At 36.7% G+C, this 113,345-nt stretch overlaps 2 protein-coding genes across 5 annotated transcripts; one reads left to right on the top strand and one right to left on the bottom strand.

Annotated features, from left to right (window-relative positions):
* Positions 1-10,426: 10,426 nt before the first annotated feature.
* LOC149794088 (uncharacterized) lies at positions 10,427-35,357 on the top strand. 2 transcript variants are annotated; one of them, XM_089966515.1, is made up of 5 exons: positions 10,427-10,556; positions 21,779-21,895; positions 24,973-25,083; positions 30,437-30,667; positions 34,954-35,357. In XM_089966515.1, exons 1-4 carry the CDS (start codon positions 10,514-10,516, stop codon positions 30,661-30,663), a joined length of 498 nt encoding a protein of 165 aa, XP_089822641.1. In that variant the 5' UTR covers positions 10,427-10,513; the 3' UTR covers positions 30,664-30,667; positions 34,954-35,357. The 2 variants fall into 2 exon arrangements, with proteins under 2 accessions (XP_089822641.1, XP_089822640.1); XM_089966514.1 differs by lacking the exon at positions 34,954-35,357 and having other exon boundaries at positions 30,437-31,275.
* Positions 35,358-35,950: 593 nt separating this feature from the next.
* On the bottom strand, positions 35,951-99,861 carry LOC149794087 (solute carrier family 2, facilitated glucose transporter member 1-like). Of its 3 annotated transcripts, XM_089968046.1 has the most exons (14): positions 99,541-99,855; positions 95,655-95,813; positions 83,659-83,966; positions 79,812-79,904; positions 57,881-58,041; positions 55,255-55,379; positions 51,970-52,140; positions 50,320-50,427; positions 47,058-47,146; positions 46,650-46,748; positions 45,502-45,714; positions 41,008-41,083; positions 40,690-40,817; positions 35,951-36,662 (listed from the first exon to the last, which is right to left on the bottom strand). In XM_089968046.1, the coding sequence occupies exons 3-14, from the start codon at positions 83,791-83,793 to the stop codon at positions 36,426-36,428; spliced, it is 1,635 nt and encodes a 544-aa protein (XP_089824172.1). In that variant the 5' UTR covers positions 83,794-83,966; positions 95,655-95,813; positions 99,541-99,855; the 3' UTR covers positions 35,951-36,425. The 3 variants fall into 3 exon arrangements, 2 of the variants coding, with proteins under 2 accessions (XP_089824172.1, XP_089824173.1); XM_089968047.1 differs by lacking the exon at positions 95,655-95,813; XR_016422957.1 differs by lacking the exon at positions 41,008-41,083 and having other exon boundaries at positions 36,525-36,662; positions 99,541-99,861.
* Positions 99,862-113,345: the final 13,484 nt, after the last annotated feature.

The raw sequence follows: 113,345 nt of genomic DNA, 5'->3' as shown, positions 1-113,345 counted from the left end.
CTGGGTAGTTATTGAAATGGTCATATACATTTTTCAGAATTTTTTAATCCGCATCTAAATTGAAAACAGTAGAGTTGTCATCTGACACCTGGCCTATGATCAGCCCTTGGAGAATGTTAGTAATTAGTTACATGATCATTTTTATTTTGCCATAATTGTCCAGATTGTATTCCTGATGTGATTCAACATATCAGTTTGGTATCAAGCTTATTCCATCTGTTATTCTTTTAGCAACCAGTAAGAAAATGCAAAAGTCTGTCACCGTCTAAACCGAAATAGACATAAGCGTACAGACAATCGCGACTGAGCTGAAAACAGATATGAGTATATATAATAGTGTGATGCATGCTTGAATCATAATACTGATGGAGAAATCTGATGGATGTAAAACCGAAATGAAGCATAAATATATATCATTATTTAATGACTTTTTTGTATTGTGTAGACTAAGGAGTATGCTGATGGCAATTTGGATTAAATGCTATATAACCTAACAAGAGGTAACAAAAACTCAACGAACATTGTTCGTTATTTGAGTCCCAATCTGCTCCTCACAAATGTGTTTAAACATATGTTGATCTGCGTTCCATACACTTTTATTGAATACATGTACTCATAATACTATGTAATATTAATTTAAAATACAGTCAAGATTATAATCATTTTTATTTTATCAGATTATATATAGAACATGAAACTAAGAACTTTTATTTTAATTGCATGCCTATTAAAAGTAGATAGGAAATAAAACATCATAAACACACGAAAATGGAACCTAATCGGTAAAGGAAACAAAATGCGGACATGTAATCTAGAAGATAACAATAGTTTATACTTTCAAATGAAAAATAATCTTAAAGTGTTATTTATAGATACTTACGAATCAAGTGCTGTTCCCGTGAAGATAGAATTGACAATGGCATCATAATTGTATTAGTCTTAAATAAAAGATCTTCGAATATATCGTGTTCCTGTGGAACAATTCGCTGGTGGTGACATTGTTTACAGCAAAATGAATGTTTATTGGAAGCAACTATTTTCTTTTATCAATTTAGAAATGAATTGAAAAATGTCCACAGCAACAATAATTTTTGGAAGAGCAATAGCGAGCGATATGGCATGTACAGTAAGCATGTATCTTTTCAAGTTGTTGTTGTTGCAGGGCTTAACGCCATTTTCCAGCACACGATAGACTATACATGGCGGCCAGTATTAATGGTGGAGGAAGAACGCGGAAAATCCCTGGAAAGACCAACCAACCCTTGAGAAGCTTTCTCACATACCCACATTGGCCGAATCCGAGACTCGAACCTACGCAGACAGAAATGAGATGGCAGTGATCCGTAACGGAAAGCGCTTTAGACCACTCGGCCACTCGATTCCCATCTTTTCAAGTAATTTGATCCTAATGATGTTGATGAAGGAAAACCATGAGGCACCGAAAATAATAAAACAAATTATAGAGCTCGATGGAAACGGATAAACTGATAAAAAAAATCACCAGACTACTACAATGAAAGATTTAGAGAATAAAATGTAAAAGACTCGCCATTTAAAATACAGTCCAAATGAATCTTTCTACACATCATCTCTCTCTCTGACAAAAGTTAAAAGTAAAGACGACCTAAACTTCTGATGGTTGTTAATGTGTATGTTGCTATAGGTTTCAAGGTCATTGTTTCTTCGTTTTTTTCAAGGCAATAAATTGCAAATGCGAAACTTCTCACGAGCAGGAAAGAGTTTAGAAGGAGATAAATACATCAGTCCAACACACTGTTGTACTGTATATACTCCGAGTAGCCTTAAATCTGAATAAACTACATGATAGCTGAACCTTAAGCTTCACTCTGTGTCATCCCCGACAGCGTCTTGACAACATCGTTCTGTTGCGATGTCCACCTCTCCTCCCCATTGTTAGGTTGAAATGAATTACCAGAACATACGGACTAGCCTGAATGACCTTATTAATACAGACCTTTGTATCGTCTTGTACTTACAATGTAGACAATTATGCAAAATAAAATGAAGTACCCAGTGTTATGTTTAAGCTAACTTATGTAAGAAAATCCCTTTTGACTAAAAGAACAGTCTTGTGCAATTTCGTTTTTTTTTTAAAAAAAGAAGTATTAAAGGATATTTCTATGCTAGATATGAAACATAAGTCATTTTACAACATTGTTGCTCAGGATGCGGCAAAACAATGTAAATATCGCAGACGTGCTCTGATTACCACGTGTATTAGCAGGAACGGCTATAATAAATGTAGTGTTAGGAAGGAAAATCGTGGATATTGCAAATATTTGTGATGGCCTTGAAAGTCACGACTTTCAGGCGCGTGAGACAGGATCGTATTTATTCAAATTAAGAGTATTTCGTCGTATAAGCGGCCTGATACAAATATTGGTTAATGATCTTCCGCGTTTTAGATCATCAATAACACATCGAGAACGTGATGATTTCAAACATCCTTGTCTTATTCAGTATCAATACGATTACTTGTCAAAGATGATATTCAGTTTGATGGATAATGCTTTATCCAGCATCGTATTTAACCATCTTTGGTGTATGTGTTTACGATTAGATGTATCATTATATACGCGATGGAATCTGACGCGGTGATGAGTTTGCGGAATTCAGCGACAAACTGATTGATAACTTAACTAAGGATGACAAAATCAATAGTGTTCCACTTTTCGATGCACATTTGCGTGCAAACGGTATTAATAAAACCTCATATACACTAAAAAATAATCTTGTTAAGATTCAAACGGAAATTGATAGTTGGGACACATACATGTGCCAGTACCAACTAGAGGTCAGGTTGATGTTAATAGCATTAGCAATTAGGCAAGTGCACCACCAGGTGTAAAATCAATCAGAAATGTGTTCTGTAACAAGTGGAATTAACCTTTTGCAAGGAATATGTACAACCAACATTAACGTAATTCAGGCAAAAATAATATAGACTGTTATTCAACAAGGAAACATTTGTCCGTGAAACGGTGATTGGGCGAAACAATCGTTTAATACCCCAGGCACATGTGCAACCAGCCTATGTTTAAACAACCATAATGAGAGGCGCCAAGGACTTAGAATTGTTGAAAACTTAAATAATCTTCAGGCAGAGATTTTATGATTGTGTGACAGCTGTGCCAGTAAAAACGTATTAGTTAGAAGTGCGTGTCTCTATTATACCTGGACGTGATGAGTCCGGGTAGTGTTATTCATGTTCTTTAATTATACTAAGCGATTACATTATTAATAGAAGAACTATGACAGAACCTCAGTGTTATAAAAGTAATAAAAACAATCGGGGAGGGACAGCAAGTGCAAAATGAAATCACCAAGAGAACCGCGTTGATCATGAAATACAAACGAGGCAGCACTATGTTGTCTCGATTCGACTTGTAAACTGCATTTGGTGGCATCTGAGGACAAAATAATTAGCATGCCGAGTTCCAGACTGTTGGCGGAAATGGAAAATCACCTACAGCTTCTAGTACAGATAAGGAATGGTGAGGTAGCGGATTTTCAGACAAAAACAAATCGAGCAAAGCAAAAAAATGTCATTCCATAATCTTGTGGAATTTTACCATACTAGTGTCATACTGGTGGATTTGTTGGTTAGTTATTTAGCTCACCGGGTTCTATGCTTGCTACTTATTAATTTTTTTTCCAAAATGTAATAATGACATTTGCTGTGTATCGTTATTTGAAATACTAATTTCCAAGTATGTCAAGAAATGACATCTGAAAATAAAGATAATAGTAAATGCTAGTGTATTTCCCCTGCAGAAGTACAATTTCTTCCATATTCTTGTACAAGATTCGTAAGTATTATACATAGAACAAAAATATTATAATGTTAATTAATAATGCTCAAGATAAATATTATTTAAGTAAAAGATTTAGAAACTACTGTTGCTATGGGTGGTTTGTGGCAGAAAATGTAAGGCATGTACTATATTGGTTACGATAGCTGTATCAACGACGGTTACGTTCTTTACTTAGTCTATCCCGGAAAAATATCTCGAGTACAAACACAGACTGTGCAGTCATCACGGTCTACGAAATATCCATTCGGACACTTCAGATGGCATATTGTGGCCGCTATAGCACAGCTGTCCACTGTGGTGGTAGTCAGCGGGATTGGAGATGTCGCCGGTACGCTTGCGGTTGACGTTGATATGAAGAATCCTGCTGCAGTTGTACTCGTTTGCCCTCCGTTACCATTAGTGAGGTGAGTGCCTGTATTTGATAACAGAAGAGTTCAGGTAGTATCAATCAAAGCATATGAGGAAAACAAACTCTTTAAAATCTATTAAAGAAATAGTAAAAGGGGGTTGTTTGATAACAGTTAAACAAACGTAACACTTTACTTATATTAACAGACTATACAGATATGTAATAGTTTGTAAATACCCATGTCATAAGAACATCATAGCAATAAGATAGTTTGTGTGGTTTGAAATCTTTAATTTATTTCATACATTTACAGTGAAAGGAACACCATTGCTGAATTAAAATTTCTAAGTTTAAAGATGCACTCGATTATTAGATTGTGTTGTGAAGAATATTTGAACAAATACACTATTGTTTATAACAAAGAAAACTTTAAAAAGTAAATATTTAATTAGCAACAAAGGTACTGCTTTTGATTGCCGATTAGCTGATAAGATAAATGTCGTTTACTTTACATTATTTCTAATTGCAGTGGTATCGTAATACCTTGGTTCAGTAGGGTAGGAGGATGTTGATTTGGTCCGGAATGCATTTGTCCAGACTGTTGGTTCGGAATCATTGGATTAGGCAGTCCAACGCCTGGCACATTTGAACCGGGAGGGATGTTTCCAAGCTGGTTATTAGGGTTCATCGGGTTAGGAGTTCCGGAAAGTGGTATCGACCCTAGGGATGAGCTAATGGAACCCATTGGTTTAAAAAATCCTGGTACTTGAGCAGGAACCGGGAAAAAGAAAGCTTGTCGTTTTCCGCTTTGGTACAAAGCAGCGCCAGGCCCCTGATTTATATTAATCTCTGGATTAGCATCGCCATAAAATGTTAATTGTTGGCTATTCCTTTCGGCATTAACGACAAGAGGCTGAGAGAGTTTGAAAGCAAGCAAATCTGACAAAAAAGAAAGAAAATGATGACATCATTTATGTAATCAGATAAGTCATTCGATAATCCATCATGTGCAATGCAAAACTGTAAAGGAAATTATTCTTCAACTAAATAACAAAATACAAATGCTTGCATATTATGGTTCTTAATGACGATCATTCTTCTTCTGTTTCTTTTTCTTCTTTTTCTTGTTCTTCTTGTTTTCCTTCTTCTTCTCATTATTGCTATTATTATTATTATTATTATTATTATTATTATTATTTGTCAGATGTATTTCTGAAGGTCTTTAAAGCATGAATAAGGTTTTAAAAAGACGTGAATAATAAAACCCTCGTCCCGATTGTAATAAATATAGAATTAAATGAAAGTATACCTTGTACAGAGAATATCACGATGAACAGATAATATTTTATGCGGAACATTTTCTCACGCTAACAGCAAGTCAGGCGGTTATTATCTATACTGAATTTAACTCTTTAAGTGCTCTTAACATAGGCTCAGCAGGTGCCCGACTTTCATAGATTTATTTTATCTATATGGGTCATAATAATTATTGAATGTCAAAGATAGCACAACTATCGTAGAATATATATTTCCATATTTGCCATTACGGAAATGATATGGTTACTTTGATATAAGAATGACTTTTGCTGTACAAAATAATATATTTGTTATATATGCAAAAGCTATCCATCATACTGAATCGTCAGTGTGAATCTTCCAGAGATGATCCATTAATGGAAATGTGTTAATATCAATTTACCGCGTCCCTGATGCTTTTGATCTTCATATAAATGTTCAGACAAAGAGACTAATATCATATTTAAACGTTAATAAATTTAGACTAGACCTTTTTCATTCACAATATGAAAGTCTCTATTCTAGGTGAATTACCTTCATTTTTTATCAAGACGATATGAACGTTTCCTTTGTTGCTTTCTGGTGCTTTGCCTAATGTTAAACAAGTAATTCAAAGAGAAAATAAGGCGTGACCTACCTATTTACGTGTAACTGTGTTCCAGTATGTACGCAGTTATCCATTTATCCATAAAACTCCAGTAAGTTAATTGAGACCTGGTCACATTGTAATTCAACTTTAGACATTCTCGACAAATTATATACTTACAACGGCAGCTGTAGGGACCCGAAAACGTGGTTATTAAGTCAGTATTACGTTATTATTACAAAATGTAATTGCTTAAATAGCATAGTGTTTCTAGTTTCAATTATTGAAGGAATTTCTACTTTATATTTCAAATCTAGACAACACGATCTTATGAGGTAAGGCATCCAAGGACGATTTAATTATATCTACCTCTATAGACTCCATAGAGTCTCTAGCTCTTTAGACTTCACACTCTATGCCGAATGATGCCCAAATCGTATCCTCTTGTTTTGTAAGGGATGCTTTATTTCCTTCCAGAGCTCAACGAATTCATTTGACAAAATGCGAGTTGCAATATGCAGTTTGGGGCAAATTAAGTATAAACAACCACGTTTCCACACAGAAAATAATTGTAAACACACACAGTCTTTAAGCTGTCTTAGCTCAAATACATAATCTTTAAGCTGTCTTAGCTCAAATACATAATCTTTAAGCTGTCTTAGCTCAAATACATAATCTTTAAGCTGTCTTAGCTCAAATACATAATCTTTAAGCTGTCTTAGCTCAAATACATAATCTTTAAGCTGTCTTAGCTCAAATACATAACCTACAATATTTGTTTGCGTGACATGAGTAGTGCATACAATAAAGTGTATGGCTCACTCGATATACACGCCTTAGCATCAAACTTGTACATCCACTTTTATCACTTTTAATTCCACGCAAGATTGATAGCAAAAACAAGATGCAGAATCTCTTTTTGACATTTATCAGAATCCAGTATACCACACACTTGTGTGGATATATATATATATATATATATATATATATATATATATATATATATATATATATATATATATATATATATATATATATATATATATATATATATATATATCATGTTCAATACAAATACCATATGATAATGCACTCAATCCAATAAACAAAACAACAACACATTTCTCGGGAAATACCATTAATTTGTAATAACTTTAAATATTCAACAACTCGTCATTGAAATTATAGTTGGAAAAAATCTGGATAATGGATAGGAATTACTACTGTCATCAATGCTTTCGAGAACCTAAACCAGCGGTTTGTTGCTTTCACTCTAACTGCATTAGAGCTATATAATTACAGAGCCGGAGTAGTTCAATACCGGCGATAAATGTCGGCAACATACAATAATTAAATGTAATCACCAGAAGGAAAACTAAGGTGGATCAAGGTTGTGACATATTGAAAAACATCACAATAGGATGCAAAATATATCGAATGTTGGATAAATTCTGCACCATCAATTCATCAATAAGTAATTGTTGATCTGCTTCTTTAGTGATTCTTTTATAACAAAATGTTATATGTGAAATTTGATTCTGAATGGCAAATTTTCTTTGCTTTTAGAGTTCATAATAGCTTAGGTACTGAAGGTTATCCTTTGCAGTGGGGTGTGGCCTTAGGCTTTTGGTTTTGTTGTTATAAGAACTATTTTGAATGTCTTTAGGACACTGACCCCGTTGTTATACATCTGTCTATATATATATCCTATTTTCATATTCATGCGTCATGTTTTGTTGATTTCCCTATTATGTTTTTAATTTTTGCAATGTAATATCATTTTTACCTCATTACTATTTCACATTCTTTACGCCTCATGTACTTGCATTTCTTGTTTGTTTCAATCCCTCTGTCTGTTTTATTTTATATTTTCTGTTTGTTACAGTCATCTTTCATCCGTGAAAATACAAAATGTATAACGCATTTGGTCTACATTCACTGAATAAAATTTAAACTGTTTGTCACCCCATCATTGTGTACGTGATTTTTATTACCTCATGTTTTGTTTAAATGTCATAGAACAGCTTTATCGTTTGCATTATTGTTTGCTTTATCGTTTGCATTGTATCTGATTTTCAGCCTATTTCGAACTTATACAGAACAAGATTGGTATGTATATATGTTATTTCTTTCTTTATCCAGTGAAGTCATTTGTTATCCATCTATGAACTTTTCGATATTAAGGTCGCCTTGTCACTTTTTTCATAGCTACCATTTTGTTGTTTGCCTGTGACTTTTGGATATTCCTTTGTAAAGTTAGAGGCGTACCTTTCTCAATATTGTTTTGTATTTCAAAATTCCAACTTTTATATCTTTGTTCACCATTTGTTTTCAATGTATCTGTTGTCGGGTACCTAAACAGATTTATCATATCCTTATACCTGTTTTCTCGTAGCTCACTTCAGCCAGCGTAATGTATATTTATTTGTTATATATATTTATGTATATACGTATTTGTCTGTCATGTCAAAATATATTTCTGTAGATATAGTATCTGCACATGCTTGCATCAGAATTAAATATGCCTACCACTTTTCGCTCAAGTAACTAACACAAGCAATTTAGTAAAGAATATATTTTATCCCTTCCTTGTTTATTTGGAATTAGACTATTCAGTGAACTATTCTTTCCAATAAAGTTTTTAAAAGATTTTCGCCATGTTAATTTTGTTGCCATTGTTGAGTGATATTTGTGTAAATATTTGGATTTCAAACTTGTAGCAAACGTATCGCAAATACTGTTTTTATCACTGATTTAAAGCGTATTTGTTGTATGTATTATTGGAAAAGATGAATTCGCTACCAACTTCATGTTTAGATTTTATTTGGAAATAAAAGATTATTTAGGTAATAATGAGCAATGTTTGGTAACCTATCCCAAATTAGTATTCTATTTTAAATTTAGTAAAATACATTTCTTCAAAATGATTGTTGCATTAATCGAACTATTGAATTTTATACTCATTAGCTGTCATGAAGTTAATCGAGATTTAACTAACTGTATTACATTATGGAAGGCAGAAATTATACAAATGTATGAGGTTGGTAAGTTCGAAGGAAAAGTGTAATCTTAGATGTATTTCATGTATTTTAAATGTAAAGGCTTTATGGATTTATCTCTAGAATGTTGTTCTGTTGTTGTTGTTCTAGGGTTTAATGCCATTTTCAGCACAAGATAGGCTATACATGGCGGTCAGTATAACTGGTGGAGGAAGAACCCTGGAAAACCCAGGGAAGAACCACCGACCCACGAGAAGCTACTGGCAGGCTTTCCCACGTACCCACGCTAGCCGAGCCTTGGACTCGAACCCACGCAGACAGAGGTGAGATGGCAGTGATCCGGAACGGTGAGCGCTTTAGACCACTCGGCCACTCGGGGCCCCTCTCTAGAATGTAATATATATATATATATATATATATATATATATATATATATATATATATATATATATATATATATATATATATATATATATATATATATATATATATATATATATATATATATCTTTTTATTTAAAGTTAGTTCCTCGACTCAGAACAGCTGTCTTTTCCTTACAGCGATTCCGTACCCCATTCCCCAAGATGTAGCCGTATCTACACCGTTATGGGTGACACCCTTGTTAAGAGAGCCTGAACTCCTTCTCTCTTATTATAACAGTACCACACTGACTTAGCCATCTTGCTATTGGATTTGATGCTGTTTATTTCAATAACATGAAACAGTACCACATTGATTTAGCCATCTTGCTATTGGATTTGATGCTGTTTATTTCATTAGTATGGTCATTAAATGAAATTTGCAGATCCGGATTTTCTTAGACACCATGGTGGACATCTTTTCTAGCTTGAAATCAGCAAATTAAAAACATTAATGCTCAACACAAGTAGCTTTGACGATGTTTTGACCATATCCATCTCGTAAACCAATCAGCATTATTAGAACTACACACAGACAATGATGCCTTCATGCAAAAGCCGTAAAATATTAGATCTGCTCTCTGCAAATTGTAAAATGCATTACAATGGAAATGTGTTGAGTAAGTTTCATGTTATCTAGCGAAACAATTAATTAAGACCTGTTCCCTTAATTACATTTTAAATTTTATAACGAGAAGATTCTCTTTTGTAGAGACATTCTGCATTTCTACAGTGAGCCTAAATACATATATGTTTTACCATATTCAATAAATCTCCATCAAAAATATTTTAATTAGATAACCATTATTCAAATCGTATTCACAATGAAACCCTTTTCCACCTGCTGCATTATCAGACAATGCCAGACTTGTATCATATCTGCCACACATAAACCGCTGTTCATATCTATCTAGAGGAGACCATAGTAAAGCACTGACAACATCAAATAAATTATTGGCAAGCATCGGAAGTGGAGTCAAAAGTTGTCTAAAGATCATAAGCAACAGCAAGACACAAGAGATAAACTATGCTGGTTGTTATTTCAATGGTTGTGATTGTAGTCGGTAGAGGTAAGTATTAGTTCTAATATTAGACAACAGGTTTATGTACAGTACAAAAATGGTTTCATGACAACAAAAGGAATATGTTCTAATATTTCATCACGATTCGCAAATACGGAGTATTTTTCTTAGAGACGGGGAAGTCAAAGGTCTCGCCATTTGTTGATATTGAACATTTCAAATTTCTCCCTTTTCTTTTGGTCAGATGGCAAATTAACTGCCAATTTATTATGTCTCTTTGTCTGTACTTCTTCTACCAGCAACATTTAGGTTACAATATGTGTTCAGTAGTTTCTTAGATAACGTAATTTGATTCGTTATGCCTAATTAAAAGTACTGCAACCTGCGTCATGTTTTACGTCTAACGTATTTTCTCACATTCTTACATGCATATTCGTACAACATCATCTGTATATGGATTATGAGAAGACATACTCCGTGATCAAAATTTATATACCTTTGAACATTTCGACCAGAGGCGGCGTTAGGAGTACTCGGGGCCTGCGGCCGACCATAACCGCACGGGGCCAGAGTTTCGGTATCTCGATTGGCATGCTACTGCAAACATTGATTATGTCTAGACTAGATCAACTTTTGCGATTTGACGCACGAATTTAGTTTGTTTCATTATTAGTAAAAAAATCATATTTGTGGACAACGGGGTTTTTAATCGAAATAATAACATGACGACAATGCCTTTGGCCTAATAAACTGATTATTATTGTCATTTATCAAATAAGACGAAGACACGAATTAACTCCAATTTACCGGCGAATATAGCTAGACAAACTCATAAGGACGACCATAGGGCTGAAGCGCGGTTTCACCTCAAATGCGGGGCCTGGGGAGGTCGCCCCACTTGCTACACCCAAACGCCGTTCATGATTTCGACGATTCGTTGATGTGTGCTGAGGTCTGTGTTTTGTTCATTCTCTCAGACATCGTTGCTTATAGATTAACATAACCCAATATGCAGACAAGTCACGAAGAGAATAACAGGAATGAGGCAAAATGTAACTTTAAAACATGACATCCTACATTATATATTGTTTCCTTGTTCTAAGGTATGGTAATATGTTTGTTTTTCCTGGCCACATATTCTGAAAAACGTTCAGGCAGGCAAAATTGCCATTAAGTTTTTGTTTTATTGCCGTAAATAATATAAAAATTTCCGAACTGGCCAACTATTCTTAGGATATGTTCCTGACATGAAAGACTTGGAGCGAGGTATAATCCAGACTAACATTTTCAAGACTTTGTCTAACTTTCATATATGTGTGTCTTAGTTCAACAGTAACATATGATTATTACATTTATAGTCAGTCTTAAATCTTGTTCAATCAGTTTAGACCAGTGGTTCCCATCCCCCAGGGGATGTGATGACGTTCTGGTGGGTCGCGGTGGCAAAATTTATAATAATGTGGAAACGGGGCCGTAAGGATAAGAAAAAATATTGTTTAGGTCGCGGCCAAAAGGGGTTGCGAAGAAATAGTTTAGACTAGCGTTAAATCTAGACCTTGGATCTGTTGGTGAAATTCAGTGCCGGTCAGTAATGACTAAGCTCTTATTTTGGCAATTTATAACAAAAATGCATGTTCTCAGTTTTATCTGACCTTTCGGAAAGTGTGTTGTCATGGTCAGGTCATTGACATTTTATCAACTTTATAAAATGACAATTTCGTAATTGATTGAAGAACCAAACTACTGTACGAAGTCTTATTGATAAGAAGAAAAGTAAACCATTTTTTTAATACCACTCCCAAGTGGAAAGAAAAATCATTGAAGGCAGAAGAGTTAATTCCTGGCCTTCTTGTCAGTAAAATACATGTTTCAAGTTCTACATGTTTAAAGGTATTGTCGTTTACCATATATATATATATATATATATATATATATATATATATATATATATATATATATATATATATATATATATATATATATATCTTAATTTGTAATATGCTTCTTTGCAATATATGCGAAATATATTGCATTTATATTCAGTCCATCTTTTGTAAGAACCTTAACCCACAAGCGCATTTCTCCCACTCTCCTAACTTTAGCTATCTCTGAATTACAACTTACTTTTATCAATATAAACGGAACTGTTTTTGTACTTTACGGCATAGCAACTCTAGTAAGTAATTGGATAAATATGCCTTTCAAATAAGTCAAGCATAAAAAATAATATGGATAATCGTTCAGAAATTATGTGTTTTCTAAGTTTATATGTTAAATACTTCTGATTAATTTAGAACGATCTGATATTAGATACATCGGCATGAAAATCAAACAGACGGAGATGGAAAAAATTACTTTAAACGTAAGTTAAATTCAACTTGAGGGAAATAGCAGTTATTAAAATTGTCAAATACTCCGTGAAAAGATTAATAACTATAGGTTGCTGCATTTGTAAGGAAAATTATTATATGCCCATTGTTTTCTCCGTTAACTTTACATTGTCAGAATCGTGCAGTATTTTACGATATTGCACTCGGATGCAATTCATATTGAACTCACGTGAATAGAGGAACTACTTTCTATTGTAAACAAACAATGGACTCAGACGCCAGCACTTTTGATTTATTTTATTTGTCTGTGGATGAGGTAAACCAACTGAATGAACTAAAGCAGATGTTTCGTGGACTGTCACATACCAGCTGCTTTGGCAGATTTCGCGTTAACTTTTTTGATACAATGTTTCGGATTTAGGAGAGCTATAGACGCCAAACAGGGTCCTTACAAATAACATGTAAATGACAAGGCATAAACTGTCTTCTTTAGCTAGTAACAAGAATGGCAAAAATATACTTACAGTTTTACATCCTGAATTTCCACAAAATGTACTTTCTTTGTTCTGCAAACTCGATTTACATGAGCCATGTCATGGGTTCCCTAGCTTGATTACACATTTCGAAACTACTGTAATTTCGACTATATTCCAAGTGCAGTTACATCCTCCTTACTGCACTCAGAATGAAATAAACATAACATTCCATAGCGTCTTTTTGATAATTGCAATTGGAAGACTTCATATTTACCCACATTATGATTTTAAACATTCAATGGCCAAACAGAAACATACTTGCAGATGTCAACACGCTGCTCCGTCACCGATGAAATCCGGTGTACTTCATGTAGAATTGACACATAAATCCAGTCCATAATCATGCATTTTCGTAGAAATGACAAAAATACAAATATGTATTCATTCCAGATTAAATGGAAAAGTTGTTGCAATGCGCGTTCATTCACAATATGCTACAAATTTCAATTTTAAGTAGAGCAGCTGAATGTTATGTCTAACGCGCGACTAGTTCGAATTTATCTAGGCGGAGTTATGTGCGCATTAATAATGTTGTTTGTGTGTAATGATGAATCTGCGCTTGTGTATTTAGTTCGGAATACAGCATACAATCAGTTACATTGTTTCGTGTAGTGTATGTTTTTTTCATACATAATCAAGCCTTAGGTAGAATAAGAAAATGAGCATATAATAAAAAGGTTACGGCATTTGTATGGGAAAATATAAACTTGTTTTGTCGGATGGATATACTTCACCCCCAAGTTCGTGCAGTATTGCCATCCAAAAAACTCGTTCATAGTTTCCAATACAAATGCAGTAACCTATAAATATGAACGAGTTTTTCTGTGTCGTACTGCACGACCTTGGAAGTGTAGTATTAGTCTGAAAAGAACAAGTTCATATTTTCCCATACAAATGCAGTAACCTTGTTATTATATACTGATTTTATTTGCCTACCTAAGGCTTAATTATAAAGGGATACAATATAAGAAACAAAAAATTAATTTATGCTGTATTTCAAAATAAATACACATCTCTATGTTCATCCATATACTGCAACAATATGAATGCGCACATAGCACCGCACAGTGACCTTTGAACTTCGTAGCGCGCTTGTCATTAGTTTAAAAAATAGTCACGTTTTGGTCTACTTAAAATTATATGTAGAGTGGTATTTTGAACGAATGCGCATTGAAATGAGAAGAAGAAAAAATCAGGTTAGTCTGGAATAGACCAAGTTTTATTTTCTGTTGATCAATCTCATTTCTGCTTTTCTGCTTAAGATGGACTTGATTTATTGAGTCAGTTCAGTACAGTAAGGAGAATATGGTTTCAGTTGGAAATATAGTTGAACTTAGTACATTTTCAATGTGTATCAGGTTTTTAATTACATGGGTAAGAAAGTCCATTGAGTAAATTAAAGATGCATATATATATATATATATATATATATATATATATATATATATATATATATATATATATATATATATATATGTATATATATATATATATATATATATATATATATATATATATATATATATATATATATATATATATATATATATATATATATATATATATATATATATATATATATATATATAACCATTCTTATTAGCAGCTAAAGAAGACATAGGTGTATGTAGTGTCACTTGCATGCTCACCGTGAGAAGCACCCCGGCTATGACTTGTACCATAGAGTGTATGTCTTCTATCGCCGCCTAACATTGTATCAAAATAGTTAAACGGGGGAAAATTGCAAAGGATCTCTTGAGGGACAATCCATTTAGCCAGCGGAAATAATACTTTGTCGTCGTTCTGGCTGATTGGATCCGAGGCTCTTAGCTTCCTATTGAAAACCTTCAGTTGCATTTTCTTTTTTGAAATTAGCGTTTTGACTGACTTGTAAAATGGTACGTGTCTGTTAGATATGCGATAGTCCTTGGCCTGAATATGTTTTCCTATGATATTTGTATAGACCACAGAGAGCACTGGTCATTGTCTGAACCATTGTATTTGCGAAAATGTACGCATATTTCTCCTAAATAACTGTTTAAATAATCCGAATGATATTTTCAATTACTGCGTCTCATGTTTATTGTTGACGTTGCGATTATCTCGCTCATTCTTTTGTTTGTGTGAGAGTTTCATCTGTGTTTCACCTCTACTTTCAAACGGAGGAAACAGATTGCTTAGCTCATCAACAAACAAATTTAATAAAACAAAAGCTTAAGCGTGTACAAACTGATAGTACATTGTTTGTTTACGAAGTAGTTCCTAATACACTATACTATTTTTAGACACACATGTCGTACAGTATTTACAATATAGAAAATTACTGTACCATTCTGTCGATGTAGAAAATAATCAGCATATAGTAATTTCTGTTATTTAACCAGATTTATGGTCTCAATAAACCATTTATCTGGATTCGGATTGCGATAGTCGAATATATAAAAATTTAGTCGCTAAAACATGTAAGATGGATCAAGTTATGCTAAGAAGAGCGCATGCCTTGTCGGATATCGTTGATGGGAAATATTAAAAAGCTTTTGTTAACTTTGAGCAGAAAATATTCCTTGTCTTAGGCAAGATACGGATACAGTTCCTTCTAGGGGCAGTAAATGGGCTAGGGACAGTAGTTGTACTAGGGGGAGTAAATGTGCTTGGATATTGAATCGTTTGGTCTAATCTAATTAATTCCTGGGTTTGCGGCTCCAAATCTGAGACATTTCGAGCTACATTTTGATCGTTCACGCGTAAACTTAATAACAATTAAACGAGTAAAGCAAAATAAAATAAAATTTTATGCCTTTCCAATCTCTTCTAAGAAATCATATCTCTTGAAACTTGAGCTCGACATGACAATTATGCAAGCAGATACTAGTATTGGTAATTTTGCTACTAATGGTATAGATACTAGTTTTGGTCCTTTTGCTACTAATGGTATACATACTAGTATTGGCAATTTTGCTACTAATGGTATAGACACTAGTTTTGGTCCTTTTGCTACTAATGGTATAGATACTAGTTTTGGTCTTTTTGCTACTAATGGTATAGATACCAGTTTTGGTCCTTTTGCTACTAATGGTATAGATACTAGCATTGATCCTTTTGCTACTAATGGTATAGATACCAGTTTTGGTCCTTTTGCTACTAATGGTATATATACTAGTATTGGTCCTTTTGCTACTAATGGTATAGATACTAATTTTGGTCCTTTTGCTATTAATGGTATATATACTAGTATTGGTCCTTTTGCCACTAATGGTACAGGCAATAGTATTAGTCCTTTTGCTACTAATGGTATATATACTAGTATTGGTCATTTCGCTACTTAATGGTATAGATATTGGATTTGATTCTGTCGCTTCAGATGACAAGTTGTATGCATCGTATTTATTGCGACTGTTTAAATGGTTTTCTTTTCAATCAAGAAACTGATTCTATAAACGTTTTGGAAGTATTTATCATGAATTCAATTTGTTGTCGAAATCAACTTAGTACACATACCTAAACAACAACATATAGCTTGTCAAATGATCCGTTTTTCATAAACGTGGCAAATAGTGTGCTCTAATAAAAGTATTCAATATAGGTAGTTCTCAATAGTCAGCTTTTAACTGCGTGGCTATCTATTGCTGATTGTAACAGCCAGCTGTTAACTAGCTGACTATCTATTGCTGATTGTAACAGCCAGCTGGTAAGTGACTATGTATTGCTGGTTGCGGCAGCCAGCTGGTAACTATCAGCCATGATAAGAGACCTAGTTATTGGATTATGAATGTTTAGCACACCTGACTACGTGAATGGATGAAATATCGTCTTTGATGAAAGGTGTGTAATCCATTATGTGTGTGTATGTGTCTCTGTGTGTGTGTGGGTGTGTGTGTGTATGTGTCTAAATTTGTAAGTAAATTTAACAGTTTTAGTCATATTGCTAGGGTATCTGCAGTGTGGCCGTTTATAGTGATGTCTAGCACTGAGGCATCATGTCCCGCCCAGTCACATTATCCCGACCGGTTCTAATACTAACCTGCTAAGACTGAGCGCCAAGCAAGGTAGCTGTTAGTACCATTTTTATAAGCCTTTGGTATGACTCGGCTGGGATTCGATCCGGCGACTTCCCGCATCTGTGGTAGACGTTCTAACCGCCTAGGCCACCGGAGCGGTCTATGTAACGAATTAGAAGATATATGGGTACATGAGGGTATTCATAGGTTATAGATAGGTTTCAAGATATATATTGATGTGTCAAATTACATACATGTACATGTATATGTATTATATGGACCAGTTTTAAGTGTATCAAATATCAAACCTTTGTTTTTGAAAAGTTTATGTTAAGTTTCCTCACATGGTTGTAAGATGCGTTAGGACTGTCAGCATCAATAGAGAATATTACAAAATAGTTTCCATACAATGCAACTAATATTTTAGATATTCTAAATATACTAAACCTATATTCATTCCGGAGCTTTGATCTTGTTGCTAGAAAGATCTCAGATCGTTAGGAGAAATGATAGCAATAGTGGTGAGGGATTTTCTCCTTGCCTAACCCCACAAAATCTTTGGACAAAACTCGTCTGTCTTCAAGCGAACTTCACATATGACTTTGTGTTTTGATATATCTTTTTATATATTTTTTAATATAAAAACCCGTTACCATTTACATTGCTTCAGAGTAATTTATGCATCAACCCGCCCGTCAAACAAAATTAAAAGTCGATGAAATAAGTCAATAGTGTTCATTTTCTAAATTTCAAAAATTCTTTTTAGGCGTTTAGTGCAAATACGTGATTCTTTACTGAGTATAAGACTCGGGATCCAGACTGGCATGCCTTCAGTATATTGTAGAGAAGTAAGAAAATGACTGATTTTGAGATTTAAAATAGCGGTCAATAATTTTCTGAGACAACTTAAATATTTTATATTTCAGCGTTGGTGGGGTGCATGTGGGAAACAATGACATTTAGAGTGAGTCAGGTCCCCGGTACGCGTATAAATGGGTCGCCCCATAAGCCACACATTTAAAATTATTCCTGTCTCGAGTGTACAGTTAAAAATAAAAATAGATATCATTAAGTTTTATGCATACTTGACATATTCATGGAGTTTTACATCATTTGGTTGTGTCTTATCACTTTTGGGATTTAATACAGTCCAGAAGATCTTACTCCGTTCAATGTATAACCATCACAGTCTATATAAAATTTCTCAGTGTTAATCATTCTCACCGAATTTGTTGAAATATTTAAATAATTCATAGAGTAGCTCTAATATAATGTTTTGGTCCTTCCCTTCTGTTTTCAAAGCTGTTGATCATCATTAAAAAATCTTGTGGATGTTTACTTTTAAGTCTTCTACGTTTGTCTTTTGTAGATTGATTAAATTTAGGTCAAAATTCCTTGCTTATTTGTAACTTTTGCTTGATTATTTTTTGTTGACTGATAACGATTCATGTTGCATATCTTCCCAGCAAAATTGTAACTTCTTTTTACACTTTAAAACTGTCGTTCAAACCAAAGTTTATATGAAATGTTTCATTATTACTACCGGCATTTATACCCGTATTATTTTCGAACCTGTTTTCAGCTAAAGCAATAAATAGTCTGAAAGCTGTAAGATACATTTGCCTCGTTATAATTTTGTTGTGGTTGTTTGATGCCGTTATCTATTTCAGCAATATCATCAGCATTAATGTTATCGGCAGAATTAATCTTTTTTTGTTCTTTCTGTTTGACCTCCAAAGCGATATTTTATGTTTATGTTAATTCGCTGTAAACGTCAACTTAATTCTGATCAAGAGTAATAAATGTCTGCGATAAAGATTAGGCCGATGCGACCTACTTTTTGTCATCTGAGGCGGCAAGCGGAGGAAGGATCAGCGGTGATTCAGTTGTTAGCGTGTCGGACTCTCAGGACAGGATCGTCTACTGCAGTGAACCTCATCACTAAATAGTCTACCTGCGCGACTGTGGTACTAAAACCCAAAACAAAGCCCCCTGTGCAAAAGGGTATCTTTCTATTATACTGAAATTATCAACGTTCATTATGCTATTGAATAGTCCGTCACAGACTTATTTCCAGATCCAAAATGTTCTTATATTTGTTGGTCTTACAAAGCCTCGAGTCGGTTTGCACAATTTTGATGCCCGCGTGTGCAATATTCCTAAGCATAATGGAGGATAATTTACTCACATTCCTGCTTACAAGAATTTCGGGTATTTATATTTCAGGGTTCTCAAATCCATTGTTAATGATATGCGTGCGTTGTTGATCGTCGGGTAGTCACGGTTGACACAAAACTTGGTACCTTGCAACTAAAATGTATTGCAAAGTGTGAACTCTACAATGTTATGAAAGTGACAAACAGTTGTGGGTGCTTTATTTCAATTAACCGGCTTGAACCTGATCCACTGAAATGACGTATATCGATTCGATACACTAGATGAACATACACAGCATCGGACACTAGTTTGAATTTTGTAAAACAATAAGTTAAAAAGCAAAGAGTTGCAGTATTCCTTTAATTTCTCTGGTATACCATGAGATTTAGATACCTTTTACACTCATCACTAACAATTGACTTGCATGCAAGAATGTCAATAAAGTTTATATTTACATTTTTGCATAGACGAATTCGCACAGACTTCTGCTCTATTATGGAAATTCTTTCATTTGCTGACTGCAGGTCTTGTAAACACATAAAGCCTGGCTCTAATTTATCATGTAGGCTGAGATATTTGTTGTATTTGTTTAACTGAAATGTGAGTATTGGATCAATTTTGCTGCATCTATCGAGTCCCTAAAAGCTCATGTACATCAATTTGCATTTGTTTATTGGGCACGCATCATGAAAGTAGGGTGCGTGCAAAGCTTGACTTGACTTCCGTCTTCCAACTACAGAATCATCCCACCCTTTGAAATTAATTATTATCGAACATGCACTGGCGGCGATCACAGATACATCGCTACAAACATTATATACTACAAGAAGCAACGTCGGTTTACCTTACTAAAAAGTTCCAAGAATCGTAACTAAAACCTAACCTATAACCTCCAGCTTCGTAATTCACAACTTACCGCCTTCGTTTCGTTACCTCTATTAGTATGTGTTATGTCCTGGCTTTAGAGAAACACGAGCAGTAGTGATTTAGCTATCATGGTTTGCTGAACACACCATATAAAGGTCCCCACACAGGTCGCCACACAGTATTATATTATTAAGATCAATAATTCAGGTTGACATTACATTTGAATAAACTTAAATATCCTATCTCAAGATAACTGAAAATTTATTATTGCATTCATGGTAAAATATAGAAGTAACTCCTAGTAAGTAAATATACACGAAAAGGTGGTAATACAATACTGAACTAGAGGACCTCAACCTTGCAATGTATTGTACCCATATCTCCTAGTTACTCTCTCTCTCTCTCTCTCTCTCTCAGGAACATACACGTTCCTACACAGAATGGCTCATTTAGTATATCTGTGTCTCCGAATGTGTGTGTGTGTGTGTAAAGGAGCATACACAGTAATACAGAGGATGATTAATTTATTATATCCATTACTCCTAGTCTCTCCATCTCTGCGTGTGTGAGTGTGTAAATGAACATGAACCGTACTGAAGTGTACAATTTATTTATTGCATCCGTGTTTCCAAGTTGCTAATCTCTCTCTCTCTCTCTCTCTGTAAAGAAACATGGTATTACAGAGAATGCTCATTCTCTGTCTGTCTGTCTACCTGTTTGTCTCTCTTCTCAAAAGGAACACACACATTGTTCTCTCTCTCTCTCTCTCTCACACACACACACACACACACACATACACACACACACACACAAGGAATATAGATGGTAATAAAGAGAGTGATTCATTTATTATATCCAGTTTTCCTAGTTTCTCTGTGTTTGTGTGCGCCTGTGTGTGTGTGTGTGTGTGTGTAAAGAACATAATCGGTACTACAGATAATGATTTATTTATTATAGCCGTGTCACATAATTTCTCTCTCTCTCTCTCTCTCTCTCTCTCTCTCTCTCTCTCTCTCTCTCTATATATATATATATATATATATATATATATATATATATATATATATATATATATATATATATATATATAATAGGGATCATACACACATATCGCTTAAATTGTTAAAGCAGAATATACTACTTACTCTATGCTATTTTTCCTATATCGTGTCTGCAGTGCGCATGCGTATGTGTGCGTGTGTTTGTCAGTGTGTGTGTGTGTGTGTGTGATGGAACATCCATAATTATCGCGTTTTCTAACACAAAGAATACTATGTATTCTACCTTTACATCCTAGCTACCCCAACCCACTTCCCGTGTAAAAGGAAAACATAAATAAATATCTTATTAATTTCTTTCTTTGTCTATTTATTTATTGTCAGGTGCCAATGCACAACAGCCAATATATTTCTTAGCGCCACAGTTTTTTCAACCTCCACAGTTTCAGCCGAATCCTGGAACTGGACCTTTGAGTGTATCATCCTTTCCTTCCCATTCAGGTATGTTATTGAATATTTTGATATATGATGAAGTTTGTGATGTCGACCTTACTTAGAGTTTTGAGTGGATTTTTATTTGTTTCTTATACCAAGCAATGTAATCAACGTTTTATTTCTAGCTCTTGTCTGGAATCTTCTTCATTTTGGTAAAAGAGGAAACTTGCAATGTGATACAATATGTTGAAGTTAACAGCTGAACAATGTACCAAAGCGTGAGAGACAATTTCAACCGTGCCATTATCATGCAGTACAGTAATAGAAATGTTATAGGTCTGTTTTTCAGTTGGCTACATTTTAAATATGATGACCAGCAATATGTCCAGCGTTCCACGAAATAAAAAAGCAACTAAATAAAAACAACAAAAGAACAAATACATCATCAACACTACTTAACACGCAACGCTTCCGTAGGTCATCAGCAATAACAAATATTGAATAAAGTACAACACTAATGATCCCATTCATACTCGGTTAATTCACATCTGACATCAGATAGTAGACAGACTTCATTGTAACAAAGCTAGTATTACCGTACAATCGAGTTTATATCAACACATGAATTGCAAACAGAACTTTAAGTATGTTTTTCAGTAGAAAAACATTTTACCTACATACATTATATCATATCAATGGAAACAAAATCATATTCAACACAATTTACCACGCGAAAGTACGCTATGCCCCTACTGTTGCATGCATCATGCAGCGAAATAAGTCTTTGAAGCTTACGGTTCGTCTACAATCAACAATGACACTAAAATAAATAATCAAGTTTTTCATTTATGTTTCCTTTTCCCAGTTCCTAAGAGAATATATGATAACCAATCGATTTTTACCCGGTACAATTTGTAGATAATATATAGATGGTGTTGTTAGATAAACAGAGATAAAATAAGTGAAACGAAAACAGAACGTATTCTAATAGTTACACATAATTTTTTTTTAAAAAAAGATTTGTAAATGAGATTGAACACAACAGATAGATAACATAATACAAAATGATATGCAAGGTATACAAGGTATACAAAATGGTTAGAGGCAAGTATAAAGGCGGCTGGATTGTGTTTGCCTGGAATAGATAATGGTATATTTGTTCCACTAACCTTCACAATAATTATCACGGAAGCCGTATGAACTGAGACAAATCCGATACAAAAGATTTTACCAACGATTAACAGTCGATTTACGTGACCCTGGTCAATTAACTGATGCAGCACATACACTGTTTGTATTTTCATGCAAACTACCTATTGTGTTGTCTACACCGTACAATATCCTTTAATGATTCTAGTAAATTGCCAAAAGGTTTGCAGATGTATTTCTTCCCATAATGTTTTCTTACTCGTAGTGATACCAATTTTGATTTATTTTTATGCCAGCATAATGGTAGTTTTTCCTCAAATAGAAGCACTGTGTCCCAGATGCCTGTATTTTTGTATTTTCTGTCTTTGCGTCTTGCTTTATGTCACGTGGCTCTTGTGCAAGTCATACATGAGACTAGTTGCTTCCATGAATCTTTCTGGATAACCTTAAACGAGGGTCCCAATGGTATGCAGTTTTCACGTGACCAGCCCTAACCTATAGTCATTTATTTTTTTTACTTTCTAGGTTGCTTAAAGCTTTTATGTAGTAACCAGATTGTTTTTTCAACCTATCGTGTAGTGTTTCTTATTTCTCTTTTACGAGGCCAGTACTTCTGTGCAAAGGTTTGCTCGGCTTAACGTACAAATTAGTTTTGCAATCGGTAGTCTCGAAACCATGAAATTTTGCAATCGGTAGTGTTGAAACCAAGAAATTTTGCAATCGGAAGTCTCGAAATCATGAAATTTAGCAATCGGTAGTCTCAAAACCATGAAATTTTGGATTAGATACATAATCTTTAAACCAACTAAAGTGAAATACTAAACAGTGGAAAATTTAGTCTATGCTAAGATCTCTTTTCGTTGCCTGTCTTTGTTTCAGTGTCTCGTTTCAAATAAATTAAATTTTAACAGATATCAATGATTTGTCAGTCACGAATACTGACGCTCTCTCTGACTATTTTCATTAAATAAAATTATGGTGTTGTATTTCATAATTTTTTTAGAGTTTTGTTTGTCTGCCTGTTTCTGTTTTAGTAATATAGAGCTGTATTTCAAAGTTTATTTCTGTAATGTGTATTTCAACATTTTGTCTCTATCTTCTCTCTGTAATTCATCCTGAAAAAAGTACTGCATTTTAAATTTTCTCAACACAGTTACGCAATATTTTACCTGGAATATACATCGCTGGTACGTTCTGGACCAGACATTACTGTTATGTATGAAAGTCCTACCCAAAGGTCTTAATCTATTAATGTTGCACGGTGTTGAGGGTTTTATTCGTACTTGATGAACAGCTTAGGCCCCCATCCCACCCACCCCCCGAAAACAAAGGTGTATGGAAAGAAGAGAGTGGAAGATGTTTCTGTGTTGCTCTCTTTTATTTCGAGGGGGGTTGGTCATAAAATATTAACAGAAATGTTTCAGGTGGTTTTCTTGTTGTTATTTTGGGTTTGTCTTTTTTAATAAATGAGTGGGTACTATATGAGAGCACGATAGCACAGTAATTTGAATCAAAACATGATTCATTTATTCTGTTTACTGTGCGAACGAATCAATATTTTGTAAATTTAATTAGTGATTAAGCTCTATCCTTTATTACATACTACCGATATGTGTTACTATGACTACAATACAAACATTATTACCCTCGCTCTTTCCGATAATTAACAATTTGAAAATGTTACATAAGGCCATCATTATGTATATTTTGTGGACAACCTAGATGGAAATGAAATAATTTATGAAAGTTTGTTTGTACAATAAATCGAAATTCATCAGGAAAATGCTCTTACGTGATGACGTATCTTTTTACAACTGCATTTCATGCAAAATAATTTATGAAAAGTGTAGGTAAAATAGAGAAGTATCATTTACTGAACACGGATTTCATCAGTGAATTAAGTACTAATCCACATAATATTATTAAACTGATAATCCTCTGTAACACAAAGAAATACCAATATAAATTAAAGTGATTTATTTCCGATTTTGTAGAACAATGTATGCCACAGAAAGGGGTATGCCCCCTACAGTGTGCAGATGGTTATAAAATTGATCACAGAGGATGCGAGTTTTGTCAATGTGCGGATCAAGCTTCTTCCTCAGGTAAGGTTAAATGTCACGAGTTTGCCGAAATATTGCACTAATTAACTGGCCCATCAGTGTATTAATGCATCTCTCCGTACTTTTGTTAATTATTTTAAACATGTATGCAGTGCTTGTAGAAACCCACGTAGGTAGAATATGAAAATAAATCAAATACAATCAACGTATATGTATTTTTATATATGTGTGTATATTAATTTCGGCCTTTTGTCTCAATTTGTATTGCCTTGAACCATGCTAAACGAATGCACTTAGGCCACACACACACACAGAGAAACACACACACACACACACACACACACAGAAATTGTTCTAGGTACGGAATTCCAATAAGACGTCTGAGTTCTTCAAGTAGTATGAATCGTTCTTAGCGAATGTAGAAAGATGTAGAAAGTCTTTCAGAAAAGATATTTGCTCATTTAAAAGCTGACCGTGCAATGCTTAAACCTCGAAATGAACGCCTTGTTTTGTACGCAACAAGTAGATTTGTTCACTGACTGCCATGGAGAAAATCGCCAGTTAATCGTTCTACTTTATACAATATCCGAGAACCTTTTCTCTTGCCATTTATATGCCAATGCCATTCATTATTTAGTGTCTGTTATCAGGAATCGGATTACTAATTCAGTTCCAGTATAACTTAAAAGTTAGTATATCAATTAAAAAAAAGTAATCTCTTCATTAGATTGGCAAGCAAGTCACACTTAATTTCATTCTTTAGGTTTAGATCATTTGGAATTGACTAAGCCCAAAGTTTAAAACTGTACGAAACTGCAAAAGCCCATAAATGGAAGTATGTGTGTTCGGTGCTCGGGTCCGAAATTTACTGGTGGGATTACAAAGCAGTTCATGTCGATAAACTAAGATCATTGTTAACAGGCAATATTGGAATAAAGGAAAAACTGAGATCGTTGTTAACAGGCAGTATTGGAATAAAGGAAAAACTGAGATCATTGTTAACAGGCAATATTGGAATAAAGGAAAAAATGAGATCATTGGAAACAGGCAATATTGGAATAAAGGCAATACAATGAAAAAGGGGTCGAATGAAAGTTTAGTCTCTCTTTAGACAGGCAATATTGAGAACACGCAAAACAAGAAAAAGGGTCTTTATCGAGGCACATATCCATACGTAAGTGTCCCGCCCCAAATCCCATGGATTTTACGTGTGGAACATGGTGTCTTGCGGGTAAAATCGTACAATTATGACAGATTTCTGTTTATCCGAACAAAGAGCACCAAGCATATCAGGATGCAAACTGTGCAAATGTAATTATATTATCCCAAAACTTCGGATCAATTCAGGAATTTACATAGAAACAATATGGCTTTCAAAACTTAAAATATATCGCCTTAACTTTGCTGATAAGTTTTACACCAGTTTCTTCTTACGTCAAAGAGACAAAAATACAAATACATAATGCTGAAAACCTGAGACATGTAACAATATCGTTCAAATATTTCAAATATGTTCAAGACATGTGACTTCTAAAAGCCTTAATATAGAACTGTAACATAATGTCATAGTTTCTACTGCCTTGACCGTCTCTGTCTCTACTGAAATAGTCATATGTACGTCTCATCCTTCACAGGCGAGACAAAAACTAGTTAGATTCACATTGTCTTAATGCAAGCCATATCCTTGATCAGTTTGATAAACACGTTGGTGGTTTACTTAAGCTACTGCACCATCATTTATAACATCACAACTTAGTGTTTTGGGCTTTATAGCTATCCTGAAGAAAAAAACAATACACTGAAAACCCCCCACATCGGTCAGAGCCTTAGCAACTCAAATAAAACCCATGAATTTTCGAAGTTAGCATACATGCAATTATTATGCCATATCGTATTCAATTTTGTATGACATTGGTTGAGTATTTGGAAATTTATAACCATTTCGGCATGTTGGCATCTACCCTACATGAAATAACGAGACAAATATCTATCGCAAAGCTTGCTAAGAAAAGCGAATCCAGTTCTATATTTTGACTGCATTAGTGAAACAAGCGTTGTTTACCAATCCTGTTTGGCTAAATAAAAGAAATAGCTTTTAAAAAAAAATTCCTACCTTATAAAAATCCCCGCTTCTACCAGTACGTCCACTCTAGTTAGAAGACCAATTAAACACTTTATTATATTACATTTATATTCCACTTAAAATTTATGTGAAAAATATTCAGTCTGTTCTCCGTTTCGTATGGGCGGGGGGGGGGGGGATTTTCCAACTATAGAATAGTGTTAAATCGACTTTTTATAGTTGAACTTTTAACACCTTGTTAAACATTTACCGCATTCACATATAATATTTTATTGTTTTCATTCTCTGGATTTCTTATCTTCCCCAGTATAATACCATTACAATTTCCATATATTTAATCTTAACATTGTGTTTAGTGATTATTTCAACACTCCATTTCGTCAAAAAGCTGAATTTGATAATAATATAACAAATAATACTATTAAAACTAAAATGTAAATTAATTGCATATAGTCATTGCTATGATTTATAAGACAATAAATTAGGAGCTAATTTAGTGAGACAACATTTTTCCCGGTCCACAAATACTAAAAGATCCGTCATACCTTTTACTAGCACCTGATTTTTGCAATTATTTGTTTTTACTTTTATAATTTCCACCGTTCTGAAGACTTCCTCGTTATGTCATTTGAGATAACTCCTCCTCGTAAACGTCTTTAGTATTATCTCCCTTTAAGCTTTCTACTTTATATGCTACAGAGTACAAATTTAATGGACTGATTATAGCCTTCAGTCAATATATATATATATATATATATATATATATATATATATATATATATATATATATATATAAAATTGGTCTCAATTTTTAATTTAAATTTTACGATTTCAATAGACATTTATTAGAAAGAAAAAAAAACTAAAAATGTTGATCAATACTTTCGATATAGTTTCTTTTTTCATTGCTGTAATTTGCTTTACCATACCCTATCACACCCACACCACTATGCATCAATAAGACTTCAAAGTATGTCTGCCCCTGTTCTGGCTTCATGTACAGGAACATACTTCCAAATTCAAACTTAATGGACTCATTATATCTACTGCAGACGATGTTTTGACTGAGTGAGTGCCTAAACATAAAATATTGTCCTTTTTAAGTATTCCTTAATCTTTACTTAATAAAACTTTTTTCTTCTGGTCTTTGATCTTAAATATTTCTACAAAAGTAGTACGTGTGTCATCTTCAGACGTATTTTGAAAACGATCTGTACGTCACTATTACATTTTTTGTATATTTGTAAATCAAGTATATTTGCCTAAAACCGGTTCTCTTCTTAACATGAACCTTTCTATATGCAAGTCCGTTTCAATATATTTGTTTTTAACCCAAGTTTCCTCTGACCGTTGTCACCCCATTTTTTTATATGTGGACATTTACGTTGGAGTTTAGGGTCAGAGTCCATTCCCTATTGAAAAGTTTGGTGTCGGCATATTCCTATCGATTTCATGCAGGTGTATCTCGATGAAAAGTGGTTAAGTTTACTGGGCCGGCTAGTAAGCGGCTACCCCATGCCGGCACCAAATGGTGTCGGGAAATTCAAACTTTTCGATAGGGACTGGACTCTGACACTACACCCAACATAAATGCCCAAATATCAAAAATGGAGTGCCAAGGGTCAGAGGAAACTCGGACTAATTTGTTTTATCATATAGTCCGTAAGTTCAGAATATTTTATCGGACTTAAAGGTTGTTTCTCTATCTTATTCTTTGAATCCTAATTTGTCTCCACATTTGATATACATTTCTATAAAAAAGCAAAAGGATGCTCATCATCGTAGTATATATAATCACATCAATGCTGTTCTTCTTTACTGTGTGTAATTTATTAATATTATGAGATACACGTCCTTAAGATTAGTTGTTACTACAACCCAAATCCTTTCAATAAAGTAAGGTAAGCCTCAATATTCAAGTTATTCATTCATACATCCACGTATTCTGTATTTCCTCCAAGAAATCTGGGGCCCAGGGTGACCGAGTGGTCTATAGCTCTTGCCTTTACCAAACAGTGACAACTCACCTGAGTCCGCATGGGTTTGAGTCTCAAGCTCGGCCTATGTCGGTATGTGAGAAAGTTTGCCAGTAGCTTCCCGTGGGTCGGTGTTTCTTACCAAAGTTTTCCCGGGTTCTTACTCCACCAGTTATACTGGCCGCCATACTGTACTGAAAAATGGCCTTAAGTCCAAACAACAACAACAATAACCATGACAACCCCATGAGACTGACATACATGAAAATCAACACAATAGAACGCGTAGTTACATATCAGTGTATTTATCACAGGAGCGCCAGTGACCTTGACTTGTTTACGAGATTGTATGCGACCTATAAATGTATGCAAGATAGAAATAATATAAAGGCACATTTTGTACACCATTTTAACATTTAGGGTTGAATTATATCCCTTAAATAATGTTCCTTGTTAGTCAATGCCATTTAAATATTTTGGTTTACACAAAATATGTCAGCTCGTGTATGCCTCAGTATATACTGTAGTATGTGTGTAACTTGTTAATCGGTTTTCGGTCCTGTCAGAACAAAATGTTTATTCACATTGTACTATTTGTCAGGTTTTATTGTATACATTTCAGCTCTTGGAAAATGAAATTCTATACATGCCTGGATATTGGATGTGGGAATGAACATCAGGACTGAGACCTTTGCTATATATTAACCAGCTACTTGGTATTATTTATTAGTATGAATTTTAGAATGTAGGTGACGATCGTGTTTTATGCACCGTATGTCTTCTTGTATTTTGCCTGATGCCCCGAATTTGGTCAAAGCCAGTTAGTTTTCCAAGCGGATAATAACGCAGTTATGCGGATCACCGTAACGTTGATTGTTTTCATGAACCCTTCGTAGTTCTTACACAACACAAAATCGTCCTGTAGGTTGCATGTATGTTGTACACTGATTTTCATCGGATAATTCCCCCCCCCCCCCATTATTTGGCTCTTTTTATGCAACGTCTCGGTCATTCAAACACGTCAGCTGTTCGAGTTTTGCTAGGTTTTTTTCTTACGTGTTTGCTTCATTATTTTAATTACTCTCCTGACCATGAGTTTGTACTCCTAACGTTTCGTAACAGTGTTGTAACCGCACTGTTACAAACTTGTGTGTCAACGCATATACAGGTATCCCCGAAACACGTTTATTACAACTTAAAAAAGAAACTGTTTTCAGTCTATAAAGACCGTTTATGGTTGGTCCATTGATCATTCGTTATACGTTTATTATGTTTTTGTATATACATATCAAATGAGAAAGACACATTTAAAATAAAATTATCGTTTTACTTAAAGGTGCAAAGGCTTCTGTGCCTACAACGACACAGCTATCTGGCATCACCATGTCACCAGTTCAACAGCAGACTCAAGGCCAGCCGGCCACATCTACCATCGCGACAACTACAGACAATACCTGCACAGTGGCGGACACCATTTGTAGACTCAAATGTCCTAGTGGCTATTTCGTGGACCCTAACGATTGCACGAACTGTGTGTGCAAATCAGACGTAATGCACGGTTAACGAGGTACATTCTTTAAATGTTGCGGTATCCAATACCCCAACAGGTCTTTGAAGGTGTAGGTTTTAGTGTTCTGAATAACAGGCTTGTATCCGTCCAGATTTAGTAAGCATTCATAAATTGCTACGAATCGGTGTTTTTTTTTTTTTTTTTGGTCGTGCCTCATTCGCACTGCACATTATATTTCTCCTCAATATCGTCTGTACTGTATAGCTAAAATGTCTGTACTGTAGAGCTAAAACGTCTGTACTGTATATCTAAAATGTCTGTACCGTACAGCTAAAATGTTTGAACTGTACAGCTAAAATGTCTGTACCATATAGCTAAAATGTCTGTACGGTAGAGATAAAATGTCTGTACTGTATAGCTAAATGTCTGTACTGTATATCTAAAATGTCTGTACTGTATAGCTAAATGCCTGTACTGTGCAGCTAAAATGTCTACTGTACAGCTAAATTGTCTTTACTTTATAGCTAAAATATCTGCAGTGCGGAGTTGGGAAATTTTGCTTCAGAGTTCCCAAATGAAAGCCAAAATTTAAATACATGTCTCTATGACTTGTATAAGGCATGAGCTCTTAAATTTAAAACGTCAGCAAATCTTTAGCTTTTTAATGTTTCTGATGATTGTTTACATAAACAGAGATATCTTCGATAGAAAACATTATTCAGAACGTATATATATATATATATATATATATATATATATATATATATATATATATATATATATATATAACCATCTATCTGTGTGCGTGTGTGTGTGTGTGTGTGTGTGTGTGGATCATGCCGTAATAATATAACCTTTACATAAACTAGAGTGCATGGTATTAACAGCAGCAGCCGGCCTTGCATAAGGATAAATAAGGATAAGCTATCGTACATTCTAGTTGTAGGATATCAGGATACAGAAAAGTATCAATAGCTTTCGCTGCTATTCTACTACTACTACTACTATTACTACTACTACTATTAGTACTACTACTTGTAGTAGTAGTACTAGTATTAGTACACGGTTTTATTTGTAACATAATAATAACTTATGTGCCTGATGAATATTATAATCTATTTGTTCCCGCAAAAAGGCAAACACATATTTAACACTGACTTGCTGCCACACGCGAATGGTAAATATTGACTAGCTGCCATACACAATTATTTAGCATTTACCAGCTGTAACACGCAAATATTTAGTACTGACTAGCTGCCACACGCCCATAATTAGCATTAACTTGCTGCCACCCACCCATATTTAGTATAAACTTGCTGCCACAAGCACATATTTAGTATTGTATAGCTGCCACAAGCACACATTTATTATTGAATAGCTGCCATACCCAAATATTTAGTACTGAATAGCTGCCACAAACACAAGTTTAACATTGACTAGCTGCCACAAGCACATATTTAGTATTCACTAACTGCCGCAAGCACATATTTAGCACTGACTAGCTGCCCACAAACACATATTTAGTATTGACTAGCTGCCCCAGGCACATATTTAGATTTGACTTTCTGCAACAAGCACATATTTAGTATTGACTAGCTCCCACAAGCACATGTTCAGTATTGACTAGCTGCAAAAAACAAATATTTAGTATTGACTAACCGCCACAAACACATATTTAGTATTGACTAGCTGCCACACGCACATATTTAATATTTACTAGCTTCCACAAGCACATATTTAGTATTGACTAGCTACCACAGACACGTATTTAGTATTGACTAACTGCCACAAACACATATTTAGTATTGACTAGCTACCACAGACACATATTTAGTATTGACTAACTGCCACAAACACATATTTAGTATTGACTAGCTACCACAGACACGTATTTAGTATTGACTAGCTCCCACAAGCACATGTTCAGTATTGACTAGCTGCAAAAAACAAATATTTAGTATTGACTAGCTACCACAGACACATATTTAGTATTGACTAGCTACCACAGACACGTATTTAGTGTTGACTAACTGCCACAAACACATATTTAGTATTGACTAACTGCCACAAACACATATTTAGTATTGACTAACTGCCACAAACACATATTTAGTATTGACTAGCTACCACAGACACGTATTTAGTATTGACTAGCTACCACAGACACGTATTTAGTATTGACTAGCTACCACAGACACATATTTAGTATTGACTAACTGCCACAGACACATATTTAGTATTGACTAGCTACCACAGACACATATTTGGTATTGACTAGCTACCACAGACACGTATTTAGTATTGACTAGCTCCCACAAGCACATATTTAGTATTGACTAGCTACCACAGACACGTATTTAGTATTGACTAACTGCCACAAACACATATTTAGTATTGACTAGCTACCACAGACACATATTTAGTATTGACTAACTGCCACAAACACATATTTAGTATTGACTAGCTACCACAGACACGTATTTAGTATTGACTAGCTCCCACAAGCACATGTTCAGTATTGACTAGCTGCAAAAAACAAATATATAGTATTGACTAGCTACCACAGACACATATTTAGTATTGACTAGCTACCACAGACACGTATTTAGTATTGACTAGCTACCACAGACACGTATTTAGTATTGACTAGCTACCACAGACACGTATTTAGTGTTGACTAACTGCCACAAACACATATTTAGTATTGACTAACTGCCACAGACACATATTTAGTACTGACTAGCTACCACAGACACGTATTTAGTATTGACTAGCTACCACAGACACGTATTTAGTATTGACTAGCTACCACAGACACATATTTAGTATTGACTAGCTACCACAGACACGTATTTAGTATTGACTAGCTACCACAGACACATATTTAGTATTGACTAGCTACCACAGACACGTATTTAGTATTGACTAGCTACCACAGACACGTATTTAGTATTGACTAGCTACCACAGACACGTATTTAGTATTGACTAGCTACCACAGACACATATTTAGTATTGACTAGCTACCACAGACATGCATTTAGTATTGACTAGCTACCACAGACACGTATTTAGTATTGACTAGCTACCACAGACACGTATTTAGTATTGACTAGCTACCACAGACACGTATTTAGTATTGACTAGCTACCACAGACACATATTTAGTATTGACTAGCTACCACAAACACATATTTAGTATTGACTAACTGCCACAAACACATATTTAGTATTGACTAACTGCCACAAACACATATTTAGTATTGACTGCCACAAACACGTATTTAGTATTGACTAGCTACCACAGACACATATTTAGTATTGACTAGCTTCCACAAACACATATTTAGTATTGACTAGCTACCACAGACACGTATTTAGTATTGACTAGCTACCACAGACACGTATTTAGTATTGACTAGCTACCACAGACACATATTTAGTATTGACTAGCTACCACAGACACGTATTTAGTATTGACTAGCTACCACAGACACATATTTAGTATTGACTAGCTACCACAGACACGTATTTAGTATTGACTAGCTACCACAGACACGTATTTAGTATTGACTAGCTCCCACAAGCACATGTTCAGTATTGACTAGCTGGAAAAAACAAATATTTAGTATTGACTAGCTGCCACAAACACATATTTAGTATTGACTAGCTGCCACACGCACATATTTAATATTTACTAGCTTCCACAAGCACATATTTAGTATTGACTAGCTACCACAGACACGTATTTAGTATTGACTAGCTGCCACAAGCACATATTTAGTATTGACTAGCTACCACAGACACATATTTAGTATTGACTAGCTACCACAAACACATATTTAGTATTGACTAGCTACCACAGACACATATTTAGTATTGACTAACTGCCACAAACACGTATTTAGTATTGACTAGCTACCACAGACACGTATTTAGTATTGACTAGCTCCCACAAGCACATGTTCAGTATTGACTAGCTGGAAAAAACAAATATTTAGTATTGACTAGCTGCCACAAGCACATATTTAGTATTGACTAGCTACCACAGACACGTATTTAGTATTGACTAGCTGCCACAAGCACATATTTAGTATTGACTAGCTACCACAGACACGTATTTAGTGTTGACTAACTGCCACAAACACATATTTAGTATTGACTAACTGCCACAAACACATATTTAGTATTGACTAACTGCCACAAACACATATTTAGTATTGACTAGCTACCACAGACACATATTTAGTATTGACTAGCTCCCACAAGCACATATTTAGTATTGACTAATTGTCAAAGTTGAAAGTGCCTGTCCTGATATTAACGAACTCTACACTTTTACAGATTCATCGCCAGACTTAAACAGAAACCAGTTCACGACGAATCGGTCCCTGGAAACAAAGTGTCTTTGAAGTTGACTTCTTTACTCTTTGCTTGTATCTGTTCAAATAAAGAATGTGTGTCCATCTTAATGTATCTAGGTTGAAATCTGCGTTGAATTAGTTTGCCATTAAGGGTCCATTGTTCGGGGCAAAAGAGTTATTGTAGTAAAATTATGCGTCAGTGTTCTAGCTATAATACTGACAGTTTCACTGGAATAAGTAACGTGAACTATGGATGCATAGTTCTGTTACGTTATTGTCATGTAACTTTGAAATGGTAAACTTTTACTGGTATCACTACACTAATCCAGTCCACGAGCTCTTATTGTATCATGATGTTGTTCCTTAGAAACTCAACAACGTGTATTTTTCTCATTTTTCCTGGATATTTGCCAACCAGTGAAGAATATTACTTGCATTCAACAGAATGCAATATTTAAACCTGAAAGAAAATCAAATGTGGATCGAGCTCAGCTTGACTGTTCTCTTTTGCACAGAAAGACAAAACAAATGAGTGTGATGTTACAAGTACCTGAAAGATAGTTTCCATTAAATATTACAGTCATATCATTCCAATGCAATAACTTCCAGAAAATGCAACATAATCTATGCTGAAGGTATGATTTACTGTGCCTAAGTGAGTGCTCAGTACTGAATATAATATAGACTTGATTCATCCAAATATGTAACTGAATTTCATAAACAATACAGAAAAATTAAGTAAATGTGCAAGTAACTTAATTAGTATATTGATATATTACAGTTTCCAAGATTAGCAACATTATGCTAAATGTTGCTAATACTTTGGAATCTCGGAAGTAATAACGACGTCTCAGCTAAACAGAGTAACGTGGCTGATGTGTAAACACACTACGTTGATACACGCGTACCCACAGGAATAAAATGGCATATGGTTTTTGTTTGGCAAATAATCTACAGTAAAGCAAAGAACGCTAGCATTTGTAGCAACAAAAAGCTTTATTTACAAAAAGATTGTCTGCACACGATGTGTCAGTTCGTCACAACCCATTTCACAGAAAGTGGGTATAATAACCAGTCGGATTGAAATCAGATCTCCACTGTTATACTTGATCTGACAGCGACCATAATCGCTAATTTTATCAACCAATCTGATAAAGTCTTATATCTTCGCGTTTGGAGACTGAGCAGTGTGGCCGAAGAGCACGAATGTGTACTGAACGATTTGATTCACTTTCAGATTTTCGAAAGCTGCATTTCCACTGGCTAATTCAAATGTAACCAGAACATGGCCCTTAAGCGGTCTTCGTCAGATCTTCACGTAGGACAACGGATATCTGATTTTAATCAGATTGTTACAAAAACCATACGGCGATGTTAATACATATTCAAAAACACAATGTACGAGGTAAGACACTTTTAAAACGAAACGGAAGCATGAATTGCAAGAGTGACTTATAGAGAAGTTGTAGATTCCGCCGTAAGGCATACGGTCCCGTAATCCGTTTTGCACTCCGCAGGGCCACCTAAGTCTGACTGCGACGACAGTGGTGACTCAGATTTATCTTTCCACGTGGTGGCTATGTCTTCGAATGTCCTGTTCTTTGTCTCTGGCACAAATTTAAAAGTAAAGATCCAGAAAAGTGCCAACAGTGCCGAAAATGGAAGAAATGAATAGTCATTTAGCCCCTTCTGAAAGTAAAGAAAGAGACTTTGGAAAAACAAGGAACGCTATTGTTCGCTGACAAGAAACGTATGTAATAATCTGGATACGGAAATTCCACTAAAACAAACCTTATTTGGGAATCAGAGTGAGAATAGCTTCTAAAAATATCACATCATCTGTTGAATGTAATTTTTTATGTTATGTATTTTATTCTAATATGCCCTTTCTGTGTATATATATATCAATGTTGTAGGGTTTAACCCAATTTCAACACAAGATAGGCTATACATGGAAAGAACCGCCGACCCACGAGAAACTACTGGCGTGCTTTCTCACGTACCCACATTGGCCGAGATTCGAACCCACGCAGACAGGGGTGAGACGGCAGTGATCTGTATCAGTGAGTGCTTTAGATCACTCGGCCACTCGGGGCCCTCTTATACACACACACACACACACACACACACACACACACACACACATATATATATATATATATATATATATATATATATATATATATATATATATATATATATATATATATATATATATATATATATATATTTAGTTTGCTATCTAATAGCTGAGAGTCTTAAGGGAGTCAATATATCGTATCTCCAAATATTGCTTCATATAAAGCAAAATGTTGTGTTTTGGGTATTCGTCTTACCGATGATGTTGATGATGATGATGATGACAGGACATTTCTTAAACAAACAAGAAGCCCAAATCGTTCATCCGTCTGAAACTTGAATGATAGCTAAATGCAAGAGCAGTTGGCTAAGAAACATGAGTAAGTTAGATGCCTTCTTTGAAATTTCTTCTAGTACTGCTGAATCTATCTGATACGAAAGCAATTGCTTCCCGGTATCTCTACTTTATATAAAAATCCTTACTGGATGACACAACAGCATCATGTGTCCCATATTACAACGCCTCTGTACCAGGACGCTTTTGATCAATTTCTATTAAGCGGTTTTTAGTGGGAGTTGAGCAAATGTTTTTTTTTTTTCCTTCTTTTTTCTAGTTTTAGTAATGACAACCATGCGTTTTGGTAGATCAACATCATTGATATAAATATGAAAGGTCTTTACGCTACGAATCTACTTGTAACCCTCTATCAAACGGTTTTGTGGAGGAGCTTGTTTAATATTGTTCCATTTTTAGCAGCTGCCGCCATATTAAATGGCAGATTAGCATCATTTGTAAGAAAGAGCAAGACCTTCATGCCAGATCTCATTCAATCTAGATATTCAAATTCTGTTCAATGGCTTTTAATATGAGACATTTAAAGTATCTACAGTCAGTTTGATTGATATGGTTCTGGGAAGAAGTCTTCTAAACGCTTGTCTATTCTTTGTAACGGCAACCATAAGCCATATTTGATGGCGGATTGGCATAATTTGCATACATTTTGGAGGCTTGAGTTATTTCTGTCTATAATGGTCAAATTCTGTTTGATAGAAGTCATTAAAATATTATTTTTATTTCCGTGTTTCGTAACAACTGACATATTTGATGCCGCATTGAGATTATTTGTGCAAATATGAAAATCGTCTATTCCATAATGCTTTCTTTAAAATTTGGCTAAATTTTGTGGTGGGATTTTGAGACGAAGTTATCAAAAGACTTCTATTGTTTAAGTAATGGCTGCTGAATTGGATGATGGATCAACGTCCATTGAAAAACTCTGAAAGGCCATGATGCCAGTGTGCTCTATGTAATGTTAGTTCCAAACGGTTTGTGAGAAGTTGTAAATAGCAATTGTGAAGGAATGAAGGAAGACGCACGACAGGCCAAGGTTCACACCATATATAGAGCTTAGATGGATTAATATACATTATCAATATGCATTTTCTTCTATCGATCGTCATCATGGTCGTCGTCATCATTACGTATTTTGTGTCCATTCCATCTCATTATGATGAAAATAATTTTGACCACCATAATTAAAAAAACACCTTAGTGTCTGACACACCGATCTCATTCGCCATTTTGTATTCGTTGAACCTTTTGCAAATTTCAAGATGTGATGGTTAAGCAAATGATGCACACTTGTGTATTTTAAATTTGGCCAATATGATTATTTATTTTAAGCTTATCTAACATTAGTTTGGCAGTAAGTATGTTTCTAAGAACTATGTAGCTTTTGATGCGTAATTGCAAGCATTTATGTGTATCTAGCTCTACCTTGCATACACAGTTGTAATGATACTACTGACTATGCATTGGCAAGAAAGTAAGTATGTATATGGAGACCGAAATATTCATTCATAAGTTTTCATAATTGATAATGTGGCCAATGCCGTTAAAAATCAACTAACCACCGAACCAACCCTACAGACGTTAGCGTGACCAACAAATTTTTCAACAGGCGCCGTAAGCCACAGAGAACTTAAATTTTTACTTTTTGATATGAAACAATATTCTACACCAAATTATATATATATATATATATATATATATATATATATATATATATATATATATATATATATATATATAAGTATGCTAGAGAATTTTTAATTCGTACTCTACGGAGATTCCAACCCAGGTAGGCGGGTAAACGGCACGCATCGCCTTGCCTGCACACATGAGCCCATATTCCCTTACGACTAATCACCAAAAAATGATGTTACTCAATCGGTCTTATATGCACAGGTGTGCAGCAGACACGTTTGCATGACGACCTAGTAATTAGTTCTCGTATATCTAAACGGTTATTCTGGATTGATAAGAAAGAAATCAAGGTATATATAATTTATTAAAGAGAATTATAAATATACACCAGACAGAACGGAAAGTGCGATCCCTGGATTCCTTTAGAAGAATGCTTGATAATAGTAGGCAAAAATAATATTTTAATACGAATAATAAATACTATCACCCAGGTTAGAGAATTTTTAATTCGTACTCTGCATGGATTCGTAGCCAGGTCCGCGGGTAAACGGCACCCATCGCCTTGCACACACGAGCCCATATTCCCTCACGACTAATCACCAAAAAAATGATGTTATTCAATCGGTGTTATATGCACTCGTGTGCATCACTCTAACCTGTATGATAGTATTATTTGTATTAAAATATTAATTCTGCCTACTATTATCAAGCATTCTTGTATTGGAATCCATTGATATTACTTTCGTTCTGTATGGTGTGTATTTATAACTCTCTCTCTCTCTCTCTCTCTCTCTCTCTCTATATATATATATATATATATATATATATATGTGTGTGTGTGTGTGTGTGTGTGTGTGTGTAGCTACATTGACAAGCAAGGGATCTCACTACCGAGAGAATCAAATACATTGTGCGTGAGTCGAGCTTTGAAGTCTAATGTTTTCTCTCTTTCCATGGACTTCAACAAAGCAGATGTTGCCAACAGAAGGGTTCTTAAACGCGCGAATACTACAAATAATGTATGTATAATCACCTAATCACCACACATCACGAACTTATAACTTCACACTTGCATGATTTGTCTACATTCGTATGACTTATTAGCAAGCCTTTCATAGCCGAATATTAGTACTTCACGCCATGCAATTCAAAGTACTATCCAAACATCCAATACAAAAAATGTCCTGTCTCAAATTACTAAACACGTATGCCAAAATAACCAGAACCTTCCCCATGTTAATAAATTATTGAGGTCCAATTTATGAATATATTCATTCCATGTTATCAGAAAGTCTTATGCATAAATTAAATTTTCAAGTAATCTCTAAATCAGCAAATTCCAAACAATTACGCAAACTAGCAATTGGACCCCTGATCAATATGCATGGTAATGTTCGTTTATTTGAAAACTGGATTGTAAAGATTGAGCCCCTGTTGTTTCTTAGGAACCTTAGGTCATAAATAATAGTGATATATATATATATATATATATATATATATATATATATATATATATATATATATATATGGTGATGATGCAGTAGAAAATGTTTACAGGGACGAACAAGAGATGGACTGTCCTATCTATCCGTCCATCTAGACAGACAGACATACATGAGATAATAAATCTGAGTAGAACATCCCTTTTACCTGTATGTAGGGAAAAGCATATCCAACTGCAAAATTTGACATCCAGTTAACAAGGACTGATACACTGAGAGCGGCTGGCCTGGGACCTTGCGAGAAGAGCTCGGCAACTATTAGCCACGGTATGGAACCTTGAATTACAATGGAAGGAGTTACTATGGGAATGAAAGCAAATATAAATTATACAGATATCTTGTCTTGATGAAAATCATTATAATGTGGCTTGTTAACCTAATTTAATATGGCAACATCAAACTGCGTTTGAACAAGACACACAAATTTATATTTTGATATCATAAGATCTAGGTACCCGTCACTCACCTGGTCCAAGTGCAAAGAAGACAACGTAGAAGAGCGAGGCCACTATATTTAATATCTTGAACCAGTCAGCTAGATACTGAAAAAGAATGGTTGGTCTCCTAAATGAGAGATAGCGATACTATAATGTGATATAACATGCACAATTAATAACATTATATGCGTTCATGCAGTTTAACCGTGTACTCGTGCTCACAATACACCTGCCTTTTTCATGAGCAGACATATTTTTTAGGAGAAAACACAATACTAAATGTTTAATCTGTTATCTTCGATTAACCAAAATTATTTTTGTGAATTATAGGATTAACGTAGTTTGAATATTCAAACCTCTCTTTCGCTGTCTTCATTTCTCTCTATGTTTTATAGGAAGAAAGATTTCATGTGCCTTCAGAAGATAATTTGGTACAAAAGAAAATTATAAAATTTTGAATCTACCGATAATTACCCATGATTTCAAAGACATGGAAATGGGGTTTCAACCCCGAAATCTTCCTGTGTTTTTGAATTATTCTCTAGCAAAAGGTTTTCAGAAATTGAAAACAAGTCCTCAATGAAATAGCCCCTGTCACTGATGCACAATTATGCAATGTTAAATGAGGTTTCTAAGTATATATATATATATATATATATATATATATATATATATATATATATATATATATATATATATATATATATAATCGAGACGAAATTACGTCAATCTGATTAATGTTAGCAAAATTTAAGTCCAATAAATGAAAATTTTGTAAATTCTCAAGCAGCGATAAACATGAATATATTAAGCTGCTGATAGGTTATGATTAATAGGCACGTCTATGTCATAACGCCAACTGTCAATCAACACCAAAAGGTTATGGTGAATAGAAAGAGCTGTCATAACGCTAACTTTCAACAATACCGATAGGTTATCTTGAATAGGCACAGTTATGTCATAACGCCAACTGTCAATCAACACCGAAAGGTTATGAAAATAGGCACAGCTATGTCAAAACGCAACTGTCAATCAACACCGAAAGGTTATGGAAATAGGCACAGCTATGTAAAAACGCCAACTGTCAATCAACACCGAAAGGTTATGGAAATAGGCACAGCTATGTCAAAACGCCAACTGTCAATCAACACCAAAAGGTTATGGTGAATAGGCAGAGCTATGTCATAACGCTAACTTTCAATAACACAGATAGGTTATATTGAATAGGCACATCTATGTAATTACACCAACTGTCAGTCAATACTGAAAGGTTATGGAAATCGGCACAGCTATGCCATAACGCCAACTGTCAATCAACACCAAAAGGTTATGGTGAATAGAAAGAGCTGTCATAACGCTAACTTTCAACAATACCGATAGGTTATCTTGAATAGGCACAGTTATGTCATAACGCCAACTGTCAATCAACACCGAAAGGTTATGGAAATAGGCACAGCTATGTCAAAACGCCAACTGTCAATCAACACCGAAAGGTTATGGAAATAGGCACAGCTATGTCAAAACGCCAACTGTCAATCAACACCGAATGGTTATGGAAATAGGCACAGCTATGTCAAAACGCCAACTGTCAATCAACACCAAAAGGTTATGGTGAATAGGCAGAGCTATGTCATAACGCTAACTTTCAATAACACAGATAGGTTATATTGAATAGGCACATCTATGTAATTACGCCAACTGTCAATCAACACTGAAAGGTTATGGAAATCGGCACAGCTATGCCATAACGCCAACTGTCAATCAACACCGAAGGGTTATGAAATTGGCACAGCTATGGCATTACGCCAACTGTCAACAAAATCGAAAGTTTATGGTGTATAAGCACAGCTATGCCATAACGCCAACTGTCAATCAACACCGAACGGTTATGGAAATAGGCACAGCTATGTTATAACGCCAACAGGCAACAAGACCGAGAGGTTATGGTGAACAGGCACAGCTATGGCATAACGCCAACTGTCAATCAACACCTATTCTTCCACACAATGATTGAGGATCATTGTAATTATCATTATATTTATTTTGATGATGATATTGACCGACTTTTATTATAATCACCATTACTGCTCCTAACTGTAATGTTGATGTCATATATTTATTATTATATTTTATCAAATGAAAATATAAACAATACGCTTATTTAATTATGTTAAGAAAATAAATAAACAATAGTTAAAAATTAATTTTACTTAAAATAGATGCTCCATTAATGAATGACTGAATTAATCCAAACGTCGTCTAAGTTGAAATCTAAACATTAGTTCTAAATTAATGTTCCATAGCTTATCTATTAAATAGTAATATAAAATATCGGCACGGACTTTATTTGTTAAAAGTTTTAATAGACAACATAATCTTAAATGTGCGTCCATACCACATTAATTGTTTGAATGAACATATGCACAGCCTTGTCCATGCTGATATTTTGATGATTCTATATTGATTTTAGTAGTAAATGAATGAACACATAAGATGATTTGATAACCGGAAATAAAATAATGTGTAGGTAAAATCAAGAGAAAAAGCTCGGTAAGGTAACTATACTAATCTAGTAGCAATAATAAGTACTAACACTGGAGTCAGGGTCATGGTGATAAGAACACAATATTGTATTAACATACAATTCAAAGGTGATAGTTTTATGAATACTATACTTTATAATATACCATTTAATTGTCTGCCCAAGAATACGCCTGAATTTTATCGTCAAATCCTTAAAGTAGGAAAACGATGCTGTCGTTTTCTGATTCCGTATTGCCGCCATACTCTCCAACGAGGCTGGAACTTTTTTTTTTCCCGCGATGTATCTTGGTTACAACTGAGCACGCGTGAAAATCTATCCAATCCCGTAGCCTCACTTAACATAAAAATACAAAATGAGTAGCAATCTCCTGAACAAATCTGTATCATTAAATTCCAATTCGTTTAATTCCGCTCCAAGTAACTGTAAAACTTTCTATGCCGTTCACATGCCAAGTCCACATCGGAGTCTGTCACAATGTCTCGCCAGAAATAGTTCATAACGCCATCAGCCAAGCCTCGATATAATCCTTCCTAATTATTCAGTTGGTCATACCTTCCTCGATGCAAAAATTGACAACTGCATAATGGATGTAAATCACATATGTGTCTGATAACCCTATGCATCGAAGAACTCGTGTTATTAATAATGATATTAGTGAAAATAAGTTAATGTTGTTAAAAACGTTTCATTCATAAAACGATGTTCACGTTCATATTGGATGTTACAATAAGTAAATTCTATAAATGGGCTAATATGAAGTTCGTATCAGATTGATTGTGCAATTTCTTCTTTTTCAGTTACTTTTTGTGATTTTATTAATTTACTTGAAAACTGATTGGCATATAACAAACAAACCCCATCCTCATATTAATTGAATCTTTTATTTAGGCTGACAGAAAATCTGGATCATGACTCGACGCCTCGTACATGTTGATGATCCAGATTTTCTGATGCTGACAACTCGACGTGATCTAGCAAACAAGATCGCATTACTGTGATATATATATATATATATATATATATATATATATATATATATATATATATATATATATACTGTACTAACAATGAGAGCTAGGATGATGGCGACGAGGATATTACACTGTACTAACAATGAGAGCTAGGATGAAGGCGACGAGGATATTATACTGTACTAACAATGAGAGCTAGGACGATGGCGACGAGAAAGTTATGCTGTACTAACAATGAGCTAGAATGATGTCGACGAGGATGCTAAACTGTGCTAACAATGAGAGCTAGAATAATGGCGAGGAGGATGCTAAACTGTGCTAACAATGAGAGCCAGGATGAAGGCGACGAGGATGCTAAACTGTGCTAACAATGAGAGCTAGGATGATGGCGACGATAAAGTTATGCTGTACTAACCATGAGCTAGAATAATGGCGAGGAGGATGCTAAACTGTACTAACAATGAGAGCCAGGATGAAGGCGACGAGGATGTTATACTGTACTAACAATGAGAGCCAGGATGAAAGTGACGAGGATGCTAAACTGTGCTAACAATAAGAGCTAGGATGATGGCGACGACGATGTTATACTGTACTAACAATGACAGCCAGAATAGTGGCGATGATGGTGTTATACTGTACTAACAATGAGAGCTAGGATGATGGCGACGATGATATTATACTGTAAAAATGATGAGAGCTAGGTTGGTGGCGCTAAGAACACCATTTTATTGCCAATGTGAACCATGGTAATGGTGATGAGACTCCTACACTTTATACAATTAGACTCAAGGTCTTGTTGATAAATATTTTGTACTACACATGATAGATTTTTACCTTGACTGTACCATCCTAAAACTGAGAGCAAACATCGTGCTGATGAAGCTACTGTACAGTACAAACACTGAAATTTAGTATGGTGTTATTAATAATTGTGTACTGAACTAATCTGTGAGCCAAAGTGATGATGATGATAAATAAGATGATGGTGATGACAACGCTGTACTAACAGTGAGAGCCATGGTGATGGTAATGAGGACGCTGAAGAGGAACATTCCCCCCAGCCCTAGGAGATGCAGGGTACGGCGTCCCACCCGATCCATTAGGGGTATCGTCACCAGTGTCATCAACACCATGGTTCCTCCAACCCCGCTTGTGGCATGAGCAGCAACCGACTCTTCCATACCACTGCTCTTAAACAGGGTGAAGGAATAGTAAAATACCTGAAATACAACAATCAAAGGGAAACCGTTTTAATGTCAATGAATGATTATAAGTATCTAACACCATTAAAGCTAGTGTATTGCGGCATGATAAATTTAATCATAGTAATACCTTTTGCTTCATGGCAAAACATATATTATGTATCATTTAATGCATGCAACTGTTGTGACTTTGCAGAACAACGCTTCATAAATTTTGTTTTTTAGTAAAACGCACATTTTGCAATAATTTTTACAAACATTCTGTTTGAGGCATTTCATAATGAGTACGTTCAATATTTTGATACTGCTGGTTTGAAGAGTTTTTGCAACTTTGTGTGTGGTTATTAAAGTAAAATAAAACTTTTTTCTTTATTGGTCCGGCACTTAGACTGTTTCCTTATTGTTCATCTTGTAGTGAGTTTGTGAGAACCTTGCTGAGTTTGTAATTTCAGTCGTCAACATAGTTTTGTAGACAAGATAGCATAACAAATCAATGGAAACGCTAGCACTGAAGCTAAACTTTATGTTGCAACGTTTTGTAACGTAAAATATGTGCAAAGATTGTATCTTCGTGCCAAACGTTTTGTGGCATTTGCTCCCAATGCATGCACTTTTAAAATTGAAAATAAAAAGCACAATATCTCACTCAAATCAAATTGTGTTTGTATTTGATTCACAAAGTAACGGAATTATTGGAATGAATTTGACGTTTTATGAACTTGTTATCTGCATTAAAATAAAATTGTTGATTAGACTGGTCTTTCACAACCATGTCGCCGAACTTCAAAGGAATACGAGTAACTGATCCCAGCAGGTTGGTTTGCCACAAGCGTATAAAAACTCAGTTTAAGTTTTCAATGAAGTGCAAAATATACTGGTGTCTTATTACACATAGGGAATGTTTTTGGTGTTAGAATGAGGAGTAAAATAAACATTTGGTGGTCAGTACTCACTGCATTTATTCCAGAGAGCTGCTGCGAGAGCTGCATGGCAATACTGATAAGGAGAGGCATCCGGAGGGACCTCTTCTTGAAAAGTTTTATCAAATTTATCTGAAATGATGCGTTATTGTGAAATTAATAATACATTTAATAACTTCCTGCATTTTATTATGGAATGGTTAATTCAAGCTGGCTTTAGGTTTTAAATCATTTAAAGAAGATTAAAATATGTTTCTAAATTTGAGAGAATCTAAGGCCATTCTCGTGAAGGTCAATGGGGTGTAGTTAAATTGTCACCATCTGTACAAAACATGTTGTCGTTGTTACTACTGAGCATCTGTGGAAGTGTTATCGCCAGAACTGGCATTCAAATTCAGTTAACCTCAGATAATGCTGAACTGTAGGAGCAAGCTGACTTACTCTAGCCTCGGTTTCCTGGTGCCGGTACTCCGCCTTCATTTCTTCCATATCATCATCCACCAGATCAGTACCCCTCAGTATCGCCAAAGCTGCCATGTGAGTATAAATATTTAAAGCTCAAGATCTCAAGAGGTTATTGCGATAAGAGAAGCATTGCTCTACAGTGCGAAAAAATAACACCCATTAGTGTTGTTATTGTAAAGTAAACAAACCAACGAAATTTATATCCTTGTAAAAACATAACATGATCCATAAATTCCATCAAGAACATGTGGGTTTTCAAAGATAATCAAAGAAAAAGTATGACACTTGTTTCAATGTCATCGTCGCTTTGAGTTCGTTAAACAGTACACATGGCACCTGTATACATACACGACCGGTAACGGATGTTACGGGCTGAAGTCTATTACTGCATACAAACATGATTGTGCCGCACATGACGGAGACCTATATTCTAGAAGAATAAATGTGTGATGTGTTAACACCAGATGAACGGTGAGAATATCAGGTCAATCAAGAAGACGAAGAAAGAGCGAATAGTACACAATAAAACAAATATATAAGAGCTAGGAGAAACCAGTTAAGTTGACACAGGACATAATAGATCATCACAGAGCTACCAATGAGGAACACTAAATCATTATTGATTTATGTCATGCTTTCCTAACAAGATTACATAACGGGGTTTACAGTAACTTTTTATCGCCATGTCATTGGTATGATAATGGCGTAATTATATGCCGTTAATATGATAGATACAGATATCAATAAAAAATAACTAAATGAGAGAGTATATGTAGAGTCTACTACAAAATCAAGTTTCATTATTATTCTCACTGTTCTAATGTTTAATTGCATACTTATTATCTACATAATAAGAAACTGTTTCATAATGCCATTAACATTATTTAATGTTCAAAATACTAGGAAATAATATCTCTCACACACAGACACACGCACAAACATACGAAGCATGTACTTGTCAATTTGTTTTCACCAGACCTTTTGAAATATTTGTAAACTTAGAGACTTAATTCTTGAAAAAAATTGATTTTGTACTAATGATTTGGGGATGTCTCTGTGTGTGTGTGTGTGTGAGTGAGGGGGGGGGGAGAGAAAGAAAGAGAGAGATGTATTTAGTTTGGGAATGTGCTGTATGATTTCATGCATTTAATGTGGGATACTTTACAGTATCAATGATTTAGATCTAAAAATCCTAATAAAGTATCATCTGTTTTTCAAATGAGCTCTGCTGATTCATCGTAGCAACAATACTGAAAGATATACATAAGACATGCAGGAAATTAAATGCCCGCAATCCATGCATACATAAAATGCATATTATATTCTAGGTCTCGTACAATATTAGAAATTGACAAATCCTATAACATACGTAACATCACAGTACATACGGTATGAAGAACACCATATATGTGACATTACAATGTACAAGTACAAAATCTGGACTTATAGGATTAAACTACTCCATATAACATGTATCACGTTGTGAAATCGCGGCATAAATGTACATACCGAAATTTCAAATTGACACAAACCTAATTCCAACAATAATACATGTTACTTTGGTGAAAGCTTAACTATATAATATTATTATTCCTATTTGACAATGTTTTAAACTTTTTTCAATCATATACACAAACAATACTGAGAAAGCTAACCTGAAGCTTTCGTCCTCACACTATGGACTCCATCAGCAAATTGATTTAATATCTTCTGTTAACATCGGTCGATGGAATGGTGGGTGATGTTAACAGATTGTCCCGGATACGTGGCAGGTTGTAACGGCACCAGTCCCTGTTCAGCGTCGGTCACCATCGAAATTCACCATCCAAGAGGAACGAAATGGCGTATTATCTTTCTTGGACAAAAACACCTTCAGAAACAACGAAGGCACTTTTAAAAAGGTTTCTAACAGGCTCAATGCTAGTCCTAATGAAAGTAGACCAACTGGGAGAATAGTTTCGAAAAGTAAATCATCCTATCATATGTGAAAGAGACTTCCGAATTCTTCCAACTACACAAAATAAATGTGTTTTTCAAACCGGAGCGGACCCTAAGACGGATGTTAGTTCACGTTAAACATAAGTCTGATAAGAGAAATATTACTGGACCTATCTATAACAGTAAGTGTGAAGGACAGGGTGAAAGTCAGTGCCATCACGACTATATTGGGGAAACGGAAAGGACATTGAAAGCGAGATTTAATGAACATAGAAGACCAAGTTAAAGCTCGTCCAAGATATCACGGCACATCCTCACATTTTGCTCTGGCCATGCTATAATTTGGATCTCAGTAAAAATCCTAGATCGAGAACAATCCGGGTTAGAGCGGGAGGTTAAGGAATCAATCTACATTCGTGTGTACAAACCGACGCTGAACAGGAATGGGTACAATTACAACCTATCGTTCACCACTCCATCGAGCGATGTTAACAGTTAGTAGAGATTAGATTAATCTGCTGATGAAGTCCTAGGCGTCAGGACGCAATCTTCGGATTAGCATTCGCTATATTGTTTGTGTACATGATTGAAAAGTTATAAACATTGTCCAACAGGAATACATGTTAGTGCATATTCGAATTCGGTTACGCCAAACACTCAAACTGAGTTGTAATGACCTACAACCCATGATTTTTTGGCTACTCGTAAATCTACTGGCTCGTGCCAGAACAATCGGGGTATTTTATGAGTTCCTGCTTACTAACACCTCTATGTTTCCAGGGTAAGACATGGGAAGCTAGGAAATGTGAAGCGGGTACAATTACACTTTTAAATTTCATCGAATTTAATGTGTACAATGTAGAACAAATTCTCGGACACGAGCAACTCATTGACTCAATTTTCTAAACTGTTTATGGTTCTTTACTGACTAATTTCTTTCAGATATTTATATTGTATTTAGTATTTTTATTTTAGTGATAAGCAAAACTTTTTAAAATATTGCTAGATATGCACATAAGAAAAATATTTCCAATCCATTCTAACTGGGATTTCATCCTGTGGTTATGATTGTAGTGCAAGTTTTTATATCAGGTCCCATCCTATCTGTAAATGTCTTTCATAATTTGAAAAAAATACACATAAACAAAATCTGGCAACTGAATCTTGTAATGGTTTTCATACGGAATATTTACTTCTTTCAGAAATGTTAAAATCAAATAGGTAAAGAAGGGGCGTATTATAGATAAAACGTGGTGTATATATATATATATGTATGGTGCATAACTGCTTACTAGGTTACCTTTCTTCGCCTCATCCTCCCTATTTTTCCTTATAAGAAGGTACCTAGGGCTCTCAGGGCAGAATGGCATGGTCAATATTTGAACCACGCATGGAACAATGCACAGGCCTGAAACAAAGCAAAAATAGAAAAGTACCAAATTTGGTACTACGCTGAGAAAACGAACACACTAAGCAATCCTGAGGGAATATATATCTGTCTGTGTGTGTGTGTGTGTGTGTGTGTGTGTGTGTGTGTGTTAACGATGATATAATGTTTGATATAGTGTATGCTCAATTTAGCAATCACTTGCCGATAAGACATATAATGATAAATCACGAGCCGATGATACAAAATAATGCATGGCCAAAGTTTTTAAAAGAATATGCATTATTATTTGGCAATAATGCGGTTATGCATACTAGATAACAATTTTGTTCATGAGTCGAATTGTATGTGTGTGTGTGATTTGTGATTTGGATTGTTTTACGTAGTTTTAAACATTTTTCAGTCATATCACTACAATGTCTGCAGTTTAGCAGTTTATAGTGATGTCTAGCACTGGGACATCATGCTCTAATTTTGTAAATTATGTAAATAAATTAAATATTGTCTGCAGATTATTAACTAGATGTCATCTAAATGTTGTATTGAGAAAGCTTGGAAAACAAAGTATTCCTTAGTAAATAAAACCTAATAATGGAATCGTTTGTGAAACACACTATCCCTTAGCGAATACGACCAATTAATGATAGATGTCTGGAAATAAACTGTTCCTCAGCGAATACAACCAACGAAAGGAAAATAATAAAGAAAATATTTACTCCATTTAAAAAAGTATTATAAGGAAAGTAATACTATAAAAGGTTCAAGTTTTCATATTAACTGGTTAATTTTTCTTCAAGTAGGTGAAAGTACCAAACAGATACCTAGATATATGACTTTAACTGAGACAAGAAAGAACAGTGGTGATAAATGCATAATATTTACGACGAAGACAGTGATTACGTTCTTTGTGTTTCTCGCTTTAATTGCCAAATACTTCATAGAAGTCAAACTAGTGTCTTTGATAAACTTCCACTGAAAACAACCTTGTATGTTGGCTGATATTTTATCGGAGACACATAATGAAAATATATAAATTGTATGCCAGGTAGCTTTCATTTGATGTAAAACAAAAGTCCAAATGACTTTTACTTTTAAAAATTGTATCATTGCATATATGCCATCTTCATTTTTCATACACTGTTATCTTCATTTTCATTCGTTCTCAGTAAATCTAAGTAACTGTGCTGTTTTTTCTCTCTAATCAGTCTGGTTTCGCATTGCAATCATAGGCGCTTTTGAATGTATTTACTGCTTTCATGCCTGTATTGGGTTGAGGAGCACGTTCTTGCTTGTATCGAGAATTACAGTTAACTTCAAACACCTTATTACAATGGCTTTTTATGCAACAAGGGGACATACTATTTTCAAAGAGGGACAAGCACAGCATATTGTACATTAAAAAAGGTTTCGTATTTTGTCAACCTATCAACTGGATTAAAAGTATATTTTACAAGGTTAAACCTTACATCAAATAACCAAGAAAAACTCTTTGACAAAGTTGTTTACAGAAAACAACATATATATGATGTATACGTTTATGCGAAAGCAGATGATATATTTTACCAAGCAGAAGATGCCAGTACTCCTCATTGCCACATATTTCTGGAAATCCAAGCACTTGTGACGTGAGAAGCCCAATGACAACGCCAAGCTGGTGTAAGACCCCAATAGCCCCTCTGATAGAGGACGTGGATATCTCAGAGAGATACAAAGGAGTTAAACCAGTATACAATCCTGAAAAATAAAAATCAGTACAACATCACTAAATGTATAGTAGTCATAGAGGTCAATATGGAACAATTTCGGTAGGTGTTGAGCCCTATGCAAAGCAGCATTACAGATGGATCGTTATCATGTATATGCAAATTAACATTACAATTATCATTCCGGATATATATGGAAATTTGGCATTGGGAATCGGTGTTGATTCTTATTAAAATTTAACATTATGGGTCGTTATATGACCTTATGGAAATTAAACATTATGGGTCGGAATGCGACCTTATGGAAACTAAACATTATGGGTCGGAATGTGACCTTATGGAAATTAAACATTATGGGTCGGAATGTGACCTTATGGAAATTTAACATTGATGGGGTGGTATGATTTTCCATTGGAAAGTATAAAACGAAGGGATACAATGAATCTTATGATAAATGAACATGTTGGGATGCTAAGGCTTTCTATAGGTATGAAACACACAGACATAGTGGCAAAGGCATGCCTAATGGCTAGGGACTGAACTAAGTGGAGTTTGTTGTATTGAAATTAATTTCTAAATATTCTATCATGCTTCAGATCATGAGAGTATTTTCAAACTCGTACACTGGAAATACGGCATAGACATATATTCTGATACTCCGGTTACAATCATGGACAAATAAAGCACGATTCGACATAGGCGAAATAGTTGCAAGGGCGTGGATTAGGAATTTTGTTCCAAGATTCATTTACGGAGATCTTACTGCGTGTGAAATATATTTACTATCAAGAAAATCAGTATTATCTGTAGCATGGAACGTAAAGATACAAATATGTAAGATTGCTTACTTTACATGTGTAAACTGTATTGCATACAAGAACAATAATTTCTGGGAATATGAATGGCAGGCAAAATATGGTAGACTATTAAGCAGAAGATAAAAACAAGATTATAGAAAAACCAAGGGAGATCCCAGCAAAGCCCTCTTCTGAGAAAACGCAGCGAGAGCCATACCATGTTGCGGACAGCCAATATGCGCATGGCAGGAAGAGGGTACAAGATCTTCTGCCTTAGTAAGATCTGCATCAAGAGAAAGATTGGAAGGCTTTCTATCTCAGTAGACACTTGAGGAAAGGACAAAGTGGTTAAAAAGTTTTAGGTACCGTGCGGCCCGCCCCAGGAGTTGCAGCTATCATCATTAAACAGCAACTTCTTTCAGGTCCAACCCAATGGCCCTTTCTACAGCCACTCGTGTGTTCTAGAAAGGGGGCTACTAATCATTCGTTGCCATCTGATGATTTCGCATTTGTAAATGTGTTGATGTTTGTGTGTCTGTATGAAAAATAACTAATTACCATACCCACTTCCTTCCTTTCCTTTCCTTTATCTGTTTGTAAGTGTGAGTGATGAACATTAATAATGTGCATTAGTTATCATACCATGTGTATTAGCTTGTAAAGTTGGGTACATGTTTGCAACTTTGAGTGTTAGCCATCATATGACGTTATATAGTTAGACTGTAGCGATGAGTGTTTGTACGTTTGCATAGAATAACATATTCCCGTCTAGTTTGGCGTTTTCTTTGTTTGCATAAATGTTTGTACCTTTGTGTTTTGTCAGAATATGTTATCATATCCATACACGTTAGTCTGTAAGCATGAGTGCTGGTTTGTAAATACGCGGGTAAGTTATCATAATATACACCTTTATACATTAATAATATTACCTTGCACAACACATTACTTTTCTCATCGATTCATTCATTTTCTCATCAATTCAGTAACTCATATCAATTTTTATTATTTGCATTAAAGGTTTAAACAATAGTGCTTAAACAGCTATTGCTTTGATTATATCAATACATTCGTCACCTATATTATTTTATTCCCAGAAAAAAGCAAACACTACTCTTGTTTATTGTTAAGAGAAAGACATTCAACGTAACAAAACACTCTAACATTATGGCAAATTTATAACTTGCGATTTTGTTTTGACTAACAGTTGCAATACTGCTGTAGCGCCCCTCCACAGCTCAGACGAAAAGCAGAACCGAAGAGGATAAAATTGAAACATCAACATTACGGCATTACCCTTTTCTTCATTCGAATTAAACTATCTCAGTTCATAATTTAATAAGTAATTTTGTACATAACAATTCTTTTATCTAATAATGCAGCCACAATCTTTGTGCTTTTATTCAGACTCGGCTTTCAAGCTCAAATGTACTCAACATGGACATCGATTCTTGCAAATACTGCAGCAAAACAACTCATCTGGTATTTTGGAATCAATTTTTCATTAAACATGCATATCATTATATAACAGTTTATCACTGCAGAAATAGAGCGAGGTAAATGATTATACTGCAGTAGAGACGAAAACGAACTTAGATATCACACTATAAAAACACAGCAATGTGGAATTATATCTCAGCTGCCTCAAGTGCATTGCAGGCAAACTAGCATCGAACCTCGGTATAGCGCTATTAAACTTTATTAGTACAGAAATGTGTAGCGGGTCTTAGCCAATGTTGGAATATGCTCGTTGTTTACGTTTTAATGATATGCCGAACCCGTACGTACCATCACACATGTACTTACCTAAACAATAAAGACAAGACATATAGATTTTTTTTTTCTATCTATAAATGCATTATTGTCGCCGTCCCCGACAGCAGAATACCTTTTGTGGCTTTGGACAGCGAACATATGTCAAACTATCTCAGAACTAAATGCTCTAATTGTGCTCCTGTACAGCTAGGTTATTGTATTGAAAGTATCCATACAATGTCAGATACCTGACACATTCACGAAAACATTTAAATTCTAAAACGTATAGTTTCAATTATGAAAATAAACGCTTTTTCATTTTAAATTTAAAGCTCAGTTACCAAAACCGCACTTGTCAATATACCTCATGATTATACCAAACGTAAACTTCCGTAACTGGAATATATTCTGTGTTTAACTTTGCGCGGAACTGAATCTTCTTTCATACTGGAACCATTAGACAAAATGGGACGTCGATGAATTCAAAGTGTTGCTGTGCTACCAAAGAGTATGTCTTGTCGCAATAATAAACTGCATATACTTTGATGAGACAAGAACTATGTCAAATATTGCTTTGGTATCTGTCTTAAGCATACCACAGTTAATGCCTACGAGGAATCGGCCGGCAATAATGACTTCGTAAGCCCCTGCTGTCCTACTGATGTACATCATGACGGCGGCTGCAATTCCTATCAAGTTGTTGATGATCAGCCCAAATTTTCTATAACAAAAAATGTCGAAAATATACCTATAAAGACTGACAATTTTAGTTAATTTGGTTGATACCCATTTGAAATAAAAGATTATCTATCTATCTATATATGTATATATGTGTGTGTGTGTGTGTGTGTGTGTGTGTGTGTGTGTGTGTGTGTGTTAAGCCAAGATAGCTTAATTAGAAAGGTTTGCCCCTGTTGTAGATCATTATTTGAAAGAATAATAAAATTCCCTCTGACTTTTGAATAACATGCTTCGAGCTTTGGAATGGCGAAGATTCATTCAGGGCTTCAGAATATCAGCATAGTATCACCATACAGCATGTCTTTCATACTTTTGTGTTACTTTTGTCATTGATATTGTTAGCTTGTTATCCACGGCTGAATGGGAGTCTGATAGTCGATTTTTGGACGACATTGTATGCAGCTATATGGGAGTCTGATGGTTGATTTTGGATGACATTATATGCAGGTAAATGGGAGTCTGATAGTTGATTTTGGATGACACTGTATGCAGCTAAATGGGAGTCTGATAGTTGATTTTGGATGACATTGTATGCAGCTAAATGGGAGTCTGATAGTTGATTTTGGATGACATTGTATGCAGCTAAATGTCAGTCTGATAGTTGATTTTGGATGACATTGTATGCAGCTAAATAGGAGTCTTATAGTTGATTTTGGATGACATTATATGCAGGTAAATGGGTGTCTGCTAGTTGATTTTGGATGATATTATATGCAGCTAAATGGGAGTCTGACAGTTCATTTTTGGATGACATTGTATGCAGCTAAATGGGAGTCTGATAGTTGATTTTGGATGACATTTGTATGCAGCTAAATGGGAGTCTGATAGTTGATTTTGGATGACATTATATGCAGGTAAATGGGTGTCTGCTAGTTGATTTTGGATGACATTGTCTGCAGCTAAATGGGAGTCTGACAGTTCATTTTTGGATGAAATTGTATGCAGCTAAATGGGAGTCTGATAGCTGATTTTGGATGACATTGTATGCAGCGATATGATCAAAAAAACATTAAATGTGATCAGAAATGATAATACGCAAAGGATACATGTAATTTTCCAGAGTATTCAAACATCCTGATGGAATGAGCGGCTATTTTATCCATTCACTTTAATATATATATATATATATATATATATATATATATATATATATATATATATACACAACTTCATGATATATCTTTGTTTTCAATAATGATGTTCATCGAAAAGCAATATATATTTCTATTCAACTATCGATCTCTCTGTACTACTCATGTTACGATTCTGGCCCTCTTAACATGGAATATCCAGCTTAAACCAGTCAACAAATTAACATCAAGTTTAAACCAGTGTTAAAAACTAGCATGAAATCATCGGTCACTTCTTATGTTGGAAATCCTGTGCCTCTCCATACCTAGCATCCAAATTTATATTGCAAACCTGTGACCTTTAAACTGGAATGGAAAATTAACAAGCTGTACCACATGTCTTCAATATTTTATTAAGAAAACCCGGGGACTAGTCTACAAATGGTAGATCTAAGAGATATAACATCTTTTTTCCTCTCGAAAGATCTTATAAATTATTTTTTGTCTCAATCTTTCTTCTTTAGGAACACTATTTTTCTTATCGGCTATCTGTTTTTCAGTCAAATCAAGATCTATTTTCACTTAATTAAGTTTAAAATAACTACTTTCACTGCAGTTTTATTACCCATTAGCTCTGTCTTCTAGCAGTGCAAAATAATCTAAGAGATGGATTGATAGTTAACGTTTTCGAAATATTCATCTATTAAAGTCAATGCGTCTCTTACTTGACTGTCAGTCGGTCATTTTCGTTACTTAGGTTCATAACTATGTCATCATGGACTCGTTACTTAGGTTCATAACTATGTCATCATGGACTGTTAAAGATTGTTTGATTATAACCTACATCTTTACAAGCTGTAATATCATAGACTTGTCTTCGTCGACTAGATACCAAAGGCTTCCTTGTTTTTGTCTAATATGATCTTCTCAATGCCCATAGGGATAGAAATGAATATTTATTTTAGTGCAAACTGAATGGAACTTGGTTTAAAGAATATACTTAAGCAAAAAAAATATTTCAGCCACCAGATACAGTGAACAGAGGATATTTTTCAACATTGTAAGGTACGCCTAACCTTCATATTTTCATGCAAAATCGCAATGCTATAATGCGCAATGACTATGATATAAATGTAAAATTGCAATGTTATAAATGTAGAATGGCAATTTTATAAATGTAAAATGGCAATGTCATAAATGTCAAATGGCAGTGTTATAAATGTAAAATGGCAACCGGCGATATAATTTTATCATTTTATCATTTTTATTATTTTACTATTCCTTTTCATTGCCAACTCAAACCTTTAACAGATGACATATGCTTGTTGCATTAAGTACATTAGTACCATTTTATTCAAATATCTTTTGGAAACACTTATAATTCATCGACCAGGTCAGTACGGTACCATACCTGCCAAAGAAATCTGCCCACCATCCTGCCAGCAGACCACCTATCATGCCTCCCACTGCAAAGATTGCCACGATCAGAGCAAACAAGCCCGTGGAGGTCTCCTCGCTTATGTACTCGCCAGATCTGTCCATGTTAGTCTTGTTGATGAACGACTTGATTTGCTATTAATGAAACATTCCTCGTAGAATTACAAATCTGTCTCGAAGAATGATCCAACAGGTGAATAATATTTAAGTACTATGCAACGGTTATACATATTTCATTGCTTTTAACGAAATAAGAGCACCACAAGGTATTGATGACATCAAATGATGGGCGATGGTTAAAGCTTAATCACCTGTGTAGGGTCACTTTTTTTTAAAGAAAACCTTTATTTCTAACAACATTTGATAATCGTTGGCCAAAATAGATATTTTTCTTGTAGGCCAAAGGCCTAAGATTTATCCAGGCTAACGTTCTTCGTAAGTAAATAACGTTATGTTTTTCTCAGACAAAATGCAATATGAACGCAGTAGGCAGAGTAGTTAGCTTTGACATTCAATGTGCTGATATTCTACATTACGAATGATTAAACTTAAATGGTTCAAATCGACCATATACATTAAGTACCTTTTACCTTTAAGCTGATAACTGCCTTTAGCACCTGAGGAACAGTCGCTGAAAGAACATTGGGGCGTTAATAAGAAAGCTAATGATATTCGTATTTATGGTGTCTTCTAAATTATCTAGTTATCCAACTAACACTTATATCTAATTTCTACCAAACGTTTCAGTTGTGTTCGTGTCTCTTTACTACATTCGTGCAACGTTTACATTTTTAAGTTATTGAATTATTGTCAAATACTTAAATCATTGACTGAAAGGATTATCAGTTCGAATTCATTTCCGCATTTGTAGTAATTCACCTTTATTTTAATAGATTTTCTTTGGGGTGGTGGTGGAGATATATAATTACCAAAAGAAAAACTGGGGCACGTAAGCAAAGATACCTCGTCAAATATTTGTCAGAGATTTTATTTAAAGCTCAGAATTGTATTCCTGAAGTCACTGTTGATGTATTCATTCTGTACAGATTTATTTATCATGCTGGTATCTACAGTTAAAACTTTGATTTACACCAAAAAAGCCTTTCAAATTCTGTACTAAAAATGTCATGTTCTAGGTTATCTACACTGAAAGAAAGGTGACCTCTCATAATCATAACTGTCGCATCTAAATCACACAAATATAATTTAACTGTGATGTACCTTTGGATGCGTCTAAAACACCATCGAATCTACATCAGGGTAGCGAAGCCCTTGCTATGACGTTAGCATACCCACATAAATATAAATGAAAACTAGTGACAATTATGACAATAGCAATAAAAATATAATAACTTTTGGCTAGCGAATTTATATTTATTTTATATATTACCACATATCAGTAACCTTATTTCTTCCAACGATATCAGTAGTAAGGTGGGCCACCTTACGTACAATGGAAATTAGCATTACAGAGACCCCTGGGCCACTTTACGTACAATGGAAATTTAACATGGCGAAAAATCGTGGGCCACTTTACGTACAATGGGAATTAACATGGGAATAAATCGTGGGTCACTTTACGTACAAGGGGAATTTAACATGGGGGAATAGAGTTTGGGCTTGTCTAGGGACAAGGGGAATTGAACATGGGATTTTTTTTTTTTTTAAAATTTAAAAAAGGGGTAGGCAATTGAAAAGTCATTCTCTTTTCAAGAAATATGGCTGGCCCTGAAAAGGGCCTTTGGGTTTATGTTAATGTATCCATTAACATAAAGGGCACCGCATTGGTCTTCTTCTTGTCCTTAGGCTGCGTTTCACTGTTGGCCCGTAAATCAGCACTCTTTTGAGGCATCCTTGTCTTTCTACGTAGTTCCTACGTATCCACAGACTGGTGTCTGACTTGTCGACGACGGTCCACTTGGACCGTACATACATGAGCATGTCCGTCCTAAACATCATGGAAGACACAAGGGTGGATGATTCGACTGTGGTCCACATCTTGAAGCGACGAGAACAGGTGAATCAATGCAGTGAACTGCGCTTATTTATAGGTAGAGGAAGGATTGAAACGGATTGAGTTCATTCCCCAATCCGAACATGCGTTACAAAATTCAGTCAGTCCGCATCCAATCCGAAGAGAGCAGTCTGTGACGTCACTTGGTCTATATAGATTCGCTAGCGCCTGTATGCAGTCAATCAATGCGACAGTGATTCAACATGACGGAAACTCAGAAAACGATCCATTGGGGTGCACCAGCAGGGGAGACTGTCCAAGGGAACCCGGACTAACTTTCAGAAGAGGTACATTGGGATTTTGTCGATTTTCTTACCTCGCAAGAATTTGTTCCGGAACCTTCGTTACCTTCTTCATTACCGCAAGTGGAGAATTTTAGACAGAAACAGAAAGAAGAATTGGAGAAATTTATACAACGACAAAAGGAAGCGGAACAAGCTTTTCTCCTACAGCAACAGCAGCAAGAAGAAGAGGTAAGAAAAAAACAACAGCAAGAAGAAGTAGCAGCAAAGAAACAAGAGGGTGAAAATCAAACGGTCACGGTACTGTTGGACATTTTAGCGGAGTTAAGAAGTCTGAAACAAATGTATCAGACTTCTTTATTACGACCGAAGAGAATACGACCTTCCCGAGCTAAACACGTCAACCCTGTGACTAAGCCTACCGTACCACCCTTAGTGATTTCAACCCAATCATCATCATCATCAACATTACGCAGTCCAGAAGTAGGCCTTGGCCGTGGCAAGGGCTTAAGGCAGTTAAAGTTGATTGCTTAAACTCACACCTACACCATAAAGAAAAAAGGCCCTTTTCAGGGCCACCCACATTTCTCGAAAAGAAATACAATTTCAATTTGCCAATAACTCAAAAAAATAGTAAACAGCCCATTTTACCCTTATAGTACGTGTCTTTGTTTGAGTGTGTGAGTGTACGTTCTTATTTTAAAATCAAAACTCAAAGACACTTACCTTATATCATTAATTTATTCTTTTATCCATTGTTACAATCCAATTCACAATTCACAACAGAACACTTTAATTAAAAGTTAATTGACTTCTTCTTTCTCTTTGTTTAGTCTCTCTGTTTTTTAAATTTCTTCACCGTCACAGGCTTTTCCTCTTCTTCCTCCTCACTTTCTTCCCTTCTTCTTTTCTTCTCCTGTTTCTTTTTCTTCACCTGTCTGCTTTCTTCCTCTGAAAAATCCCTCTCTTCTTCCGAAGAATCCCTCTCTTCTTCTGAAGAATTCCTCTTTTCTTCTGACTCCTCTTGTTTCTTTTTTGGGCAATCTGGAGACCAGTGTCCTTTTTCTTTACAATAATAACAGGTATCTTGACTTTTCTCTTTTTTAGCCCCTGTTTTTGTTCTTTTTTGACGGTCTGGACACTCTGAAGACCAATGCCCTTTCTTCTGACAGATATAGCAAGTATCTTGACTTTTATCTCGAAAGGAAGGAGAGTAGTCCGTGGGCTGGTCTGAAGAGAATTTTCTAATGACCCCTCGCAAAGCTCTGACGAAACGTTCGATTTGGTTAGTCTCTTCCATCGTTGTGCTCGGCTTGAGAGTAAAATGAATAGTGAAAGGACAAGACACACACCCTTTTATATACGCTGGTCTGCCATGACTATAAATTAGTCTATGGTGTTTGAACTTGAGTCATTTGACGTTTTTCACTCAAGATGAAACGATCCTATTCATTTGAGAAGAAAGAAGAAGAAAGTAAGAGGCAGAAACGTGATCTATCGCCTCGTACCAGGGCTGAAATCTTGGCACAAATTCATGCCAGTGATTTTGAAGAGGACATGAGTGAACCAGAATTTGAAACCTCTAAACCAAGTTCACCACCCTTAGTCAACCCTGAAAAATACTATTCCATTCGAGACTCGGAAAAGCGCTCCTCTAGAAAATTTAGAACCACGGCTCACAAATACCCGGTGAAGTTTAAAGATTTCAAGGCTGAAGTACCGTTAGAGAAAGCAGAAGTGTTCATCACTGGGGTGTGGGATTCTTTGCTCACTGCACTCAAGCGACAATGTCAACCCAAAGAAGACGATCCCTTGAGACTTTCCATACAACACGACGGTTTGAAATCCCCTGTTTGGATCGAGTTTAGCACCCCTGCAGAATTGACCGCTTCCAAAGTCATGGACAAGATTCAACACGTACAACAATCTAATGACCAGTTTGACATCACCGATGGAAAAGCCACACTGGACATGACCCACGTCTCTCCTCCTCAAGGGACTGGACGCAAAAAGATGTTATTGGTGGACGACCTTCGCAACACCAAAAAGAGTCTCGTCCGAATTAACAATCCTCATGACCAGATGTGTTTAGCCCGTGCCATCGTGGTGGGACGAACCTATGCCAACAAGAACGACACGGTAGAATGGAAAAGAACCTGGAACACTATTCAACGTTCCTATCGAGCCAAACAACGAACCGAAGCAGAACTCCTGTTGCAACAAGCTGGCCAGTCCAAAGACACACCCTGTGGCATTCCTGAGATGCAAAAATTGCAAGATGTCCTAGCTCCACGATACACCTTGAAAGTGCACCCTCAAGAAATGCGCGGGCCTCTGTTGTTTCGAGGCCAAGATTTTAAGGACGGAAAATACATTCATGTTTATTATCACGGTGACCATTTCGATATCATTACCACCATTACCGGATTCCTGGGATACAGATATTACTGTGAGAAATGTGATTATGGTTATAACAATCGAGAGCAACACAAGCATTGTGGAATGAAATGCCCAGGATGTTTGGCCTCTTCACCCTGTCTGAGCGAAGGACCAGTGCCTTGTTCAACTTGTCTGCGCACGTTTGTCAGCCCTACCTGTTACCAACAACATCTGAAAACACAAGGTTCACAGAAGAAATGTGCTTGTCAACTGCTGAGATTGTGCCCTACCTGTGGACAAGGCATACTTACCAATAATGCCAAGGCACACGTATGTCGAGGAAAGAAAAAATATCACATTTGTCACCACAGCGTGGACTTGGAACACCAATGCTACGTGCAAAAATACCAACCCCCACCAGAGAAAGAGGACGGTCACAAGAAGAAAGGCAATTTCATCTTTTTCGATTTCGAATGCATGCAAGAGACTGGCATTCACATTCCTAATTTCTGCGTGGCTCATCGAGCGTGCGAGAAGTGCATTCAAGAACCTATCTTCAGTCATTGCCCTCACTGCAGCAAAATTCCTGGAGGGCGTGAAAAAATCTTTCGAGGACCAAAGACGCTGGACGATTTTGCCCAATGGGTCTTAGACCCCATCGACAAGACGTGGAGCCAAGAGGACATCGAACGTTACGGAGATTGTCATCGTCATGCCACAGTGATGGCTCACAATTTCTCCGGATACGATGGACAGTTTCTTTTGAGATACTATACGGAACAAGGCACCGAGCGTCCTAAAGTGACTTTGAACGGAGCCAAAATCATTTTCATGCAAGTGGGACAAGTACAGTTTAAAGATTCGATGAGCTATTTGGCCATGCCTTTGAGTCGAATGCCTAAAACGTTTGGAATGACAGAAATGGCTAAAGGGTACTTTCCACACTTTTTCAATACGGAAGCCAATCAACACGCCGTTCTACCCCATTTGCCCGAGGCTCACTATTACGACCCCGACAACATGCGTACCGAACAACGAGAAGCTTTCTACGCTTGGTACCAGGCTCACGACTCGGACCCTTTCGACTTTCAGGAAGAAATGCTAAAGTATTGTCGTTCCGACGTGGACATTTTACGGCGTTGCTGTGGAAAATTTCGAGAACTGTTCATGGAACACGGAGGGGTCGATCCTTTGAAAGAAGCTTGCACCATTGCCAAAGCGTGTTCCTTAGTGTATCGACAACGATTCATGCCTGAAAACACTGTGGCTGTCATCAGCCCTCAAACGACCCACTTTGTCAAACGTCAATACTCGGTCAAAGCCCTACGTTGGTTACATTACTTGTGCGACAAGGAAGACAAATGGATTCAGCATGCCCGCAACGGAGGGGGTGAAACGACCATCGGAACGTATTCGGTCGATGGCTGGGACTTAGAAAACCCCAAGATCGTGTATGAGTTTAACGGTTGCTTATTTCACGGATGTCCCGTCTGTTACCCTGACCGTAGCACTAAAAATCAGTTTTTACAACGAACCATGGAAGACTTGTACCAGGACACTTGTCAGCGACGCCTAAAGTTGGAACAGGAAGGATACCAAGTGGTGGAAATGTGGGAACACGAGTACGATCACCGTATGAAAACCGATCCCGAGTTTAAACGCCTCGTGGAAAGTTACCAGTTCATGGACCCGCTGAACCGGAGGGATAGTTTGTACGGAGGAAGGACCAATACCACCTGTTTGTTGTACCAAGCCGACGAAGAGAAAGGAGAAGAAATCAAATACTTGGACGTGTGTTCGCTGTATCCCTACGTGTGCAAATATTGTCGCTTTCCTGTAGGGCACCCGCAATTGCTGACGGAACACATCGACCTGAAAAACATTCGACAATACGAAGGCTTGATCAAGTGTAAAGTTTTGCCTCCCACGAACCTATACCATCCCGTCTTACCTCACCATTGTCAAGGCAAACTGATGTTTCCCTTGTGCCGTACTTGTGCCGAAACGTGCAACCAAGACCAGCCTTGCCATCACAGCCAGGAAGAACGTGCCTTGACGGGAACCTGGGTCAGCGTAGAATTGTTCAAAGCTCTGGTCATGGGATACCGACTGTTAGAAGTGTACGAAATTTGCCACTTTCCCAACACACAACAATACCACAAGGGTGACCACACTCAGAAAGGCATTTTCGCCGACTACGTGGATGCCTTTTTGAAACTGAAGCAAGAAGCCAGCGGCTATCCGTCCTGGTGTCACACTCCCGAAGACCAAATACAATTCAAAGAGAAATACTATGAACAAGAAGGCATCTCTTTAGACCACATCGAGAAAAACGAAGGCAGGCGATCGTTTGCCAAAGTGATGTTAAATTGCTTGTGGGGTAAAATGGCACAACGTCCGTGTTTACCCAAGACGGAATATTTGACAGAACCTTCCCGCTACTTCCAGATGATTCACGACAAAACCAAATACATGAAACACGTGGACGTCATTCGCGAGGATTTAATCTTGGTCAATTACGAAGAAGATCTGGACTTTGTACAAGACGACCCTTTTGGAAATGTCATCATTGCGGCTTACGTGACAGCCCATGCTCGCTTAAAATTGTACGAAGCTTTAGAATTGTTAGGTGAACGCGTCCTGTACTTTGACACGGACAGTTGCATTTACATCCATCACCAGAGTCAACAGCACCCTAACATCGAAGGAGACCGTTTAGGAGCCTGGACAGACGAGCATCCCGACGACAAGATTCTAAGTTTCGTCAGTGGCGGTCCCAAAAATTACGGCTACGAATACCGGGACAAACAAGGAGAAGTGCACACGACGTGCAAAGTGAAAGGACTGACTCTGAATTATCGTACCAGTCGTGTGGTGAACTTTGGGGTATTGAAAGAAGCCTTACAATCGAGAGAGGATGAACACTTTAAAGTGACCACCTATCAACCGAACAAGATTGTACGTTTACCCACTCACCACATCGTCAGTCGGCCCTTGGAAAAAGTCAATCAAATCGTGTACCAGAAGCGAGTTCGACTTCCCAATCATTTCACCTTACCGTATGGACACGTTGGTATAAAACATTGGTTGTAAGAGGATAGTCACCTGCTAGAAGGATGACTTCGTCACAGCAAGAATCGAGTGAGAAACCCGATGAGAACTCAAAGTTCAAACCCTACCATTTTCCAGTCTTCTTACCTGACTATTGTGATTGTGCCCGTCGATTGGACACGTTTCAGAAATGGTCTACGGATAGGGAAGGATTACCTTCTTCGCATGTTTTAGCTAGAACAGGATTTGTCTACTTGGGACCTGAGTCAGGATTGGGATACGAGGTACAGTGTTTCGCTTGCGGACTGAAGTTACGAATGGATCTATGTATCTATAAAGATTCAGCTATTCTGGAACATACTCGATGGTCTCCGCACTGCCCTTACCTTTCTATGGCCTTTCCACCCATCACACTACGGTACAATGTTGACGGTACCTTAGAGACGGTACCTTCCAGAACAAGACATAAAAAACGTAAAAAAGGAAAGATGTACAAGCTGGAGACTGCATTGCGACTAGTATAAAAAGGGGGCTATGGTCAAGATCGATAGTTCATTGTGACTACCAAGACCGAGCGAACAAGATGAATACTTTCAGAGAAACACAAAACAAGTTGTTTAGAAAGGCACAATTCAAGTGTGAGGCTTCGGAAGTGGAATGCGATTGTGAGCCTTGCGATGGGTACGATGCTGTACATTGTGACCTTAGCGATGCCGTAAAGCATCATGGGAACTTTGTTCTCACGACCCCTATCATGGAAAGTGATGCTGTGCGTGTCAAACCTGAGGGATGTGAAAGCGATGCCGCTCGTCCTCTTGGACACTTTACTGGGTTTCGTTTTAAAGGGGAATATTCACCTTCACGTCTACCCCCCTACGGATGTCATCCAGCCCTGAGCAAACTCCTACCCATGTCACTCAACCCTCATCGAAACGAACCTGTGAAAGACGAATATTCGTTCCCTGTGCGTTTGTCGGAATACTGCGACTTTGAAAATCGTCTTCAATCGTTCAAAGGAAAATGGCCTAAGTATCTGGGAGGACCGACCCCCGAAGAATTAGCCAGAGCCGGATTTTTCTACTTGGGCGAAGGAGATAAAGTCAAGTGCTTCAGTTGCGGTGTGTCACTTCACCACTGGGAACCGCAAGATTCGGCCTACGTAGAACATGCTCGATGGTCACCGAATTGTCATTACTTACCCTTAGTGGGACCGAGACATTGAAGTAACTTACCATAATCTGTTCATGGATACTTTACACGGGAACATTCGTGCTTTGCCTGTGGAGTTGAGAGAACGCATTTACCGAGAGCTGGTGAAAATACAAGTGAAACGTAAAGAACAATTGCATCCGTTACGTCACCGGTGTTTGAACCACTGGTACCTTCAGGCTATACAACGACTGATTGAGTTGAAAGTGTTCCATTGGACAGACATTGATCAACGACCCCCTGGTTTTAAAGAGGAATGGTTTGGTATGGACGATTCTATCTACTACATTGTAAACGTACTGCATCGAATTCCAGAGGAAGAGTTAACGAATTACCAACATCTTGTACGCAATGTCAACTTGGTGAAAGAGGAAACTTCTGAACGAATTGTAACGTGTAAATTAGTAATTAAACGATTTAGATTCGACAATGAATTGAAACCATGTCTGTGCAAACAGTACATTTCTTGTGTCAGACCAAAGAGGATTTAGTATGACCTATTCATGGATACTTTACAAGAGAACATTCGTGCTTTGCCTGTGGAGTTGAGAGAACGCATTTACCGAGAACTGATCAAAATACAAGTGAAACGCAAACGCAAAGTTATTGAACCGTTTTTAAATTATGCTTTGTTCCAAAGTACAAGAAGACTGATTATGAGTGGATATTACATTAGGCACAAAGTTAAACGAGGCTATTGGCCACCACCCAACGATTCCAAAAACAGTGTATATACTTATGGATACTTTACAAGAGAACATTTTGGGCTTGCCTGAGGAGTTGAGAGAAAGGATTTACCGAAAGCTGGTGAAAATACAAGTCAAACGTAAAGAACAATTGCATCCGTTACGTCACCAGATCTTTAACCACTGGTACCTGAATGGTATAAGAAAACTGATTCGTCAGAAATTGTTTCAGTGGTCAGACATTGTTCAAAACTTTGAGGTCGCCAATGATGTACATGTTCATAATTTTGGTTACTTCGACATTCACTTACTGCAACGTATTGAGGAAGACGAGTTAAAGGATTACCAACATTTGTTACGTGGAATCTGCTTAGCGGAAGACGAAACTTCTAAACGAACTCTGACGTTTCGGTTACAGTATGTAACATTTAAATTCCCTACTGGAGAACGAAGATCTCTGGCTAGAAAGTACGTGTATTGCATCCGAAAAAAAGAGAATATAAAAACAGGCTGCCATGCCACGACTTATGTCACATGTCATTGAACAGATTCCGTGGAAGGAACTCAATGACCATATTCAAACCGTGGATCATTACCATCGATTATTACAAGAACTGTATCCATTCAATTTGGGACGACAAGTGGTGTGTGTCTTAGTGACTTGTTTTCTGGGATTTCGTTTACCAGCCGATTCTTTGTGGACTCTTTACGATCAGTACTTACCACCTCAATGGCCTTAAATGGTCACGAAAAACTCCTTTTGCTCAAAGCCTTGCGGTTTCATTTGGATACTTCTCGACCTCTACGGGAAAAAAAGATTCGTCAACTTTTAGCTACCCAAGACGTGTATGACGATGTGTGTGTAGCTTGCGACTTACATCCCCATTGGACAGATGTCCGTGCCTGGAAAGAATGGGATTTTGAGGCTTGGACCCAAGAAGTGGCCCAGTATGCACGAGAGTTGTTCAAGGAAAAAAGTTACTTTTCAACCCGTGTTAGTGACGGTGCCAGAAGAACCCGTCACCCAGGACGGGACTGTCGTGGACATCCCTGAAAGACCCTTTCGGGAGGACATTTGTGTGACCTTACCCCCTACTATAGAACTGGTTAGAACATTACCCAAAACATGTTGTACAGACACTTGTTTTTATTCCACGTTAATGGTTATCATGTGCCTTTTATCCTTGTACTTAAGCCTTTGCCTTTTATGTATTTTTGTCTTTCGTATTCATGTTTGAAAAAAAAACATTCAATAAACGTGTTCTGAAAAAGTATATAAACTCTTGTCTTGTTTGTTTTCGTGTCACAAGTGACATTTCTCACACAATGGCTACCTCTACTGTCTCTGCTCCCTCTTCCTCTACTGTCAAAGTCATCGACGAACACTTAGATCGTGCCAGTTGGAAGGCTTTGTATCTTCGCCATCCCTTTAACATGCTCATTGCTGGACCTAGCGGTTCAGGCAAAACCGAATTCGTCAAACGTTTGATCGAACATAAACATCATTTGATCGATCGACCACCTCAGCGGATCGTGTGGTGTTACAAAGAGTGGCAATCGACGTACAGCCTCTTGCGAGAAAGTCAAGGCGATTCCATCGTGTTTGTGGAAGGCATTCCTAAAGAAGACGATGGCATCGTCTCTGACTCCCGTCAAACCCATTTGGTCATTTTCGACGACATGTTAGGAGAAGACGAAGAAGAAATTAAACTGTGGTTCACGCGCAAAGGGCATCACCGTAATGCCAGTGTCGTTTACATCACCCAAAATTTGTTTCAACAAAGTAAAGCCCATCGCACCATCAGTCTCAATGCGCATTACGTGGTCTTGTTTAAAAGCCCTCGAGATAAATCGCAAGTGCAAGTCTTAGCCAAACAGTTAGGAACGCCTTGGCTGACTCAGGCGTACGACGATGCCACTCAAACTCCACACGCCTATTTACTCGTCGATTTGAAACCTACCACCCCCGAGGATTTGCGATTTCGTACCCACTTGTTTCACCACTGGTGCCAAGACGGAGGGCCTGTCCTGTACACGTCTCCGTCCTCGACTTAATTTCACTCCCCATAAAAAATCTATAAAAACCTCAGACCTTTTTTCGTCTGTCTCACACAACGTCAACATGACGTCCCTTCAGTCTCATCTTCCCGTCAAATTGATTCGTGCCTTGTATGGCATCAGTCGAGAGAAAAATCCACAAACACGAGCTCGTGTCTTAGAAGCTAGTCTCAAAGAAGTCTTACGATGGTTCACTGTGACGGCATGTCAAATACTCCAAGGAATCATTCAGATTCCTCATCAAACCAAACGCTTTTTCGATCGAAACAAAGTCGCTTTGGTCCAACTGGCCGATCCCCACATCGACACTCAAACCAAAAAACAAATCATTTTGAAACCTGGAGGGAGCGGTACTCTAGGAGGGGTCATCATTCGCTCTCTCTTAAGATGGGATCCTAATGCCCCCAAAGTTATACCCAAGAAAAAAGTCCAACGAAGCCCCAAGAAGAAAAAGAAAAAGACCAGGTCCCCAAGGAGAACTTCTCCAGTGGCGGGACCCTCCTCTGATCAGACGCCACCACCCCGGAAAAAGAAAAGAAGCCCCCAGAAAAAGAAACAGAGAAAAAGTCCCCAGAAAAAGAAAAGCCCACAGAAGAAAACTAGTCGCAAGAGAGGCACTTCGGCCAGGACGCAACCTTACACTCGCAAACCACGATCTGCCACGGCAGTGACTGCGTCTCCGGCATCCTCACGTTCATCCACTTCTCCGTTGATGACACCAAGAGCTGAAGAGTACTTGGAGACGTTGATCACACCAAGAACTTCTCCGGTGATGACCCCCAAAAGAACTTCCCCAGTGGCAGGAGCCTCCAATTTAGTGGCAGTGGCTGCTGCTCACAAAGTACCTTCTCCCAAAATCAAAGTCCAAGAAAGATCGGGCATGTTACAAAGTTTACTGGATTTGTCCAAGCAAGAACTGGCTCGATTTAGTCCGTTGCGTACCCCTGCACGACGTGTCATGCCTGTTCTCAAACTGATACGACGTAAAGACAATCAGTGGCGACGCGTTCCAGTATAAAAAAGGCCTGTGACCAAGTCGGATGTATCAGTGTTTTTTGGTACTCCTGAAGACTCAAAGATGTCTCCCTCCAGAAAACCCCAAGGAAAGAAAAGGAAAGGACTACCACCACCTTTAGTCAAACATGGGGACATGTTATCTATCCTGTCCAAAGCTTCTCCACCTCTACGAAAAAAACTCATTCAATCGGCCTCCAAAGAGGTCATCAATACCGTGTGCGAATGTTGTTTGAACGTCTTGAAAGGCACGATCCCTTTGTCCAAACACCAGAAACAATTCTTAAGCAAACATCGTCACGTTCTTCGCCAAATGGTTCAAAAGAAAATTCCCATTCGTCAAAAGAAGATGTTGGTCCAACGTGGAGGCATTTTGCCTCTCTTGTTAGGCCCCATACTGAAAGGAGTCTTGGGAACCATGTTGGGAGGACTGGTGGGAGCAAGATAAAAAGGCCCTCGGAAGTCCCAAGATCTCAGAATCGACCACTGACAACCCCATGGAAGGACGAAAACTAGCTTTAGTGCCTTACAAACGATGGATGGAATACCATCGGTGGCAAGAACAACGCACCCCGCATTTACCTCCCAATCCCAATTTGAGTGAGATGTCCCAGTTACAACACGAATTGCAGTCCTTGATGGATCGCCAAGATTTGTCCGAAACAGAAAAATCGCAAAAGTACGGTCAACTCTTGCAACGACTGCAACTTTTTCACCAAAAAGCTTTAGACGAAACAGCTCTACCCACTTTGAAAGATTTTAAGACCTTGATGAAAAGTCCAGCACCATCACCAGTACCAGTACCAGTACCACCACTACCAGTGACCAAGACAAAAAAAGAAGAAGAAGAAGGGTTTCAAACTCCACCAGAAAAAGTACGCAAGTTAACAACACCAGCTACCTCCAGAATTGGATGGATTAAAAAGATGATGGCCACCCCTTCTTCATCACAAGAGAAAAAGAAAGTGAAGACAGAAGTGAAGACAGAAGTGAAACAAGAACCGATATCCTCCGCTCAGACATCCTCCTCTTCGACACCTATTGCTGGTCGCACACGCAAAGCATTGCAATCGAAGAAAATACCCCAAGAGAAAAAGAGTAGCATCCTCCAAGAGTGGGTGTCTTATTAACACACCAATCAACACAAAAAAATAAAAAATGGAAAAAGTCTTAGCCAGCATTTACTACGATCCCTCGCATCCTGCAGGTTACGCAGGAGTTCAAAAATTGTATCGTGCTGCCAAAAGTCGACTGAAAAGTCTCCGTTTACCTCAAGTGCAACGATGGTTACAAGAACAAGCTACCTACACTTTACACAAACCCATTCGACGCAAGTTTGCCAGAAGTCGCACCCGAGTGGAAGGCATCGATCATCAATGGCAAGCCGATTTAGCCGATGTCTCTCATTTGGCCAGCTACAATCGTGGCTACAAATATTTGTTCTGTGTCATCGACGTCTTTTCCAAATTTGCCTGGGTCGTGCCCTTGACTTCCAAATCCAGCAGCGAGTTAGTGCGAGCCCTGCAACGGGTGTTGAAACAAAGCGGTCGTCACCCTCTTCGATGGCAAACGGACAAAGGCACCGAATTTCTGAACCAAGATTTCCAAAAAGAATTAAAGAAACGTGACATTCATTTTTTTACCACCGAGAATCCAGAAACCAAAGCCAGCATCGTGGAACGTTTTCAACGCACTTTGAAAGAACGCATGTGGAAACATTTTACGCATCACCACACTCTGAAGTATATCGACATCTTACCGCACCTGGTGCAAGCGTACAACCAATCTTACCATCGAAGCATCGGACGTGCCCCGCAAGAAGTGACTCCCGACAACGAAGTACTGGTGTTTGAGCGCCTGTTTGGTACGTCCCCGACGAGGGCTGTCCCCAAGAAAAGTGGAGAGTTGACCGTAGGAGATTGAGTGCGCATTGGCAAAACCAAACGCACTTTTGACAAAGGTTACTTACCTAACTGGACGACCGAATTGTTTCGCGTCAATGGACGAGTGCATGGCCGTCATCCCACCGTCTATAAATTGGAAGACATGAACGGAGAAGTGCTCAAAGGAACGTTTTATTTACCCGAGTTACAACGTGTCACCAAAAAAGAAGACGACGTGTACGACATCGAAAGCATTCTCCAACGCAGAACCCGTAAAGTGGGCAAACGACGTGTCAAAAAAGTCAAAGTACGTTGGAAAGGATATCCACCCAGTTTTGATTCTTGGATCGACGCTTCGCAAGTCATCGACTATAAAAAGAAGTGACCATCATGCCCTTTCACACAGACGCAGCTACGTCGACCACTCCTCCTTCACCCAGTTCTTCTGTGCAAGATTTACAAAAACAACCCTTGTGGGTGTGGTGTGGAGAACGTGTGCCTAAAACGCAAATCGTTTTATTTTGCCAAATCTTCGTGGTGTATTGTGTCATCGGGGCAGCCATTGCCAATTTGAGTTTGCAACAAGGAGACAAACAATTGTGGACCATTTTATTGAGCAGTTGCATCGGTTACCTGCTTCCCAATCCCTCCCTGAAATTCTCCTCGAACGGGAACCACGGGAACCTTGTGTCCAGTGCCAGTGCCAGTCACCACTCCAACAACAACCACAACCAGAACCCCATTTTGGGCGGAGACACGCTTCTGACGTCCAGTAACCCCTCGGACAGTCATAGAACTCTGGAATTATGAGTCACGAAAACCAATTTTACTTAACCTTACCCAGTGACAGTTCCATGGAGGTGTTTCCCAACAACACGTTGTGCTGTTACACGGCCAAATTACCTCAGGCCATCTCCTTAGATCACGAAGCCCATTGGGAAGTGGCTTTAGTAGAAATGATTCACCCGACCCAAGTCCTCAATGTCCTTCCCAATCAAAATAAATTTGATGTGGAAATTCATGACGAACAATTGCAACAAGAGTTGGATAAGATTGGCAAATATGACAAGAAAACCTATAATGACAAAACTCGAACGTGGACCTATCACTTGTTGATTCCCCCAGGCTATTATTTTAGCGGTCAACATTTGGTCAACACCATAGTCACCAGGTTTAATGGCGTGTTTCTGAGAGCTTTTGAGCTTGCCAAAAAAAGTGTCACCATGGAATACCACAAAATAGCTCGTCGCTTCCTGATGAAATTTCCTGAGGGGGCAAATTCATGTCTTTCTTATTTTGTCCTGAATTGTTTGACATGTTGGGCGGAGACATGGAGCTGAGGAAGAAAGTAGAACAAAAACCCGAATTACCAAACATTTTCGACAACGAGTCTTTTGTCAAGTATTTTCGTACCCCAGAAGAACTGAATCGAGGACTGAATTTGATTTTCGTGTATTCCGATGTGGTGGAATACAACGTGGTGGGACACACCTCCGTACCGTTACTGCGTGTCATTCCTTTTAAAGTGGATTCTGCCGCGAACGCTGACGAGGAAGGTGGAAACACTTACCACGTCCACCGCGAATTTGTCCATCCTCACTATTTGCCGGTCAGCAAGTCGTATTTGGACACGGTCAACATTACTATAAAAGGAGATTTGGGACAAAATATTCCATTCACCAAAGGAAAAGTCACGGTGAAACTCCATTTTCGAAAACGGTTCTCTCACGACTCATAAGTCATGTATCCAGTGTACCGAGGGGTTGCACGACAGCGAGGACACGGTTTAGGAGATATGTTAAAATCGGCCTTTCGTTCGGTGGCCCCGGTGTTAAAACCGATGGTGACACGCGGATTGCACGCCTTGAAAGATGCGGCACTGACGCAAGGCAAAGGATTTCTCCAAAATGTCATCATCGACAAACAAAACCCTAAAGAAGCCTTCATGAGGGCTGGCAAAAATGTCTTGCTGCAAACGGGCAAAGACATTTTAGGCCGACGAGACACACCTATAAATGCCCTGCACGCTACCGAGTCAGGCATTCAGCAAGGACAAGGCAGAAAGAGTTGACGAAGAAAACACCCTTTCACCAGACTTCAAGCGAGAAAGGCCAAGAAAAGAAGAACCGTTCGAGACTTAGACGTTTTCGATTATTGAGACACAGAAAAAAAATGATGCACCGAGAGTCATGTGCTTGTTCCAAGACGGAACTGGATATGTTTGCCATGCCCCCCACCATGATGACGATGCAAGAATGCCAGTGGGTGGAATTTCATCCCGTCTCCTCACTGACCGATTCCGCTCCCATCGAGTTCGAAATCAAAGGACAACCCGAAGATTACATCGATCTGAATAGCAGTTACCTGTACTTGAAAGTGAAAGTGATCGAACCACCCAACGATAACATAGTCGCTGATGAAGCAGTAGCTCCCATCACTAATTTCATGCATTCCTTGTTCAGCGAAGTGGACTTGTACTTGAATAACAAACTGGTCAGCAGCAGCATGGATACTTACCCTTATCAAGCGTACCTGGAAAATCTCTAGACGTACGGAAAAGAAGCCAAGAACACTCATCTGGATGCTTGCGTGGTATGGAAACCTGACCAAGCGACTAGGTTCAACAGCATTACAATTGCTGGGGATGCTCAAAATTTATCGGGATTTGTAGAACGACGAAAGAAAATTCATCAAAGTCATAGTTTAGAACTGATGGATCGCTTGCATTTGGACATGTGGTTGCAAGAAAAGTATTTGTTGAACGGGGTGGATATCCGCTTGAGACTGAATCGCAGCAGTGCCGCTTTCCATTTGATGGCTGCTCATGATGCCACTTACAAAACCATCATCCAAGAAGCCAGGCTCTACGTACGTCGTGTGGAAGTGTTACCTAAAGTGGGAAACGACATCAGTCAGACGTTGAGCAGAACGACTGCCAAGTATCCGATACGTTGCGTGGAAGGGAAAACCTTCACCATTCCTGCTGGACAGCGATCCATGATCGAAGATCATCTGTTCCAAGGACAGTTACCCAAACGTTTGATTGTTGGTATCGTCAAGAATTCAGCTTTCAGTGGAGTCTACCACGAAAATCCTTTTGAGTTTCAACATTACAATGTGTCCAAGATCGAAGTCAGTCGCGATGGCACGACCTTGTGTACCCGACCTTTCGAGCCTAACTTTGGTGCCGCGAATAATTATTTGAGATCGTACTTGTCCCTGTACGAAGCCACCGGACAGTTAGGAACCAACACCAGTCACGGCATTACGTACGACGATTATGCAGGAGGCTACGCTTTGTGGGCTTTCGATTTCACTCCAGACCAAGGCAGCGACGAGGGACATTTCCACCCTATAAAATCGGGTCAGATTCGTGTGGAAATTCAGTTTGCGAGTCCACTGGAAGCAGGGAACACAGTGAACGTCATCCTGTATGCAGAATTTGATAATACGATAGAAATCAATAGTTTGAGAGAAGTCATTCTAGATTACTAGAAGCCATGGAAGACTGTTATCCCTCTTTACCTAGTGGAGAAACTTTAGACATGGAATGTGAGGAGACCGTGGAAAAAGAAGAAGTGATCATGATGAAGTCGAGATGGCCAGAACAAGAAGCCCATTTAGTCTCTTGTTTTGCCAAACACTTGGTCGAAAAAATGACGGAATTGATCAAGAAAGATTGCTATGGATGTCAAAACGATCATCCCAGTCAAATTCAACACGATAAATACCTGATGTTGAGTCAAGAAGAAAAATTGGACGTGTATCTGGACGAAGCTTGGAGTCTCATCTCGGACGAAGACGTGTTGCAACAGTGGTATAAAGACTTGCGTGAACATTCTTGTCCACCATTAACCACTCAAGAGATCCATCGTATCGAAGCTCTCCTGAATCAAAGTGAGGAGACGAAACGAAGAAACGGTTATTTGTCAGACATTTTCAAGCAAAAAGTCAGGATCGAATTGACAACGTATTATTACCTGTGAAGAAGAAGAAAAAAACAACACAGAAAACAATGGATACCTGGGAACTTTATTACCTTTTGAACCACAGTTCGTATACGGCTTCTTGGAATCCTGTCGTCTGTGCTAAAGATGAACTCCCTCATCGCAAACCTCAAGACCATCTAGCTTACGTGATCAACACGGACGACAGTCATCTCCCAGGAACCCACTGGGTAGCCGTCTACTTTCTTCAAGAAGGATGTGTGGAATATTTCGATTCGTACGGATTGCCCCCTTTGGAAGACGATATCATCGACTTTATGAGAAGAAATGCTCAGACCACCCGATTCAATAATGTGAAATTACAAGGCACAGATTCCTTGGTGTGTGGACAGTACTGTGTGTATTTTCTGCATCATCGCAGCCTGGGCTATTCCTTAGAACATTTAGTGACTCATTTTGATCCTCGTTCTTCTTCAAGAAACGATGTGAAAGTAGATCGATGGTTTTGTGACCATTATGCTTATCTTTTGTCTCAAGCTAGGAAACGTAGTGTCCATCAATGGCCTAATGACTTCCAACAGTGGAAATCACAATTTCATTCACAACGTTGTCAGCCCTGTTTAAAGTAGATTGTGAATTGAAAAAAAATGTTTCTGATTTGAAAAAAATGTTTGATGTTATAGTGTTGGATTATTGTTAAAAAATGTTAGAGTTGTTGTTTAGTGTTAAGTGATTATTGAACAAAAAATGTTGTGTTTTGAAAAAAATGCCTTTGTCTTTTGTTTAGCTGTAAGAATGTTGGATTGATGCTCTTTAATTTCTTACTATCCCTCTCATGACACTCACTGAACGTTGCGGCTCGAAAACCGTGTGGGGGATGTTTTCCTTCACGTCCGCGCTTTGACTTTAAGAACCGGGGTTGTTTCCAGTCTAACCATCCATTGTCGACTCATCCTCCTACGAAGATGTGCTCCAAACTAGCTAAGCTCAACGAAGCCTACGTGAATTTGCATAGGGTCAGACACAGTGTGATACCGAAGCCAGAAGAGATAGATAATGTGAGAATGTTAAAAGTCACTGAAGACCTGATAGAAGAGCTCTTCAGAGAAGAAGTGAACAGGGAGAAAGAAGAATGGACAGAGAAGTACAGACTTCAGAGACAGCAGCAGCAACAGCAACAACAGCAGCAGCAGCAACCTGAACCTGACAGAGGCTTTGTCGATTGTCGTATCGACACCAAAGAGTTCTTCTTCTCTTTCCGAAGAAGCAGACCTATCGCCAGAAAGTCTATCCTCAGAGGACATCGCATTCTTAGAAACTAAAAAAAGATTGCCATAGCAAACAAAAAAAAACAGCCCTTTTCAGGGCTACCCAATACTCTAGAAAAGAAATAACCATCAATTTGCCAATGTGTGTAGGTAGAGTAGTGTGAATATAAACACTAACTCTCTTTTTAAAAAATTGTGAGGGTATGTGTTTGTGTGTTTGTGTTTGTAAGTGCTCACGTACTTTAGTAAGGATAGTAGATTAAAATGATGTCTTTTTTTTGGTGTTTGAGGTGTATATTTGGGGTTAGATTGGATTGCTTTGCTTATGTGGATAGTCTATTGAAGTGGTTAATAACAAAAATTTTTTAGAATAGTTATGGGTAGCATAAAAAGTGAGTGAGTGTTTCTTTTAGGTCCGCGCGTTGTTTTTTGGTCATGATCTAGGTAAGATCAATTTTATGTTTTTTAGGGGGATGTTTTCCATCACGTCCGCGCTTTCAGTATAAATTGAAACTCGTTCGGCAGTCCAGCTACCCTTGTTGATTGATCAACACCAAAAATGAACACGAGACTGACGAAACTGTTGGAACTTCATGTGCATCTGGAATATGCCAGGTGCATACTAAATGAACTGGCCGCGGAAGCCATTGTGGAAGAGGGAAGGATAAGAGAGGAGGAGGAAAGAAGAAACAAAGAAGAGGAAGAGAGAAGATACAAAGAAGAGGCGGAGAGAAGATACAAAGAAGAGGAGGAGGAGGAGAGAAGAAACAAAGAAGAGGAGGAGGAAAAGGAGAGAAGAAGAAGAAATTTCAGAATCCCAGAAACCGAAAATTGGGATTCTGAAGCCACATATCCTGCCTCTGCTCTCTCCCCCAAAAAAGTAAAAAGTAACTGGGGAACAAGATGTGTATGTGGCGCCAGGCCTGGAAGGTGCTACCATTAACCAGGTGTCCATGAAGTTCCAAAAAACAGCCCTTTTCAGGGCTACAAAATACTCAAGAAAAGAAATAACTATCAATTTGCCAATGTGTGTAGGTAGAGTAGTGTGTATATAAACACTACTCTTTATTAATAGTGCGAGTGTTTGTGTTTGTAACTGCTCAAGTAAGTTTGTGTGAATAGTAGTTTCTTTATTGTTTCTTAGCGTATGTGGAGAGTATAGTTAGGGTTTTATTATATGAAATGAGAAAAGTGGGAATGTTTTCCTTCACGTCCGCGCGTTGTTTGGTCATGATCTAGGTAAGATCAATTTTATGTTTTAGGGGGATGTTTTCCTTCACGTACGCGCTTTAAGTATAAGAACCCACAGTATTCGTCGTTCAAACCATTCTACAGAGAAGATGGCTTCGAACCACCTCGATAAATTTCAAACATTGCAAGACGTCCTTGACAATTTGGGCATGATAGAACAAATGCTAGTACGACTCAATGAAGACCACTATTCTTAGTGTCCGCATAGAGTAAAAATGGAGATTAACAACTTAAGACAAGCAAAGGACATGATAAGTGGTGTGATGAAGGAAATAAAGGAGGAGAAGGAGGATGAAGAGGTAAGGATAAGAATAAGAAAATGGAATGAAAAAATTGAAAAAGAAGAAGAAAATGAGAAGAGGAAGAAAGAAGATGAGGAGGAAGAGAAGAAAGAAGAGGAGGAGAAAAAAAAGAAGAGAAAGAGTGTAGGTGAGAAAATAAGAAGTTGGTGGAGAAAAAGAAGAAATTAGAAGCAGAAGAAGAAGAAGAAGAAAAACAAAAGGCCCTTTTCAGGGCCACGCATATTTCTCGAAAAGAGAATGACTTTTCAATTGCCTACCCCTTTTTTTAAATTTTTAAAAAAAAAAAAATCCCATGTTCAATTCCCCTTGTCCCTAGACAAGCCCAAACTCTATTCCCCCATGTTAAATTCCCCTTGTACGTAAAGTGACCCACGATTTATTCCCATGTTAATTCCCATTGTACGTAAAGTGGCCCACGATTTTTCGCCATGTTAAATTTCCATTGTACGTAAAGTGGCCCAGGGGTCTCTGTAATGCTAATTTCCATTGTACGTAAGGTGGCCGACCTTACTACTGATATCATTCTAATGAAAGTTTAACCTACTGATTAAAAAAGAAAGTCAGTGGGAAAATCAAAGTGTAAAAAGGAAGGTTAATTTACCCCTTCGGGAGCATTTATGACGCCTGTATTATACCCAAATACGAAAGAACCCAATACCGCAGAAAAGACCGCCAGTGCTAGTCGTAACGTCACCTGGAAAAACAACAATATTTTTTTAAGTGTTGAAATGTGCAAAAAGAGTGAATATGTTCAACTGGACCGATGTAGTTCTTTCACTTTTCGTTCTATCCATTTTTAGTGAAACTGTTGCAGGTTTGTTCTATTTACTGTCAAAGTAATGTCATGGGGGGGATACTAGGTGTATGCATTATATTCACGGAGTCGAACGGCAAGGAACAAAGCTGCTCTTTTTCAATGCTTAGTGGTTAAGAAAAATTAAACATTACGGACGGGTATATGTCTACTAAATAGGTACAATTATTCTGTCCTTCATATTCGAGGCTTGCAACTTTAAATGCCCAAGCTTTCCCCCGTCATTTAATGACATGATCAACTGTACCTCATTTCTTTGATGTACTGCTTTAAACTTGTGAATATCATCAAATATTTAGAAATGATAATCATCATGTTCACAACCTCGAATTCCCACGCTCTCCCCAGTTGTTTAATGATATCATCAATTATACCTCATACCTCAATTATACTTTATTTCTAGGAGGTACTGCTTTAAACTTGCGAATATCATCAAATTTATAGAAATGATAATAATTTTCACGACCTCATATTCCCAAGCTTTCCCCAGTTGTTTAATGACATCATCAATTGTACTTCATTTCTAGGAGGTACTGTTTTAAACTTGCGAATATCATCAAATTTATAAAATTATAATAATTTTCACGACCTCATATTCCCAAGCTTTTTCCCGTTGTTTAATGATATCATCAATTGTACTTCATTTCTAGGAGGTACTGCTTTAAACTTGCGAATGTCATCAAATTTATAGAAATGATAATCATCATGCTCACGATGTTTAAAATGATTCTCATGAATGTGTTCTGTTAGGATAACAACTTTGACACAATGTTTAGTATAGTATAATTCTATGTTCTTTAACTGTCTCTCTTTTTTGATGCGGAAGTAGTTATTTCATTAAAATATTTTAATCCACTCCTCTCTGCCTAGGTCGGCTTTTACAAAGAAAGTATTTATCCATATTGGGCAGAGAGCTGTATCTATAGTAAAAATCATATCGACTTTCACTTCTAATTTAATATTGTATAGTAATTGATATATACTGAATCATAAAACCAAGGTAATATTTTTCAAGAAGGGACAGATGTAAATCATGGAATTGTTAGTAGGCAATGTTGGATAGTTAAAGAATTACCCCCGACAGAAACAAATTATGCACATAACTATAGAAAGAGGGAAACTGGAAGCTCAAAATCTCAAACGACGGTCCGCAAAATTATTTTGCAACCACAAAATCGAGCTAGGGTGCCATGTAATATGTTACACTTAAACTAATTAAGCACAAACGACAGTGCAAAGTCGATTGATTGATTGATTGCAATGATAATAGCATGGTTGGCCCGAATACACACCACGCCGGCCGACACAGGCTAATTAATCATCGTGAGATGACCATCACAAGAGCAAGCTGGTTATATAAATGCTTACAGTACCATTGATTATACTTAAACATGTCGTATTGATCAGTTTTTGTATTGAAATAAGAAATGTATAAAATAACTTAGGTGGTAAAACTTGTATATGGCACAAACTGTTAAAACAATCTACTGTTAGTAAGATACTGAATCTTATTCGAAACGCATACATGAACTTCAAGCCGTATGCAATAATAATAATAATAATAATAACAAAAAAGCAAGACGGAAAGTATTATCTGTGTATGAATGAACCAGAAATATTTTACTTCAAACGTCCATAATGTACGTACATGTACATCGTTGTCTCATGTTTGTAAGTGATTTACGTATACATATAATAATTGACCGGATATTGTGTAGATACCGTGTGAGGGTTATTATATGCTTAGGTAATTGAAACATCCCGTTTAAGCATTATAGATTATGAGCTTGCATTTGTTCCAAGTGATAGTTAATACCAGTCAGAACATCCTGTACACGTAAATGTCTTTTTCAATGTATTAGTTCTTGGTTTGGATAGTTTAAACATATATGTTATTCTTAAAAAGTACGTACAGGTAGTATTGCTGGCTTGGATATTCAGAAGAAAAAAAATGTGTTCAGTGATGAAGGGCTTTATCAAGCAAACCAAATCTAATTTAAATTAGTTTTTCTTTACTTCAAATGGATAGCCAACTTAATGCCATAAAATACGTCAGCAAATAGTGTAGTTGGATCGACATCTAGTATAATTCACGCTGCATACTTCTGAGGTTTGGCTATACGAGTAATGTTAGTTTCCGTGGATGAACTATTCTTAACAGGCAATATGTAAGCTTATACGAACAGTTTGTTTACATGAGTTGGTTCATATTTTCTTTGTATTAGTGATAATTTGGAAGCTAGAATGTTACACACATGGTCGATTTAAAGATTTCAATTTAGTTTATCATCAACAAATACTCCAAATGTACAAACAATAAATTGGGTTTTTGCAAATATGATCTGTCTGACGTTTAGGGTGATATTTAATAATGTAGTTGTCCCTTTGATATTTATAAACATTCCATTGTCTTTAGCCCCTTTATGATCATGCTGTAACTGTTCATGAGCTTTTGTTATCTTGACCAGGTGTGTGGAATATTACATTGTCTTCATGCATATCCGTTTTAGTGTTCTCGGTATACGATGTCAAGTCATAAATGTACATTAGTAAGAAGATAGGTCATAGCAATGATTCCTGAGTAACTGTTCCATTGCTTATCTGTTTACGTAAATGTGACTTCAATATAGAGAAAGCAAGTCTTATACAGCTTAAAAACAGAATTTCATACAAATGACGGTGATATCTTGTACTGTATCATTACAGCGATATTTTTATTCCAGATAGCAGATCATTTCTTCATATATTCATAATGTCTGCAGACTAATGGAGTATTGGGATGAAGAATAAGTAGATAACATTAGATTTATCAATGGAGGTCGGTTGTGTGCATTCATGAAAAGATAAAATTTAAATTATATGTATGTGTATCAACTACCGGATGTTTAAAAATCAACTTGATTGTGAAAAACATTGTTTTGTTTTAGAAACATACTTTTGTCATTTTCGTCGATGTATTCACACACAATACCCATATAAGCTGGTCGGTTTTTCAGTATTGTTAGTATGTAGCTACACATTGTCCTCTCTGTGAAAAACAGGAACAGCGCGATGTGTTTCGCATACTTAAGTGTAATTATTTAAAGAGGAAAGGATCTAAACTTTTACCCTGAATATAGTCAGTAGACTAAATATTGTTAAGTATGAAATCCTCATCATCAACACATAATTTTGTAATAAATGGATACGTAAAATAATGTCACGCTTCAAATGATGGTATTAGCTTCAAATAGTTTGTTCACACTGTAGTTCCTTGTACACTGTTATACTCTTGTTTGCATTGACATACCATTATATGTAAGTTTCTGATTAAAATATGAATGTGACTTCGTTCAAAATGTTCGCGTAGAGATAAGCACAAATCTGTAACGTAATGGCGAAGCAATAGTCCGATGCTTAGTCTGATTGCCAAAGCACTTTACTTTGCTACGTGTATTAAAGGAGCAAAACAATGCTTTTTCGTAAGTGCATTTATCTGTCGATTGTAAATGACTAAAAACATAAGATATGTTTCAAAAAATGTCATTGTACAGGTAATAACTAAGTATATAGCACATGCTTAAAATTAATCAGCCCTATCTCGTTCATGTTGTTGTCGTTACTTGGCGTTACCCGTAGCTCTATAACGACTTACCTTATTCACAGGTTTGATGGGCTGCAATGTTTCTTTGCCGTCAAAGTCATACGATATTCCGGCGTTTCCTTCCTCTTTAATACCCTCTTTCCCGTCAGTCTGGCCTGTGATACTGTGAAATTCGTCCTCCATCATATTCGAAAAATGGACGAGCAAATTAATGCGTAAAAGGCCTTACCATGACATCAGTATCAAAATTATTTTTTTCGTTTTCGACATTAAACAACTTTGAGTGCTTCGTCTTCCTACAAGAGTATCTTTGTGTCCAGGAAATCGGGCAGATTCGTTTTAATGACAATCAAGTGAAACTGAAAATTGGAAAAGAATAAGGATTGTGTGTACTAATTATCAGTTGAGATGAGAGCATAAATTAAATTAATATACACTTTGTCTAAACCATATATATATATATATATATATATATATATATATATATATATATATATATATATATATATATATGCATTTGAATACATGCAGCTGCAAATCAGCCCATGTACACGATCCTATGCATACATCCTAGTTTTACCTTTGCATGAAGATCTTTGTTGATCTAGTTTCTGTCTGTTATCATGTCTTCCATATGGAGCTTTATACCTATGCTGTGCTGTGTCATTCAATAAAGTTTTTATGCGTTCTTAACGAGAGTTCGTAACATTGCCACCCCTTTTTTATCAACATATTCAAGGACAATCATATCACTGTCTTCAAAGTAGTCATTCCTGTTTTTCGTTTCAACATTTTGCTACGTGTATGTAAAAGGTGATGAGACACAACGATGGCGCACATCACAATCGAATGCTTGTTAAGTCTGTGTGTTGAGTAACAGAAATATAGCATTAACTGCATTTGATCAAATGAAGCGTTTACAAAATTATTTAGGAGTCTTTTGGCACACACATATACGCACGAATGCATGCATGCATGAAAAGAACATTTCCATTATTTTTTTTCAGTTTTGAGAATTTCTCTATTCAGTTTCTGCTCAAAATCGTACCATATTTAGGACATTTAAGTTGCTGATGGTAGCCATTTCTGATAGGCAGACATTCTTGTATAAAATAAATTAAAATGTCATTTTCAGTTTTGTTTTTCCAAAGGGCTATTTGAAATCTTAAACACATCAAATATAACTTTCCATGTACGTTACTTCCACGAGTATTTTGGTTGAATATTACAGACTTTAAAAGTGCGACAGGATGTGTATCATATGATTTCAGACTGTTGTGTATTCTTTGAATGATATTAACCTCAACTATCCCTTTGCTAATGAGCTTAATATTCTTCTCTCACAATGTGTATATAATCTATGAAGACTGAACGGAATGATTATTGGTTGAAGTTATTTAAAACTCCCGTTGAAACATCCATGACCCATGATATACTTGCTTCAATAGGATGGTCTCTTGTCTGGTAAAAACCTCTAATTTTAACATGAAATCTGTATAGACATGCGCATACAGACTGAATATATTCAGAAAACTTTACCTCAACGTTACAAAAGAACGAACATACTTACTCGATTAGTATATACTCATTTTATACAAAATACATTGGTAACAGTACAAAAGGTAATGGAGACAAGACTATTTTATTTAATGAAATATAAATTCCACTGCTGTATTGAATTTTTATCGAGTACAACTTCCGGTTGACATAGTGAGCCAAATTGCAGACCTGATCTTCAAATTACTTGTTTAATCATAGAGGAAAATAAGCGCCTTTCAGGTTGCATGTACAAGTAACGAAAATTTGGTTAGCAAAACAGTCAGTTAAGTATCAATCTTTTAAGTGAAGGATAGTGGAGTTCGCATTATTGTCAAAATAAAACCTGCCTTTACACGTTCACTTGGTGAACTGTCATGGGGCATTTTGTTTTACATAATACTTGATAAACATAGTGACGTGAGCAGGAATCTCAAACCTGTGCGATAACATTTTCCGTCACCCAGCACCCATAGATATCGACAAGATCTTCAACCGGGAAGGTTATCTTACGAATGTCGATAAAAGGATTAATGAGTATAGTGACCTAACATCACTCCTCGATGATAGTCAAAAAAAGTGCACATTCCGTATTATTGTGAATGAGACGTGCAGATTATGTCAGCAATATATGTGCAGCTAGATACAAAGGAGGCAGCGGCCACCACCACCATTTGCTCCCCACAGCGCACACAAGCATAACGCTGAAACCAGTCTACACAACATTTCTTGTTCTGAACAGCATGTAAGAAATTAGTATTAGTATTAGTATTGGTCTGGATATTCCCTGATCCAACAAAGGCAGTTTAAATTTCTCTAACATTGAAAATTAAATTAAATCCTTCAAATTATATGTCACTGTACGTTATTTGCAAATACATGGATTTGTGATCGACAGGCATTTAATTACATGTACAAAACATTCCCCTGCATTATTCTTTGCGAGATTTCATATTACATGTGAGATTCCTCGTCAGTTTAAGTGAAGAATTATCATGCTAAATCTTTGTCATCTACGATATAGGATTAAGATTGGTTTAACAAAGTTAATGGAACCCGAACACTATGTGTGAACACCTATTGAACTGCCCATATCCAACAGTCCCTCTAAAGATTGAGAAAGAATACATCCTTCCCACCCCCTTCATTTCATCGGCTATTGGGACAAAATTAGAAGCACTCATGCATTGGAGTCCCATTCGATTTTGACTTTCTTTAGTTAAATGTTTCATGCATACACACGGTCCCCAGCCCAATTCCCATTCTTTCTCTCTCTCTCTCTCTCTCTCTCTCTCTCTATATATATATATATATATATATATATATATATATATATATATATATATATATATATATATATATATATATACACACACATATACATACATACATACATACATGCATACATACAAAATTTTTGAAGTGGTCACCTACTAGGGAATTTTGTCAGAAAACTAAGCTAGCCGCACATCATTTTCATCATTTTAAAACTGTCCTCCGGGGAGATTATTAATACGATGTAAGCTTCACTGCCATTCTTACCACCAACGGATAGTAACTTGGCAAGATATCTGAAGAAATAATAAAACGAAATCGGTCACAAAATTTATCTGTTGACACTGTTTACTTTGCAATATTTAGGAAGATATTACCGTTACACTCTATGGCAACTGAATTAGTTTTATGTGCTCTACAAATTTTCTTAGAATGTTTTAGTTTAAGTCATACATAAGTGTTACGACTTTATCGTCTTCAACTAAGTTACAGAAAAAAGTGAACAGTTTGTAACAAACGATTTATTTCCCTATAATACAAAAGTGAAAACTTAGAGGGACATAAATTAAATTCCAAATAGTCCTAAAGTTATATCACAAGTCGAAAAGCATAGAATATTCCGAATGAATTCAAGTGGTTTTCCGAATGAATCCTAATGCTTAAAATATATATGTGCCAATAGCCTGGAATAGTACTGATGTGCTATCAGTCTTGATGTATCACAATAGTATAATCCAAATTGTCCAGCTTCCTAGTAGTTATGTATTGACCATATTTTGACGACGTTTCTATGTATCTCTAACAACATTTATACTGAACCCCCGGTGCAGCCCTGTCGTCATTGGAGTCCAGCATTGGTTATCAGAGGGACAGATTCAGTGAAAGGTTGCAATAAAATATTTGGCTAATTGTTTAGTTTGTTTCCTCTACGTCCGATTCCTCGAGCATCGTGCATCACCCGATAGCTACAGTAGTACAATCAGGAATTTATACATACTGATATTAACGACCCCCAGTTAAAAGTCATGCGAAAAGTAAGACGAATTGTAAGTAGAGGAAAAATAGCACATACCACTGAAAATAAAATAAAAAAAGATTCTAATTTAATGATGATCATAATCATCATGACGACAGACCTATATTGCTGTTATTAGTAGTAGTTATTTGGGTTGTTGTTTTAGTTGCCGCGTTGTAGTATTTGTAATAGTGTTGTCATTACTCGTTATTCGCAAAAATAAGCCTTCCTGGAAGTCACAAAATAATCGTAAAAAAAGGGATTGCAAACTGAGTGCCGAATATAAGACTTCGCCCTCGTTGCTGCTATTAATTAAAAAAGAAAATTCAAGAACGACTCGATATCGTGACCGTGGATTATACAAGTTTATCGTATTAAAACTATGCGGGGATAACTGAGCCTGACTAAATAAGTTATTAAAAAGATTATAATCCATATCTCCGCTACACCAAGTCTGATGAATATTTCTTAGCGTTTGTGTATCAACTCCGTTTAACACAGCAATAATATTCCTGATCACTTTTGGTATTTGTGTATACCGCTGGGTTACAAAAACCACATATGTGTTTTTATGTCTTCCTCGTGAAAATATCCGAGCAGGGTTTGCCTGTTTATCTAACATCACATCATCGTACACAACTAAATCTGTTAAATTTGTATCAATATCATCTACAGATGGCGCTTCATCCATATCAGTAATGAATTCAACAGCATCATCACTGTTTTCATTTAATAACATTGCTTTTTCATTAAAGTTTTTTATCACTTCATAGCATCGTTGATCATAAACCAAGGGAGCTACCAAATACAACTTGTCCCAGATTATCCACTTCATTATTAAATTAAGTAACATTTGTGTTTTACCAGATCCCCACGGACCTATGATAATCATTCGGATAGAATTTGGTAACGCAGCATGATGCTTGACCGGTTCTCGTTTTCTTAGCGCCGAAATGTTAGTGACCTCCCATGCTATAGAAATATAATAAATAATATGGATTTATATTGTGTTAAATGTAGGACGCGTACCCCTACAACCGAATTAACCACTATTCCAACAAAAAATAATAGGTCAACAGTTACAGGTAAGTGTGAACGATGCGGTACAAAGAAATTTAAGTTTATTTCCCTTGACAAGTCAAGCCCAAACGATATTTAAAAAAGAGGATGTGATATTGCCGCCCAGTTAGCCAAATTACCAGGAACAACGTGGACGAAATACCCAGGAGAGAAACACCTCCCAGGATACAATTATTGCGGACCCGGAACTCGACTTGACATCAGACTTGACAATCAAGATCATCAAAACCTGGCGAATATCCAATAAACGCCATTGATAAAGCGTGTCACGCTCATGATGTAGCTTATAAAAGTAAAAACTTGCAAGATAGACATATCGCAGATATAAAATTAATTCATGCGTTAAATTCCATATAAAAAAAAATATTTCAAAGAATCATTAGCTAATTGGTTGTTGAGATCTGCTATAAAGGGTGAGCTTGTATTAGGAGCTGGTAATTGCTCAACTGATTATTGAAATAATGGAGTCAATTTATTATTCCCCAAGAGGATACTGGAGGAGTAGATCACTGATTAGTAAACTCGCTGAAGCAGCAGGGTTCGGACGTTCTACTGCTGAACAATGGTTAGCACGACAGGCAATATGGCAAATTTACGTACCACCGCCTAAAACAATACAGTACGCGCATTTTGATGTCAGCGTCCCTAATGAAGTTCATCAAGCAGATGTTCTATTTTTACCACATGATACTAGACGTCGTAAAACATACAAATACGCGTTAACTGTCGTTGATGTTGCAAGTAAATACAAAGAAGCAGAGCCGTTATCAACAAAGACAGCTGCTGAAGTAGCTTCTGCGTTTAAACCAATTTATCAACGAGGTAGTCTACGATGGCCACAGCTGTTACAGGTTGATCCTAGCAACGAATTTCAGGGCGCAGTATCATCGCTGATGAAGCGACATAATGTCCAAATACGTCGAGGACATTCTGCAATTCACCGCGATCAGGCAATTGTTGAGCGATTTAATCGAACACTTGCTGAGCGATTGTTTGGATGTCAATACGCGAAGGAAATCATTCAGGACAAAAGATCTCACGAATGGGTTGCAAGATTACCAAATGTGAATGCTGCACTAAATAATGATTTTATGTTGTTGTTGTAGGGTTTAACGCCATTTTCCAGCACACGATAGGCTATACATGGCGGCCAGTATTAATGGTGGAGGAAGAACCGGGGAAATCCCCGGAAAGAACCATCGACCCTCGAGAAGCTACTGGCAAGCTTTCTCACATACCCACATTAGCCGAATCCGAGACTCGAACCCCCGCAGCCAGAGGTGAGATGGCAGTGACCCGTAACGGAGAGCGCTTTAGACCACTCGGCCACTCGGGGCCCCTACTAAATAATGAAATTACTCGAACAACCAACATGAAACATATTAACGCAATTACAAGTGCGCATATGCCAGTACAAAAGCGTGATTTTTCAACGCAGCCAGTACTGGGTAATGTGACTGTAAGATATTTATATGAGCCCGGTGAACTTGAAGGTGGTAAAAAAAGAGCAACTGATCCTCTCTAGAATATTACACCACACAAACTTACCAGCGTGGTAAGATCCACGGCTAGACCTGCAATCTACAGATTAGATACAACTGCTCCTCAAAGTAATTCCCGAAGACACGCAATTACCACCGCGATCACTTAACTAGCGCCGTTACGTCGATTACACTCGAGGCAGGTCAACATCGTATTTTCACGTGTATGACCGCGACTACTATCTTTTCTATCTACGGTAAATTGTCTTGGATTATTACTCGAGTACTGCCACAACATTACACAATTACAGCTCGCACAGTGATTATTTTCCTGCTGCTTGTGTCATGATAAATTCGGCATCGATATCAAAATCCCGATTAATTTTTTATCACTTTGTTTATAACTGGCTATTTTTTCTTACTATTTGCTGTCAATAACATCATTGATGGTTTCTGTAGCGTCCATGAAGTTTTCTGCAGCTGAGATATTCTTCTGACTCAAGACGAAATTGTTTAGCCAATCATGTGGAGATGGCCCAACAAACGGTGGTGGTGGACAGTGATCACCGCACATTATCACAGCTGTATTTTTAATAACAGCCAATCGAGGAACATTTTTAATATATCTTTAGATATTGTGCATATCTCATGCCAAATAATAATTTTTGGAACATATTTCGCTCCCGATCGGTCAGGAGTCCATGTGTCGCCCCTGTATAGAAAAAAAAAGCTGGGATAAGTACATGATTGTACTCCTAGTTGTTTCATTTCTCTCGCAAGTCTGTGTGTTGGTGTTAGCACAATCATGTCATCTGAATTCTGTCGAAATAATTTGATCACCCAAGTCGTCTTACCAGAACCTCCTGGGCCGTTTATATAGACCGTCTTGTGTCTGGACACTGGATCATAAACGGATGCCTCCCTCGACCGTTGTCGAGGCGATTGATTGCTGAGATAAATCTCTTTAATCGTAACATCTGCGGATTCAGTATATTTATATAACATTTCATGTTTTATTCTCCACGAACCCCATGATGCATCAGTGTTTGTAAAACGAGTCAGTAATTCTGAATATCTTTTATCGATATAAAACGAATCCGTTGAAACTCTGACTACAGTGTCAGGGAATATATTTATCGTCGATAATAAATTTATAGACACATAAGCGAGCATTCAAGATCTTAAATGAGTATACTGAGGCGATTCGACATTCATATAACCATCAATAGTACCCAACCGTGTTCCGTAAAACAAGTAAGAGTTTTCTCGACTAATAAATATATTTCTCGCTGTTGAGATTATAAAATCGTATTCAGCATCATCTACAATTAATCGTGCATAATGCCGTCGGTGATCATATGCTCCACCTTGAGTAAACTTGCCAATCATTCTTCTTCCAGGATCCTTTGCAGCGTTATCATCATCAGGTGTAGGTAACCAAGCTTCGGTCTGCTTCCGATATGATATAATTGCCTCACTTACGATCAGCGATATCAGTATAACAGAGCGGATGAAGATCCTTAGCTATTTCGAATAGTACAACACGAGCAACCCCAGTCAGATCAAAAGCAGGTAGTGGTCCATTTATTGATACTCGCGTCATCTCGTGGGCGGGGTGTCCAAACCACGCAAAATATCCAGAACACTCCCCCAATCCAAGAAAACTCCCCGGATAACACGCGACCATATCAACCGAGATAACGTCATTGCGGTCATATTAGGTATTCCACAATCCACCGTGCCCGTATTCACAGCAACTTAATTGTACGTCTTCGAGAAATTCAAATCATTTTGGCTTCCACGAATTGTTCTCTCTTGCGATGTGGGCTGCAACTGACAGAACTGTAAAACAGTTATTTAGTAATTGCTCAGTATTTTTTGAAAATTTTTGCGTAAGATTTTTCATCGTTTCGTGAAGATATTTTTTACGATATATTTAGCCGTTAGGTCGTACAAATGGATCATATTTTTTATCATCTGAACTTGAAAATAACCATACTGACACAGGATCGTGTTTACTTATTTCGTGAACAAAATCAAACAGAATTCTCTCAGAGTTCTCTGGAGGGTAAAATCTCACAGTTCGATCTCATGGAAATATTGTAACTGCCCTGGTCCACGCGTGTACGTTATGATCAATAATTTCAATTGGAGTTCCCTTCGACTTATTTTTTGATTCATGTAAAATCTCTCCGGTTAATGTTTTTACTTTTATTGGAAATTTTAATTTACTTGATAATTCGGCAACATCATTAATTGTAACTCCGGTATCCTTAACCGATTCAGCCCACTCATTTATTGTTTTACGTTTTAAATCAGTTAACCCATTTACACGCATCGCATTTGTAAAATGTTCGATTACTCGCTCGGCTACACAATTCAGCATTGACTTCGAAAATCTCGTTGGTACAAGATCATCGACGTTGGCTTTATCATTTAGCTGATAAATTCCATAAACAATCGCTGTTATAGGATAAGCTCGTTCGTAATATGGACTGTCAATACCAGTCAGTAATCCTGGCTTGGAATTTTTACTTAACACAGCGGTTTTTCCATTAGCAAGGACAGGGTTACGTAAGTTTGTCAAGGATAATCCACTTAACAGAATCTGTTTCTGCTAGTACAATAAACTTTGTTCTGAAAAAATATTTCTGATCGTTGAGATAATCGATTATCTTTTCCGCTCGCGTATCGTTTATTGTAGCATCAATGACTTTGTTGACACCTCTGGTGTTGCGTATAATTTTGAATTTTGACCATACGTGAGATGCTCTATCATCACGAAATTCTTTTTTGTGCATCCCTGATAATATTAATCAGATTAATAATCTGATCAGTCAGAGTTCGTGTCCGCAAGTCAGGGGTTCTTTTGTCAATATCAAATCCAAGGCTCGATTGTAGATAACCTCTCAAACACTTCCATATTATATTTCAGGCAAGTATTTAAATAAAATATATTATATATACGAGGGCTCAACTAAGAAATCAATGCAAGTGGTTGGTGATAGGGTCTTCAACTCCTTGTAACAAATCCTGAGTAAATGAATTCTGCGGTCAACATTTGCAAAGTGTGCGACGGGTTAGTCTTGCTCCACAGCCGTGTTTACGGTGTGGTGTTGGAGTTAGAGAAAAAACAAAACTGTGCGCGTGGTGTGGTGGTAAAAGATATAGAGAATTAAAACGATATTATGACACAAACAAAAACTGTCATTGATAAGGTTATAAGAATCCCTGAAGACTATAATAGCTAGATTTGAAGATAAGTTTTAATTTAGACAAATCTGGTTGTATATAAATGGAGCAAAATGAATTTGTTCTACATCCCACCATTAAAAATTATGAACCATCTCGTGATTGTGTAGTAAGAAACTGTCAGGGGGAAAAGCCAGTCGGAATATTATACGCGGGAATGCTGGGGAAACAGAAAGCCTAAGGCAGTTAAATCTTTCAATATAGAAACCAGCGAAGAACTAATATTTAAGTCAATAACCGCAGCTGCCAAGTAGTTCGGTATTAACTCCTCCGATGTACGACGTGTTGCAAATAAATACAAAAATCGTTATTTATCTAATCACTGTAATCATCAACGAGTTCATCAATACCTTCTCAGTAACCGCCCATATCCCTGATACCATCTGTGAATAATTGCTGAAAAATATCAGCTGCTTCATTAATTATTTCCGGAGAATTATTACCAGCACGCGCTCCTCCTATGAGAACTTCTAACCGTGATATGACGGAAAGAATATTTTTTAGGACAAACAAGACCACTTCCCAAACCACCACCAGTGGCACCAGGCGCATCGTAAAATTCTACTTCTGTAGGTTCTCCATATAGTTTATAAAAGTCTTCATCTGTTTCCTTTGTTGCAATGGAGGAGGAAGTTGATATGTAGTTTTTCGTTGTCGTTGTATTTGTTCTCGTTTTTCTTTCTTTTCCTTTTGTTTTTGTTCCTTTTCCTCTTGTCTTTGTTCTCGTTTTTGTTCTTTTTCTTTTTATCGTTGTTCTTTTACATGCTCTCTTTATTCTTTTAGTGTTTCATTATGATGTTTTACTCCTGCTGAATAAAATCTGTAATCAAATCTTTCTTTATCTATATAACCAACATTTTGATTTATTTTAAACACCCAGTCGTTCCATGTACTACTATCTAAGTTTTTAACGTAATCGGGTTTTAAAAATTGATCTCTGCAAGGAAAATGTTCGGCAATATCCTGGTTAGTTTTTAATTTATATTTGTAAATTTCTTGTATACTATCTTCAGTGAAATTTTCCCTAAATTCAAATCCTCTTTTTTCCATTTTTGTTTTTTTTTTCTTTTTTTTTTTTTTTTTTTGTTGTTTATTTTTACCAACAACACTTTCAAGTGTTTTTTCACCTTCATCTTCAAGCTGAGGTTGAGCTGCAGCTATCTTTGCAATTTGCTCAGTGGTTTATTTGACTGATGGAAGAAGACTTTCAGTAGCTGTTGCAACTCTTTCAGTAACTTTAATAACAGGTTTAAATAACTGTTCTGTACCTTCTGCGTATTCAACTTGTGCTTGCTGTCTCGCTCGTAGGTTTTTTCTCTCTGCTTCTTGTTAAGAGGTAAGATTATATTGTAAATTAAAATGAAAATAGAATTTTTAGTTTGAACAACATGCAATTACTTTGATATTTTTGAATGTGGAAGAAGCAATAGCAACTGAAGTAATGATGTGATTAGCGCAGCAACATTTGTTTTCTATAGAATCAAGGCCACCTTAACTGCTAAGCAATGAAGCAAGCGCGCCGGGGTCCCAGACCCACGGAGGGGGGGGGGATTTAGTTAAATATTAACGAGCATATATTAGATATTAGGAGAGCGCTTTTTGAAATTGCATTAGGGCCTCTTTTCACCTTAATCCAGTATTGTGTAGAACATAGCTTTTCACCAATAAATGTGGATTTCAGGCGTTCAGTATAGCCTGTATAGTTAATTGTAATGAAAAGTGGCGTGTTTAAACAAAAATATATATTTTTAAATGATACTAAAAACAAACCAACATTGTTTAGAATGTTTGACATTTGACTGTTGTAAATAACACGAACTTATTTACCATAACTAATTTTGTTGCCTAATGGAGAGGTATTTATTCTGATGTGTTTATTTTCCACGTACATATCATCTTAGAAAATAACTCCCATGATTTCAAGCGGTCACATGTTATGAAATCAAACCGCATACGGGCAGTTCACCCACCTCCTTCGCAAAAGCCACAACCTATTAAATTTACAAAAGTGTACACAACAGTACTTAAAACGAAACTTCTGATTCGGATCCCACCAGCAACGTAAAAATGGGCATCCTGAAGGAATATGCTTATCTCTTGTGCAGCCCCTCTGTCCCCGCTGACCTGTGTCTCCAGAGCTTCTGCCTAGACTAAAAAGATATCATTGTCTGAAATAGTGACACTGATGAAATGACGCACTAAAACAAGCACGTGTACAACGGGACGAATATGATGCATTGACAGATTTTCGCCCACACACCCCATCCCCCGGAATGGACTGGCTCTGCAAAAGCACTGGAAGCAACTCGAGCAGCAAATGCGCAAGAACGAAGCTGCAAGATACGTACTGCAATCTGGCACCCTAGCACCAAAATAGTATAAACGAAAACCACGCAGACTGAACTCACCGATGGGGAAAAAACGAACTCAAGCGAATTTGTTTCCTACAGGACATGAAGTCTAGCCGGTTGGAGAATAAGCTCAATAATGTGTTGTTCTTCTACAGACTTAATGCCATACAGCCTCCGATCTAGCCAAAGGCAAAGCTCTTCGAGAACTCAAAGAACCTGAAAAAGAGATTACCGGAATTAGGATGGGTTTAGGCTAAACTATATGACGTAGAGCGTGCCACTGTCGAGGCCGAACGGGAAGCTGCAGAACCCTGGGAAAAAGTTAGTATGCTTGAGATTGATAGGGGGTCCACCGCTTTGAAACACTGTGCACCATTCGTAATAAAGAGTTTATCGGCCTTGAGGTTAAGTAAGCACAGAATAGTCATTAGTTTTATTTAAATTTAATTCTGATGTATAAAATGTCTCCACCTATAAGGGGGTAAAACAGGTACCAGTGGACTCAATAGGCAAACACAAAAACAATGCCAGTGCCCTTCTGCTCTTTTGTTGCTTCTGTTGGGAAGGGACGCAGTCATTAAATCATCTGTGTGGGTCTTGTGGGACTCGTAAAGTGGCCCAAAAGCTAGCCTATACAGAAAAGCGTACGCGAAAAATAGTTGGTCTTGTGATATAATTATCCCGGCAGCTTCTTTGGCATGGGAGGGTGTGCCCCATATTGTGTATAGTTTTAACCATCTGTGCAAGGGTATGATCCATGTGGCTATTAAAGGTCAACTCACTCAAAACCTCGCGGGATTTTCACTGCTGCGCTCTTTAGGACACACGGTAGTAATGTTATGGAAGAATGGGAACCAGCCTGGAAATGGGTGAACATAAAATAGAGTATATATGGGTTTGGCTGACCATGATTGGTCAATAATGTAAGTTATGTTTTAGGAAAAAGAATCTTTTGAGAGCTTATCCTAGTTGTAAGTGAAAAAATAGAAATTGTTTTATTGATGGAATTTCGGTCCTTTAACAGTCTTGAGTTTGGAACACTCGTTACTAAAATTAGCACCTGATTCTTTGATGCAGAATTGAAAGCACATGTTTCAAACACATGCAGGTCCAGAAAATGCCGTGGCCTATATCCTTTCCTCTAAACAGAAGCTAACATCCAGGTTTCATCTATACTGATAAACATAGGTTTGATCATGAGCACTCAAAAATTTCAAGTTATTGAATTTTTAATATCATGGTGTTTGCATAGTTTTACTATTGGAACTGAATTAGTACCATGAGTCCTTTAGCCTTTACTCTCTGTAATGATTTTAAAGGCTATATATGCGAGTAAAAGAAGCAGCGGTGTTTTCCTTCATTCTTGGAATAATTATTGAAACATATTTATCAAAGGCCGCCTTCATCTCACTTTGCTGAGAATAAATGAGGCACGTGAGTGATTGTTATAGGGGGTTTCACGCTTGCAACGGAGTTACTGATCGTAGCGCCTAAAATTATTTCCCTTAGCTCAAATGCGCATGCCCACAAAAAATTCCAGGTCCGGATAGTTCACTGTTCTACACTTGGTTAGCGAAACATAAAGTCAACAAAGGAAGGAATCTTAGCTGTACTACATACAGATCATTATGGTTAAACTAATTAATCAATTATATATGTCAAACATCTTTGGTTCATACTAGGAGAATAATTATAGACATTAAATCAGATAATTAAATTCAGTGTCCATACATATATTATATCAGAAAATTAAACAATATTTTCTTTCCTTAATTAAATGATATCAAATAGTTAAATTAAATACACTGCCTATACCTGATAATATAAATTCATTATCCATAATTTCAGATACACTGGTAGCAACATTTCACTTTGCTCTCCGATTTTAAGCATTTATTGCTCATTTTTGGTCATATCACTTTAATGAAAACAATCTCAACAATTTGCATTTTTCATATGTTGATATATCATTCTCTCTCAGTTACTTTCGCAAGACTAATGGTTCGTTTATAATACGAGTTAAGAAGTTATAACAGAAGTTCGATAAGCAAATTATAACACGAATTCGATACGTCAGCTGATTTGTAATGCTGAATATTTTAAACCAGAAAAGTTTTTTTATTTTATTTTTTTAAATAGAGCAAAGTATTTTGATGTATTCAGAGGAACTTAACAAATCAATAATTATATTTGCTATCATAACGATAAAGGAGTGTACTTAATGCTCACGGAATATTTATTCATATTTGGGTGTAAATATCGTACGATATTCTGATTCAATAAAATGCCCAATGACGCTTTCTTTTGTTTCATTTTCTTTTTAACTTTTGAAACATCAAATATCGGACGGTACATGTAATAACTTTCAGTATGATTTGTCTTTGATTATGATGATAACTCTCAAATTTGCTGGGGTCTTTAGACAACATTTCTGATTTGCCACCAGATTCCGTCCTATTACTTTGGTTCGCCTTTTAAATCAATATTGATCCACGTGACCTGATGTGAAATTGTAAACAGCATGATTTAAAAAAGAGACTGCTTGTAAGAATATGCTCTACGAGTTAATAATAAATGGATACTCACAAATATTCATATTTGTTGTCTTTATCTATCAGTCACTCTTTCTATTTTAGCATCATTTATATACTGGTTTTTAACCAGAAGTATGTTTATCTAATATACGTATGCGAACACACATTCATTCGAGGATATACCTACCCATGCACCAGATGAAATGAGACAGACATGCATACAGACAGACGGGCAGATAGGTGAGAGCCACAAATGTCCACTGCATGCATAGTGTGTCTAACTCAATATTTCTCCAAATTGTATACTCTAATAAAATTTCCAACCGTTCAAGGAAATAAAATTAAAATAATCATCGGGCCCCCGAGTGGCCGAGTGGTCTAAAGCGCTCACCGTTACGGATCACTGCCATCTCACCTCTGTCTGCGTGAGTTCGAGTCTCAGGCTCGGCTAACGTGGGTACGTGAGAAAGCCTGCCAGTAGCTTCTCGTGGGTCGGTGGTTCTTCCCGGGGTATTCCAGGGTTCTTCCTCCACCAATTATACTGGCCGCCATGTATAGCCTATCTTGTGCTGAAAAATGGCGTTAAACCCTACAACAACAACAACAAAAATAATCATCAAGGAGACTCGTATGTGCGCCTCTCTGTTCATGCGTGGTTGACATTTGTGCATTTTGAAAAACTTAAGTTATTTCATGAAAAATATAATGAACATTAATAGAAAAGCAACAGTCTAAATCAATAATAAAAGAATCTTAAGAAATTATAATTTTTTTCTCATTGTCGTTCACCCTTCGTTAACTGCTATGATTGAACATATTTTCATTACTCTTCAAGCGAGATAAATTGCAAGAACTGTTTACGTAGCGATACACTTTCGCACAATCAAATAATACAAAATAGAACATAAGGTAGTAATGAAAAGATGATGAAGTTCTGAAATGGGCAGATAATATTTATTTGAAGGCTGGGAGCAGCGCAAGTTAGTGAGAAGAAAAAAAAGATGTAAAAACAATTGATCAAATATTGATATAATTTTCTTTTAGATAGTGAGATATCGATCCTACTTGCAGAATGTGAGCGGTCTGTCATTTTTTTTTGGTCTACATCTGCCATCTTAAGTCATTGAACTATCCGGAAGTGAGTTGCACCGAGATGCCCTCTGGTGTTTTCGAGGGGAGATACTAACCGTGAAACCCCCTATAGCCAGACACGTGGTACATGCAAGATTATAACTGTTTACACTATGGAAAATGTATATATCCAGACGCTACAATAACTGATTGTCCCGACGGTACTAAGCGACTTATAGTCTAGCCACTATCAACAGCGCTAGAGGTGCATGTCATTAATGAAGGAGTAAATAGAGGTAATTAATTATCCACTCCGAGAAAGAAAAACTTTCACCTACCTCCTATATATTGCTGTCGTTTATCCCCGCTGCCAAAAAATCCCACAAATGCGATTCACTACGCAGCTTAAGAAGGCACATAAACTGAACGAGCAATGAATGTCCACATTACCACTATTGCCTAATGTTGTTAAGTTGACATGTATATCCGCTATATTCAATATGCTGTACGTTCCAGAAATGTTCTAGACAACTCTGTGGACATCCGTGACCCACTTGAAACACTGCGAAATCGTAATACGGTCGTCACCGTATGTATGCTAGCTATACAAGTACGCTTGTAATGGGGAAAAACCACGGTCGAGTCAGAGTAGTGAGCATATTGAAAGAACTGGACCAAGGCTAAATTAAGAATAACACGCTTTGTTCGCGTGGGCTAAGCCACGCGTAGATACGTAAGTACATTAAGAAATTTGGACACATTTTTCTTCCAGTGATGTGAGTATACTCTCTACACTAACTAGTACAGTCCCTGATATCATTCTGTTTGAAATCTTACTGGATTAATAAGTTGTGATGATAGAATGTCATCTGCTATGGTTTTAAAAGATAAATCAAATGTTAAACACTGTGGGATAGTGCAAGGCCACGTGACATAAATGTAAAGATTAGGAAATAGGAGATACAAACTGAACGGTATGTCGTTCGAAACTCGGCAGAAGCGAAGAAAAAATTTTGAAACATAAAGATATTGACAGTAAATTTTTGAACAGATTCATTATATTTAATTTCTGCTAGTAATGGAATGACTCGTTTGAAAACATGAACAATGCACATTTGTCAGGATCCCTGAAATGATGACGTAAGTGTACACAGAAAGCAAATATGTAAAACACAGAAGCTTATGCACATAGAAACAGTTAAATGAGACAAAACGAGCACTTGTATACTTGATTACGTCAACTAAATGCGAGGGTATCGTTTTTACACAATTAAAACAAAATACTAAGCTAATAAGACACGGGATTCGGTGATTTGGTACTATAATGAGTAAGAATAGCTATGCAATGAAAGCCAGTATTGTAATAATTTTAAACCACTATTGTAATAATTTGAAACCACTATTGTAATAAATCGAAACTACTATTGTAATGAACATAAGCACTGTTGCAAAAATGGTTCCATCTACTGTGCAGTGTAAAGAAATTTTCTAATACAGTCAAGTAATGCAATTTTCTACGAAAAATCAATGAAGCGAAGGCATGTCAATATGTTTCAAGGCAGTAATCCACTAATGTAAAATAATTAAAAATGTAATTATAACTGCCGTGCAATTGCAACAACTATTTAATAAACTCCATAATTGTTGTAATTTTTACCAATTTTGTGAAAAAGTTTAGAAATGCAATTTTAAAAATAAAATCAACCAAATAACACATTGAAACTATAATACCTTTCAAGGCCGTAATCCGCTATTGTAATCAAATCACAACAATTGTTTCAACTATCGCGCTTATGAAACTACTATTGTAATAAACTTCAGTGTTATGACAGCAGTAGTCCTAGCTGCCTTGCAAATGAAACATCTATTGTAATAAAGTACAATATATGCAGTAAAGTTCAATATAAAAAGTTGAAACCCATATTGTAATAACATTTAACAATGCAAATGTCTAGACAAAAACAGGATGAAACCATGACCTGTCAATACGTTTCATGTCAGTAACTACTGTGAAACTAAAATCATTATTACAATAAAAGTCAGCATTTGCGAAATAGTTGTTCCAACTGTTGTGAAATGGAAGTCACTATTGTATAAAACTTAGCAATCCATTTTTCTAAACCAGAGCAATATGAAGAGATGATGAAGCCGTAATGCACTACTATAATAAATTCGATATTAGTTCAAACTGCTATTACAATCAAAGTCAGCATTGTTACAATAGTGGTTCCAAAAGCTTCGAAATAAAAAAATCACTGGTATAATAAACTTTAGTGGCGCAGCCATTACAAAGCACAATGATTTTAATCCGGTGACTCAAAGGAAGCCTAAAACAAAATGATTGTTTTGAAAATCACCAAACGAAAGCTGCTTTTATTATAAATTTCCTGATCTAGTTTTTCATCTAGTTGTATTTGATACAAATGTCGAATAGAAAGTTTTATCTGAACAAGCCGTGAAGTAATATTCACGTCAAGAACAAATTATTTAAGTTGCAAAAATTATCAACCGATGTACGTTTTGATGTCTTTGATATAAAAATATTGCCTATTCTTTGATATATCCCCTGGAATTCTGGGTTTTAGGCACGGGCCTGACATTGAAAACATACAATTAAGTTACTTAAAATATTATAAATGCGTTAAAAGAAATTTTACCGCGGTTTATCCCAGTATTTCTGAACATACCGCGGTACATATACCGCAATTCTACTTGTCATCGGAAATGTAATGTTGTGGAGCAGTGGACTTGACACTCTTAAAAAAAATCCATCTGTCAATAGCTGGAGAGAAAAAAAAAAACATCTTGCTCTGATTTATAGCAAAATAGCAGTATATTATTTTTTGAAAACTAATTATTTTGAGATAAAAGAAAATAAAAATATCTCAGCTCAATAGAAAATCGCAGACACCCTATGCAGCAATTAAATGAGTATCGTCCTTAAACGAGATGAATTTGCTATGTTTATGTTATTTGCTGCGTAAGTTGTAATCTAATAACTGTATGGTGGAGGGGGGGGGGTCAGCTTACAATGTAGCTGACAACCCGTTAATTGCGCTGATGTTAAAGATCTTATTTATAAAAATAGGAAATGTTGACAGTGAAACCAACAAATGATGATAAATGATACCATAATGATAATGATAAATGAAACCAATGAATAAATGGAAACAATTAATGATAAATGACCCTAAATTAATGATAAAATAGGCAGGAAACTTTCAGTGTGATGCCAGCAACCGGGCAAGATAGTTATCATAGAGGGCCAGTAACTTTCAGTGGGATGCCAAGTTGCCAACAACCGGGCAAGATAGTTATCATAGAGGGCCATAAACTTTCAGTGGGATGCCAAGTTGCCAACAACCGGGCAAGATAGTTATCATAGAGGGCCAGAAACTTTCAGTGGGATGCCAGCAACCGGGCAAGATAGTTATCAGAGATGGCCAGAAACTTTCAGTGGGATGCCAACAACCGGCAAGATAGTTATCAGAGAGGGTCAGTAAACATAAAACATTCTTAATAAACAAACGAGAAAATATTTACTAGACTAGAGACCTTACTTAAAATTCAAACATATAACAACTGCTAATCTAGGACGATTCGAAGTCTGATAAAGGAATACGTGTACTTGACAAATTGACATACACCAGTAAAAACAAGACATAAAAATTACATGGTTATTTTATTTAAATCAAAACCTTTTTTAAAATTTGGATTTGGCCCAAAAATCTTTCAAAACATCCCATGTGACGACCACGTTGGCATATGTGACACATGTTGAATATGTGACTAAAAGATCATAAATATAATTATAATTGCAATATTCAAAAATAATTTGTACCATGCAACTGTCTTGCTACAAAAAAGACCGTACTAATTTTCTGAATTATGGTGTCATTTGGTCGTAAAATAATATTACTTTGGGATTTCCGCACATTCCTTACCGACGGAAACCACCGAAATACCAGAACAGTGAAAAAGTATCTTACTTAACACCAGAAAGAAATCCCGCTGTAAATAGGTATACCACACACCATTAGTAGAAATCCTGAAACTTATAAGACGAAAAAAAGCGAACTGCTTCATTACGGGTGAGTTAGAGTAGAATAATTTGAAATCAATGTACATTGTTAAACTGGGTGTAAATCTTGGGTTCAAGCAATGTATCTTATACGTATGGATCTTGGGAAGTTTGATTGGACGGATGATGAATCAGCTTTAGTATAAATGTTCAAGCAGAGATTATAGCAAGAGAGCTGGATTAGCATCTTTGGAGCATGTAGAGTTTACAAAACCATTAACCATTACTCTAGTAAAGATCGATACATAGGTATTATTAAAAACCATGGTATATTCGCTTATTTTGTAAATAAAGATGCAATTGTTCGAATCGTAGAGTAACTAAAGAAGGTTTGATCATACACTAAACCACGAAAGAGTATGTATGTATGTATGTATGTATGTATGTATGTATGTATGTATGCAAAAAGTAAATTCAAGATTCGTGTATGACAAATACTACAGATCATTTATCACAATGGACATGTTCTCATCTCACTCTCTGTGTTTATTAATCGTGCACTGTTGTTATTTGTCCTTTACTTGGGGAGTGTGGCCTACATTACCTGAAAAAAATATACTTTCAAATCAAGAAATATTGATCCGCAATCTTGTGCTTATCAATGAATATTTCTTTTAAAAAAGACATTAAGTAAATATTCTGCATCACTATAAGTGCATCGCGTCACGTATCTAGAAACTTCTCGTAAAGATGGTTAACTAGTTTAATATTATTTGAATAATTCCAATACACTACACTATAGCTTTAAACGAATTTGAGAAAAATGAATGCAACTTATAATACCTGTATAACATTCATAAATCTACTAGTAGTTTCCTACCATATTTGGAACCTTACAGTCAAGGTCATGATGACGTGAAAAAATATGTTAGGCTTGTTTACCTTTTGTTTCATAACTAGAAACTATTTAACTGTACGGATGAAAATAAACCTTTTGTTTCTTAAATGCACGGCGTGTTACCTACCATGGTCAAAGACGTTACAAGGTCAATGGGACTGATTTATGTTACTCAAATCTTGGCCAATGGCGTTACAAGGTCAATGGGACTGATTTATGTAACTCACGTCTTCCATTCTAGTTTCTCTCTCTCTCTCTCTCTCTCTCTCTCTCTCTCTCTCTCTCTATCTATCTCTCTCTACATATCTATATATCTAACTAGAGAGAGAGAGAGAGAGAGAGAGAGAGAGAGAGAGAGAGAGAGATTCGAAGCCAGGTCGGCGGGTAAGCGGCACCTATCGCCTTGCCTGCACAGACCAGCCCATATTCCATCACGACTTAACACGAAAAGTTTTAGAGCACGAATTAAGATTTCTCTAACCTGTATGATAGTATTATTTGTATTAAATATTAATTCTGCCTTCTAACATCAAGCATTCTTCTATATAATCCAGAAAAAGCACTTTCCGTTCTGTCTTTTGTATATTGACAATTCTCTATAATTAATCCGATATACCTTGATTTCTTTCATAGGAATCCGGAATGACTGTGTAGATAGAAGAAAATTAACTACTAGGTTGTCATGCGAGTGTGTCTGCTACATACGAGTGCATATAACACCGACTGAGTTGCATCGTGTGTTGGTGATGCGTGCTCAGTCGTGATGGAATATGGTCTGGTGTATGCAGGCAAGGCGATGGCTGCCGTTTACCCGCAGACCTGGGTTCGAATCTCCCTAGAGTCCGAATAAAATTATCCACCTGTATAATAGTATTATTTGTATTAAATATAAATTCTGCTTACTATTATCTTCTACAGAATCAACGGATAGCACTTTCCGTTCTGTCTGTTGTATATTTATGATTCTCCCTCTCTCTCTCTCTCTCTCTCTCTCTCAGATGTTTAAAGACAGTCACAATTGTTGTAAATTTGTACATAGTAAGTTCTCTTAGTAAGATCAATTAGACGCGAAAAGAAACTCTATCAGTCATGGAAGGCGCGCGTGAAATGGTATATTTTAAGCCCTGTCCAGTTATGGATTATTGCAATATTGCACCTGAAACCACTATTGCAGAAGCCAACTTTCGTATTAAAAGTATGGGAACTCCAAGCAGATCAACAAATACTGGTGTTAAACAAGGTTGTAGGATATTTCCAATGTTAACGCCTTATTCTGTCTTTTTATTTCCACTATGATGTTTATCAAAAAAAAAAATGCCTCTTCTGTCTGTAACAGTGAATAAGTTTTCAGTTTCATTATTAAACTGAAATGACAAACAGTAAAATACAATAGAAAAGTCTGAAAATATAGTTAGTAATCAGTCTGTACTTTGGGATACATTTAGAAATGCTCCTAGTTTACAAGATTAAATACAGAGGAAACTTTCAAAACCGCAATTGTAAATTTCCTTTTGCATGTGTGTGAGTGTGTCCTTTTTTTGTTTTGTTTTGTATTTTATCTTTTTTGCTTTGTTTCTGGAGTATGGGGCGGGGCAAAGGGGATTCAATGTGTGTGTTCAAAAGGACATATTTTCTCATTCTTCTTTGACATTCATGATATCTAATGTCTAAGCCTCTATTGAAATTTATAGTCTTTTAATCCGCCCAGTGAATCATCTTCGAGATCATGCTAATTTTGTTTGCACTCTCTGTTAGGAAGAGAATTCGAGTGTTAGACTTTGTCTAAAATAGTACACAAAAAAAACTACTTTGATGTGGCATAAGGCAAACTCATTGGACGGGTAAATAAACATGGATAGCTAAAATAAAAATATCCACTATAATAAGACAAATACAATCAATCATCTTTAGAAGCTGAATAGAGATTCATAGATAGTTCTTAATTATTAGCTTGCTCCAGACATTATTTAAGTGCGTGTCACCTTTAATATTATTCCTATGATCCCTGATTATTTCCTGCTTGGCGAGCTATGAGCTAGGAAAACATTTCAATTTTGTATACGTGTTCTTATAGGATGCACGGTACTAATTGTATGGAAAAATGGCAACCAGCCTGGAAATAGGTGAACATAAAATAGAGTGTATATATGGGTTTGGCTGGCCAGGATTGGTTAATAATGTAAGCTATTTTCAGGTAAAAGAATCTTTTGAAAGCTTATCCTAGTTGTAAGTGAAACAAAATAGAGACAGTGTTTTATTTATGGAATTTCAGTCCTTTAACAGTCTTGAGTTTGGAACACTCATTACTAAAATTAGCACCTGACTGTGGTGCAGAATTGAAAGCACATGTTTCATACACAGGCTGGTACAGAAAATGTCGGGGCTCATATCATTTTCTCAACATAGAAGCTGACATCCAGGTTTCATCTATACTGATAAATATAGGTTTGATCATGAGCGCTCAGAAATTTTAAGTTATTGAAATTTTAATATCATGGTGTTTGCATAGATTTACTACGGGAACTGAATTAGTTCCGTGAGTTCTATAACAGTATGAAAGTAACATGTAGAGCCAAATAAAATAATTGCATTCCCCGAATAGCGTGGATTCGAATTGCCGATTTAATTATACTAAACTTAAAGAAGAGACGATCTGAGACCATGGCAGTATTTTCCTTTCAAACGGATTTCAATTTACTTAGGCTATTGGTCTTGAGAGATTGCAATGTAAATAATTCAGCAGCAGAAAAATGTACCAAACAGTCAAATGCTATTTTCTCTACAAACATTTATGAGATAAACGTCGAAAGTTAATAACTTTCAATCTTTTTGGATCTTTGTTCCTCTGTAATTAGAGATGCACGGTACACAGTTATAGCGGTTTAGCGCGCTAATTTTTTTTCTGGTGCTATCTACCACGGTATATTTCACTGTATTGGTATTTCGGTAGTTTCGTCAGCAAGAAATGTAAGAACATTAGCGAGTAATCTTGTTCAGAATTTAATGCTATTAACGCATGCTTTCGTTTCACATGACAAAATAAGTCAACAAATTATTATTATTATTATTTACAAGACAGTTGTATTTGTCACAAATTGAATTTGAATATTACAAATGTAATTATATTTATGACCGTTTAATCACATGCTACACACGTGTCAGGTACGTCCACGTGGTGGCCACATGGGATGTTATGAAAGATGTTCGGGTCAAAATCTCGGTTTAAGAAAAGAACTAAACGTCTTTTTTTATTTATTTTCCAGCATATGTTAATCTCTTCATGACATGGAAACCTTTATAAGAATGCATATCATCCAAAGCTTTTCAGGAAAGCATTTGTTGTCCGTTTGAAATTTACGTAATTTCTCCAGTCAACTGAATATTTCTCATTTGTTGAATCAGGTTATTTGTTTTACTTTTACTGGCTCTCTCTGACAAAGATCTTGACCGAGTGTTGGCATCCCACTCAAGGTTTCTCTGCCTACTATATCAATAGCATCGTTAGTAACTTGTATCAACACTTTCTATTTTTGTCAACAAGCTCTAATGTCAACACAATGTCTTTCACAGTGTGTCAGCTACAGTGTAAGATTAATCAACCCACCTGAGTTAAAAGTTTTAGATTAAAAGTTATACAACAATTAACACACACCTCGCAAATTCATTTAGTAGAGAGTACTGACCGTTTAATTTATGGCCGTGAGAGGGGGTTTCAATTTTCTTTTGAGTTGGGATATTTATTTTATTTTTATCTCATGATAATTATTTTTCAAATGCTATAATGGATATCAAATGGTGTTATTTTCCTGTAAATCAGAGTAATAATTTTTTAGAGCTATTGACAGACGGAATCTTTTAGAAGAAAAATGTCAGACCCCTGTCCCTGAGGATTAAATTCTTGTTCCAAATATAACTGCGGTATACCGTGGGACGTATGGCGGTAAGTTCAGAAATACCGCGGTACAACTTCTTACAACATTTTTCTTGATACGCAGCTTTAATTGGAATAATTTTGTCAATGTCTGTATTTAGTGTGGGGCTCCTGTCATACTAACAGAATTTGTTTTCGAAATCTCCTTAATAATAATAATAATAATAATAATAATATAAAGACTATGAAAGGCTATACGTAACCCCTCTCAACGGGTTTACTTCGGAAAATCGCACTTTCACCTTGCCTCCTTTTGATTTTCACGTTAAGAAAATTAAGTCATAATGTCAGCTCTGAAAGGGTATTGCTGAAGTAGAGCATGCCTAAATCCATAACACAAAAGGAAATGAGTCAAAATGGACTTTACTGGAAATTAGTTAAAAATTACCAAAATTTAAAAGAAATTAACACAAAAGTGATTGCAAAGGAACCAAAACTGAATGCACATTACACCAATGTTATATTTTTGTGAAAATAATTTCAAAGTTCTCACGCTTTAATGTGTAAAACATGTCAGAGTCTGTGCCAAGGCGAGTGTAGACGGAAACTAGCTGTAGACTGACCATAACCCAAACATTGCGCACGTATCTAGAGACAATATCGTAATCAAAGTTTAAAATGGCGACCTGACAAGGAATTCTAGTGCACTGAACTGGTGACTCACAATAGTCAGCGCCATAGCAAAATCGAAAGTTATACTATATTTTCCCCAGTAAGATGTGAAATTCGCTGGTCAGGTTGAGCATACATGAATTAACAAGTTAGCATGTCAGAGATTTAGCACAGGCGTATTTTTCTTTCAATTCTCTGTCTTCTGGGTTTTCTTTTTCCTTTGAAAACATACCTTAAAGATTTACATTAAACTAAAAACGTTTAGAACAACAGAGCAGAATATTATATCCAAAATAATGTAGCAACCATGAAATCTACGAACGTTGGTATACCATGAAACAATTCATACTTGATAAAACTTACTCGATCGGTACGAAATATATCTTAATAAATATTATTAAATTTAGAGTGTAGACAAATCTGCCGCAAATGAGAATTAAAATGAATAGTGAAAGATGAAGATTCCAATTATAGTACGCATTCATTATCTGGAATAAAGTCAATTTCAATTCCAGTTAGCTGAGGGTTGATTGGGCAGTGAACAGGTAAACTATTATTTACAGGTGTACGCAGATACACAAATATTTATTTTTAAAAGCAAAAGAGAGGATGTTTTGCTCTCGCGTCATCACAAAATCTGTCATAAATCGACATATTCCCATATGGACTAATCAGTTGTTGAATTATTAAATCTGAAACAATGCTAATAAAATCGCATGCCATTGAAGAGCAAACACAAATTAAGAAACTGTGTATCAAGTAAAGTTAGGTGTATGCGAACACCAGTTGCCTTGTGTTGGTCGAGGGGACGGAATTTCGGAGAATGGGGGTGTTTGTGCGGAACAAATGAAAATATAGGGTGTGACTAGAATACGCAGAAGGATGCGAATGGGGGAGGGAATACTCAATATGTGAATGGGTGGAAATAATTAGAACACAAAACTTGACCTCTGTCCGTGGGTGGGTTGTTACAACCCAAATCCCACTTTAAACCAACTCCAGGCAACTTACTTTGCACTCTCCACTAAAACTGATCAAAGTATAACTTATCCGTGAATTTCTTTCCGTTTCACTCTGAATTAGAGCTGATGCGAAATTTCAGCTCTAGTAGAACGTTCATGAAGAATACACCATGAATATTTTTCTCGTGTCAAGAACGGTCGCATCAATTTAACAGCCCAGTGTAATTTTTGGCGATCATTGAAGTGGGTGTCTTCTCTCCAGATCATTACCCCAATCTGATTTGATCTAACCCTTCCATTGACTTTAGGTTTACCGTCTCTGTATATTGTAAATGATCAAACAGTTCAGTGCACTAGGCTTCACATCAGGCTTTGGGTTGGATTATGAAACATCGGATCTGGTAGGATTATGAAACATCGAAACCAGTCATCCAGATCACAGTCCGGTGCTCTGTACTAAATGAACCCAAGAGCAGTTCAAAACAACAGTTAACTTACGCGTCAATCCCCTTAGTACTATTACAATAAGGGACGCAAGCTCGAATAAATGTTAAAAAATCTTAAAACATGACCCATTTCTGAGGGTTCCAAACCTTTCAGATGTTTTGAACGTTGAACAATACTAAAATGTTTTGTTGGAGTCAAGTTTGCTTGCACGAAAAACTGCTATATGCATGTAGTCCACTGACACGATGATAAACTGCTATATGCATGTGTGGGGGTGTAGTGGTGGTTGTTTAGGGGTGGGGTTCTTCTTATAGACTTTAACGAATTATGAGAAGTTCCCCTGGTCCTTATTCAGAAGGTTAATTCTGGACACTATATTATTTATTGACTAAATATATTTATGGCTACGAGCCCCCAGTCAGCAATGCCGACAGTTAAATTAAAAGAAATACAAAGATGAAATTTAAACAATAACAATTTAATAAATGAAATTTAAAAGAATTTAAAGTAATCAATGTCTCTCTTTCACCCAATGATCCCTTTGATCATCATTTGAGTTCACAGTGTGAGGAGATTTTTCCCTTCTTGAGTGCTACTCATCTAAATCTCTTCGTTCCCTTGTCTTTCTCTCCTTTCGTGATCTCCACTTCCGCTTCCTCTTCTATAATCCTTGTTCCTTGCCGTTATCTTGACTTCCGGTTCCTCTTCTAGTATCCGGAACCCTTGACGGTATCCCTTGAGGTCACCCGAAATTCACTCGGTATCTCTCACCGTCACCCGAAATTCTCTGAACTTCTCTCGTCCCCCGAAATTCTCTGAAATTCTTTCGTCCCCCGAAAGCTTCCTGATCGAAGCTATTTCATGAATTTCCTAAATTCCGCCAATTTTTACGAATGGCTAACGGAGTGTGTGTCACTGCGACTCTTAAACACCAACTGACGAATTTCAGGCTTGTACAAGTCTTATGCCAGTTTCTCGAATCAAGTCCCACCTACAACGCATCCCGATTGGATGGCGACGGACTCTGGTCATTTGATCGAACTGTCAATCATAAAAATGTCAGTCTGTGTGTCCCCATGTACTGTCCAGCCTACCATTGTCGGCTTCCGGCTCTTTGAAGTTGTTTACGTCACGTGTTCCCATGTACAAAGATTCCCGCCAGATTTCCACTCAAGAGCTCAAACAAAGACTGGGTTACGTAAGAGGATTAGCCAACTTAGGTACTTGGAAAAACAAAGCTTACCTGGCTCCACTTACAGACTTATAAATACATGTATAATACAAGGGGTTGGGGTAAAACATCACAGCATGTAGTCCAATGACACGATGATAAGCTGCTGTATGCATGTAGTCCACTGACACGATGATAAACTGCTATATGCATGTAGTCCACTGACACGATGATAAACTGCTATATGCATGTAGTCCACTGACACGATGATAAACTGCTAACATATTTGTCTCAGCACTGACACCTTTAAAAGCAGACACATTATAGGTCCGCCCAGTTATTTTAAGAAACAAAATTAAAAAGAAAACCCCAACAAAGAAGAAATATTTTTTTAAAAAAAAAAAACGTTATTTTGCATTGGAAAAAATGTACTCTCAGTCTGAAATTATCCTGACATGTGGACATACTTCCAGCTATCAAATTACACTAGTACTTTCCTGCAAAATCTAAATTTTATCAGTCCTCAATAATCCTCCAGAGATATACACAAATATTAACACACAACAGGACTTACCCAAATGTATGCACACTATAAACTTACAGCGATGTTTTCACACCATAAGACTTACACAGATGTTTACACTCTATTAGTCTTACAAAGATGTTTCCACACTATAACACTTACACAAATGTTTATATACTATAAGACTTACACCAATATTTGCATACCATTGGACTAACACAGAAGTTTACACATTATAAGACTTACACACATGCTTGCATACCATAAGACTTACACAGATGTTTACACTTTATCAGATTTACACTGATGCTTGCATACCATAAGACTTACACAGATGTTTACACATCATCAGATTTACACGATGTTTGCACACCATAAGACTTACACAGATATTTACACACTATAATGTTTACACACATGTTTATACGCTCTAAGACTTGCACAGATGTTTACACTCTATAAGACTTAAATAGATTGTTACACACTATATGACAATTCCGGATAAACTTCGTACTCTTTATAAAATGCAAGTGTTGAAAAATATAAATAAACCCATATATGTTGAACATATTACTTAGCACCTAAAACATCCATCAGATCATTAAATACGTATTCGTACTCCCAAGCCTGCCCTTTACAATGTCAAGGGCCGCAGAAAACTTTTTCATGTGCCTGAGATGCCTATTAGGATCTGCATCCGGGCCTATTATATTCAATCTTCACTAGTTACCTCAGTATGTTGCTATTTATAGTCAAAGATGGGAAAATATTAAGTGCCAGAGACCTTTGTGATGACGGCTGCATTGTACAACAAGAGCTATATCAAAGACTAAAAATCACAACGGCAAAAGTCCATTGTATTATGGACTGAATTGCAGGCCTGTCACTAATATATATCACCTGTGTGGCTTACTGATACACGTGATTTGTTTCCTTTGCGAAGGATATATTTCTTTGCATCCCCACCCAACCCCCAGGTCGGGATCTAGGGAAGGGGCTCTAGGATTTACGGACCCTACCCAAGCTAAAGAAAACGTACACACACACACACACACACACACGCACACAAAGGTACAGTCACTTGTGACGACATTTCACTTGAAATTCAACCATCTTTTTTCTTGGGCACGTTAATGCACGCTGTGAATAAACAGACACAAAGACTTTTAGTTTTGTGCCCTATCGAGAAAAGCCAGGGGCCTTTTGGAAATTCTGGACTCGCCCCCCTGCCCCCAGTACTTGACCTGATAAGGCACTGACGATCGCTTTATTACGATCAATTATGTTACCAAAAAGGGCAGTGTTTTGGAATATTCTACCTCCTGTTTGGAAATCAGGAGATTCCACATCTTCCTCCAAGTCTTAATGACTGCTAGACGATCCCAGACTCGTTGCACCATCCCTTGTCCAGCCGGCTACTTCGATTACCAACAAATCTTCGCTTTGATTCCTCGCGTGCTCCTGTGCTGCGTCCCTTATTTTATTACATCTGACAGCTTTGGGGTTGTCCATTAATTATGTCAACAAAATGGGGGGAGGGGGTTTGAAGATGTTTGTCAATTGTTGACATGGGGGAGG

This window comes from Sinohyriopsis cumingii, chromosome 8, assembly GCF_028554795.1.
Source record: "Sinohyriopsis cumingii isolate HCF-2022 chromosome 8, ASM2855479v2, whole genome shotgun sequence".
In the NCBI taxonomy this organism is placed as follows: Eukaryota; Metazoa; Mollusca; class Bivalvia; order Unionida; family Unionidae; genus Sinohyriopsis; species Sinohyriopsis cumingii.
Note: the sequence above shows the minus strand (reverse complement) of the source record. Positions and strands in the feature narration are given on the sequence as shown.

Coding starts and splice junctions, on each gene's coding strand:
- LOC149794088 (XM_089966515.1), top strand. CDS start 10,514: ATGCTGGTTGTTATTTCAATGGTTGTGATTGTAGTCGGTAGAG. Junction 10,557..21,778: donor TGTGATTGTAGTCGGTAGAG/GTAAGTATTAGT, acceptor ATTTATTGTCAG/GTGCCAATGCACAACAGCCA. Junction 25,084..30,436: donor GGATCAAGCTTCTTCCTCAG/GTAAGGTTAAAT, acceptor TTTTACTTAAAG/GTGCAAAGGCTTCTGTGCCT.
- LOC149794087 (XM_089968046.1), bottom strand. CDS start 83,793: ATGATGGAGGACGAATTTCACAGTATCACAGGCCAGACTGACGGGAAA. Junction 58,042..79,811: donor TCATAAATGCTCCCGAAGGG/GTAAATTAACCT, acceptor TTTCATTAATAG/CAAATCAAGTCGTTCATCAA. Junction 36,663..40,689: donor ATGCTTTTCCCTACATACAG/GTAAAAGGGATG, acceptor CTTTACTTTCAG/AAGGGGCTAAATGACTATTC.